We start from the raw sequence: 143,482 nt of genomic DNA on the forward strand, positions 1-143,482 counted from the left end.
GGTGTCATGTGGAATTAACTGTGTCCTTGAGAGGACTGAGGTCTCGATTTTGCCTAGAGCAGTGAATACTATGCGTGCTGTATACTTGTTGATATCATGCTTAGCTGAGGATTCCTTTTGTTTTCAGGGAAATAGAATATTCATGCAACATGGAACTCCCTCCAATTTACAATTCTCACAGATGAGAAACACAGTGGAGGGCTGTAATCTCAAAGCAATATGTAGGAACACAGCCGGGGGCATTGAGACTTGCTTCTGCCTGCCATAGAGAAGGAATAATAGAAATGGTAGTGTGGGTCTGTCTTCTGGGATGTTCCATAGTATCATATACTGTAGTAGCAGCCCAAGTAGCAGCTGATGAATGAAAGGGACAAAATCCCGTTGAAGAGTTTGCTAGTCATTTTCTTTTTGTACAGCTCACTGAAAGTCTCTGATCATAACAATGCTATATTTGTTTGACAGCCCTAATATCAATCAATCTTTATTGGTCCATAACAATCAACAATACAGGGGACAACACAACAGAAAATAAAAACAGCAACAAAGATTTGCATATCTCTACCAAGTCGAGCAAGTTTATACAGTTTGCCGAAATCAGGTTGAATCAACTCTGTAGATACTTGCCTCTGCTTTTGATATCCCCCTCATTCATTTATATGTCCGGTTTCCTTTTGGGAAATATAAACTGATATGTTTGATATTCATGTTTTGTAATATCACAATTTAATTATTAATATTGTATAAAGAAAAAAGAAACGATCCAGGCACTCAAGGTTAAAATGAGGCCTTTATTGAAGCCTTTATTAAATTAAAAGGAAACTGCCAACATGTTTCGACCTAACCGGACTTCATAAAGGGCAAGAATTAATATTGTATATTGTATATATATTTGTTAACCAAATTATTGTTAACCTATTATGTTAATCCTAGCTTCAGTATTTTGGCCAAATTTGTCAAAATTTGTCAAAATGTTTAGATTTAGATTTAATTTTAAAATAGTGATAAAACATAGCACATCTACAAGCTCTCAATGCATTCCATCACAAAGCAACGCAAAATAGTAGATCGGCTGTTTTGGATAGTGGTGAAGAAAATGCCCCACCCCTCTTTGTTTTGTTTTGTTGAAATTCAGGTCAAATTGATATAGGCCTAAAACAAATGTACAAGAATGTGTGCAGAAGCTTTTTGGCAACTCTTTAGCATTTTTTAGACAATAGACTACAGGCTATTACTGTAGGCTACATTTAACCTTCTATAACTGTGAGCACTTGAGGAGCATTACAAACGGTATGTCTGTGCAGTAAAGTGTAGTGAATGACTTGTAATGGATTGGTCTAGAAGTGTATCATGAGGAAGTTAATCAAATTAAGTGCAAAATTAAGTTTAAGAGAACGTTAGACAGCAACATTTGTGTTCTGAAATTGCCTCGTGGCTCAGGCGATTTAATCTGGCCTTGGACTAAAGCCTCTGATGTGACCTTTTTATGAAACAATAACACCTAACATTTCCTATTTGCTGAAATGGTTTGGGAACCCCTGATTTACTCAGTCATGGACAATGTTGCATATGTGACCATTTAAAGACACCTACAGTAAAGGTAATACTGAGGTTTTGTCTGAATGTTATATCAGTTTGAATCTCTTGACTGTCTAGGAAGATGTGAGTAATGGTTTGAGAATACTGTACACAATTCTGTTCATTCCCTCAAAAAATACATTGAGGTATACCCTTGATTAGAACACCCTATGCTCCAGTGGGGCTACAACGTGGCTAACATTAGGTCTCAGGTGTGGATGTGTGCATGTGTAAATGTGCTGCTGTGAAGACGCCAAGTGTCACAGAACACAGAGCATGGCTTGCAGCAATAACTAAATGTTTGGTTAAAATGTTGAGTGACCACTCACACCCATTTAGACTTGAGGCTGATTCCCACAACAATATACAGAAAAACATGGCATATTTTGGACATCAAATAGTGATTAATCATATTTTTTTAAGCTGTGATTAATTTGATTAAAAATGTTAATTTTTTGACAGCCCTAACATCAATCAATCTTTATTTCAGACTACATGGTCCATAATAGCACAGCACAACACAACACTGCACAGCACAGCACAACACAACACAACACAACACAACACAACACAACACTCTCTCCAGTGTTGCTATTATCTTCTAATATTATAATATTAGAAGATAATATAAATAATATAATAATATAAATATAATAGCTCCAGCCTCCAACTACTACTGGTTTTCTGGGCTAGGAGTCGGACCCACTGCACTATTAAGTGCATGTACTGTATATGCACTTAATATACTGTACTGTACTTCAAGGCCAGATATCCTCGTGTATATATATATATATATATATATATATAGTGTGTGTGTGTGTGTGTGTGTGTGTGTGTGTGTGTGTGTGTGTGTGTGTGTGTGTGTGTGTGTGTGTGTGTGTGTGTGTGTGTGTGTGTGTGTGTGTGTGTGTGTGTGTGTGTGTGTGTGTTGCTTCATGTATAGCAACAACTAATGAGACACAGAGGTGGCTCCCGTATTGAAAGGTATAGGTTACAGGTCTAAAGGGGTTAAGCACTATTGTACTTTGTCATATTGAGAAATAGTAGACTGAGCTATTATCTTTTATTATATATTTTTCAGCTTTTGGGTTGGGGTTAAAACATGTTGCCTTTAATGACATGCTTAGAAGGATGTCAGGTTAAAAAGTGGTTAATATTTAACTATGTCTATGTTGTGAAACCCTATCTTGTGACATTGATGAGGTGTCTGTTTTGACATTAGGCTATAAGGTTTTGGCCCATCGGTCACTAGGTGTATTCATGCCCCTTGGTCTGTGATTATTGGTTCAGGTGATGGCTGTTGAGAAGGCACTATGGTAGCAGCAGTCAACCATGGCCGTGATGACAGCTGCCACTGATGTCCTGTCAGTGACAAGTTTGACAACCACTACTTGTTCCCCTTTTTTTGCTAGGCTGGCTCCAGCTCATTTTGCTTCACGCACCAGTGTCCTTCAGCAGTCACTCATGCCACCATTAACTTTAGAACATTAAGCCTAATACTCCGTAGTTCGACGATGTCACTTGTCAAACTGATTTTACAAGCTCACAACACGTCGTGATAGCTTGTAAATCAGTTCTCTGACAGCAGTCATATTTTATTTCGTCTTCATTTTATTACAATGTTTTACTTGCAGCGGTACCTGTCAAACCTTCAGGCAGACATGGATCAATTGCATAGGGCTTACACAATCGAGAACGACCTCTATTTCATGTTGTTTAGTTGAGTTGATCTAAGACAAACATTATTCATTATGACTTGATGTTACAACTTGTCTCCCCAAATAGTCAAATGCTGTCTTTTAAGATTTTATTTTGTTGCTTTTTCTGGTCAAATGCTGTCTTATTATTATTATTCATATTAAATTATTGTTATATTTAAATTATCAACTTATTCTATGCTTGTACAATTCTAATTAGCAGCCTACAGTATAATACGATACAAAAGCAATGGTGGATTTCACTGTCTGGCACTGGGTGATCACGCCAGCCTTGCAAATGTGCCCATTGCTGAATTACACATAGGCCTACAGTTAATGTATTACCAAGTGTAATGGCTTGATCTTTTTTTTCCCTCTCAGTTTTTACTTTGGGTTTAAAAATGCTGTTAGAAGTCCCTCACATGGTTTATATCAGTTTTTTGTTTTGTTTGGCTATTTTTTATTTACTTTTTTACCAATAGTTTACTAAACTACAGAAGAACACATGGGCACAAGCCATCGCTTCTATTGGATTGAATAATTGAACAGTTCTATGTCTGCAATGGTGTATAGCCTATTCCTGTGAAATGGTTGAATGTAAAGTGGCAACTATCACTATCCTTTTCACTTGAAAACGTTATTTTATTTTGCTTTGGTTTATGACTTTCTTTGAAAACATTTGATAATGAGTTTTAATCACTTAATTGAATCCTATAATCTGCTATTTTCACTTTGTCGTATAATAAAGTATATTATACTTTATTATACGACAAAGTGAAAATAGCAGATTTACTACATATCTGCTGTTTTCACTATTTTTAATAGTTTTTACTTTTCTGGAAAAAAACATATATTGTTTAGTTATTTTAAATTCTTTTGAACATTTTTGCCTAAAATTATAGGCCTACGTGCCCAAAATTGGAACACCGGGTTGAAAGATTGAAATGTTTCACAGTTGCATGGAAAGTCTGGGCATAGCTATCTCTCCATTTTACTGTCCAAGTAACTCATTTACTGGGTTGAAGTGGCTTATTGTTGGATGTCCACCCCTTTACAATGAACTAGATCCCTGGGAGATGGAATACTGTCTAATGAAACAAAAACACATAAAAAAATACCCCCAGAAAGATAACTTACAACTATATATTTTGACCATACTTGTGTTCCATAATATCCATCTGCCCATTCCATTGTGTCTGTTACAGAATGACCTCTGGCCCTTGAGAGAACACCGTCTCCCTGAGAGGCAGGGGTTTTGCCTCTGCCCAAGTATGGAGTTGGAGAGGTACCCTGGGGACGGTGCTGCAGGTCCCAACAACATCACAAACTGCACGGGAACTCCAAACAGCACCCTGAGAGTGGACAAGTTCACAGACACAGTGCCAGTAGTGGTTGTGGTGCTGCTGGGTCTCCTCGCCCTCTTCACGGCGCTGATCAACGGGGCCGTCATCACCGCCATTTGCACCACCAAGAAGCTCCACCTTCCCGCAAACTACCTCATCTGCTCCTTGGCTGTCACCGACTTTCTGGTCGCGGTCCTGGTGATGCCGATCAGTATCCTTTACATCACTATGGAGTCGTGGGCCCTGGGCCGAGTGGTGTGCGAGATGTGGTTGAGTGTGGACATGACCTGCTGCACCTGCTCCATCCTCCACTTGTGTGTGATAGCCCTGGACCGGTACTGGGCTATTACCAAAGCCATCGAGTACACGCGAAAGAGGTCAGCCGGACGGGCGGCCGGCATGATCGGCATGGTCTGGCTGATCTCGATTCTCATATCTCTGCCTCCTTTGTTCTGGAGGTCAAGGCCCAGTGGATTGAATCAGTGCATCATACATCACGACCACTTGGGCTACACTATATATTCTACATTTGGGGCCTTTTACATCCCAATGATAATCATCCTTCTCTTGTATTACCGGATTTACAATGCTGCAAAAACGCTGTACCAAAAACGTGGTTCTTCCAGGCACCTCAGTAGCAGGAGTATCTGTAGAGAGAATTCCACAGATCGTTGCCATGTGACACAGACGTTTTGTGTGTCAGATTTGTCCACCTCAGAGCCCAGCCTGGGTACCGACAAACTAAATGTTACCATTCGCATCCCCTCCTTTGAAACAGAGACGGACAATTCTGATGAAAAGAACCAGATATGTACCTCACGTGAGAGAAAGGCAGCACGAATCCTTGGCCTCATCCTTGGGGCTTTTATTGCCTGCTGGCTGCCTTTCTTCATGAAGGAACTATTAATGGGGTTACAGGTTTTAAACCCTTCCCCGCTTGTCTCTGACTTTCTAACGTGGCTGGGCTATGTCAATTCTCTCATAAACCCTTTGTTGTATACCAGCTTTAATGACGATTTCAAGATTGCCTTTAAACGACTACTCAAGAGAAAGGAGCATGCATAGACCTGGGATTATTATTTTAAAAGTCAATTATGCATTTATATAGCACCTTTATCCAAGGCGCTTTACATAGATTGTGCATTACATTCACACACCGATTGTAGAGGAAACCATGTAAGGCACCAATTAACCTGCACATCTGGAACAATTAGGGGTTCAGTGTCTTGAACGGGATCGAACTTGGAACCTTCTGGTTGCCATGCAAAGCCCTACCCCTGAGTCACTGCCGCCTATTAACATTATTGCACCAATGGAATGTATACTAATGTGTAATAGTGCAGGAGCCTACTTTATGATGTGTGGTAATGCTATGTGTGATATGCTTTTGCAAATAAAGTGTAAAGATGTATTGCTTGTTTATCACCACAGTGTTCTTGAATTAAACATAGAATTTATTTTTCAACAGTTGTTCCTGTGAGAGCCTATCAATTGTGTTGTGATAAGGTACTGTAAATAGAAAATAAATACATCATAATGATAATGATACATAAATAAAATAAAAAGTAAATAGCCCTATTTGGTGAAAGACCATTATTTTAACAGCTCAACTAATCATCATCATTACTTTTAGGGACATACGTTTCAGTCAATCTGGGAAATTTGAACAACCTTAAGTAATTCATTTAACGTGATTTTTATTTTGTGTGTACATCTTCCCAGTGAAAATATCTAATATACAAGCTCTGTGAGCTTTTAGATATTTAACTAAAACAGCGATTTTGCTATTTCTGGAAGAAGAAAAAAACGTCATGTTTCAAATATCTTTATTGTGGAGCACATGAGAAAACATACTTACCCACACTCATGAAGTGAGTGTATTTTATTTTTTTCGGGGTGAATTCACATGCAGTAACTTTCACAAGCAAGCAAGGCTTCCTTTAGATTTCAAATGTGTACACTCAAATCCAAACAAAAAGAGCCCCTGCCCTAAGCCCACACCTGCAGGAGTGCTGCCCAATATCAAGCATGATGTGGATCAATGGCAGGATTTAGCTTACTTCATTCACCCTTTCAGAAAGGAGAGCAAAGGCTTCGAAATCTTCTGAAAATCCTCAAGTTTATCTTTGAGTATAAATCAAATTCTTTCTAAGTGTAGAGTTTATTTTATCTCATTGATCCTAAACAGACACATCTCAACGTGAACTGTTAAGATGACAGTGTGAACCAGACCTTCATGGCTGAATTGCTGCAAAGAAACCACTACGGGAGACCAATAACAATAATAATAACAAAGATACTTGCTTGAAGTTGAGATAAGAAACACGAATACTAGGGTGCCCACTGGCCTAGCGGTCTAGGCGCATGCCACATATAGGCTCTGGCCTGACAGCGCGTTGCGTGTTCGAGTCCCGTTCATGACGACCTTTGCTGAATGTCTGTCCACTTCTCTCTCTCCCTCTTTCCTGTTCGTCTTCACTGTAACTCAATAAAGGCACAAAAGCCAAAAACATTAGACATGTGGAAAGCGGTGCTTTCTTTGCTCTGATGAGTCCAGATTTTAGATTCCAACCCCTGCCTGTCCGACTCAGAATGACCCAGCCTAGTCACTCAATGGCATGCTAAACAGACATTACATAATTTACGTATTATAACCCTGGGGAGAAATGCCAAAGTAGACTAACATACACGTATTATAACATTCTTCATCAAACTTATCTTATAAAATAAATAAATACAAGCTCCCCTTCCTGGCGTGTGTGTGTGTGTGTGTGTGTGTGTGTGTGTGTGTGTGTGTGTGTGTGTGTGTGTGTGTGTGTGTGTGTGTGTGTGTATTTGTTTCCTTGTAAAATGAATTGTAATTTGTGGATTCAAATAAAGAAATCGAAATGTGTGTGTGTGTGTGTGTGTGTGAGATGCTGCTCAACAGTGGCATCCAGTGGTAGGCCTATTAGTGAGGTGTTTCAGCTTTTCATGCTCAGACGGACAGACACATGGGGACACGTAGTGGAGTGGCTGCACCACTCAACAACAATTATAGTACAATTTACAATTCAGGCATTTAGCAGACGCTCTAAATCCAGAGAGATTTACATTAAGCAAGAACAAAAAAGCATGGGAATACATCACATATAGAAAAAGCATTTATCATGAAACATGCGTAAGCTAGTAGTATATACTTAATACTAATAGCAGCAGCAAGCGTGTATAAAAGCTATATAAAACCTTATTTTATTATAAGCGTATATATTAGGGATATAAATAACTTCTGAACTGAGATGAACACTCATTTTGTATGAATCTTTCGTCACTTAATTTCAACCTGGTGTCCCTATTTTGGGCATGTAGCCAAAGCTCACAACGTGTCGATGCAATGCACAGTGAGTCTGTAGATCGGTTATTTCACTATTCATCATAATATGAGTATAGGGCTTAAGTGGACATTAACCTCAACCTCCCATCCAGATATAGAATTAGATGTATGCACGTGATAACATCATCATACCTGGAAGTTATAGGGGAACGCATACTGAGAGTGGCAAAAATACATTTCTGTTCTGAACGTTAAACTCACTCAGACCCAAAACTAAAGAATATTTTGTTATCGTTGATCAAAATAATTCTTCTACATTCTCTAGTCTAATTGTGTAGACTTTTTGTAAATGAACTATGAAGCAATGCAGATGTTTATTTTACGCTCTCAAGAGTTTCATTTTTCATTTTACGCTCTCAAGAGTTAAAGGTATATTCAGTGATTTCACTCAAAAAACCTTAGGTTTCGTTTTTGGCTGTGGGACCCAGCCTTTCGTCCAATCAGGATAGAGAGTCAAAAACGAAACCTAAGGTTTTTTGACCCCCAGGGGTTAACTGGGGACAGGGAGGAACTCCTTATATGGCCAGCAATTTACAATTTACAATTTACAATTTAGGCATTTAGCAGACGCTCTTAATCCAGAGCGACTTACATTTAAGCAAGAACAAAGCATGGGAATACATCACATAAAAAGCATTTATCATGAAACATGCGTAAGCTAAGAAAGTAACAGTGGAATATTTATATAGTGAAACTATACATACACTATACATATAAACTATACATCTTTACTACTATGCTATATATGTGTACTATGGCGTGCTATGACTACATACAATACAATTACAGTGCTGTCTACATAACATGCTATAAGTCTGTATCAAATGCTATATAATCCAACAGAAATGCTATCTAAGGGTTTAGGGTAAGTGCTAAGGGCCATGATGGAGTCTGAAAAGGTGGGTTTTCAGGCTACGGCGGAAGATTGGGAGTGATGCTGCAGTTCTGACTGCAATGGGAAGTGCATTCCACAGTTTTGGAGCCAGAAGGGAGAAGAGTTTGGGACGTGTGGAGCGTTGTCCCGGCGTTTTTAGTGAGGGTACTTCCAGCTTCCCTGCGTTGGCTGATCTGAGTGCGCGGGAGGGTTTGTAGGGTTCAATCATACTTGTAAGATATGGGGGAGCCATACCTTTGGTTGCTTTGAATGCCAGCATCAGAGTTTTGTATTCTGTGCGGGCAGCGACCGGGAGCCAGTGGAGGGAGCGGAGCAGGGGGGAGACATGTGAGAATTTTGGCTGGTTGAAGACCAAGCGAGCTGCTGCATTTTGGATCAGCTGGAGAGGCTTAAGTGCACATGCTGGTAGGCCAGTAAGGAGGGAGTTACAGTAGTCGAGTTTTGATAAGACTGTTGTCTGGATTAGGAGCTGGGCTGATTCCTGGGTGAGGAACGGTCTAATTCGTCGTATGTTATAGAGTGTGAACCTACAGGATCGAGTGACAGCTGTGATGTGAGGTTTGAACGAGAGCTGACTGTCCAGGACAACACCAAGATTCCTGGCTGTTGGGACAGACGTTACCAGGGCGTTGTCTACGGAAATAGTTAGCTCCCGCATAGGGCAGGACTTAGCTGGGAAGAAGAGAAGCTCAGTCTTGTCTGGGTTCAGCTTGAGATGGTTGGAGGACATCCACTGTGAGATGTCAGCCAGGCATGCAGTGATGCGCTCTTCCACCTGAGTGGTAGAGGGGGGGAAGGATAGGAACAGTTGTGTGTCATCGGCGTAGCAGTGAGCACACTCTATAGTAGGGAGGATTATCACAACAAAACAAAAAAATAAGTGATATTTGAATTAAGTGAAATCACTGAATATACCTTTAAAGATCTATAAGGGCCCATTTGGTTACCAAGTTGGTCAGTGAAATGATGGAGAGTTGGTAATACCAACTCTCCATCATTTCACTGACCGGAACCGGACCGGACCGGAGCTAATGGCCTCTCGATTTGTCCCATCCATTTGGATCTATTCGGGTGCGTACACCTAAATTAATATGGAAAGATAATTATAATTATATATCATATATTATCATTACTACTATTAGCCCTAGAATGGCTGTGATATTAAATACATTCCAAACACATTGAATGCAATATCACAGCCATTCTAGGGCTACTACTACAACTACAGTACAGCCCTAGAATGGCTGTGATATTAAATAAATTCCAAATACATTTAAATGTATGTAATATTATAATATATCACAGTAAATCTAGAGCTGTACTACTACTACACTACTACTAGTCTACTACCATATTTAGACTACTACACAATCCTATTTCATACAATTGATTGCAGTATTGTAGTTGTACCAGCAGGGGGGGATTGTCTTTCCGTTTCTTTCTCTCTGTTCTTTATTTTGCATCAGTGGGTAAACAGCACGGACTACGTACGTCGTACACGGCAGCAGTGCTACGCGCTGGGGCAGGGAGTGAAGATGGCGGACGAGGAGGCCGAGCAGGACCGCGGCGGTTGTGGCAGTCATGAGAGGACCGTGACCATTGCGACCATAGGCGCCCTGCGACAGCGTCTGCGGGAGCTGCGGGAGCTCGTGCTCCCAGACGACAGCGTGTCCTCCGAGCAGACGTCCTCGCAGTACTGCCAGGAGTTTTGTCAGGTACGTTCTTTGAGAGAGGGAGAGAGAGAGAGAGACCCCCGCAGCTAAAGCAGCTAGCATAGCATTAGCTTCGACCCGTTTCCCCAGGGGGATGGATAATTGGTGCTGGTGGCGGAGGGGAGCGCGCGATTCAATGCACAGAGCAGTCCCAAGCGGACGGGGCTTGGGTTTGACAACGAGTCGCAGCGAATCAACGCCCACCGACCCGGCTGACCGTGACATACTAATCAAACGTACACTCCCGACAGCAGTATGGCTACTGATCCCCCGTTACTAACCTTAGCGCAGGCTAGCTGTTTTTTATCATCATTAATGCCAATTAAAAAACCTTTTTGTCAGATAACTAGCCGATAATGTGACGGAGACTGGCCAAATGGCTGTTCACAATGCGGTTTATTTCACATTAGCTGGTTGTATACCAGGCACTCCTAATGTGTCAATGATCACGTTAGCCAAATTGCTAGCATGCTGTGCTCGGCGTTAGCTCTGCCTGTTCCGTCAGTGTCACCAGATGTTAAAGTCTGCTGCAGAGACGCGTTCTTGTCGCAGTTAATTTGTTTGGTGGTTTATCTTTTGTTTGCATGTTCGCAAAAGCGTCATTGTGCGTTAATATTTCATTACAGTATTGTGTAGGTATTGGTAACATATGCCACCAATCCACGGTGGGCGACTGACTGAGCTATCGCTGAGATAATGGGGAAAGGAAACGAAAGGATGGTGCAACGTTGTGTTGTGTGTAGGGGTCTGACCGACTGACTACGTGCCACCTTGCACGTGCAGATGCATCTTCACAATGGCCTCATGTCATTAGCCATAAACAAAACATAATATTTAAACGGGTCGTAGACACAGTGTTTACAAACACTGCACAATATTGTTTGGGTGTCGAATCTGGCGATGCACTTTGGTGTGTGTGTGTCACAGCGCTTCTGGTCAACAAAGAGGCAAAGCAGGTCTATTTTTTTCTTGCAATTAAAGCATCAATGCTTGTTGTGCATTTGCTATCTATTGTTTCTTTATTATTGTTTTACTATTGCTGCTACAAGACTGTATTGATGAGCCAACACAACATCATTTTACTTTTATGTACTTTAATACAAGATATAACAAATTAAACAATGCAAAACCTAGAATTTGGAATCGTGCCCAGCCCAGGCATTGAACCACTGCTTTTCAGCCTGCCTGGGACACCTGATCAGAGCACTATAGTAAATTAATGCTAAACATGTTGTGCCTGATAGGTCGAAAAGACACGGAGGTACCTTTGGCAGTATTGGCTGTTTTACATTTTCCTCCACTATGCATTCATTGTATTTAAATGAGTACTGGTATGTGGTATATTAGATGTACTCATTTTGTTTGATGATGTGCATGACTGAGTTTGATGAGTTGGTTTCCTCTCCGGGATTAATAAAGGCGATGTTATCTTTTTTTCTTGAGTGGGACTGAGTTGGAAACCAAGCAGTTGCTGTCTAGATCTATAGTATTGTTAAGTTTCCTGACTAATAAAGAACTTTGGTGTACATATATCGGCATTATTAGCATAATCTTATATGCACATTCATTTATTTATTGATGCATTGCTGCTAAGGCTGGCGATTGGGAAAGACAAAGAGAAATACATTGCAATATGAACTACAGGTACTGTAAGTTAAAGTGATAAATAATTGCTTAAGAAATTGAAATTTCTAGAAAAATACATTGTTTCTGCCAAATAAATCTCATATTTTGGTTGGAATTTCAAATGAAGTGAAACCAAGTCGCGTGTGTATAGCCTAACAGATTTAATAAGGCTGCATCAGTGAAGACAGATTAATTGTGTGGAGAGATGCCTTACTGAGAAGACGGTGATTAAATTCAACAGTGACGACAAGCCCTGGTTCTCCAATGAGAAGGGGGAGATCAAGAGGAGCTAGCTTACAAATTAGGGAGCATGCATGTACACACTACAGGACATAAAACCGGCAAGGGGAGACTACAATGCTGTAGAATTATTGCACAGGGGCAGATTCAGCTTTCCTACATAAGGTGCCCTTGGAAACCAACTAAAACATGTTTCTCACTTTGACTCATTACACTAAAGGCTGATAGCTTTAGTTGTTCTAGTGGATGTGTTCAAGCCAGTTCACAGTTGGCAAAATTGACCATGTTGTTTTTTCTTGGCCAATTCAAATGCATAGTCACATAGTTTGTATCAGTCTGAAATTTGAGACTGAAATTTGCCATCGCCCAGTACATCTGAAATGCCTTCTTCATTGGCAACGACTTGAAATTGAAAAGTAACCAAATATGAAATCGGTTATCCTGCCACTTTGAGAAGAACCAACATTTCCTAGGACAACAGTGACCTGTGTGATGAAACCACATGACTGACAAAGTTAGATTTATCAGTCAGGACAGCAGCTTAGCGATCGATCAGAGTATATAATCTATATGTTCCACATAATGCACATAATTTATTTTTACTCAAGCATTCATTCATTAAAGTAAATACAGCAGACATAATCAACATGCTATTACTGATATATTGATTGTTAATACAAGTTATGTATGTAATTCTTTGTGCCAGGGAAGCTATGTAAAGTTAATTTGAGTTTATATTTGATGCAGGTTGCTCAGAAAAAGTAAGCCATAATAGTTCTACCGAAAACCAATGGGCAATAATCAAATTAACTTATTTGCGTGTGAGTATGGAGGGACTAGGTAAGCGTCAAACTGTGCTGTATTTGTCCATTGTTAGACTTTTTTTTAGATATTCTGCTGAGGAGTGCGTGCAAACGGGCATAGGCACTACCCATTAAAACCGGAAAGCATCAAGCTTGTACAACTGCTATTTTTGCAAAGAAATTGACAAATGTTGAACGTGTACTGATTTAGAAGGCATTCGCAGAATTGGCCTAGCCCTCTGCTCTTAATGTGTTAACACCAGTCATACCGTGCTTGTTGAATATCACTATTGGGCTGTATGCGCTTACACATGACATGTGGAATTTACAGATAGAATCTTTCAGGGGAAAAAACCTTTTTATTCCCAATGAGAAGGCATAATTTACCTAAAGATATCAGCCTCTCTCTCTGACCACCAGTCACTGTTTATTTGTTGTGGCACTTGTACCCAGGCATTCTTGACCTCATTGTTGTAAACAGGTCTATCAAGATTACGGGTGCAACAGTTAATCAAACGAATTAAATGATACATTTTGCGGTGAAATTTCGAAACTACGCCCCCAGTAAAAGACAGCTGTAGGTTGGCTTTTTTGCTATTCTTTTATGACACTGTTGTATAGAGTATAAAATAGTGGTTATGTGTTTAATCAGACTCATCAATTTATTTGATTATATAAATGGTTTAGATTTTTTGCATTGATCAATCATATTTGTCAGTCTACTATACATACATACAAAGCCAAATTGCAGTAACTACGATTTTGGACACCAACTTATTTGTGTATCCCAATGGTCAAATTAGCCTTTGTGATTTGGGGGGATAAACATTTACCTCAAGAACATATTTACAATTAGTGTAATATCACTTATTTATTTGGCTGACCAGTTGAAACACTTTTAAACCCAATATCAGCCACAATACTAATAGTCTTCCATAGTTACTGCACAGTTGAGAAAATATCAAGAGTGAGAATCTACACTGTCACTATGACAACTGCATGTAGTGTTTTATATGTTGTATGAACACAATGAAAAGCGAAATGGTGTGGTGTGAGGCACTGTAAAAAATAATGACGTTAGATTTGAAAAATGCATTCAAGCATTTGAGGAAAAACATTGAGGAAAATCATTTCAGGAAAACTCGGCAGACAAAAATAAAATATAGGAAAGGTTTTCATTTCATTGGTTTCTCATTTGGAGAATGAATGTAGGTTGAAAATGTTGTCCAGGCATTTATCATATTATTAAATATTTGCGAACGCAGTGAGCCACTTACTATGACAGCAAGGGCTGAATGTCTGTGTGTGTGTGTGTGTGTCTGTGTGTGTGTCTGTGTGTCTGTCCCGCTGTTACACCACCCGCCCGCCACCAGAGGGCGCAGCTGTAGCACACACACACACACACACACACACACACACACAGGGCGCAGCTGTAGCACACACACACACACAAGAGCTGCGTTCGCTTCCCGCGTTTGCGCGTCTTACTTGTAATATCCTCTGTTCTCAAAATCATCCTCTGAACATGTTAACTTCAAGAAATCTGTTCTTTGATTTCTAAATGGTATTGACGTCTACCGTTGTTGGTCACTCACATGCTTTGTTACTGTGGAGTGTGTCCCCACTCTGACACCTGAAGGCCGACGGAATCCGCTCCACCTCTCCCACCTCTCCACTGACCCTCAAAGACAAGTTCACTATAGCAGGGGTTCTCAACGGTTTTGGCTGGGGACCCCCGGAAATGCTTTGGCCATGTCTCGCGACCCCTGCCCCCCCTCCCTACCCCCAATACAAATTGACCACTAGAATAACCTTAATAATAGAGAAAATACATCATAAATAAATACTGAAACCAGATATGATCATTAAGGAAAGTTTATGCATGTGCTGTGTACTATGTAGACAATCAATTTCCATTTTCCAGTTGTTCCAAGTTATTTTTTTTAATAATCTGGGGACCTTCCCCCCCCAAAATAATTTCGGGACCCCAAGTTGAGAACCCCTGCACTATATAGTTCAGGAGGCAGAATAGTAGGCACATAGAAGCACTGTGCCATGTAACTAACTCCTGTGTTCATGGACAATTGGTCCTACTATATATTCAGTCATCTAAACTAAAGTCACACACGTTTTTCTCCTTGAAAATATCCACCAGTATACCAGATGTAGGTCTGCTATTTAATTCATTTAAATATTTAATATTTTTTTAAACATTTGACTATATTAAGGCCCAAAATGAGGACACCAGGTTGAAAGTGGTTGAATCTATATCTACTACATGATGGGCAGGTGGTGTTTTTCTCAGTGACGGACTCTCTTGGTGTCAGATATTGTTGGTTTTAGCACACTGTGCCGAGCATAGAAACCCTGCCTACTTTGAACGGCATCCCCCAGGGGTCTGTAGTTGGCCATCCCCTTTATTCCCGCTACACCACATTTCTGTGATGCTTGTAGATCTTTTATTTTCGCTGTTTTCACTGCATATTTTTGCTGAATGTTCACCTAATATAAATGTCAAGTGAAAACTGAAAAGATAATTTTGTTAACTGAAATAGGGCCCTAGACCCGCTACTTGACTATATATTCTTGAAAACCTGTGCCCAAATGCTGTTTGTGGATTTCAGCTCAGTATACAGTATACCTGATCACTGCTCCACAAAAAACTAGCCCAACTCTCAAGGTCCCTCTCCCATCTGCTACTGGATCATTGGCTTACTAACAGACAGCAGACTTCTTGACTTGGCACAGCCACATACCAGTGTAACTCCCCACTCAACGGGAACCCCTTTTGGTGTTAGCATTATGTTATGCTTTAGCTAATGAAAAATAGCAGATCTACAAGCTCATAGCGCGCCACAGAGTGGCGTAGAAATATAGCTTTTTCAGAAAACTGTGGGGATGTTAGGGCTGGGCGATATGACGATATATATCGTATTTTCGATAGAAAATGTCTATCACGAAAAAAAAGCTATATCGCTTATATCGCCGTTTCGCTTTACGGCAGTATTTTACGTCACAGCGCTTATATACGGCATGCCCAGCAGCCCACCGCGCGCACTGAAAACAGTGAGCCAACACCTTTCGGATGTCTTCTCTATTATATACTCTAAGGCCAACACGACCACAACACAAGCCGAGGTGGTGCTTGCACCTAAAAGAGGGGCAACGTCTTCCATTGTATGGATATGGAAGTGGTTTTGATTACATGAAGGGAGATGATGGCTGACGAGATTCAGAGCGGTGTAAGGGGCACGTTCGGAAATACCACACCGGAGCGAACTCATCTATCAGTTTGCATTGCACAGTGCGCCTAGTGCGCTATTTCCGAACGCGCCCTAAAGTAACCGGTCATTCACTGTTATAAATGCAGGTTTCATGTTGGGTCAAATTGATAAATTGCGTGAGCCACGCATGTTTTACACAGTTGAACAATAAGCTTGTCCGTCGTCGGGTGCACTGCAAACTTCTTCCAATACGAAGACGTTCCTCTTACCTGTGCAGTCCTCCTGCTGCGTGTCTTGTCTGTCTTGTTTTATTGTTCCAAATAAATTATTCCATTTGAAAAGTCCTTAATTCAGCAACAGCTTACAACAACAACACAAGACGCTGACTTTGTTGTGATCATCAAAAAAAAAGGGAAAGAAAAAGCCCCACTCGTCCCAGAGGGCATGGAGAGTTGACAAGATCGCGTTCTCTCTCACTCTCTCTCACTCTATCGCCTGTAGTCAATTAAACATCGTTAAGCTGCCCAACGTCTTTAACAAACTAAACTATAACTACAACAGAACATGTTGATTCCCTATACAGAGCTTAAATGAACTGAAACAACTGTAGTGACAAACTGTGACATGAGATATTTATTTTTTCCTTAAGCCAATTTAATGCAGACACAGGCCTGTACTTCTGTGTGTGAATGGCAACGTCTTATTTCTTTCTTTTTTCTTTTTAATTGTCATAATAATAATAATTATTAATAATACTAATAAAACTTTATTTGTATAGCACCTTTCATGACATGAAATGCAGCTCTCAAAGTGCTTTACAGAGCAATGGAGAAAAAAAGAAAAGCAAGGCAACGACATTAAAAAACAAGCAGTGATGCAATACAGTGAGGACATGAATAACAAAAAATAAAAGATCAATTAAAAGCAATGTTGTAGAAGTGGGTCTTGAGCTGTGCTTTAAAAATGTCTACAGAGGCTGAACAATTGAGTTCAGCCTCTAATTATTATTATATACATTTTATTTTGTAATATTTTTGTACTTGCTTTGGGCCTGTCTGTGCATGGGAAGGGCATCAGTATTATATTCATATAAGTAGACTGGATAATGAGAATGTAATTGTTTTTTGAGTGGTGCAACCATTATAGACAGCTATGTGTGTCCCTGTCCCTGTATCCGAGCACGGAAATAGCATAACTATTGTCACCACCAAGTGTCACTGTTGTGCAGCCTAACACAGACAGAGGCCAGGGAGGAGAGCTTGTACAGTACAGTACAGTACAGTACAGTACAGTACAGTACAGTACAGCCCAAGTACAGTAAAGTACTCGACCTGAACAAAAATCAATTCTTTTAGATAAAAAAATAGGTATCGTAAAAAATATGCTATATCGTGAGTATATCGTTATCGTGATAAAATAAATTCTATATCGTGATATGAGATTTTGTCATATCGCCCAGCCCTAGGGGATGTAGAAGACATTTTTTTAATCTGATCTCAGGTCAGAATGGGTTAACACAATATTCACACAGATAAACCCCAGTGATCTGTATACTGTCTCCTCTCCTATACTCGCTATACACAAACTATTTAATAAACTCCCTTGCAAGCAATTGGGAGTGCATGTATTCATTTTTTTTCATATTGCACATATTCCCCCTTTTTTAAATTTTACATCCCATCTCCATGAAACCAACACCCCCTCACCTCCCCAGTTGTGTTATGGGCATCTGTGTTACCTTGTACAAGTCAGCCTTGTTAGTTGTTACCCTATTAAACGCAACAGTGCAGACTTCCCAGAGGCATTTAGCATGGGTAGGGATCATCTGTGGTGTGTGTGAAGACTGAACTTAAGTCATTTGAGAGGGAGAGACAGAGAGTGTTCTGTAAATGGAGCTGTTTGACCGCAGGCAGCCTGGCTCACATCTTCGCAGGCCGCTCGTTTCCCTTAAGGTGAACTTGTCTGAGAAGTCTCTCATTAACAAGGGCCGCCAATATCAATGACCAGACTGCAGGAAATCAGTTTCAGGGGTCTTTTTAATTTGGCTTTGTTTATTTGTCAGTACTAAACCCAAATACTGAAATTCGTATTTTCAAATAACACATATGTTTGGGCTCCTTAAACGTTTACAGGCTTTAGTTCCGACATACTATTGGTCCGACTGTCATTATACCGACACCCTACCCAAAACCCTAACCGCAAGCACATTGCAACGCATGTCGGACCAACGCATTTTTGGGAGCAACGGGTGATTTTCGCATGTCAGACCTTTGGTGTGTCGGATCTGCGTGTGAAAGTGCATTCCCCTTAAACATTGCAGTGTCAACAAAGAGGTTTTACTTGTTAATCTGAGGTCCAAGGCTGAAGGGCCGTCCACATCCACAACAATCACTATAGAGCGCATGCACGTGATATCGTCATCATATCCCGGAAGTTATGCGGGAACGTCTACTGAGTGGCAAAAAACTACTTTCTGACCGTGACAGCCCACACATCCAAACAGAAAAGTCCTAGTATCTAAAGCGGATGGCAGAAATGAAATTTCCAACTAATGATATACAATGTTATGGTTATTGTGGTTATTATATATGGCCCTTAAAGGGATATTTCACTTTCAAAAAAACTTTTGGTAATTTTATCGTCTACCCCAGACAGTTCTTAAGTTGCTTGATTCAGTATTTAGATATTTGATATTCATTTTAGCTGCCCTGTCCCCTTCCTATACAAACCCATTATAACTTCAAACTTCATTTTAACCATGATGGATTCATCAAAAATACCTGTCCTTTTATCTGTTAACTGATATTGTCGTAATACGTGAGGGCCAGAGGGGGCCAAGTTTTTTCATTTACTGTTGTCATTTTTTATGTTTTAGTCTCCTCCGGCCTCCTCCTGGAGGAGGTTCTTTTCCAAAAGATGAAATGAAAATGAAATAAAATGAATGAAAACAGTAAATGAAAAAACACGGCGCCTCACGTATAAGTCACCAGAAGAAATGTAGGTGTTTTCGATTAATCTCATGGTTAAAGTGGGCTTGTATATGAAGGGGGCGGGACAGCTCAAATTAATATAAAATACCTAAATACTGAATCAATTAACTTAAAAACCGTCTGGGGTGTTCACTTAAGCCTGAGTAGACGATAACGTTTTTTTAAAAGTGAAATATCCCTTTAACACTTCCAGTGCGCCTGACTTTTTCAAAATAAAAGCACTAGAGTGCCCAGCAGATGAGGCAGATTTTTCTCTGAAAAGCCAATCTACATGCTCTCGACCTTGTAGATTGGCTATCGAAATGAACACTTCTTTTGCCAGGGAAGTTTTCATAATAAAGGGCGCCCAGAGTGCCCAGCAGATGAGGCAGATTTTACTCTGAAAAGCCCTGTATTCCATTTCGAGGTATCATTTCCATTACTTCATCGTCACATCTGATCTCTTTAGAAGCATTAATATTCCAAACGAGATGCTTGGTTAAGTCAGAAATGAGGACAGAACATCGCCTTTCTGATCAAAACCATGGACAGAGATGTAGATCTAGTGAATAGACAGTTTTGTCGGGCCGTTAACAAGGAATAACGGCTGCGCAACTCGTGCTCAATCTGTCTGATAACCACCAACTTGTTTCTATCATGTTCAGGGCAAGCAATGCATTAGACTTGAGCTCTCTGTCATGATGGATATATTTTTAGGAGCAAATTACATCGATATCAAAGTGTACATATTCAGTTTATATTTCAACAGTAGCTTGTGTTGGGCTGACAGGGCTGTATCTTCTATCTTCAGAATACAAGTTATCTTTGAAATGTAAACCAGGTACGGGTCCTATGATGATTATTATCTAGTCACCGCTTATTTGGGTTATTTCTGTCGCTGTACATGGCACATTTGCACATAGATGAAAATTGTCCAGCTACAGTCAATATGTAGTATAAAAAACTGCATTCTAATAGATAAAAATGCAAGACTGTTGTTCAAATGTTCCATTTTACTACATCAATCTGTTAATGCATTCAACAGTAGCTTGTGTTAGGCTTTATCTTCAGAACGCAAGTTCGTCTTTGAAATGTAAACCAGGTACGGGTCCTGTGATGATGATAATCATCTAGTCACCACTTATTTGCACATAGATGAAAATTGGCCTCTATATTTACACACCGTAAAATGCGTAAATATTGCCTCCTTGGCTGTGGGTGCTCGGCTACAGTCTATGTAGTTTTAAAAACTGCATTCCAATAGATAAAAATGCAAGACTGTAGTTCAAATGTTGTACTACGTTACATCAATCTGCTAATGCATTTCTGCATAGAGCTATTGATGTTCTTATGAAGACTTGATGCTGAAACACTTTTGCCGTCTGTAGCAAAAAAGAAGGGAAAAAATAACTTTTGCTTAAACTCTTAAATTTTTATCCTTTGCCGTGCCAATATGCTTTCAAGTTCATCTTTGGTTGTACATTCTTACTGTTGAATCATTGTTATCATTGTTGAATTTCTAGTAAGGACATGTGGCAATAAAGATACATAATGTTTTGCCCGTAAACCTTGTGACCTCACTTGGGCGATAAGCTAGGTCCAGCATTCACGATACTTTAAAACCTTGAGGGTTTGACACGTTGGATTGCACAGTCAAAGGAAAATGCAGTTATGGCAAAAGAACAGCATTCCTGAGTACAATGGAAGAAATCAAAATAATTTGTGAGAAGTATCATAGAGCAGCAATCGTAATGTCCTGGAGAATAATTTTAATAATAATTTAACTCTTAAATGTTTCTATCATGTTCTTCAGGTGGAACAAAATCAGCAGTGCTCTCGATGCACTGATGATGAAAGCACGTGACAGCTCACGTGCTTGTGTTGTGAGCCCTGTAGATCTGCAATCTTCGCTCAATGTCTGCCTATTGTCGAGACGAAGAATGGTACTTTTTATTAGGGTTCCTAACGATTCCCTCTCAACGGTCCAATTCCTTAACGGTTCCCTTTAGTGATTCCTATAGGGGATTCCAATGGTCCATTTGGTTCAATTTGTACACTCTTGAGTTATGGTGGTCCATGAAATGTAAAAGTTTTGAGAACCACCAGTATTGTAATTGTATAGCATATAGGGTTGCAACCGATCCGATATTTTATCGGAATTGGCCTCCGATCCAGCTTAATTAATGTATCGGAGATCGGATTTGACGGCACCGATACAAGCTCCGATACAGGTGGGGGAAACGTATTTAATGTTTACTACAGTCCGTCCTGCAGTGCAGTGAGCGAATCCAACCTCCAGTGTGTACAGACTGCAAACGGAGACTAAAGCCCCAAGGTGCAATATACAAGAGAATGGAATCCCTTGTCTTACAGACTTAAAAGCATAAAGTGAGTTTACCCGCTGATCATTCAAGTCACTGCATGTGCACTTTGCGCAGTTCAGTTTTGTGGAGCCTCATCTACACACCTCCACACCATGGCTGTGTTCTGACAGTGTTGTTGATGAGATTGTCTGCTCTTGCTATATATTAACTGCACACATGTGCTATAGCTGCATAGTTATCAAACCATGACATTGTTGACAGAAGCTCAAATATTGATTCAGATTTTAAGTGTCGTGCAATTCTTAAAACAAAGACAGAGTTTGCAAACTAAAGTAGCATAACCACCATGAGCATAACAAACGTCCTGAGGTATTTCTTTTCTCCTTGAGTTATGTCGGTAAGCCTCAAGGCTTTTGTCACATGATGGCGCAGTTGATTCCAGGCATCACATTAGGGGTAAAAAGGTACCACTGTACTTAGCAATAATATTAATAATAATTATTATTATTTAACTATAGTATTAATTAACAGGTTACATGCAGGCATCACTTTAGGGGTAAAAAGGTACCTTTGTACATAATTAATACTATGGGTTATTAATATTATTAACAAGTTGCCATTGCCTTAAGGTTTACAGGTTGCACAAACATCCCCTCTTTGAATTTAAATGTAAAGCAATTTTGTACATTATTTGCTATTTAGAGATATGTTGTGTATCCTTGTGTAACATTACAGAACAAACGATATTAATAGTATGACTGCTCTATTATTTGAAGCCTATCCTACAATTAAAAAAATCACACCCGTGTGAAGTGAGGGGCACTCTTATCATTGTACATCATGATGTAAAACATGTCTATTTGCTCAGACACTATGTTGTAAATTCTCCATTCATTGTCCATGGGAATTTAATGTTTGTGTAAGACAAAAATCTACACTAATAGCTGAATATAGGAGGGGCTGGTGCCCCTCAAAAATAAGGGGACTTCCCTTAAGTCAGACCACCCGTTAGTCAGACCCATGCTGCGGTTTACAAATCACCTGTGCTGCGGGTTACAAATCACCTGTGCTGCGGGTTACAAATCACCTGTGCTGCAGGTTAGGTTAGGGTTTGGGATAGTGTTAGTAATGGTCTGACTAAATCGAGGTCTCTATTATGCCACGCTACAAAATGTCAATGCACATTTTGTATTTAAAACTTTTGCTATGTAAAATATCGGATATTGGTGTGTATCGGGAAATCTCAAAATGAATATATCGGATCGGAATTGAAAAATCTGTATCGTTGCATTCCTATCATACTGTACATGAAGTACACATACCAGCTCTCTTGACATTGTGATAAAACCGGTTCCAAAGAATGTGATGGAACCGATTCCGGTTCCTCAATGTTGGATCTGGTTCCGGTCGGATCCCAACCCTAGTTTTCATGTGGTTAATCTCCTCGTTTATCACGCTTTTCCTAGACGCTGCTGGAGTATGCTGGCCGGTGGAAGATTGAGGAGAACCCTCTACCCTTGGTGGAAGTGTACACAGTGGCCCTGCTGAGTTATGCCCAGGCCTCTCCATTCCTCTCCCCACTGTGCGAAAATGTTCTCCTTGTGCTTGAAAGGCTTTCAATGTGAGTGCAGATTTAATAATCACTTTAACCCTATGTACTTTGTTCCCATGGCATGGGTCTATATTTGGTCCTTTTCTCCTTTTACAACTATCTTTGCCGAAAATAGTCGATCTACAAGCTCACAATGCATGGCTTGTAGATGTGCTATTTTCACAGAATGTTTTTGTACAATTTTTGCAGAATAATATTATGATGACAAGCCTATTATAGGGCTCGACAGTGCGAGCAGGTACTACCATTTGCTAGTAAAAATAGTACCGTGTGAACTGTGAATTGTGAAATGCAATTTGTAGCACCCGTGAGACTACAGAATTTGACCGTTCAACGGTTCAGTACATGTGCCAAGCCGATCCTCATAATAATAATTGTCTCCACCAGGCCGAAGGCATGTGGGGAGAGTATGTTTTGCACTCCGTCCGTCCGTGTGTCCGTCCGTCCGTGTGTGTGTGTGTGTGTGTCCGTCCGTCCGTGTGTCCGTGAACAGCTAATCTCGGCCACCGTTAACCCGGTCGATGCCATATTTTGCACACACACTCCCTGGATGCCAACGATGAACCTCTGCCCCAAACTTTCCAGAACGGCCTGTTATAGCGCCACCAGGAGGCCGCTTTGTGCAAAACAAGTTTTTGCACAGTACACCTACAGATTTTGTCCAAACATCACGCAAATTGGTACACAGTCTCTCTAGAGCCATTCAACGAAACGGGTCTTTCAGATTTATCAGACTCCATCCTGATTGGTTAAGATTGGCTTCCAAAGTTCACAGGAGTGCTCAGTTTCAAACAAAATGCTGCAAATCATGAACACATCGCGTGATTTCCGTGAAATTGTGCACCCACATTCCCACTAGGCCGAGGACGAAATGCCACATGAACAATTTCAACTCAGCCTCAAGGTGGCGCTATAACTGGCCGAAAAGTGTTTTTACCTCTAACTGCACGGATCTGTGGATAACCTGGTGGAGACCTGTGCCCGGAAGGGCACTTTTTCTAGTTTTCTCTGCGGCACTGCCGCTTAATAAGGAGAGCGCCCGGGTGTGTGCGTCCACTGCTCTAGTTGCAAACGTGCATGCGAGCTGTTCATGCAGGGCTCAAGCAGCCCCTCTTGGCGCCTCAGCCTGCCCAGGTCTAGCAGACAGTGCAGTGAGAAGAGTTATAAGGACCAACGATCAACATTAGGACAAATCAGAGTTATCAAACGGAGAAAGTAGCCGATCTGCATGAGTAAACTTTTGTGGAGATCTTGTACAGCCTCTGTTGCGTTACGTTGAGTGGTAATGTTTGATGTGACCAGGCCGTGTATCCATACAGCGCGCATAGTTAAAGATGTCTTTGTGATTAGCGCCGGTAGCAATTATAGCACTGAAGGTTTCACGTGAAGGTGTTGTTTTGCACATTTGACATTGTTTTAATGTTAAATGCTGTGTAGCTAGCTGTCGTCTGGGACCCATTGTAGTGCACTGCTTTGAAAACACCCTGTATGTATCTGCGTTCTGCTGCTGTTTCTCGCTTCACAATGCAGGGAACACAACTGACCTACAAGCCCACCGCGCATTTCATCCGCGACGCGTTGTGGTTTTGGAGCTACAGAAAATGCATGTGGAAAGAAGAGCTCCTCTGCAGTTTACAAACAGCCGACAGTGTGAACAATTAATCAATGACAATTTATACTGTACAGAAGGCATAAATAAGTTGAAGGATCAAATTAAGTCTGATAATGATGTACCATGCATGTTCACATCATTTACATTACTTAACCCATTCTGACCGGGAACCCATTTTGGTGTCGGCATCATGTTATGCTTTAGCTATTGAAAAATAGCAGATCTACAAGCTCGTATCGCGCCACCGAGTGGCGCGATACGAGCTTGTAGGTCTGCTATTAAAAAAAAAAAAAGAAAAAAGACTGACATTTTTAGAATCTGATCTCGGGTCAGAATGGATTAATCAGTCCAGTGTGTGTCCAGTGGAAACCTCGTATGAATCTGATCTCAGGTCAGAATGGGTTAAGACCATTTTTCAAATATTTTCTTTTTAACATTTTTGACACAATGGCCAAACGTTGAGGTGCCCAGATGTCCCTATAGTAACAATTTGTGGGAAGTATGTGTCTCTGATGTCTTCGTACAGATGGTTAGGAAATTGAAGGAAAATCACAGCTGAAAAAGAAAATCACATTTGATAACTTTTCACCATGCCCCTAAAATTATTTGTGTGCTACTAAATATTTCAACTTGGGAGGACCTGTGCTGCTTGGAGAAATGCTAAGTGTCAAGCCCTGGCCTATAATGGGGATGCCAGGGTTAAAGCATTGTGTTTCAGTGTGTTCATGATGAAGGTACATGCATAGTTTGCTGTATGTGTTTGTTTCTGCTCTGCTGTCTGTATTTATGTAGTCAGACTGTTGGCTCACACATTTTTCAAACACTTCCTCCTAAACAGTCGCTGAATAACATGAGAAGGAGTAAACCATATGCCCCGCCTCCTCTCACTTATGTTTCGTCTCTTCAGTTGTGTGAATTGCCCTACTCTCTGTACTGTGTTAATCAAGTTAGTCAAAGTATACATAACTTGCTGCTTAGCAGAAATGTAAATTCAAATTGTATTTCAAAACTATATTTGAAACATGACAATCAGATGACAGCTTCCCGACTTCCAACAGCCCTAGTTACAGACTGTAGCATTTACAGACTGTGGAAAAGTTGTATGGCTTGAAAGACTAGTATTTTTGGTAGTGTAAGCCTTTCTTCAAGGCAAATTGTCAATTTGGAACATATAACTTAAATGTCAGGTTTGTTGGCAAAGTGTGAAGAATATTAGAAACTCCCCTCTACTAGTCAGGTGTACCTTACCTGGCATGCTACATATTCTTGGTATTTTCAGTTTCCCGTGGTGAATCTCATGTGCTCTGCTTGGTTGTACTTGACTAGGGCCTTACCTGTTCTAATATATGAACAGGAAATTATGTACAGTGTGGGTAATGCGATACAATAGATCACATTGATTGTGAGCGAATTGTTAACGGCTGAGCTTGGAAAGGGCACAAAGGTATAATAATATTAGGCAAGTGGTCTGCGTGTGGAACATTCCCTGGGGGGGAGGGGGGGGGGGGATAGGTGATTTCACCCCCCCACACACACTTTTAATTAACTACCCGACTGACGTTTTCTTTTCTTCACTTGGACGTCAGCAAGAAGTTCTGTTTCCCCCATAAGAAAGCCTATTGGCCCATTTAAGATTGATTGAATGGCGACTGTGCCATTTTTGTCTAGCCAAATCATGCCTAGCTGGGAATAGGCTGAAAATAGAACAAACAAATAAAACGGCGTGCAGGCATCATCCCCTCCCCAAGCTCATCCCCCCACCTAATCAGATATCCTGTGACACCCCTGGGGGGGGGGGGGTCTGCAAGTATTGCTGGGACTCACATAAATATGCCTCTGTGTGGCTGAGACACGCACGGCACACGGCCCAGGGTTGGTTAGAGACGTTGGAACATTGCAAAGTTGTCTCTATGATATCGGGGAGGAAGCGAATCCACTTTAAGTTATCAGTATGGCTAAAGGCAGGCTAGAGGCTTGTGCACTGAAGGTGCGTGCAAACCTGAAGATATACCGTACGTTTCCAGTTGCTGCAGTCGCTTCACTTTGTTCGTGCAGCTGTAGCTGTCTTTCACCGGGCCCCTCCCTCCAGTGATGAATTATATTATCGAACCAACTGGACCCGCTCATTCCATTGGCCTTGAAACACCTTTAGGCTACTGGGAAAGTGATCAGCAGTGTGTCCTTCGTGAGCACCATGTGGCGAATGCGCCTGGTCGCCGCGGTGGAATGTTACAATCCAGTCTACTGAGAGCAGCAGATGAAATAGGGGCGTGACATTGTGTCGGCCAGGCGCAAAATTGTATAGGCTACTGTTTGTTGTGTTGCGGCTGTAGCAGAGGAAGCATGACAGTGGGGTAACAGCGAGAACGGTGGCCTGTGATGTGTGTAATGCTAGGGTGTGCGGTGTGGTCGCATTTTCCCATGTAAAGTCGATGGGGACATTTTAATTCACTAATAAAGTAATTATGAATTTGTTAAATGGGAAAAAGGGCTTCGTTAATTCATTGAGTACATTTTAGTTTGATATCATTATGTTAGACATTACCATAGCATTACATTTATTTGGTTGCTTCTCCAACTACAGGAATTTTGTGGAGCTTTTACTCTCACTGAAGGAGGAACTTCCTGATGCAATATGGAATGAATTCAAGTCATCTGTCCAGGTGAAGTATTTCAATTTTTCTATTTCATGGATCTGAGTCTGTTAAGCAATACTGGGCTCCCCTAGGGGTCTATCCTTGGCCTAGCCTGACCTAAGCAGAGACATTTCTGGTCTAGAGGGGCGGGTCGCGCCTCAGAAATGCGCGCACCCTGATTGGATCTCATCGATCTGTCCGTCACCCCCGGCCCCTCCTCTCCCCCCTAGTGCAGCGCTACGTCACATCATTTAGAGCGACGCCCACCCGGAAGGGTTGACTCCCACTTTTAGACTGGTTCAGCCCACGGCTTTTTCCAGGCTTTCATCTTTCGCGCAGACGAAATGAAAGCCTGGGTATCGAGGCTATCCTTGGCCCAACCTTTTCTCAAAGACCTGAATGTTAGCCTATTTTCACCAAAGGACACATTAAACTGTGTCCTTGAAATAATACATTTGAGTGTTTTAACTCCTCCAATGGTTCTGTTGTGTGCAGACTGCCCACGCCAAGCTGCAGGAGAATGATATTAGTCAGCTGTCCATGCTGTCCGTGTTGGCCCAGCACTCTGGTGTTTGGACTAACGATGTCCTGCTCAGCCTTCTGTCCTGTCAGGACCTACAGACAGAACAAGGTGTCTAATCTTACTTTATCTGATTTAACCACTTAAGCCCTATTTTATACTTAACAAGGTGTCTAATCTTACTTTATCTGATTTAACCACTTAAGCCCTATTTTATACTTTGTCGTACGACAATATGCTATTTTAGAAACATTTTGAAAATGTGTCTTAGATAGGGGTCGATGTTGTCACCTACTTACACCTACGATGTTGTACCCCATATTATATATACTTCATTGATGGGTGTCCCACCTTGTACTGTACATCTGATATCTTTGCTGATACCTATTATGTGATGCCCAGACGCTAGTGAGGTTGAAGTGTTCAAGGGGTTGGTAGCGGAAGTTCTATGCAGACTTTAGTACTAATGGAAATGTGACTTCACAGCAGTGGTTCCTGACCCCCTAACCTTGGTATTGGTGCTGCTGTCTCTTCATCATGTAACCTACTGGGACATTAATTGCATTCACCTGGTTGTCCTTGTAGCTGTCCAGCCAGGGACTGATAAAACCTGGTTAACCTGCAGTACCTTTTTTGAAGATTGTTTAAAGGGTTTCTTTTGATTTCCAGTTGATGATTTCCTGACACTGGAGGGGCCTGTCCTGCTAGAAATGAGAATAAAGCACCTAATGAAGGAAAACCACATGGGGAAAGCTGCGCTGCTGGCAAAGACCTGCTCAGAGCACACAGCCTTCGAAGGGAAGGGCCACTTCAAGCAGATGCACCTGGTCTGCCTTTGTTCTACCTCTGAACAGGATCAGCTGATGGAAGAGGTATGAACTAGTGATTAGATACTGTGATATGAGACTAGATATTGTATGGTACAGTGAAGGAAATAATTATTTGATCCCCTGCTGATTTTGTAAATTTGCCCTAATATAAAGAAATGAGCGGTCTATAATTTTTATGGTACTTTTATGTTAACAGATAGAGACCGATTATCAACAAAAAAGTCCAGAATAAAACATTATGTATATATTCCATTTGATCAGGTGAAATAAGTATTTGATCCCCAAGCACATCATGACTTAATACTTACTACCCTTGTTGGCAAGCACAGAAGTCAGACGTTTCTTGTAGTTGGTCACCAGGTTTGCACACACCTCAGGAGGAATTTTGGTCCACTCCTTTTTACAGATTCTCTCCAAATCCTGAAGGTTTCGAGGCTGTCGCTTGGCAACTCGAAGCTTCAGCTCCCTCCACAGATTTTCTATTGGATTAAGGTCTGGAGACTGGCTAGGCCACTCCATGACCTTGATGTGCTTCTTCTTGAGCCACTCCTTTGTTGCCTTGGCTGTATGTTTTGGGTCGTTGTCATGCTGGAAGACCCATCCACGACCCATCTTCAGTGCTCTGGTTGAGGGAAGGAGGTTCTAGTCCAAAATCTTACCGTACATGGCCCCGTCCATCAAACCCACAACGCGGTGAAGTTGTCCTGTACCCTTAGCAGAGAAACACCCCCAAAGCATAATATTCCCACCTCCATGCTTGACAGTGGGGATGAAAACCATTGGAAACGCATTACGCCGTAATGGATTTAAATCCTGAAGTGACCGCAACGTCCCCGTGCTCAAGAAGACACATGTACAGGCCCGTCTGAAGTTTGCCAATGAACACCTAAATGATTCTGAGAAAGCTTGGGAGAAGGTGATGTGGGCAGATGAGACCAAAATTGAACTCTTTGGCATCAACTCGACTCGTCGTGTTTGGAGGGAGAGAGTGCTGAATACAAACCTTAGAACACCATCCCCACCATAAAAAGATTATGCTTCCCAGTTTTGTGGGGTAATGGAAGGTGGGGCTTTTCAGAGTAAAATCTGCCTCATCTGCTTTGCACTCTAGTGCCTTTATTATGAAAAATTCCCTGGCAAAGGAAGTGTTCATTTAGAGCCCTGCCTAAGAAGAATTGCCAATCTACAAGGTTGTGAGCATGTAGATTGGCTATTTTCACTATCTGTGGAGTCTAACTAAATGTAATGTCTCAACTCCTACAATATATGCATACAAATGTACAGTATACTGTACATGTAGCACATTGTGGAAATTAATTAAAACTTTCCATTGTAACTACTTAATCCCTATAGGCCTATACTTCATTGACCGGAGTCCCCCAGGGGTCTATACTAGGCCCCCTCCTATGTTTCCCTCTACAGTACACATCTTCGCCGAAAATAGCCGATCTACAACGCAAGCTCAGAACGTTCCGAGCTTGTAGATCTAAAAGCTTCACTTAATGTTTGCCAAAACACAGTGGATTTTTGTGTGATTCATTCATAACTCATATGCTGTACCTGTCTTTACAGCTTTCGAGGGTTGACTGTCGCGATGCACTGGAGATGATCTGCAACCTGGAATCTGAGGGAGACGAGAAGGCTGCTTTCAGCTTATGCTCTGCCTTCCTGACCCGCCAGCTTCTACAAGCAGACACATATTGTGCTTGGTAAGAAAACAAAGTATAGACTAGTGCTGCCAACGAATATTCTATATCCGAATATATTTTCGAATCAAAAAAAGTAATGAATAACCGAATATATAAAATTAAGGTTAGAATTAAAAATAATAATACAAATAATTTTTTAGTTATTATTATTAGTAGTTTTCGCGAGACGGTGCCATGGGTAAGCGACGCGTTGTGACTTGTGAGCTTGTAGATTAGTTATATTTGCCACGCGACACGCCGACACAAGAATGCCTCATACTCTTCCTAAACGCAGACTACGCAGCGCGGGCGGGGCCGCGGGAGCCTTTAGAGAGTATATTTTTAGACAACACACAGATCTATCACTCATCAATCTTCAATCATGAAGCGACTTTATCCTTCAGGAAATTATAAAAATCACACACGTGTGAACTGAGTGGTGCAATTCCCCCCCCCCCCCCCCCCCCCTCTCTCTCTCTCTCTCTCTCTCTCTATCTCTCTCTCTCCTTAGAGTCACTACCTCTCTCACTCTCTCTCATTAGAGTCACTACCCCTCTCACTGTTTCTGGCGCCCCCTACTGCTATTTTTAAGTCACATACTCATGCTCACATGGACACACAAACAAGTACGAGACAGACACACACACAGACACACACACAAACACGTACGAGGACATTGCAAGCTGGTTGTAGGAGTGGTTGCACCACTCAAAAAGATAAATAAAATGCGTAAGGATGAAATGTGGTGCCGGGTCCGGCAGCAGCAGCAATGCAGTGTTCTGTTCTGTTCTGTGAATTAATACTGCCTCCGTGCCTCGTTTTGATAAGGCTGTGTGGTAGGATTGCTCATTTAAGAAAAATGTCTGAAGTTTTACTGGAGAAGGGAGAATGCATGCATTGTGTTCCCAACTCGGTTTTCAGCAGCACCAATGCGCGGAGAGAGAGAGAGAGTTGCGCCAGCAATGCGATCTTAAATGTTATGTCTCAGGTTGTATTGGTGTAAATATAATTATTAATAAATCCGAATGGCTCGAATTGAAATCCGAATGGGTCGAATTGCTCGAATCCACGTGGGTTTTTAAAACGAATATCCGAATGTAATTTTTGGACAATTCCGGCAGCACTAGTATAGACCCCTTGGAACGAGTGATGCACCGAATATTCGGCTGCAGAAAATATTCGGCAGACAATGGCTAAAAATGCAATTTCGGCCTATTCGGTTTCGGCCCGAATAGGCAGAAAATATATCACTGAATAGTGTATGCAATGAATGCATTCAAAAGAGCTGAATAAATGTTTTATGGACTCATAATAGTGATTTATTATTTAAGTTAGGTTTTGCATCAAACATAATTTAACTTTCTGCATAAATCAGGTAGCTTTTAGGTACGGCCATGACAGCAATGGTAGGAAAGAATATATAATATTAATCATATTCGGTATTCAGCCAACTGTTTCCTATATTCGGTTTCGGCCAAAAATGTCCCTTTCGGTGCATCCCTACTTAGAATTGGTTCAACCTATTTGATATGCATTTGGGGGATGACATGAGTAATTTCCTGCTGATTGGGTGAAGTGTTTCCGGGTGTTGATATGAGAGGGTAGCGATTCCCAACCTGTGGGCTGTGAGGGTATTCCAAATAATTGTTAAAACAAAGATTTTAATCATAACATGTACGTACTACGTACAATTCTACTACTACTAATATTGTAAAAAGCAAAAGTCATGGTATTATTTCATTGTGATGCCAATAGAAATGATCCGTATAAGGTGGGTGGGCCGAGAAGTGGGCCCTAGTAACACGTGTTCTAGAGGCTATTTTGCACATTTACATTTACTTGTTCTGACTTGAAAATGAAATCAAATGTGATGACTTGGTTCTGTCTGAACTCATGCCAAGACTTCTACACTTTGTGTTCACTAAGTTTCTTTCCACACCAGGGAGCTCACATTGTTTTGGAGTAAGCTGCTAAAGAGGTTGGAGCCGTCAGACCAGGCCTTCCTAGAGCGATGTCGGCAGATGTCCTTACTGTCCAAAACAGTGTTTCACATCTTGTTCTTCATCAAGGTCATCCAGTCAGAGGTCGGTACACAGTAGGCTTTTGTCTGTTAAGCTTACGCTTATAAGACCAAGGCTTTATGGCAAGAGCAATACATTTTATGCCTTTTCATTGATAGGACAGTAGGCTGACAGGAAATGGGGAGCAGAAAAGGCCGCCGGGATCGGGACTCAAGGTCATGTCAGGCTAGATTGTAGCCTAGGTGCCTGGGCTGCATTCGGAAGTTTAGTTACTGGGCATAACGTGCTTTCTTTTCTTTTTTCCTAAAGCATAAACAACCGCTGCTATGTAGAAGGACATATCAAACACAGCTACAAGCTCATTGTGAGGTTGTAGTTTAGCTGTTTTCACTATTGACCGTATGAGGAAGTGTATAGAGCTTAATTGGTTAAAGATGGAGTGCCACAATTTTTTTCCACCCTAAAACATGATCATCAGGTATTATTACAATATAAGGGGGAAGAACTTTTTCCAAAAAGTGTACAGTATTTGTTAAAATCACGCTTTTATGTGGACACGCCCACCAGTTCATTAAGTATGCCTGGTTTGCCTGGTGGGTGGTGATGGGTGGTGATCCACCTGAACTGAAGCCGCACCCACAGCTGTAGTTGTATGATAAAGGGGGAGGGGTTAGGGGAGGGGCTGATAGTGTGGTGTCACTATATTACTGTTTACTTCATTGGCCTGTTTGACTGTCAAGGGTTCAGCCTCCAGGAAGAAACCCTAAATACAAAGTTAATACACCATTGCACATAAAAACAACTCCAGTCTGTCTAATTAAGTACTGTCACCTCATAGACACATGAAAAACTGGAAAAATACAAAAATTGTGGCACTCCATCTTTAAATTACATTCCTGTGCTTTTTTCCACAGAGTGACAGCGTGGGGCTGCCGGTGTGCATTGAAATGTGCATAAGAGCCTTGCAGATGGACTCAAACGAAGCAAGCACCATGGCCAGCATCTGCAAAACCATTTCCTGTTTGCTCCCTACTGACCTGGAAGTAAAGCGAGCCTGCCAGCTAACGGAGTTCCTCTTGGAGCCCACAGTAGACTCTTACTACGCCGTGGAGACACTGTACAACGAACCGGATCAGAAGTTGGATGAAGAGGACATGCCCGTGCCCAACTCCCTACGTTGTGAACTTCTGCTGGTCTTCAAGACCCAATGGCCTTTCGACCCAGAATTCTGGGACTGGAAGACTCTGAAACGCCAGTGTCTGGCACTGATGGGTGAGGAGGCCTCCATCGTATCGTCCATTGACTTGCTTAACGAGAGCCCGGACTCTCCTGAGGACGTCTGGGACACCCTTGGCAATGAAGCCTTTGAAGATACTACCGGTATATCTAAGGAAGTACTAGAAAAGAGAAAGAAAAACCGAGAGTCAAAGAAGATGAGGGAAAAAGGTTTAATATCTGCCAGGTTTAGAAACTGGCAGGCGTACATGCAGTACTGTGTTCTGTGCGATAAGGAGTTCCTTGGCCACAGGATTGTACGCCACGCACAGACTCATTTAAAAGGTGGATTGTATAGCTGCCCAATATGCACTGAGACTTTTACCACAAAAGATACATTGGTTCCCCATGTAGCATCACATGTTAAGCAGTCATGCAAGGAAAGGCTGACTGCAATGAAAACAAATAAGAAATTGGCAAATCCCAAAACGGCTGCGCCTGTTCTCGCAGCGTTGCAAGCCAAGTCTGAAAATCAGCTTGCTACACCAGAAATTGGGAATTCCCTAGCACGTAATGGAACACACCCAGCCGAGACAAAAATCACCGGGCCTATGACGGATAATGGTGAGGAAAATGTATGCCCAGTAGCAAACTGCAGAAAAGGGTTTAAGTTTTTAAAAAATCTTCTTGCGCATGTGAGAGGTCATGGAAATAATGAGCAGGCAAAGCGTTACCTTGAAATGCAGAGCAATAAGGTTGTTTGTCAGTACTGCCGTCGCCACTTTGTTAATGTCACCCACCTTAATGATCATTTACAGGTTCACTGTGGCGTGAAGCCTTACATTTGCATACAGTTAAATTGCAACGCCAGTTTTCAATCTAACACTGAGCTCCTAGTGCACAGTAAAGAGCATGCTGTATTTAAGGCAAGATGCATGTTTCCTAATTGTGGGATGATATGTAGTGGAGCCTTCCAGCTGTATGACCACGAGGCACAGCATTATAAAACATTCACCTGCAAAGTACCGGACTGTGGGGATATTTTCCATTCACAAGTGCAGTTGGATTGGCACCAGCAGAGGGAGCACGATGCCACTGTAGAGGAGAGCAGTCACACTTCAGAGAACCAGACTTTACATGATGACACAGACTTTGGTCCATCACTGATCGAGCGAATGCTCTCTGAACCGACACCCTTGACACAGGAGACTTCACAAGAGTCAAACATTTGTAATGAGGAGAACACCGCTCAGCTAGACCTTGGTACAGATGAACGGGCCATTGAGCGCTTGCTGACATATCCCCAAGAACCTGTTCACAACTCTGAACAATATGCAGTGAAATGTGAGCCCCAAGACCAAACTATGTTTTCGGTCAGTACGACACAGCAACATATACAGTTTCAGGATAATTCTGTGATTTCATCCACCATGAATTCACACTTTTCTGACCCAAATACATACAAAGATGGCTCAGGTTCTCATTCATTTGATTATGTGCAGTCGGCCCCACACAATCAATTAATACCTCCATTTGAAGCCAGTGTAGATCACTTGTCACATGCCTATCACACCAACGCACATAGTAGTCAACCACAGATGTTCTCCAGTGAAGGAGATGATGAATCTATGAGCTACAACTCCAACTGCATTGTACCTTTTCCACAACAGATGCAGTCTGTGTGCCAGAGCAACCTGTTACCACCTGACCCACTCAAAAATAGCATGCCAACAGCAATGTCACAATCTCTCCCCCCAGTAATGGCCCCTCTGTTACCCTCAGGAACTGGGCCAAACAATCCCATGCCATATTCTGTCAATGCGGTGCCGGCTGCCCCCGCAGTGGAGAAAGTGCGTCACTACTGTGCATTTGAAAACTGTTCCAGGAACTACAGCTCCTATAAAAGTGTTGCAAAGCACATGAAAGCTGACCATTCGGACTTCTATGAACGTTGGAAAATTGCCAGGAGAGCCGCCAACCCACCCCGGGGTAGGCCAAAGAAACAAGTTGATCTACTTCCGAACCCACAGGGAAATGCAGTCAATATACATAATGTTCAGAGGCAAAATGTCATACAATCACACCCATTTCCAAACATGCTTCTGAACTATGATGAACAAACCTCTCATCCCCCATCTATTACAAATCAACTTGCCCCTGTGGAAAATATCTTAAACTCTATTGTACAAATGGGAAGTGCGCCAAATCAATTATTAGCAGTGCAGCCTCAAGTTGGAGCAGGTCACCAATGGCATTCAACACCTGTAAACAATCAAGTTCGTAACTCTGGTCCTGCCCAGTCCCAAAACTATCCATCAAATATGCAAGCGATTGCACAAGTTAATGCTACCGGTGGAGCTCTGGCACTTGGTGCCCCCTCTTGCCCTATAATGGGATCCAATTTGCCCTCATATACAAACCGTTTGAAAGAAATACCTGACACAGTGGCAAATTCTGTACCGCAGTATACACAGATACGAAATACTTTTGACACTAATGACAGTTTGTCAGAAATTACAATGGCAATACTAAGTCCTACACAAATCAAATTGGAGCCTTCACTTGAAGCCTGTGATGCTAGGGCTAGTCTGTCTGAAAATCACAATGTCATTTCTGGTCCTGGAAATCAGAAGCGAAAAAGAACCAGAAGAACAAAGTGGCCAGCCATCATCAAAGATGGCAAGTTTGTTTGCTGCAAATGTTACAAAGAATTTACTAATCCTAAATCACTGGGAGGTCATCTGTCCAAACGTTCTAACTGCAAGGATTTTGATGATTCGGAGCTAAGTGCCGACTTGCCGACATCCTTTCTTGATCTTCTCAATTCAGAGCAAATGGTTAACCCCCTTGAGCCACAGCCATCTTATGATCCCTCTGCAGTTTATCAGGAGACACCTATTCAGTCAAGTACCTCAACAGGCACAAAAGAGTTCCCTACTCCTAATTATCCTCAAGCCAGTTTGCCAGCATATGGCAATGGTGAACAAACTGACGATCTTCTTAAACAAATCATGGCTGATGCAAACCTTACTGACCTGTTTGAGCAACCAACTGCTTCCGAGCCTTCGTTCCAAACTCAATGTGGTCCCTATGGAGCTGTTGAGCGTTTGCCAGAGAGCCCAGTGATACAGCAGAGTTCAGTAATACAGCACACTGCCAGTGTCCAGGCCAAGAGGGAGAATGAAACGTATACAAGCCTTTACCCCCAGTCAGGTGTTGCGCCGTATGGCAACCGTGCTATCCGTGATCCTCTACTCACACAGCTCCTCTCACGAAACTCACCTACTGGTTCTCCTAGTAGGCTGGCCACTGACCACAAGTCCCCTGGTGGAATCCTCAATTCTCTCTCACCAATGAGCAGTCTGACACTGGATATGAAAAGGGCTGTGCCACTAGTAGAAACCCAGGGTAGTCCAACATCGACACACATCAAGCTGGTTAAGACTAAGACAAAGAAGAAGACTGCCGATCATAATATCAAGAAGAGATTGAGGGAACAGATTTTGGCGGGTGACTTTCAACGTAGAAACAGTTCATGTAATTCAGTCGGTGTTGACCCTGATGATAGTATAAAGAGTCCTGTGTCATTATATCCAAATGAAATTAAACAGGAATCAGAATTTGTTAGAATCAGTGGAGGACGGGTTCAGGCGAATTCAGTAATCATGCCCGCACCCCCTGGTGAAATTGAAGGAGGGGGCAACATGCCGAGCTTTTCCTGTTTTAGAGACCTGTCCAGCCCACAACAGATGCCAACCCCCACCAGTGTAGAGGCTAATGATGTTGAAATGGGCCCCACACGGCTTCCTGTACGCCCACCACAATGGGTGATGGAGGTAGAGGACACTTTTGACAAACCTGACCCGACAAGCCTCTGTCAGTCGCCACAGATTAACAACAATTTTCACAATGATACAGTGTCAGCAACGACTAATTCCGATGGCCCGAGTATGTCAACGGTGGTCAAGCCGTTTGCTTGTGAGTGTGAAAACTGCCCATTTAGTTCGATGTCAATGGATTCACTTTGGAGACATCTTGCCAAATGGCACAACTACACACAAGAGATGCTAATCTCATTTAAGAAAAGACGAGGTAGATTTGCACCATTTGTCTGTCAAAAATGCAGCAAAACTTTTACCCGTAACTCAAACCTTCGTGCTCACTACCTGTCGGCTCACAAGTTGTCCAATGAAGAGTTTAAGGAACTAGATATGCAACGTATCTTAGCTAAAAAAGCTCACAGGCAGACAGCCCCATCTACTCTGAGCAGTCCAAGCACTGTTGTAAACTCAGCCCCATCTACTCTGAGCAGTCCAAGCACTGTTGTAAACCCAGCCCCATCTACTCTGAGCAGTCCAAGCACTGTTGTAAACCCAGCCCCATCTACTCTGAGCAGTCCAAGCACTGTTATAAACCCAGCCCCATCTGCTCTGAGCAGTCCAAGCACTGTTGTAAACTCAGTTCCATCTGCTCAGACCACCATTGTGACTCCCCTCCCCTCTACGTTTATGCTCCATGGTCCAAATAAACGAGAATATCAGCCACCGTCATTTGGACAGTATAACAGAAATAGAAACGGTCAGAGATTGCCTGTTGGCAACCACACACAGAAGTTAATTAATACCAGGCAAATTATTCCCTTGCTAAATGAAAAACGAACAAAGGCACCAAGTTGTACAGTGACCCATCAAGCCCAAGAACCCGGCCATGTCACAGAACAATGGTCAGATGGACAGAATAGAGCAGTTTCTTCTGTTTGCACTCAATACTTGTCATGTCACCAAACTGGAGCTCAATCGCCAACAGCGTCAACTTCTCAGATCCAGGATGTCCCTGTTCCCCTTCAGGCTTCAATACCTCCGTCTCTAGAAGATCAGTCTAAAATGAACAATCAGCAAATGATCAAACCCAAAATGGAAGCTCTGGACGTAGACCCCCCTAAAAAGTCAAAAGAGAAGCGGCCAGAATCAAATCAAGCAATCAAAGATGCATACATTTACAGACCATATCGCTGTGTACACAAAGGCTGTATAGCAGCTTTTACCATCCAGCACAATCTGATCCTCCATTATAGGGCTGTTCACTCTGCCCTGTCAGCACTGGAGGTGAACCAAGAGCAGGATCAAAGTGAGGGGCTGGACGAGACAAAGTACCACAAGGAGGCGCCACAAAGTCAGGTCATCCATTCAGTTGAGGAACCACAAATTCAAGTCATCCATTCAGTTGTTAAAGAATTTAGGTGTCAAGTGAAGGACTGTTCGAGACATTTTCAAGAAGTTACCAGCGTTTTGCAACATTACCTGCAGGTTCATGAATTCACCTTGAAAACGGCTGTTACTCTTTTGTCCACGATCTACCTTGGCAGGTTTTCTTGTGATCAGCAGGGATGTGCAACATCCTTCACTTCTGTGTGGCACTACATCGAACATGTCAAAGAAAAGCACAAAAATGTCCCGCTGACCAAAACGAAAGTTGAACAGCGGATGTTTAAGTGTGAAGTTGAAGGATGTGATTGTTTATATGCCACGAAGTCAAACCTGATCAGGCATATAGGGAAAAAGCACCCCGAGATTTACTGTATTCAATTTCCGAAGATAAATGAGGAAGAGGTGAAACAAAGCTCAAAGAATCCCCATTACCAAATCACAAAGTCGAGCAATGGTAAAGAAAATATTGAGAGCAATAAAAAGATACCCAAGGTCAGTGAGAAAAAGAGAACTGAGAAAACAAAACATCACTGGAGTAAATATGGAATGCCCTCCCTGAAATCTAAGGAAGAGGCAGCTACAATGTGCACAAAGAAATCCAGTCTTCAATACCCCTGTATGATAAAAGGATGCGAGTCTGTGATGAGGTCAGAACGGAGCATAATTAAGCATTATGTTGGGCACGGGCTGTCTGAGAAGTACTTGGAGGAACAGAGGAGCCGCTTCATATATTGCAAAAAGTTTGCGCGGTACAAATACCACTCGATGAGGAGTGACGAAGATTCCAAATCTGAGAATAGTTCTGACTTGTCTGATGCAGAGGACATGGCAAACACTGGCATCGAAGGAAGTGGATATGAATATTCCAAGCCAGTCTTGCGGAAACGTGTGGCAGCTGAACTCTCTGCCAAAATGTTTGATGGCAAACTATCAGACAATGATGAACTTTCTGATAACGGTTCCGATTTCTCTGTAGTGGTCAAAGTCAAACGCAAAAGAGGGCGTCCGCGAAAACTGGGGAACTTAAAATTTGACAAAAGAAGAAAGAGGCCGGTGAGATCAAAAAAGAGTCGCAAAGTTTACCACAAAGTGGAAGAATCGGATGACTCTTCCTGCGAATCCTTCCCTGCCATTGTTCAGGAAGAGCTTGCTGGGCAAAATGTAAGTGCAGAGTTAACCTCATTTAAACCCATGGGATTTGAAATGTCCTTCCTGCAGTTCTTGGAGCAATCAAACCAATCTCATCACAATAACAATGAGACAAGGTTTGGGAAAACGTCCTGTTCATTTGTGCACACCAAAGAAATCTGTGTTGAGTTCAACAACCGTCAGAATTTTAAATCACTCAATAAGGTCACAATTGTTGTAGAGGAAGCTTTTTCAGATGTCACTGAACGTCTATTGAAACAACTTCAGGATATGCGACCCACAGTTATATTGGAGAAAAATGATTTTGAATGATTTTTTTTCTTTTATTTCAAGAAATAGAATCTCAGGAGTAGAATGTTTTATCTGATTTTATCTGATGTGTACTGATGCCCTACAAATAAATGTTTTTGTTACATTGCTATACCTTACTGTAATATTACCTCTATAAAATGTGTCAATTTTTTTTAAACAATAAAATACATAGCATGTTTGTATTTACAACCTAATAAATCACCAGTTAAACCAAGAGGGAGAAAAAAAATTATGGCACCAGCTTATGTCTTAATCGTCCCTATGGGACAACATAGGCCTATGATTAAATTGACTCTGAATTGTAATAATGTGTATAGTTTGTGATTTGAAAATGCTGTGTGTATGTATTGTTTTAAATCAGCTACTGCCCTCAGCAGTCTTAATACAATTAAACACATTTTATTAGTTTGTTTTCTAATGTGCTTTCTTTAATCCATTCCACTTTAAAACAGTACATGTTCAAATTCATTGAAAGTTAAAGGTACTGCAAATACCACTCTGATAATATTACATAGGCCTACAGCAAATTGCTAAACTGTGATACTTTTATTTACATGAGCAACCAGAACTTTAACTCATCTTGTTGACACACGTTAGCATCTTAGTTTTGTTGTTGAGTTCTCCTGGCTTCAAAAATATTTGCTAAATAGCCAGCCAATTTAGCAAAGATGAATGCAGATGAATGTGTGGTTAAGCAGACTAGTAGTGTATACGAGATTCTTAATCTGAGCCAAAGCCTACAGCAGGGGTTCTCAACCCGTGGGTCGTGACCCCTCGGGTCACGAGACATGGCCAAATTATTTCTGGGGGTCCCCAGCCAAAAAACATTGAGAACCCCTGGCCTACAGTATGTCATTTAAAGGGTTTTGGAAGGACACTTAAATGGAAAAAAGAACACCATATAAATCGTTTCCACAAATTTACATGTAAGACGAAATGGGTCACATAAGATTACAGGGAAGAATAAATGTGTATAATCCTTTATAAAAAGTGATTTATATGCCTCGCACAGGCATGAGGCATGATTTTGGGGATGTGGTTCACAACATATTGCACATATTAATACTTAGAAAATAATATACTGACTGAATACACTGCTGAACATGTAGAAATTATTTTATAGCTATCTATGAGAACATTTAAAGGACCACTTCACCACTTTTCAACCTATCTTCATATAATAGGTCTTCACTAATAATCATGATAAAATGCCACCATTTTGTTTTACTCAGTCTGTGTCTCATAGGAGGGCTGTGGGCAGTTCAGAAACCTGTCCACCAGTGACATCGATAGGGAATTCAAGCTAATAGAAAATGCAGGCTTTCTAGTCCTGAAAAGTTTTTCTTGTTTGAAAAGAATCTGCCTAACGATGTCACTGCTGGTGGACGGGTTTCTGAACTGTAACTGTAATTTGTTCCAAAAATGTGTTTTGCAAAGGCCAATGTGAAAAGGGTGGGATATATTCCTTAGCTTAGTAGGAAAGTGCGTGAAAGATTTCATGTAAATTGCACGCTACGTTCATGATTTGAGGCGTTTTATTCAAAACAGACCAATCCTGCAAACGTTGAAAGCCAATGTTAGCCAATTAGGATGGAATATGAAATATCGGACCAGGCCGCTACAGGCCATTCTGGAAAATTTGGGGCAGAGGTTCATCGTTGGCGCATCCAGGGAGTGTGCGCAAAATTTGGCATCGATGGTTAACGTTGCTGGAGATTAGCTGGTAACAGACGGACGTACACACGACAGAGGAGTGCAAAACATACTCTCTCCCCATGCCTATGGCCCATGGTGGAGAAAAAATGGTGCAATTTTAGCATGATCATTAGTGAGGACCTATTATATGAAGATAGGTTGAAATGTCGTGAAGTGGTCCTTTAATGAATGATTAAACCTTTTCTGACACTGTCAAAATGAAATTGTATCCCATTTATTAGGGCAATGGTTCTGACTGAGTTCAGTGACTGACAGTGAGGTATCCCCAGCTAAATGATTGGTATTTACAAATGGGTCCATTTGGTACATTTCTTTACACTCAAACTATTATTTGAGTGTATTTTGATTGAGGTCCCAAACATGAAACTCATCAAATGGGGCTCATTGCATCCCAAACTCAACAAATCTATCAGAGCACAGGCTGTATTTCATCAGTAGAAGTTGATGGCTGTGGTGGGCTTGTTTCTTTGTTTGACGTGGGCTGCTGCTGTGTTGGTGTGAGGGACCTGCTGCAGCTGCTCCCAACAACAGGTGCAGCTGCACCACGGCATTGACAGTGAGCGATGCGGGCCCCAGCCTGAGCCTGCACCACAGGCACATACTGCTTGCAGAAACATTTCCAGCACTGTTTAGACGTGATATACATCAATTCCACGAAATTAAGCACAATACACAAAATAGACGTACAGCCCATGATATAAAGGAAGACCTTCTTCTCAGTCGCTTTGGCAATGTAACAATCCACCGTGTTGGGACAGGGATACAAACTGCACTGTAGCAGCACCGGCACCTCGAAGCCACTGTACAGAAAATAAAAGACGAGTAGGGACCCCACCTCGAAGACTGTCTTGAACACCAGACTGACAATGTAGGTGCACAGCAGGCCTCCGTCAATGCTGCCCTTGTTCTCGTAAAGTTTGCGTTTGTATTTGGCCTCTCTGTGCTCTCTGTACGCCACATGCAGAGCCACCAGCAGGGAAGGGGTGGACACCATAATCAGCTGCAGGGCCCACAGACGCACCTGGGAGGTGGGGAAGAAGAAGTAGTACTGGTAAGTAACAGAACTTGAATATTTTTATATACTATTTACTCTACTACAATATTCGACAGCTTTAGAGCCATAGAGTAATTTACTAGTATTTTATCAAAAACAACAACGCATCACCTAGTCCTAGTGGCACGTGAGCTTAGAGCTGCTATTTTGGAAAAGGTTTACATATTTTGAAACATGAGTAGGCCTACTTTTACTTCCTAAGTATATTTTGATGCCAATACTTTCATACTTTTACTCAAGTACATTTGTGAATTCAGCTGTCTTTTTTCTATTTTGTAGGCTATACTTTTTTTGTCCCATCTGTATTGTATACAGACTGTCATAATCGGGGTGGTAGTCTCACTAGCTGCTCTCATATTTAGACATTTGGATCCTGTGTCTATCGACATGACCTTGACACAAGACTGTTTCTGGTTTGACAAAAATGTTGACCTGAAGGTCACATCTATTAATGCCCTTTGTGCTGGAAACCTGGGTAGAACAGGAAAGTTGCATAGCGCAACTTCAAAAATCACACCTGTGTGAAGTGTACATATATTGTTACTGTACTGTACTGTGGTCTGTATAGGCTACTGTCTATTGTATAGTGCACTGTGCTCTCTAGTTGTACTCTGTGCCACTTTACTCTTACGAATACATAGCTCCGTAATGGAGTGGAGGCACCGCTCAAAAATACATACATTTGAGTAGGGTAGGCTATATTCCTTCCACCACTGGGGTGCATGCAACCATGCAGGGCAGGGCCCACAGACAGACCAACCTGGGAGATGGGGAAGAAGTGGTCGAAGCACACGTTCTCGCAGCCGGGCTGCTGGGTGTTGCAGGTAAAGTCCTTGTTCTCGTCCCGCCACACCTGCTGGCCCGCCACCACGTACACCAGGATGCGGAAGACGAAGAGGATGGACAGCCAGACGCGACCGACGACCGTGGAGTACTTGTTCACCCCGCTGAGGATGCTCTCCAGGAACAGCCAGTTCATGCTGTTTGCTTATTGGCTTAGCTTTTCTCTCCTGTAAATTAGACAGGAATATCCTCAGTCAGTCAGTCAGTCAGTCAGTCAGTCAGTCAGTCAGTCAGTCAGTCAGTCAGTCAATCAATCAATCAATCAATACAAATAGCTTATAGCCCACTGTTTGGGAAACCCTTTTTTGGGTCCCTTTTTTTGTATTCTACATTTTGTTTTTAATCAATAGGCCTATTATTTAAAAAAGACAAATCTAAGAAATTCCATATACATTAGAAAACAAATGTTTATTAAGAAGTAGTGAAAGATCTGCTTGAAGATCTGCTATTTTCACTATAGTTTGGGTCCTGGGACAATCTCTTTTTGGTCACAGGCTAAAAGGTTTGGAAACCACTTCATCATTTGTGTTTGTGTGTCTATTAGTCAGTTGGTTAGTCACATGGTTAGTGTTACATGTGGTTATCATGAGATCACGTGGGTCACAAAGAAATGAGCAGACAAAATTGGACCTTTTAACATTTTTTTCCTTTTAAATACAAATCCCTAAATATCCAATTTAAAGTTTCAATAAGTTAAATTACATTTATTTAAATTAAAATGTATGGAACCAAATCAGGTGTGTGTGTGTGTGTGTGTGTGTGTGTGTGTGTGTGTGTGTGTGTGTGTGTGTGTGTGTGTGTGTGTGTGTGTGTGTGTGTGTGTGTGTGTGTGTGTGTGTGTGTGTGTGTGTGTGTGTGTGTGTGTGTGTGTGTGTGTGTGTGTGTTTTATTATTATTTTGTGTTAAAACGATTAGACTAGTTTATAAATCAGTGAGAGTGGCAGCTGAACTGCTTGTTTTGAATACTGTAGCCTAATTCCCATTAATTAATAATGTCTATGATTATGAAATAACATAGCTTACATTATTCTATTTTACTTTATTAAACTTATGACAGTGATATGGTTTGATTGGTTTGATGGTTTGATTTCAAAACTGTATAAGCTACCCTTTGATTTTATTTTGGAGAATATATGCAGATCAAAGGCTTAATTATTTCCATATTCATATTTATAGAAAGAAAACGTACCTTTGCAGCATGAGGGATAACTGTGAAGAAGATCTGCGTTCGTTGGACTTTATGCTGCCTTTGTTGTCGCATACACCTGGAGACTGTCCTCACCTGCCACACCTTATGTAACCAAATTCGTATTTGAATAGCTGTTTCCCTAGGAAGCGACTATATAGCCTATATGGCAAATAAAATGCATTAAAATTTAAAAAGTATGCTAGTTCTTTAATCAGTAGATATAGCCATGCTGTATTCTAGTCCTTAAAGTCGTTTAAAGTTGAGGTTTAATAGTTAATATGCAGTATAGCCCGCACACACACATCATCACCATAACAACCCTAATGCAAATATCCGTTCTTCCCTGTTCATTATCTAGGCCTACCTGTGTACATGTCCAAATAGGGAGCAGCAGGCAATGTTATCTCGTTTTTTTGTTGTGATGAGAGCACCATGTATTTTGTATGAGCATATTGTCTTACTCTCATTCATAAATCATTTGTGCTTGTTATATGCGTCATGCGTTTATTGTAGTTTCTATTGCACGTTGTGTCTGTTTTGTTTGAGGAAAAAATATATACAAATAAAATACTTGTCAGTTATGTCACGCCGGCGCCGACTTATAAAAAACAGTTACCGTACGTTTTAAGTTTTTGTTTTGCAAATTATTGACCATGTTCTAACCAGCAGGTGTCGCTGTGGACTTTTTTTTCTTCAGAAGGTAGAATTTCTTCTTTCATTAGCACTCGTTGGTTGTATTGACATTGAAACATGGCTCCTTACAGAGACACAACAACAACAACGACGTTGTCCGCATTTCAGACCTTGTTTTCACAGTAAAAATAGTTGTGATTCATACAAGAAATAAAATACAATTTGACATGTCATCTGTGGAGTCTAGTGAAGGGAAGGAGGCTCCCAAGGAGAAAGGTTTCAAGACCCCTGGACTGAGAGGTGCAAAGACCACCACGCTGTTCCGAGCTGTCAACCCTGAGCTCTTCATAAAACCAGTGAGACTGCTCTATTTTTTCTCCTTTTTTCTTTATTGACAAATTACAATTTGTATCTGTATTGAAGTGTCGTGTCCCTTATGTTTACCTATCATAGGTTTATTTTTTCGAAGTCATCTATAATATTAATAATAATATGGTGATGATTATGATCATGATGATAATAATAACAATTTGTAACACCTTTCTTGACATCAAATGCAGTCCAAAGTGCTTTACATAAAACAGATAAATACAAAAGAAATAGAGAACAAAACAAAACACTGCATCACTTTAGATGGATTATACAGAGTCAGACTCTATTCAAACATTTATTGGGCCAATCTACATTTGCAGGGAACCACCCAGAATAAGAAACCACACAGACTATTGAAAGATATACTGAAATGTACAGGGAACCACTAAAAGCAACTGTGGAAAAAAAAGAAAAGGGTCTTGAGCTAGCTCTGGTCCATAGCCCTAATGCCTTTTTAGAGCTATAGCCTATATGGACCAAAGCTAGTCCCTGTATGTATCAGTCCCTATGCTCATTCTGTAGCTCAGAGATACAGAATGAGCACATACAGGGCTAGTCTTGAGCTTGCTTTAAAGCTATGTACAGTATGGTCGTTGCCTGTCTTATGTAATGGTAGCCATGGTTCACATGACACTCGTCTGTCATGATTATGACAGTCATGTTTCAGAGCTAATGTAATGGGTGTAGTCTTCTCTTGATACAAGGCTGATGTTTACACACTCCTGCTGCATATAATTGCATCAATTGGACACTGGGCCACGCATTGTCACATAAGTTTACAGCCGTTGTAAAAGAGTTGGTGATTGATTTATTAGTTTGTTATACTTTTGTCAACAAGAGCCCAAACAAAGTTTGGCAGCTTAAAAAGAGTAATACGGTCATAACCACAGACTGTAGAGAAGAAGACATAATGTCAAATATACAATGACAAATATAAGGTGCATGGATGGTCAAAATATGACTAAACTGAGGCAAAATATACTTCCTACGAAAGTGGAGGGCAGACAATATTTGCAGCAGATATAAAAAGCAAGGGATTAATTGATTAATTGATTGAATCCATGATTAATTGCATACACAGGACCCCAATGGAAATGACAAGCCCAAGGATTTTTGTGTTATCCTCATCATCCTCATCCGCATCATTGTATTATCGTACCACTGTGCAATTTACAAAATGTTATTAAAGTATTCAATGACAGTCTATTGTGCAGGTGGGATACATCACTTGGCACGTTACTTTGTAATATACAGTGCCAGACTGCAGCAGCAGCAGTGGAATGTATTCATAATCATATCTTTATCTATATAAAGTGACAATGCCTCTGCCTGTGACTGTGTTTTCCAGAACAAACCAGTGATGGCATTTGGACTGGTAACAATCACCCTGTGTGTTGGATATTTGGGCTACATGCACGCAATGAAAGACAACGACCAACAACTTTACGAAGCCGTGGACAGCGAAGGGGAGAAATATATGAGAAGAAAGACCTCAAAGTGGGACTGAAACCATACATATACTGTATGTACACATGCTATAAAGAATTTAGTCGGTATGAACGTCTGGGGAATTAAACTACTTTGTGAACTGCAATATGTAGCTTTTGTCTTCTATGTCATGACATGTGAAAGAATCAGGCAGTTCCTTACCAAGGTACAGTACGCTAAGGAAATATTATATTCACTGTTCTGATTTTAAAGGTAAAAGTCACTTGGATATTAGTTAAGAGCACAATTTTCTTTTTCAGGTTAATATTGGTAGGCAGTGTAGGTCTATTATATATTAGGGGTGTGGGGTAAGTGATATAATACTGTATATATTTTTGGGGTTAAAATGATAAATAAAATGGCTCTTAATTAACAATAGTACCGGTAATCATAGTGTGTGCTCAGTAATGGTGGTCTCCCTGTCGCTCCAGCACCTCTTTAAAATAAATAAAATAAAAAACAACTTAAGTAACATTATGGCTTGTGTTGTGGGCGGCTATTCATTGTAGGTAGTTTATGGCAGCCTGATTTACAAGCTATGTTGTTATATTGTCACTTGAAGAGAAAGCTCAACAAGTTAAAAGTTTATCCAAGTTGAGGTGAAATATTTGATGAAAGGGGGCACCAATAATTACAGATTGGCCTTTTAATTGGCCTTAGTCATACTCAATACTCAAATTTGTGGCAGCGTAATAATGGATACAAGAAGATACAAGCAGAGTGTAAAATGTGCAGACTTAAATGTACCCTTACTTTTTGTTTATGCCCAAAATGACTGGGTACCGGTATGCAGGTTTTGTAGTCATTTGTAGCAAACTAGCAATCATATAAATATTAGATCCTAATTGTCAAAATGTTCAATCATGTTCTAATCATTTCTACTTTACATTGCTGTTGTTGCAGTTTTCCAAATATGTACAATTTTTTACATTTTGGTTGACCAAGGTGCCCGCTCTTTTTTAGTGTCCACTTTCATTCTGTACTGTTGGGCTACTAAAGTATGAGGATACACAACATTAGTTATTAGCCATGGCAGTGCCAACTAATTAACCACTTGACGTGTCCCCCAAGGGTTCTACAAGTGAAGTGACAACTGATGTGTCACACCCTGGTAGCCTGGCTAATAAGCCAGACGCGAATCTGCCGTTGGCCAAAACAATTGCCTTCGGTGACAGTGTGATATGAGTGTGGCTTATTAGCCAGGCTACCAGGGTGTGACACATCAGTTGTCACTTCACTGGCAGTTCACATACTAGGCAAACATTGGTGTGGATGATGCCATCATCTACCTGCAGAGCCTATAAACACACCTGGAGAGGCCGTGTAGCACTATGACAGTCATGTTCTTTGACTGCTAGAATGCCTACAACAACACATCCAACCATGCTGGATAGTTGAAAAGCTCTCAGAGATGCGGGGGTCAACGGCCTGGTGTCTTGGAGCTATCTCAAGAGCAGACCACAGTACATCAGACTGCTGTGACATTGGTGGTCAATACCAGCACTCTCCAAGGAATGAAGATGGGTGTAATTTAACATAGTACACAGGCTTTAGTTTCCTTGTGCATTTTAAGAAGTGGCCTTTCAGGCTTTTTCTGGTGTATTTTGTGGGGAGGTAATTGAAAGAAAAAACTCCCGCACACCGTCTTCAAATGCAATTTATAATATGTAATAAGAAAAACAATCTTTTGAAAACAGTCTGCAGGAGTTTATTTTTTTCAGTGCGTTGGGAACTTGGGACCCTCAGTTGGTCTTCCCCTACTTCCCTAATGAACTATGTGCACTAACACACACACACACACACACACACACACACACACACACACATTTTCAGTTAGACTGCTGGGACGAGTTCCAGCTGAGTTCTTGGCTCTCTACAGGGTTGAATGCTCGTTTGGCAGATTTCCCAATTAGTCGCTATTGTGTTAATATCGAGTAATGAACTTGAGATTCTAGTTTGTGTTTTGCGGCTAGGCTCTTACTCTTAGTCTTTGGCAATAGATGTATATTCATCATAGTAATGGCAATTTTTTTTGATAGACTGTATTTAACTCATTCAGAGACTCTGAATGAGTGCCAGAATCCAAGCTCATTTTATTTTAATTTCTATTCTATTTGTCTTTTGGTGTTGTCTTGCTATAGGCTATCTCTCCTTTCTGCTCTGACACCTGCATTTATTTCCTGCCAAATAAGTGCATTATTATCTTAACACTGTCCTTCCCTTTAATACAATAATTGTGTGATTGATTTCACATTTGGTAGGTTTTGAAATGGTGAACTGCCTAGCTGTGCAGCACTGCACTGCAGTAGGCCTATAGGCTACAAAAGTCTCCCTTAAATTCAGTCAAATAAATAATGAAATATTGTTTTAATATATAAATAGATTCACATAAAAGCACAACTCTATACAAAGGCTGTTACTGTGGACGACAAACTGATAAAGCATTACACTTGTTTACAACAGGGTCCACCATTTTCAATTCATCAGAACATTTAAGAGACGTACAAATATACACATCTATATAAAAAACAGGAAATCATGTAAGGAGGTAAAAAGGGAAAAGAAACACCTATAGTAAGGGGATGGGGGGAGACTCGGGAGAGTAGAGTAGACAGTACAGTTACACTGACTGTAGGCCTACACAACGTACACTTATTTGGCAGTGTGCAGCACCACACTTCGGACTTCGGAGTGACTTGGTGGGCACTAAAGCCAAAACGGATTAAATATGAATTATAACCAAATAAGTTGGGAAAGCCATGTTTCTCGTAGAAGTTGCCGATGATCGCTCCCTCCCTCGTTTATGTTATTGTTTTTCGGTGGGTTTTGCAGCCCACGTTTCCACGCCCTCGCTAATTTGCAGCTTATAAATGAGCTCTCAGCATCTCTAGTCCGACGGGACTGTTGTTCAACTAGCCGTGCGTGAAGCGTCTGTCTGTGAATGGAATGGATGCAACATGGCGGAAAGCAGGGCAGCGTAGCCCCACGTCCTTTTCTCTCTTCTGGACCACCACACGGTAGACTGGTTCTGTCCGCAGGCTTCTGGGCGAGCGGTAGGAAACGTGAAGAAGGAGTAGTTTTGCATTTTGCATTCCAGCCGTCAACCTTTGTCCCGGACCCGGAGAACTTTTATTGTTACAGGAGTGCTGCGAGTGAGAAGATGAGCCGCAGGCGACATGCAACAGGTAAACTAGGGGAAAGAACTGACTGACAGACAGACAAGTGCAGCTGGTTTGATGCTGTCCGGGATATATAAATGATCATCACGTGCACACAGTAAAATATTCAATGATTAACTCTGAGATTACAAATGTTCGATTTGGTTACATGTGTAATGTTCTAATATAATGTAAGCTATTCGAGTAAACAAACAAAGACAACACTGGGGAGTTACTGTGAAATAATTTACGCTATTTAATGTCAACGAACCAATAAGTGTAAGTAATGTTCTTTGTTCACACCGCCGGGTGAGCCAACTCTGATGGAGGTTTGGAATTTGCTGGACTGGTTTCTACTTTCTCCAGTGGACTTTTGTTGGAAGAAAAACGTTGGCATCTGTTCAACAAAAATAATCATTTCCCACGAAAAAAAACCCTTTCAGAGGTCCAGGATTCCACCCCCTCCCTGCCTTTGCCTGCAGATCATGTGTTGAACTCTGGAGCTGTACTCTTCCCCGGTAGCTATCATTTCTTCCCATTCAGCCTTTTTATAACACTGTTTAGTTAGGCCAGTATACCATCATGGTTATTATGTTGTTTACTTTGTAAATACCTATAGTAATAGATCAGAATGTGTTCAAACGTTTTTGTGTAGCCATCCATTTTTGTCTCTACACAATATTTAGTTTACTTTTTGTTTTGTCTGTTCCTTTTCTTACCCCCCCCCCCCCCCCCCCTTGTTGCCATATGTGAATGTCTAAACAGGTGCTTTTGATCTGCATGGGTGCCCTTTGATCATTTTCCCAGTGGATGGACAAGTCAAACTCTCCTCTGACCTCAGCAAAGCGGAAGTGGTTGACTTCATAAACTACTTTCTTAACCTTCACAAGTATGTTTACACAGAGGCACAGCCACACACAGAGGTTAACATTTGCACAAGGATGAACTATGAAGGAGAGCAGTGGAGATGATCTTTTATGAAGTTGTATCATAATGTCTCATAATACCAAGTACCCATTCTTTGTTTTCTTCCCAGCAGCAAAAAACGGGAGAAGAAAAGCTTGGTTTCGGTCGTGGCAGATTTGAGGCATGCCTCGCCTGCTACTTCGAGATTTATTGCTGAAACTCTTCATCTTCTTGAGGTATCTGGACGTTTATTTTACACATTTCCCGTTCAGCTCAGAGCTTTATACCAAAATGGTTTGTACTAATTTCAAGGACCCCCAGTTTGGTATGCATTGAATCCACTGAAGTGTACAAATGCAACCAACTAAAACTAATTTCACTGGCGACCCCCTGGAACCCCCTCAAGGACCCCTGGAGATCCAAGGACCCCACTTTGAGAATCACTGACTTATCTACAGTTCAACTTTTTCTTTTTCTTTTTTTTTTAACATTCTTGTTGGTTTGTCTTGACGTGACGCTGGGGTAGTGTTGCATTTGGCATTTGACTTCTTTCCCAGAAACGGACAGCAAATTGAGACTTCTTTCCCGGAAACAGACAGCTAATTGAGATGCAAGGTCACAAATCATCATTTAACATAATTCCTCATTTAACATATGGTTAACCACATGAACCCTAGTGTCCCTATTTTGGTGCAAACATTTGATGAAAATGGCATATCTGAGGTCACATATCCCAATTTGGCAAGTTGTTGTGAACTAGAAGATGGGCCATTTACAATTTAGGCATTCAGCAGATTTGTATGCAGACTAGAGAGCAACTTATACTAGTGTGAAATCGGAATAAGCGGAGTAATCGCAAGCTCTTGTCAATAGACTGCAAGATAAGTAGTCATAAATGGATGGAGATAACAAAGTAGTTCCTCCAAAACATTGAACATCACATTCGACATAGTGGTGGAGAGAAAACAAATCTAAGAAACTATGCATCTGGATAAGTGACCAAGATATATCTGCATAGTAAACTACACTAGCATCAAGAAGGGATGCAGTATTTTCAGCAAAGTGATGTAGTGGGCTACTAGACTAGGCTGCTGTTGCCATCAGATGATCAGAATAACAGCCTTTTGAAATGAAATGTAGTTCTACAGCTGTTCTCCCAGTTAAATTCAGAGATATTTTAGTAAGGAAACGCCTAGCTTGACTTTTGGGTTTAGATTATCCCCCCCCCCCCCCCATCTGTTCTATTTGACTAAACAAAAGGTCTCATTTAGCCAAAGTTTAAGCAGCACAACTCCTTTTTTATCAGCAGAAAATTGTCTTATCGTAGATCTTTTGTGGGCACATGATTTTATTTTCAGTATGCTCTCACCTGATTTTGTCTTTTTTTTTTTTTTTTTTTTAAGCGCAATGTTAACAACTGGAACCCCAGCATCCCTATTCTGGGATGGAACGTTCACCAAATAAGACAGATCCATAAGGTCACAGTGCATTGAGCTTGTAGATTGGCTATTTTTTGGCAATGATTTGTGTAGACTGGAAAAGAGCGTACCAACTTAAGTACAATTGCAGCTCGTGTCAGTTTGACTAACTATAGTGTCTTGCTATGGAATTCCTCTGGGGGCCATCACGGTGGTGCAGGGGAAGAGGAGGTGGTCACATGCACCGTGGGTCACACGCTCCCTTATTTAATAGAAGTGCCTCAGACAATTAAGCTCAGCTAATGCAATTTCACTAAGGAGAATTAATTCATGGCTGCCTCTTTCCTTCTAGATTACATTTGTTTCCCGGAAAAGCTGTACTATTTTCATGATCACACATATGTTGTGTCCTTGGCCTGCTTTGGACATTCTTTGCTGAAAGTTTTTAGTTTTGTTTGCTAGCATAAATTTTCCAGTCTGTCATGCTAGGTCTTTCTCTTTTAACTTCTTCTGCTTTCTGTCTGTCTTAAGGTCCACACGAGGATAGTCCATACTGTGTATATGATTCTGCCCAAAAAGAAAGATGTTTGCAAACTATTACTAAAGCTCCTGGTTCTGCCAAAGTCCTACACTGTGCCGTTCAAGGTATCTGGAACACTTCAATCGTTTTAACCACTTTAATCCGGTAGTCAGGGTTTCAAGAATTCTCCAAATTCAAAATGTCAATGTTGTAGGTTTAATCTAACCTTCCATATGTAATGGTGCTCTTTGTTTGCAGAAAGTCCTGCTGAAAGAAGTCTCTGAGCTCTCCAGCTACATTGACCGAAGCCAGTTAACTGTCTCTTTGGGAGGCTATCTTATATACTGTCATCAAAGCTGGGTTATGTTTATCAAGGTACCGTTTTAATTATTTTTGAGGGGAGCTAGCCCCTCCTATATACAGGTTTAATGTTTGTCTGTTTGTAAACGCCATTGACAATGAAGGGGACATTTACGTCATAATGTAACTCATTACGTCATTGTCTCTTTATTGTTAATGCCGTTTAATGTTTGTTTGGCACCGTTTGTTTTACATCACCATTACATAATCTATTAGCGCCACTCACTTCACACGGGTGTACTGTATTATTATTATTATTACAACAATAAACTGAATTAAGTGATTGTCCAACAATGGATAAATAAGAATACCAAGAATGAATTACCATCTTATACATATTTGATGTACCATTTTTCTGGGCCTTCTGTCTGAGCAGTAGTGTTTCATAAGTGTTTCATAGTCTTTGCCTCCCACGAGTCCCACACACACACACATACACACAGCGCACGCCACAAACATTCTTGCACAAATTTTACACATTTGTACAATATTTTGAGACTCTTATGAAGAACAGTGTTGTGTAAGGCAGTGTGCTTCAGGGCAGGGAAGATGATCAAGGTCTTGTGATCAGCCAGTTTAAAGGGGGTCCGTCTGATATATGGTAACATTGTCCTCTCAGCACACACAATGCAGACCTCTGTAGTAATGTATACACATTGTTGGGGTTATCTGACATACAGTAGCAGAGAAGATGCTTGGCTCATAGTTCTCATGCACCCACCAGCAATGTTTAATTCAGATCTAAGCGTTATTGTGATATGAGACTACATATCTTCTGGGATTTTGGATATTGTAATATCACAATGTGAGCCTTATTTTTTAGGGGCACCAGCCTTTCAAATGTATGTAATGTAAATGTATTTTATGTATAAGAGCGCTCACTTCACACAGGTGTGATTTTTATTTTATAAACTTTTTCTATGATTTTTAAAAAGCCAAATCTACAAACTCACAGATTAGCTATGTTCGCTAAAGACAATTCATATCCTCACACCAATACCGATATTAAGTTCACAAAGTTGATATTGAGGTACTGGGTAAAAAAATATCGTGATATTTGATTTTGTCCATATCGTCCAGCCCTAGTTACCGTACAGAAGAAGCTTGTTTTGTCTCTTGAACCCTAAAAACATTTCTCCCCGGAGAAATAATTGTCCTTAATTGAGGAGAGCTGCAGCTCGATCAGATGATGGGATGTTTTTGTGAACCCATTCATCAGTTCCACCGATGCGGCCCACAGCTATTGTCCGTTACCTTGGTGAAGCTTGCGCAAATGACAGAGTATAATCAGCTGACCTTATTAGCAAGTGAAAGGGGGGCCCCATCGTTTCTTTCCATTAGATTATATATTCAGTCTTGTTCACTGGGATGCTTGAGCCTCTTTGGCCATGTTGACAGTATTCATTAGCCCTGGGCCTGCAAGAAATTATGTAACGTCTAACCTACTTGGCATGCTGTGATGACAGCCACACAATCTATAATTTTATATCTAGCTATTAGTCCTATATGTAATAACCAGCATGTGCTTACTACTAGGCCACCACTTGATGTATGTTATGCACATTTTAAGAGTGAGATTATTTGAAAGTTTAAAATGGGGCTTAAGTGGTTAATTTATGATACAATGCATTAGCCATATCCTTGGGACACAGTCTTCCACATATATACATATGGTAGTTAAAAAGTGTGTCTTGTGCTCCTCCATAGGAGATAGATGCGTTTGTGCAGGACTTCCTGTCAGCAGTGGAGCGGCTGCCATCTTGCATCTCCACCCTACAGGCTCTGAACAGGCTGCCAGTCCCCTCCACTTATGAGGAGCTTCAACGTTTCTGCTCCACCAATGAAGCCAAGTTCCAGCAGCTGAGGAGGCAAGGCTTTAACTGTAGTGTCACTCATTCTGGACATTTCCTAATTTGTAAATGTAGATGAACGTTCCACAGACAAAGTACTGTGTCTATAGGGTTAAAATGGACAGTGGACACAGTATTGGAGAGACACAGACAGAACTTGATCTCTGGAGGGCATGGTTTACTTGGGTGGTTCTAAAGAGGAATGCATTTACAAACCTAATAAGCAATTCTTAAGCAAAAATATTTGCAGAATACTTCCGGTTTCTTGCCTCTGAAGGGGGCGTTAACACTGCACAGCTCAGACTTTCTGCTTTTACCATGGACAATGATTAAAATATATTTACTAGTGTTGATACTTTGCAATATGATAGAAACTGTGTTGGCACTGTCCTTGTCAACCTTGGAATGAATCTTGGTTTACTACTACAGATAATGGGAGAAGCAATAGTAATGTCAAATGAGTACCAACTGAATCGGTCAACTGATTTGTCTTGTATGACCGTATCAAAACAAATTCAGGACTTGTTTCTTTATTTTCCTCTTTTTTTTTTTAAGGGGTTTGTTACTATTTTTATTGTTAAATTTGTATTCATTTAATTTTCAGCTGATGTGGTATTATTATATTAGACATGGTGGGTTGAAACATGCACATATTGAATGAAAATGTATTATATTGGCTCTGCTGTGCAGGGAGCTGGGCCTGGATGAGCTGTTGAGGCATTGTGAACAAGTGGTGGCCAAGCTACGCTACCCTGAAACGGACCCATGCTACCAGGCCATGGCAGGAACTGCACTCTTCACCCACACGGCTTTCGAGATGCTTCAGAACTACAACAGGTACTTTAAGGGCACACCAATTCAGTGTCTGAAACAATACACTGAGACATGGTGCCAAGTTTCTCTTCCTCTTAAGTACTTATAACTATAAGTTCGAACCTAAGTGGTTAGACGGCTACAATTCATGATATAGACTAGGGCTGGGCGATATGACAAAATCTCATATCACGATATAGAATTTATTTTATCACGATAACGATATACTCACGATATAGCATATTTTTTACGATACCTATTTTTTTTTATCTAAAAAATTAGATTTTTGTTCAGGTCGAGTACTGTACTGTACTGTACAAGCTCTCCTCCCTGGCCTCTGTGTGTTAGGCTGCACAACAGTGACACTTGGTGGTGACAATAATTATGCTATTTCCGTGCTCGGATACAGGGACACAGGGACACACACAGCTGTCTATAACTCCATGCGGGTGGGTCTTTTTCTTTTTGATGATCACAACAAAGTTAGGGTCTTGTGTTTTGTTGTTGGAAGCTGTTGCTGAATTAAGGACTTAAAATGGAATAATTTATTTGGAACAATAAAACAAGACAGACACGCAGCAGGAGGACTGCACAGGTAAGCGGAAAGTCTTGGAAGAAGTTTGCACCCGACGACGGACAAGCTCAATTGTTCAACTGTGTAAAACATGCGTGGCTCACGCAGTTTATCAATCTACCCACCCCAAAATATTATACCATTGCTGAAAATTGTTTCAATATGTACCTGAGGGGGCTTTGGAATTTAGCAGAGCTGGGTTACATATAAATGCACTTGGAATAGGAAATGGAGGGGGAGAAATGGAATAGGTAGGGTTTTCTTGTATTTAATGCTACCAACATTCTTGTGGACAGCAACACTCTTGAAAACAAAATATTGCATTGTGGGTTTGAGCTTACAACAGGCCCTTTTGATGATTTGTCAATCAATCAAGTCACCTTAATTCAATTGGCAGATGCCAAAAATATTTTTATATATTTTTTAAATATTTAAATTAAATATTCTTTAAGGGATGTGATCTACCTGCACAGCCTTTGTGATCTGGGCACCCCTGCTCTACACGGTATGCACACAGAATAACTTACTTCCGGGCATAGACATTATCATAGAAGGGTATATGCGTCCTTTGGCTCTGGGGCATATTAATCTCTGCCGCAATTTTACAGGAAGGGAAGCCACAGAACTTTCCTTGGTGCATCACAATGTATGACGCACCATGTGTGACAGGTGTTTCCGATTGTACTAACTAGGCCCGTTTCCGTCTGTAGAGTACAGAGTTGGTAACGATGGAAGTTGGAGATCCATGCCCCAACCGGCTATGCAATACCCCTTCCACCCATGTGTCCCATTTTATGCCTATATGGAGATTATTTACTCTTTATTCCTATATGTCACGGGGCAACCCGTGCCCTATATACAAAGACACTTGAAACTGCTTTCTATAACATGCAAGGACTAATGTTTTAAACTTGTGAAAACTGTGTGTTCACTGATTGTTTGCTAATTGTCTATCCTGCACTGCTGGTGGCATTGCCCTTGATTTAGGAAGGGGCCAAGTGCTATGCAGGGGAGGGGGGTTACTTCTTATGCTAGTATTTGTCATTGAGTGTTCATGCTTATTTATATTTGTTTAATGGTAACACATCTTTAGTATGTTTAGGTTACTTTTATACAAGGGATTATTTATGGCAGTATTTATTTATAAGTATTTATTGAAGAAAGGTTGCTAATTGCTCTGTGTCCTGTGGTAGGATCCACCCCTATTTAAGGGAGGCTGCAGGGACAAGTTAGTTAGTTGGTTGTGGGCTTTAACATGGGTAACAGTCCTGAGGGAGAGCTACAGGGCCTTGTGTGACCAAGGTTTAACCTGAAGAGAGTTCTCATCCTATTTGGTCTTGTTCAATTGTGTTTGCCTAAGTATTTGTTTTGTTGGCCAGTATTTAGTTTGTATGTGAATTGCACTGAAGAAAACTGTCTGGAGGTTGGTGGAGGAGTTTGGGTAAAATAAAAGCCCCTAACGAACATTTCTGACTGTTCTTGGAGCCTTGGCCATTCGGGCAACTTCACATGTGGTGGCAGCGGAAAAGTATGAACAGTTCAGGATGCCTCCCAAGAACCAGCAACAGCAAGCCACAGTCTCAGAGGAAGAGGGTGTCCCAGGGGGAGCCATCGGTGACTTCCAGCCCAAGGTGGACACAACCACTTCCCAAGAGGCAGTGTTTGTTAACAGTGCCAGGCAGTTTAAGACCTTCAGATGGGTCAAGAGGAGTCCTGAGGAGAGGCACGAGCACCAGCTCAACATGGTCAACCCCCAGCTCAACATGGTCAACCCCCAGCTCAACATGGTCAACCCCCAGCTCAACAGAGTCAACCCTCAAATCACCCAGCTCCAGTGGACACTGAGGCAACCAGGGTTCAGCCGATGGCGCCTGCAGAGCAGCAGAACCGGCCGGTGGCAGCGACAGGGCGGCGGCAGCACTGGTGCCAGTGGTGAGGCATGGAGACGAATGGTGACTTTCATTTGTGTTTTCCAACTCTGGGGTCAGAACTGTACAGCGGACCTTCTTTTGAGGACGCCACAGGGGGCGTCTTCTGAAGGGGGGGGAAATGTCACGGGGCAACCCGTGCCCTATATACAAAGACACTTGAAACTGCTTTCTATAACATGCAAGGACTAATGTTTTAAACTTGTGAAAACTGTGTGTTCACTGATTGTTTGCTAATTGTCTATCCTGCACTGCTGGTGGCATTGCCCTTGATTTAGGAAGGGGCCAAGTGCTATGCAGGGGAGGGGGGTTACTTCTTATGCTAGTATTTGTCATTGAGTGTTCATGCTTATTTATATTTGTTTAATGGTAACACATCTTTAGTATGTTTAGGTTACTTTTATACAAGGGATTATTTATGGCAGTATTTATTTATAAGTATTTATTGAAGAAAGGTTGCTAATTGCTCTGTGTCCTGTGGTAGGATCCACCCCTATTTAAGGGAGGCTGCAGGGACAAGTTAGTTAGTTGGTTGTGGGCTTTAACATGGGTAACAGTCCTGAGGGAGAGCTACAGGGCCTTGTGTGACCAAGGTTTAACCTGAAGAGAGTTCTCATCCTATTTGGTCTTGTTCAATTGTGTTTGCCTAAGTATTTGTTTTGTTGGCCAGTATTTAGTTTGTATGTGAATTGCACTGAAGAAAACTGTCTGGAGGTTGGTGGAGGAGTTTGGGTAAAATAAAAGCCCCTAACGAACATTTCTGACTGTTCTTGGAGCCTTGGCCGTTCGGGCAACTTCACACTATATATGGAGTTCTTTGTCAGGCATGCCCAAATATGGATTGTTGTGATGTCAGAACAGGCCAGCTATGGAGACTGGGCAGGGGCCTTTTGTGGCGATTCTGGACAACGTGGGGCCGACTCGACACCATGCACTGCACTCCATGTGGGGGTGTGTAACGCGTGTCTCAAATTTGAAGTCGGTGGGGTGAACGGTTCTTGAGTTACATGGATTACAGACGTACATATGGAGTTCTGTGTCAGGCATGCCCAAATATGGAGTGTTGTGACTTGTGACGTCGGAACAGGCCAGTTCCTATATGGAGCAGGGGCCCTGGGCAGAGGCCTTTCTTTTGTGGTGGTTCTGGACAACCGTGGGCTGACCGAGTTGACACTGGGCACTGCACTCCCTGTGGCAGTGTCGAACACGTGTGTCGAATTTGAAGTACACACAGAGAGAGTGAGAGAGACTTGCATTTATAGTTGGATAAGATAGATGACGGCTCTGTTCCATTCTGGTCCAAAAAGTCAGGGTGCTAGCTATTGTGCATGGTTGGTCTCTTGTCCTCGAGTGGGTTCCAAATGGCCCCATATGGGTGTGTGACTCTGGTGGCCGGGCTACACTGGGGACGGAACAGAACCGTACGCAACTAGACAATTAGTCCATCCCATAGGGAGTTCCATATTTACTGTATTATAATCTTTCTCTGATGGCGAGGGGCTGCGTAACCCGTGCGGACACACGGAAAAATGAGCATGTAAAACGGGTAAAGATTCACTGTCAACCTGTGCACCGCACCATTCTGTCCCCAGTGTAGCCCGGCCCTGAGAGCCTCTCAGAGTTATGGGGGACCTTCAAATTAAATGGTTTGAGAACCACTGTGTACACTAAATGGAACAGAGCCGTAATTTATTTAATTGGTAACACCTTGAAGTAGCAAATGGGCCCGGAAGTAGGAAGAGTTGTGTGCATAGAGCCTATAGTACACAGCAAACTCCTGGATGTGAATTTGCACATAGGATTTTGCTGTGTATATTGTAGTAATAGTCTTGTGCAATTGAGACAGACGCTTTCATCACATGGTTAGACTAGTCATATGTCTCATTGTTTTTGTCTAAAGGATAACTGCCGCTGTGGAAAAGGTGGAGTTGGTGTGGCAACAGGCCTTTTCTACGGCCAGGATTCATCTGCACATCTTGCAGCTGCGCGAGGAAGCAATGAGGGTAGGCAAATGGGTGGCTTTTATTTGGGACTCATTTGTTTTGTTCCAGGAACTGAAATTAAAGAGTGCCATATACACATGTATATTTGGAATGCTTATTGTTCATATGCAATGTTTTGAAACCTAGGATACATGTTAACCTTTATTAACATGATGATAATAATTCATGTCCTCTTGTCGTGCATTCATTGATGTTTGTAGTCACGGTTTTGAAAGCTTATCATAGTAGCATTTGTCTGCTTGTCCTTGCAGATCAGTGAGCAGATTGAAGCTCTTTTGAAAGAAAAGCTCCAGCCATATAGAATAGAGATTGCCAACGACATCACAAAGGCCCGACAGCTGAAATCAGACTTCGAGTCCTCCATCTACACCTTTGCTATAGTATGTATTTTTCTGCTGTGGTATATTTTCTTGGGTCCCTGCATAGATACTATACATCCACAAAGACTATACTGTAAGAGTGTAGTCTGCTGGACCTCATTCACTGAAATCTTTGCTGCAGTAGTCTACTTGATGACAGTTTTATCTGCACAGTGGACATTTTTCCCCTGTGGTTATCGTGGCATGTGAGAATAAGCTGAACCACAGTGCGGTATGTCATATTCTGTGTATTGTGTCTATCTCTGCCTCCTCAGGCACTAGTCCGCTGTGCCGAAGACGTGATTCACACATTGGCAGAGATGCTGCCATTCGGTGACAGCCAGGCCAGGGAGAGGTGGGTCTTGGATTTGGAGATTCTGAAGGACAGGCTATACTCTGCTGTGGACTTCCCATACCAAACACTCAGAGCAGTGTCCGACTTCTACTATTACTATAACAAGGCAAGTTCTCTGTGAACCTAGGAATGTGCGCTTGCTCTGCTTAAATAATCAGGTTGTGACAAGGACTAAAGTGAATAACGGAGCATGGCAAAACGATTGCAATAAAAATAAGTAGTGCAAATAAAAAATTATCACAGCGTTAGTTTATACAGGGGAAGTGAGTCGCAAGCCTAGCTGTAATCGGCGTCTGTCATTCACATGTCAGTTGATCATTACATCATACATTCATATTCCAATCAGAATTCATGCTGAATGCAGACTTATCATTATTTTCTACCTATCCCCATCCCTACAGTCCAACAGCTGGTACAGCCTGGTCCTCTGTGAGAACTTCCTCCAGGAGCTCCTGTCGGGTGTTGACGGCGCACCCAGACACTGGTCGCAGGGAGCCCCCGTGTGGAGGCAGGCTTTGTCTGCCTTCCTGAAGAGGAATCCCTGCCCTGCTATGGAAGACCTGGTGCAGCTGGCACATCTCGCCAACGTCATGCCCGACGGCCAGCTCCAACAGACGGGCCAGCAGCTGTCTGAGCGGTGAGCGCGTGGTCATGGAAGATATGTTGAACACTTGCAAACTGGTGTCCCTCTTTTGGGCATTACTGTCAAACTAATAAAAAATAAAAAATGATATGGTTAATTGCACTGTATTCCCTGAAGCTAGCGTTTTCACCTCCTACAGATGTATGATCCTCAGGAAGCTGCTCGGCTGTCAAGGGCCTGCGGCCATCAGCGACCTCCGACTGGCTCTGCAGTGGCAGTATGACTTCTTGAGACACGCCAACCATCTTCCCCAGGCTCCCACTGACCCCGTTAACAGTGGAGGAGCTGCGAGCATCCAGGATGCCTCCCATACCACATGTCCCCTCTCCAGAGAAACATTGCGTAGATCACAGGACGATATCAAGAAATCATCTCGTATATTGCAGGACGATATCAAGAAATCATCTGGTAGATTGCAGGACGATGGCAAGAAAACCTCTCATAGATTGCAGCACGATAACGCGCAATGCTCTCTTCCAAACCTGAACCAATGGGGAACTGGGAAGGAAGCGAATCCCCCCCGAACCAGCCCTGTGGGTACTGGAATGGCGTTGTTGGTTGAGGGCAAGCCCCCCTCTCTCAGCTCGTTTGACTCTGGCTTCGATGGGGCAGGAAGCAGCGGTCACCTGGAGGCCGGTGGAGGGAAAGAGGGCTGGGAAGGACCGTGCAGGTCGGCAGGAACCAGGGACTCGTTCAGACCCATTTCCAGGTAGAGTTGTCATGATCCTGAAGTTTTGATGATTAATTAATCTATATATATATATTATATACAGAGTTGGGGTCCGTTACTCATGAAAGTAATGCACTACATATTACATATGAAAAAAGTAATGCCTTACATTACTTTATTACTCCCTGGAGAAAGTAACTAGTTACATTACTCGTTACATTACTTTTGCGTTACTCTATAAAATCGCCTGAGATGCATTGTCAAATAATAAATCTTATCCTACGACAACAACATAATATTTAGTTTGGGGTCTGTGAGGCCAAATCTCATCAAATGGTGGTCCATGGCTAAAATGCAGAATACATACTGGACCTTGATATGAAAATGGTTGAAAACCACTGTACCACGTGGTTCTAGGCAAATATTAACTTTCCCAATATATATTCAAATAAAAATAATGAGACTGAGATAAATCAGTAGCCTATATGTTCACAGTGCTTTAGGATCCCTTTCTTTATGATGTGGAGTCCCCTGCTCCATTGCTCATTAAATGTAGTTTTTCATTTCGGCACATTTGGTTTATTTATCTCTGCATTAACTAACTAATGATTGTGAGAGCACACGTTCTACAACAAACAGACCCTCCCACTGGCAGTGTTGCCAGGTTTTAGAAGAGAAACAAGCAGCCATGTCTATGAAAACAAGCCCAAAAGAAGCCTGACTGGTCTATTATAAAACAAGCCCAAAGTCGCTTATAGTAAGCGGACATGGCAACACCCCAACGCCTGCTCTGTCTCTGACAGTGGGAGACTTAGCCCCATATGTGCCCTCTCCCTACGCTCATTCTGTAGCTCCGAGATGAGGTCACACACTGGGCTCCTCCCACCGCGTTTCAGAAACGGTGCAAGTTTCCACAATAAGTGTTTCTTATCCTTACCACACCATTAATCCAAAACGTGTAGGGCCCATGCAGGTTTACACTAATTCAAACTTAGGATCGGCCCAGAAAATCCAACTAGAGATTTGAACTGAGCCTTTACGTCCCGTAGTCGCTTCCATGTTTATCAAGGAAGTGTGCGTGTGCGCGTGCATGTCGAGTGAACTGAAGTCAGTTGGAAATTTTCGACCAGGGGAGGCGCCGGGGAGGCGCTAAAGCTTTTCAACTTCCTTGATAAACATGGAAGCGACTGACAAAATACGGGACGTAAAGGCTCAATTCAAATCTCTAGTTGGATTTTCTGGGCCGATCCTAAGTTTGAATTGGTGTAAACCTGCATGGGCCCTACACGTTTTGGATTAATGGTGTGGTAAGGATAAGAAACACTTATTGTGGAAACTTGCGCCGTTTCTGAAACGCGGTGGGAGGGGCCCAGTGTGTGACCTCATCACGGAGCTACAGAATGAGCGTAGGAAGAGGGCACATATGGGGCTATGGGAGACTGGGAGCTTGCTGTGCACAGTGTGCAGCGGAAAAGTTCTGCGGAGATTTTAATACCGAGACAACGTAAATGATAGTTATGACACAAGCACTGTAGGCTATATCACAAAAAAACGGACAATGATGACGGCCAGAGGTTGAGTTGGGAGGAGGACAGGTGGGTCTAAAACCGGACGTCTGGCCACCCTACGAGTCCACGACAGTAACGAAAAATGCTGTGCTGCTGATGATCTGACACCGGTTTGACATGTTCTAGCCCGTACTGCGTTGCCAGCGCACCATTAGTGTTCATGTTCAACTCATCTCCGTTGTGTGCATTATTCTCCAAAGCAACACTGCTGAAAGCAGCCACATGACGCAAGTAACGAGGCGCTGCAGCGACCAGTAACTGTAGTGTGATTATCAAATTTGGAGGAGTAGTGTCGTTATATTACTCGTTACCGACCAAAGTAGTGTCGTTACAGTAACGAGATTTTCCGTTACTCGTTACACCCAACTCTGATTATTTATATATATATATATATAGAAATATAAAACGGGCCATGCATTTACTAATTGTTTTACCGACAAGCTCCGTTGTGAGCTCGTAGATCAGCTATTGTTCAACAGATTAATTGATGGGATAAGTGGAAACAATCCTGACGATCATCACAAATGATTGCGATCAGGTGATCATGTCGTAATTGTGGGCCTGGCCTCTTTCCTAGGCAGCCGCAGATTCACGAAGAGAACGCGTCCAGCATGTCCGACTCTCAAGAGTGCAGAGACGACTTTGATTTGGCCTCGGTGGGAAACTGCTCCAGGGCCAGCGTCCGGGTCCCAATCCCCCAGATCACCGTGGATTCCCTCAACCTGGAGATCAAAGTGAGACGGTCGACGAGGCTGCCTGCCAACCCCTGGCTCAGCCTGCCCGTAGACGACCTGGAGAAGTCGTACACCGTCACGGTTACCCAGAACCCCCCGGGGTCAGCCTCGCAGCAGAGAGACCCCCAAGAATCTGATCCTTCAGAACTCTACCGCCGTCATTTTGACGTGTCCATCAGGTAGGGCTGCAACTATTGATTATTGTATCCATTTATTCTTGTATTAATCTAGCGGCACTAATCTGAGAGGATGGCCATGGAGTTCGAGATGGCTTTGACCTCATATCTCACAGCACACGCATGCTTATTTGACATTTTACACAATTGCTACGTTGTAACATCTGTGCCCAGAGTCACATTGGTTTCTATGCATTTTTTGTTTGCTATGCACCATTTTTCATGTATTTTATTATTTTCTACCAGTCTACTACGCTGCTGGACTATATGCCATGAGAAACCAGTTAGATACATGTGTTGCTATGGCAACAGGCAGTGATTGGGAAGCCCCGCGCACAGCTCACCTGGCTGATGGAGTGAGGGGCAATCACATTGTTTGAGCCACCTGGAGAGATTGACTCTGGCAGTCCAGAGTGGAGGTGTAGAGAGACAGACAGTACTGAGGAGGCAAGAGGAATATTTCCCAAGTCTTGCCATACAGCCATTTGGATTTTTCCCTTTAATATTGGATTCTACCTTTGGATTAAGAGACCTTCTGGTTTGGATTTCGATCGAGGACGGACTTTGCGTAACGGTGTAAAGGGTGGTAAGAGGAGACTTGCCACTACACAACATTGACCGGGTTCCATTTTGGATTTCTTTTTGGACATTTAAGTTAGCTTTGGACAGTGCCAGGACACTTGAGCTTCACACCCATCCCTTTTGAGGCGGTTTATTTTATTTTGATTTCATTAAGTGAGTTGAGTTTATTAAATCACAGTTAAGCTTATTTACTGATTCCGGTAGTGATTGTTATTCTGAACTGACCCACCACCTCCCTCATTTTTGCTATAATTGGTTTATTTAATTATTATTGTAACCGTTATAAAGTACTCTGCCTGACCGAGTCTGCCAAGGTTTTCACGTATTGTACAGTAAGCATGACACTGCCTTTTCACACTATACCATTGCTGGCTACTTCCTGAAGTCGTGCAATGTCATTTTCGTCATCACATTACAGTAGGTCCTAGCCCCTCTCGGAACCCCCTGGGTCAGCCCAATCTATCGTGCCGAACTGGGCTGACCCATTGGGTCCCTGTGCGTTTGAGTGATTCTGTTCATTTGAGTGATTCTGAGTGATTCTGTTCGTTTGAGTGATTCTGATTCTAAGAGCTCTAAGTTACAACGGATACCGCTGGGAATTCTCCTGTGCCGCGGAAGCTGTTAAGTATTTTTAATCTTTGTTTGACCGATTTGGTCGCTTTGATTCTTTTCTTCCTTCCTTGTTTATTGACCGGTTATTGTACCGCCTCCCGCTGTGCGGTTGGCTTGTGCGTGGCTACGTTCCTGCCTCTGATCTGCTCTGTCATGGCTATAGCCACTAGCTAGCCAGATAGGCGGTACAATGAGGTGTCAATAAATAAGGAAAGAAGAGAAGAATCAAAGCGTCCAATTTCAAACAAAGATTAAAAATACTTAACGGCTTCCGCGGCACAGGATAATTCGCAGCGGTATCCGTTGTAACTTAGAGCTCTTAGAATCAGAATCATTCAAACGAACAGAAGCACTCAACGGCTGTTTATTTATGTTTGCGTACCCGGTAGCAGGGTAGCGGTGGAATAGGACCCCATGGTACTGGGTCTCAAAAATGACAGAAACTTCAGTACCATTGGTTTCTGACTTGTGGGGCTAAGTAGGTCCCCCCCCTCCACCCTTTTTCCCTCAAAAACATTTTTATAATATATAATATTTTTTTACGTCAACGAATCGATAAAATTTCCCATTTTGATAATTAAATTGATTATTCTGATCAAATACTTAAGCCCTATTTTCTACTCAAAAATGGCAAATAGATAAACAGGCAAACATGTGGTGCCCTCTGCTATTTTTGCTACTTATGCAGTTGTTTAAAAAAAATTGACTCACTTTTTCAAAAGCAATGATTGTATCAATTTCATTAGTTTGACTAACTGTTGCACCACTTGCCTTAGGTCCCGGGACCTGCCCACGCAAACGGAGGTACCGCCCAGCACGCAGGACAAAGGGCTTTGGACCAGGGATTGGACACTGCAGTCCCAAAGCAGCTGTGAGGATCCAGAGCTGAGCTCCATTTGCAACGTCCTGTCTAGCACCATCACCGAGGGGCAAGACCAATCCAACTGCATCACAGAGGGGCACCCCACTCTGCTCTGGGATTCATATGACTTCCATGATCAACATCAAGATGCCACTGATGGGTAAAACTAATTTCTACCAGTAAGATCTCCCCTGCCCACTTGGGTTGGAGAGATGATTGCGCTTTGAGCTTCAGGCAATACCACTCAACTAGTAGGCTCCACATTCCTCAATAGAATAGTACCACTGCAGATGTACTACTAGTTATATTGTATTACCATCATACAGATTTCATTCATTAATATAAGTTCCAGGTTGTAGCTTTAAATCATGTCGGTTATTTTAAGTGATGGACATGGCGCAATGTACGTTTTTGCCAAATGGGTACAGTGGTAAATGGATTCTAAGCAGTCTAATTCTGCTCGCTTCTTGACGGCTTTTAAATCTTTAAAACTAATTTCTTCTTCCTGGCTTTTAACTCCTTTGATTGTTTAAGCCTGAGCCTTAAGCCTCGGTTTGCGCCTTGGCTTATGTCCTGCTTTAATCTTTTGCTTTGTGCAAAATTTTTTTCTTCTTTGGTTTGGTTGATCATTGTAAATGTGCTCTATAAATAACGTTTGATTTAAACAATTCACCAGATGCGAACAACCGAGATGGGAGAACAGCCCTCATTTGTCTGCATTTCTTTCCATTCTTTTCCAGATTAAGCAGTTCAGATGTGGGCTTTTGTCCAAAGGATTGGGATGTGAAGGAACAGGAGGGTCTGAGGGAGGTAGAAGAGATTCTGGACAGAGCTGATGGAATACTACAGGTGAGGTGTCAACCATTTGAACAAAGCAATGCTTAATGTTAATGTCTCACCTACAGTATGTTGAGTTTGGACTTTGGAGGAAGTTTGAATGAAAGGAAATGCTGTTAAGAATATTTCTGTCACATTTTCAATTATGGTTTTCTACTAGGGCTTTCATGACTACAGATTCTTACTAGTTAACTAATTTGACCTAGTTAGTCGATGTTTACCTATTATGAAATAAGATTCAAATACAAATTTAGTATGCATTTTATTGGACTATGTTTTTGGGGGGTGCAGGAGGAAGAAAAGGTTCTGGCCCAGGAGGTCCTGCTGGATGTTCTGTGGAGATGGGATAGTAAGGACCATATTAGTGTGGTATGTTAATACATTATTTATACAGAAATATCTCAAGGTGTGTACTTACTAGGGGTGCAACAGTTGAATACTCAAAGAAATTATGAAATTGGTGAAAAATACATTATCTGCTATTTTACAAAAAGTACAAAATTTGGCTTAAATTAGTGGATTATTCTTCACATTGAATATCTTTATTTTATATATATTTTCTAAAATGTCAAAACTCAACCTTTCTTAATTATCCATTAATCCAAAAATAATTGATGCAAAAATGTGCAGTCCTAGTATTTACCTTTAACCGTGAGAAAACATTTGTGCAATGCCCATGCTCCATTTTCCAGATGTCCCCCAGCGATCTGATCGAAGCCGGTGTGCTAGGCCTCGAAGATGGCCTTGCCTCTGGCGACCTTGAGGACCACAGTGACTGGAAACCACTGCATTCATCAAGTCAAACCGAGGCTCCTCCCGAGGACCATGAATGCCACGTTGAAGCTGTGAACCCAACGCGACCCCGCAACCGGGCGGACCTGCTGACAGAGCTCCGGAAGGTCAACATCCTGGACGAGCTGATCGTCGAAGAGAGCCTGAAGATTCACAAGCTCAGACACAACGACAACGTGGAGGAGACTGCCGCGACAACTGGGCCCTCGATTACGAGGGAGGTCTTCAGGCTGCAGCTGGAGAGGGAGAAAAAGGAGGTGGAGAGGATGGAAAAGAGCTTAAAGAAAGATCGGGACCAAGAGCGCAATGTCAAGAAGCACAGGAGCAAAGCCAAAAAGATTGTGAAATGTTCTGCACTGGAAAAGATGCGAGCGGAGAACGCAGACGAGGGATTGCTCTGTAATGGCCTCTCGTCAGGAAGTCTAAGCGAGTGCAGTGACTTGACCTCAGTAACTCGACACAATTCCTTAGAACCGTGCACCAATACATCCAGTAGCACTACAGTATCGCCTGATTCAGATCCACTTGTAGATGGCCAGAGTAAAGACGGCGCTGACCCAAGCTATGATCCAAAGGGCCTGAATGGGTCTGTCGCTGAACCCACAGCACCCAGCATGACTCCATTCATGGATCTGAAGGAGTCTTCTGAAGGGATGAAAAAGGAACCTCAGGAATGTATGAATGCAAAGGAATTGGATGCATGGTCAGAGCCAAACGGCAACACATTAAGCCCAGAAGCTACCACGATACCAGAAATGGGACCGGGCGACAGAGCTTTTGATCCAGGCGGTAACTCAACATACGCTCCTGTGCCTAAACCGCGAAAGGCATCACTTTGTGCAAGCTCCCATATCGCAGAAACGGAGTTTGCATGTATAGTAGTGCCCCCTGGTGATGCAGCTCCCACTTTTCAACAAGGTGACACACGAGACGCCCTACCGAAGCCCAAAGAGAGAAAACACAAGTCTCTGGTCAACTGTGACGCCATCGTATTAAATCCCAATGTCAAAGAACACCGTAACAACAATAACAATAACAGCCGCCTGACTGAACAATTCATAAATCCCAATGTCAAAGAACACAATAATAACCCCCTGACTGAACAAATCATAAATGTCAAAGAACACTGTAACAACAATAACGGCCCCCTGACTGAACGGGCCATGGTCTCATTCGATGAACCACAGTCCGCTAATGAAACCTCTCCCCAAGAAAAAACAAACGTCATGGTGCCTCCTGAATCCGTAGGCACTTTGCACAAAGATCCTGACGACCAAACGGAGGCTGGTTCTTCTCCTGCTGCAGACGGGTGCCTAAACCCACAGTCGCCACCACAACCAGAGGACCCTCCCGATTTACCTGTCACGTGTGACCCGGGTGGAGGCAGAGGGTGGCGTAAAGAGATGTCCACTTGTGAGGACACCCGGATGGCTGGCACGAGGTCACCTGTGCAGCCTCAACTTGGCGACATCAATGTCAGAGCGGTCAGTTTGTCCTTTTTTCTTTCTACAGTACATTTTAGTAATCTTTCTTTTGTACAGTATATGTACAGAATATAAGTATAATATAATAAGTACTTTGATTATAAGACAACCCCCATTTTTCAAGACTCTTTGTGGAAAAAGGACATTGAATCTTAAAATAGTCTAGTCCCCGATTATAATATAACCCTTTTTTTTAAGACATTTGCATTTGAAAATAAAAAACGTCTTATATTCAGACCAATGGGGTATATATTTTTTTATATAAAGTTGCGTTCAAGCTACATTACCACACCTACTCTTAAAAAAATAACTTTTATACACGCTACACTTAACTACAACTACAACATGAAATTGACTGAGCAGTGAAAGCTATGATGCCATACTTATTTCATCAACGTTTTTGTTCAAAACCTCCCCCCCCCCCCCGCAGATGACAGATTTCAAATCCCCTATAGTGTTGGATACAGGTTCTGGTTTGATGAAAGCTGGATTTGCTGATCAGGACCTTCCAACAACCATATTCCCAACCATTATTGGGCTGCCAAAATATGAGGTATTACTTGTGTGCTAGTTCTAGTGCATTTAAATGCTAGAAATGGTCTGCTTCTAATGTGCAGTACTGATCAGCAGTTGTGTTTTTGCAGGACATAATTAATGGTCACATGGAACGAGACGTGTTCATTGGACATGAGGCTCAGCACATGAGAGGTGTCCTTGCTCTGAAGTACCCCATAAAAAATGGAATAATTCAAAACTGGGATGAAATGGAAAAGGTAAAGATTCAACATGCGATTGTGTGTGTGCTCACGCTCACATGTCATCTTGATGCCACCTCTTCTGAGCTTGTAGAGCAACTGTAGATGGCATTCTCCATCACTTTTTGAAAGTTTTTAACCAAAATAGGGACATAACATAAATGTATTGATGTCATCCTATAAACTTCATTCAGGTGTATCTTGTAATGCAAATAAATTAGACTATTAAGACTGTTAACAGACCCATCTTTGTTCAGACGGTATTATTTATCACATTGTCCTACTTCATTCATAAAGCTAGTGCTTGTGCATATTATTACTAAGCCTTAAGGGAATGCATATTATTACTAAGCCTTAAGGGAATGCAGACTATTCTCCTGTAGTCATCATTTCCCAGTTTGTCCACGGTCTTGAGCCAGCAACTATCCAGTTACAAACTGGTGTCCTGGCTAGCTCACACATCATGATGATGCGATTGTAGATCGTGGCCTTCATCAGAGCAAAGTAAAACCAACCAGTCATCCTTGTGTTATTGTTTCAGATCTGGCATCACACCTTTCAGCAGCTCCGCGTTGACCCGGAGGACCACCCGGTTCTGCTGACCGAGGCGGCCATGAACCCCCTGGTGAACCGGCAGCGCATGGTGGAGGTCATGTTCGAGTGCTTCTGTGTGCCATTCACCTACGTGGCTATGCAGGCTGTACTGGCGCTCTATGCGGCTGGGAGGACCACAGGTTATTGGAATGCCCATTTAATTTCTTAGCCCAGCGTTTGTATGGGGACCCCATCTGCGATTATCTGAAAATAACCAATCTAAAAGCTCTAAACGCATCTCACAACATGATGGCTTGTGGTGGACATTTTTCTCAAAAATATATTTTTGCCACAGACATAGAAAATGAGTAGTCCAACACAAAGAGCTTAAATTTCCATTATAGGTCTGCAACTCTCTGTCCTTGAAAATAAAACGCCTGAGAACCTCTGTCCTAGTGGACTCCTAATGTGTCATAGTAAATCTGTGTCCTATTATTCTGAAGAACATTATAATGGTGTGTAAAAACAAAATCTAGAATTTGCCACGGATGAGGCTTGCCAACGACACATTTGTCCGTGTACAGACATATTGATGACCCCTGATCACAATGCCTTGTGGAGGATCCTCAGAGCCCACTTTGAGAACCACTGTCTTAGTCACATGAACCCTAGTGTCCCTATTCTGGGGATGTTGTAATAGTCGACCATTAAAAAAAAAGGTCATCTGCCAGCTATCTTGTCATGTAAATTATTTTCTGTTAAATGTAAATAATTATGTTCTTTGTCTGTAGGTGTGGTGTTTGACTCTGGGGATGGAGTGAGCCACAGTGTGCCGGTATATGATGGATACTGTCTAGCTCATGCTGTGCAGCGTGTTCCTCTAGCAGGCCTGGATGTCACCATGCATCTGAAAAAGGTGTTCATTCAGTCATATGTTTTCAGTCATACATTCATTGTTCTGAGCACTGCTTAAGCTGTTGACTGGGGTCTCACATGGCTCTATAATTCTGCCCCCTTTTTTCCCTCTCCACCAAATCTCCATCAAAAGTAAATGATTAAAAGAATGTTCACTTTTAAGACGAGCCCAGAATAGGGACTGTAGGTTTTAGGTGGTGATATCGTGCAACAGTTCGGCAAATAACAAGTGAGCTCTATATGGTATGGTCCCCTATGGACCAAAGCACATGTATACATGCATTAAAGATAACTCTCATGGTCCCCTAAAAAGCTTCTACAGGAGCAGGGGGTCTGCATGCGGACCACTGCAGAGATGGAGATAGTGAGGGAGATGAAGGAGAAATGTTGCTGCGTTGCTCTGAACTATGAAGTGGAGCAGACCGGCAGGGGGTCCGCCAGCGGAGAGATGTATTACACCCTGCCTGACGGACAGATCATCTGCCTCAACACGGAGAGGTTCAGGTAACACCCTCCGGGGAACACTCTACCTAATGAGCAGAGGCTGTGTGGTGTCGCTTTATTCGCCCATTAAGACGAGGCAGATTCTACAAAAAGCCTGTATCTGCTGTATATTTAGCAGACGCTAAAATGTATAATAACACGGATGCTTTTTCCAGTGGTTCTTAAACTTGTACATTTCAAGAAGACCAAATTACTCTGACTGAACGTATACAAATGGAACCCTTACAGCTCCATTTGGTAGCATTATTTTGTACACTCGGATACAGGGTCTATCTGGAACCCCCTCAAGGAACCATGAGGATCCCTGGACCTGTCAAGAACCACTAATCTATTCTATAAATATAACTACATATTATTTACTCAACTGATCTATATCTTCCGCAAGTCTCTTGTTTAGGTACCGGTAATTGTACTTGCCGACTTCTCTCTCCTCGCTCTCTCTCTCTTTTAAATAAAAACGCTATTTTCGTGCTCGGACACAGCCACACGCATAGCTGTCTATAGCAGGTCACGACTGAATGGCTGGAAAATGGAAATTAATCGTTTAGTTTACTGGTTTCAGTATTAATTTATGATATATTCATTTATGATATATTTTCTCTATTAAGGTTATTTTTGCAGTCAGTTTGTATTGAGGGTGGGGGCGAGACATGGCCAAAGCATTTCCGGGCGTTCCCAGCCAAAAACGTTGAGAACCCCTGGTCTATAGGAGTGGTTGCAACCACAATTTATTTTACTCAAAAGCCACACAATCACCTGCCCCAGATGGCTGACTCATTCACACTTTACTATTTGCTACTTTGTGTGAATAGTGTACAGAAAACCTGATTTGTGGCATGCAGAGCAGACTACTCAAGACAGGTCACACCACTTTCTTGCAGATCAGATTTGTTTATAGAGTAAACCAAACCTGAGCTGTATTCCTGTCAAACTACAAACCTGAACTGTGTAGTTTACTTTTTACAAAGGCAAAAACCCATAATGTGCTTATCATAGATCAAATCTACTCACGAATGCATTGTGAGATTGTAGCTCTGCTATTTTCACAGAATGCTCCCCTTTATGACATGGCTAGATGTGTTAAGTCAAAGTTTTGTCAAAGTGTCTGATTTGGTCATAATCTACAGTCTAAGGGACCAAACAGATTCTTCAAAGAAAGGCTGACTATGGCAGTCTGTGATGCTGTAGGCTTGACGCAGGACTTGTCTTAACCCAGGTCAACCGGTTTGGTTTTACTTATCCAGGGCCCCTGAGATTCTCTTTAAACCAGAACTGATTGGACGAGACCATTATGGGATACACGAGAGCATTTTCAAGTCGATCCTGTGCTCAGACATTGACCTACGACGGAGTTTCCTAGGGAACATTGTTCTGTCAGGTATGGTTTTACCGTTTTGTTCATTACACACCGGCCACCTACTTGTTGTTAATGATTTTTGGAAGAAACCATACAAGCGTTGTATTTTGTAATACCTTTCAACCTGGCGTCCCTACTTTGGGCATGTCATCATAGGCAAAATCTTCACAACATAAAAAAAAAAAAAAAAGGCTGATCTGCAAGCTCATGTCACATTGCGATGTGTTATGATCTACCGTATTCATTATGTGCCTTTCGCACATTTTGAGGGGCTGTCAATTACCATGAAATGGGGCTTTTAAGTGGTTAAACCTATAACCCAGTAGGGCTGTTATGATGTTGATATACAACTCACTGTGGCACTGAATTTGATAACCTTCATTGGATATAATTCTTTCCCCCATTCCACCCAGGTGGAAACACGCTGCTGCCTGGCCTGCCAGAACGTCTGCAGAGTGAAATCGGGGGCATGGTGCCGGCGGACCTGGCAGACTGTGTCCACATCAACAGTCCCAAGGACAGAGACTTCAGTGTGTGGAGCGGTGGCGGTGTGCTGGCCAACCTGCCATCCTTTTCTTCTGCCTGGATCAGTCGTGAAGAATACGAGGAGTTTGGACCACAGATCGTCTTCAGAAAATGCTTCTGAGCTGAACTCGGATCTGCTGGTACGTGGATTACTGTATAATGTGTACTGGTAGCTGCCAAAGAAACAGACCTTGTCCTGCACTTATCCTGGCGTTCTGCTTCAATAGTATTGCAGTGTGCTCCGCTGCCAATTATTTCCTAAATGCTGTCGAAGGAGCTGAATGGTCATCCAGAGACAAAGACCTCTAATATCTCAGCCTTTTGACTTGCAAGACGGGTCGTATCTCATAAAGAACAAAATATGGCATTTTCAGACTGCGTTTCTCCCCAAATATCCGGAACCTTCAAGTTCTTCAGTGGCCACGTCTTCTGAACATCTCAATGTGCAATACAGCGCTTCCATGGTGCCATGGTTCTGGTCTAAACGTACAGTAATAATACGCTTTTAAATGTTTAGTTTTCTGTCTGTCTTTTCTACGTTACTGACTTTTGTATTAATTTGATCCTTGTCATCAGGCAGAGTCTTGACCTATGCTCTCTATAATGGGAGCTCTTACTTGAAATAAGCAGGCGTGATTTTTAACCTGCCACTGAGGTTATGCCTCCATAACTTGCTCATCAAGACTCACGCATGTGACAAGGATGAAATTGCTTTTTATTAATTAAGAGTTGTAATTTTCCTCAAATAGGTTATGTGTGCGTATCCCTGTGTGCTGTTGGTTATTTTTGCAGCACAGGTAAACACTTGGAAGATTAGAACTACAGTAGAATTAGGCCTCGTTAATATATATGGCCTTATTTTTATTTAATTTTTTTGTCACAATACCCAATTTCAGGACAACTACTTTAGGGACACACAGAAGACATGTGAGAACATATTGATCAAATTTAAATCTATCTAAGTTATATGTTCTAAATGATTATAGCTAAAATATTTTTAATTTAATTTAAATTATAATCGTATCCATGTGATTCGGTGCAAGTTTTAAATGTTTTAATTGCATTTAAATTATTATCTTATCCATGTGACTGGGTGAAAGTTACAAAAGTGAAATGCAGTTCGGCAACACAACCATTCCCTTTCCCATTTTTTCCCCTATTTTTTCTGGGGGTAGGGGACGTTGTGCATGTCCTCTGTCAGGGCAGAAATCATGACTCTAAAGCCTAATTTATACTTGGTTATGTGATGTGTTGCACACAAAAAATTACTTAATTCTGGAATATCTCCATAAAGGCGATGGCAAGCGAGGGAGAAGAAAGTCTGTGTTCAATGTCCTCAAATCCAGTACAAGAACCTGTGTGTTAAAGTAGTTCTGTTCAAGAACATGAACACGTCACTGCTCTTGTAAGTCTACCTACCGGTACTGTAGGTGATGATGGGGAGCAAGTGTTGGTTGATGCCACCGTTGCCACGTAAACTGACTTCAAACAAATCTTACAAATTCCACGCAAATCGGAGTAAGACATTTTGTTATCCTGAGACCCAGTATTCATACTCTAGTATCTTGTAGATTGGCTGTTTGGTGTGCAACACCCACATGCAACTTAAGTCAGGCTATATACTTTGATGAACCTGCTCATCTGATGGTGTATCGCTATCAGGTTGTCTGGGCAAGAAAAAATGTACTATTCATTTAAGTTGTTGATGATAATCAATACACTAGTGGTTCTCAAAGTGGGGACCCCCAAGGGTCCTTGAAGGAGTTCCAAGGGGTCCCCAGCATAATGAGCGATTGATAGTTGGCAACCAAGTTGAACCTTAAAAGCCTGTGACTGGCAGTGTACAAATGGGACCAAAATGTGTACACTGTAAGAGTTATGGGGGTCCATGAATACACAAATTAGGGGTCCTTGAAATTAAAAGGTTTAGGAACCACTGCCGTACGGGACCAGCAAACTGGAGTGAAGACGGAACATAAGAATGCACCAATAATGGTGCAGCACTGGTTGCTGGTGGTTGTATGATGTGCAGTCATTTCTGAGAGCAACTACACTGATGCCTACACTGCACTGTTTGGGTTTCCCTCAGGAGTGTCGATTCTCCGCCAGAAGAACCAGTTGAGCTTTTTTGAAAGGCTTTTTGTATAGCAAGTTAAAAGTATCATGTCCATGTTGGATTATGTGATGCATGGGATTGCTCTGAGAATACTGATCATCACCTTGTCTCTTGTGTACAGTAAACTTGTGTACAGTGAATTACTATGCTTTTTTTTGGGTCCACTTAAAATATGTATTGCTTTGTCTTCTATTTGTTTTCACTTGTGGTTTTGGTTTGTCTTTGACAGTTTTGTCAGCATGTATTATGCGTTGACGTGCACAGCAGTGGTGATCACTTTCCGCCTGTGAGCGTGTAGATTTGCCTTTTTTTCTCCTACGTGTTTCAGCAGCACGCAAGTCAGTATAAATCAGGTCTTAGTGCTGTGAAGTTTTCAGCGGGGCCAAAACTGGTGCATTTGCCTTGTTGCTTTGAACTTGCTTAATCCTGATAAGCCCCTATACAGCCCCATGTACTTCTGTGATGCATGATTTGTCTTTTGTATTTTTGTGCACTTTTGCATAGTCATTTTGTGTGTGTGTGTCTGTGTGAGACCTGTTTTGTTTTTTAATTGCCATATTTTCTATTAAACATGGGGTTGTCCTTTGATTTTTAAAGCTCAGGTTTTTGGTGGAAATCGGCACGTAATCACTGTGGGAACTTTAGAGACTTGTGTAAGGCAGATCAGTTGTTCCAACACTTGGCCTTTTACAGTAGGTGTAATCCTAGATTTGAAGTGAGATGCCTTGTTCTTGCCTTGTTCCAACCTTATACAAATGTACTTTTAACCATCTGGACTGCATTTCACCAATAATGCTTTGTATGTCACGTCTTTTTTTTTTTAGAATAAATATATTTTTAAATCTTTTTGTGTGTTGTCCGTTGTCCCTTATGTGTTGAAGTGAAAACATTGTAAAATAAGTTAAGGAGTGAAATTGGGAACATGACAAAATAGGTGGCATCTACTGAAAGAAGGAAAACATATCTGATATGAAGGTACAATCATGTGAACATTTCAATTGATAATTAAAACGCTTTTAAAAATGGATTTTGGTAACCCAATCAATCACACAAGGTCAGAGGCACCGCAAATGGTACAGTTTCATGGAATGACTCAACATTTATGACAAAGAGCCAAATGCTGTATATTGACTAATCTACAGTAGCCTAATTGGCTTTCTTTGCCCCCCTTTTAATGCATAGTGCAATCCCAGCATAATTTAATACGTTGGTAACATAGCACCCTCTAGGGGTTACTGTCAAATTGAATGCAGAAACTGCTGCCCGTTACTATGACGACATACCAACAACTCCGTCAAAAGTCAACTCGGTAAATTCGTGTTAACCGAACGAGATGTCTCAAGCGGAGAGTGTGATTAAAAACATCATTCGTGAGATTGCTCAGGAATGTGCAGCACATGGAAACGTGGTGACGGATACATTGGTTGCTTTCGTGGTATGTGCAGGAACTACAGTAGTATGCTTATTGCTTAAACATATTTTATTCGTTATTCGTGCGACTGTCGAGCATGCAACGCATTTTGTTTTTATAGGTAAAAGCTGTAGTCCTTGATCCTCGCAATGAATTCAACGTTGATAGGATGCTGACGAAGCAAGATGTACGAAAGCTTGTGCAGGTGAATGAAGTTTGGGGTCTTTAAATGTGCAATGTTGTGCATGCTATTAATATCAATAGATGCATTTAGTTATTGCAGTTAATTTTAAATGGAGAAGCATGCACGTCTAAATAAATTATACATTTCCCCGAATACTTTACGTAGGCCGAATACTTCCAAGTTCCCAATGCATAATGGGGCTTGAAGCGCCATCTACAGGATGGTTACTGTTATTACACAAACTCTGAAATTGCCCTTCAAAAATGTGTAATGTGCGTTTGAATGTTCTTCAAAATCACTTCACCTGGTGTCTTTCTTTACAGCTGTGTGTGGAAAAACTGATGGAAAAATGTAGCCCAGCCCTTGACACAATCAAAATGCAAGTCTATTTTGATATGAACTACACCTCTCGATGTAAGTGCATGAAAAATTCTTAAGCCTATTTTACAGCGTTGCTCACTTAAAAATGAATTATTTTGCCTGGTACAACAATGCATCTCATCCCATCAACAGTAGAAAATAAGACCATGATAGACACATTATTTTCTTTAGGATTGGGTCCAAATTGTACCTTATTTATTAACCAGGACTCTGCTTCCGATATTAATTTGTTCTCCTGTCCATTTATTTATTTATTTTTTTTCTTCAAAAATGCATTGGCCTATACCTAAAATGTGTCTATTGCCTAGTAGTCTATCCAAATGAGAGAACCACACACAAAAAGCTTGAGAGCTAATTTCCATTATGGTTCTGTTCCTACAGCTGAGTTCATTGAGGAGCACCATGGCGTGCTGCGGTCCAGGTTGAGCCCAGTGATGAGAGACATCACAGACACCAGGGTGAAGACCAGAGAAGAACTGGAGGCTCTTTATAACGCCATCATTCACTACATGCTGCTGTCTTCTGGCCTGGGCTCTCCCTCTGACCTCAACACAGTGCGAGAGACAACAGGTCTGTTACTAACCTATAGGTCTACTGTGCATTCAACACTAGGATTTTAGCTAGGGTCATAGCCTGTCCTACATCATGAGCTCATGCAATATTATACTCTACAGACTCTATGCACACAGAATAATAACGATGATACTAATTAAGGTTCTGTTGCATTTCGTGTACAGTGGTTCTCAAACCTTTTACTTTCAAAGGACCCCATAAGTCTGAGTTACACACCTGTACGGGACCATTTGGAACCTCACTCAATGACGTGTGTGCATAGAGCCTATAGTAGGCTACAGTCAACAGTCAGGACATCTGGGGGTGCAGGAGCACCTGTCGGAAGAAGCATGGATTACGCTTAAGTCACTGATCCTCAAATGGACCTTTTTCATGTACCAGGGTCACCCATACAAGATTTCTTGTTGTTCAAAACCATTTACAAAATTAAATGGTTAATTAAATGTCAAGATTAATTGAAAATAGACTATAGTGTTACACTGGTCTTTTTGCTCTATTAACTAATTTTGCTGGGGCCCCCCTGGAACCCCCCCGAAGGACCCCTGGGTGTCCCCGGACCTGGTGTAAGTGGTTAAGTAACACAAAGCATGCATGTGCTAGCTGCCCTGCAGAGCGTGTTCCCTCAGGTGGAACTGGGGACCTTCATGTCTCTCCTGAAGAGGGACAAGGAGCAGCAGCTCACGGAGCTGACCATGATCGTTACAGGCATCCGCCTCTTCAACAAGTTCAGCAAGAAGGGAGGAGAGGGCATTGACAACTGTGAGTCTGATGCAGTGTTGATTTAGTCGTCTAAAACGTACAGATTGTTTTCGCCGACTACCTTTTTTCACTGACGAAAACGAAATAAAAACTAAGCTTGACTATGACTAAATACAGCCTATTGACAATTTCATCAACAAATTATAACTAGACAAAAATGTTGGAGGGACAGTGGAGAAGAGATCCAGTAGAACTATAAGAAGGTGATTGGTTGCGCTCGGATGTTGTGCTTTGAAAATCGCAGATCTACAAGCTCACAATGTGACTAGATCTGCTATTTTCAGCATGCAACCATCAATCAACCGTGTGTAAAATCTGCCATATATTTTTTTCATGATATTTAGTCGGCTAAAACTAGACTCAAACTAAAACATTCACATTGAATTTTATTCAAAACACTGACAAACTAAAATATCTGTCAAAAATCAACACTGGTCTGACGCATACATCAAAACGTTTCAAAAAGATAAAACATTTAAAAAAATAGCGACAACAAACCAAGTGAGCTTGTAGATTGGGTATTTATGACGCGCATCACCGTTGTATGGCCAAGTATAAATTAGGGCTTTAGTGGTTGATTTATAGAGATTTCTTATAGAGTTTTTCCAACTTTGTCAGAAACAAATTTAATGCATTTAATATTTCTTTCCCTATTAGTCGGTGTACATTGTGTAGCTTTCTAAGGAGAACATTACATTAACACTTGCATTCATTTCATGGAAAATATATTACACAGAAATGCTGAAATATAAAAGCTCCAGTCTGTAAAAGAGGTACAATTCTGTTTCAACCAAGGACCTACCGTAGGCCTATAATACAGAATGTTCTTAAAAATATGATCTGTCAAATGCTTTGCAAAAGCATTTTGAAATGACTTTCCTCACTTTGATTTCTGTTCCTTTGGTACAGTGCCTAAAATTCTACATGAGGCGCTACCAGCCGTCAGGAACGTAATAGAACATGAGTTGGTTCTGTCACAGAGTTTGGCATGGAAATACACAGCAGTATTGGAGAGTCTGATGGGTTCTGATGAGAACCAGCGACTCCTGGTCCAACTCAAACAGGCCCTGTACAATGTCAGACAGCACCAAGCTTTCCTTAAAGTCCTATTGGTGAGTCGAATGTCGAATTGTTTTATTGTTTTTTTTATCCAGCAATACAATCAGTATTGTAGTGATTATAAACAAATCTTGTGAATTAATAGATCATTTTAAACCCTGGAAATTAAAATAATATGAAAAACCAGTGCCTATGTTGCATTCCTGATAAGCAATTGTTATATACATTTTGGAAATATAGTGCCTGAACGGCAAAATACACTCTTTTTCAGAAAACATCCACTACATAAGGTTTTGTGATGTCAAGAATGGAAGCTTTACAACCAAACTCTGTATAAAGAAACAACATAAAGAGTGCTTGTATCATACATGTAATTTCACAGTTAACACTAACAGTAGAGAATCATCTAGTGCATCTTCTCATTTTGAAGGAGAATCAACATATGGTATAATATTGGCCTATATACTGTATGTACAAACTACCAGCTCAGTGGCCTTGTGGCTCAAGTGTCTGCCCATGAAATTGGGAGGTCGGGCTCAATTCCCCGGCTGCTGGGTCATACCAAAGACTATAGAAATGGGACTCAATGCTTCTGTGTCTTCTTCAGGGTGTGGCTATACAGTATTTTATTTAGATATTAGAAAAGCTTTTTTATTTTTTTATACAGTAAGGTATGCTTTTCGTGACATCGTTGGTCCTGGGAGGGAGTGGTGGTTGTGTGGGTTTTTTTTTTTTGTTATTATGTTTTTTTTTCTTTATTCATTCATGATGCCAGTTTGAATTCATATTTTTTGTTATTAATTAACAATAACAAAAAAAGAAAAGCAATCACTGAAATACAAATTGTACTGCTTACTTAGTACAGTTTCAAGGATAACACTAACCCTAACACTTAAATAAATAATCATAGCCTATACCATGACTTCGGTTCATAAGTAGTTTCAGCTTTGGAAGATGGATAAGGTACTTAATTAAATGGGTAAATGTGTCTTAAGTGGTCCAGAGTTGTAAAAAGTATTAATTGTCTTTCTTTGTGTTCATTGACAGGCAGATGTGTGTTTATGCACCGAGCAGGTTGAACACCTACAGACTGACCTGGTGTCACGGATACAGCAGATTAAAGACACAGTGCATACAAAGACGGCCGTACCTACCACACAGGTTTTTGTAAGTACAGTATAATAACCAAGTCACCAGAGCGGCTGGGAAACGTTGATTCAACCCTACTGACCAAAGCTGGAACTGCAGCGTGCAGCTGGGGCTTAACACAGAGTACTCGTTCATGAATCGATTCAGGCACGCTTAGGCGAGTTTGCACTTCCGCATTTTTCCTACAATTCGAAATTCCTACAGTAGCTGTTTTCATGGAAGCACCTCCAAATAGGTGAAATCTGAAAATGTTTTGCCAGGGACCACATAAACGATCAGTGACCGTTTACATTTTTTCAAAGGGTATTCCAAATCTTTCACGAATTATGAAATATGGTTAGAATGGTTGATTTTGATGCCATATTAACACATTTTGCTGGGAGACCACCTGGAACCATCTCAATTATGCCAGGGGGGTCCCCGGACCCCACTTTGAGAACCGCTGATGTATATAGGCCTATGTATTGTGGCATGTACGCTAACAAGTGTTAAGAGAAGAGCATGCAGCTTACATACAGAGACAGATGTGCATACCGTTGCTGTCGGGTAGAAACCTTGTATCTCCAACCTTTTATAATTAATGTCCTACTTCACCATACAAATGTCACACAAAAGTAGTGAATCTACTCACATGTTGCGAGCTTGTAGATGGATATTTTCACAATTTTAAAATGTTTTTTTTTTCTTTCTTATAGGCAAAAATAGTATCGACAAGAGCTTGTGACTAAATGATAACTACATTGTATCCATTGGTTATTTTTTCCCCACCATTTCCTCAACAGTAACAGTTTCACCTGACAGTAACGATCTCTTGTGTTAGCCACACTTCAGGGCTGTGGCCACGCTGTGGAGGACTCTTCAGGACGAGATGGTTGTGCTGAGCATCCTGGACGGCATGGTGACACACCTGCAGCCATTCCTTTCCTCCCAGGCTCAGCTCTTCTCTGCGGGCCACTTAGACGGCCTGTTGGAGGACTCCGACGTCAAGACAGATGAGGACAGAATGGCAGAGTCTTCAGGTACAGGTACTGTACATCTGCCACTGTTACTGGGCATCTGTATTGTGGACCATGCCATCTCTCTAGGTCGTCCTCAAACCAGCCCTCCATCGTTGCTTCCATCAGTCATCCCGGTATCCCGGTTCTCTTTCTTGAGTTGTGAGTTTTTCTCGTGACCGGTGCCCGTGTGTTGGTTCCCACAGCACTAACTTGCTGGCTGGAAGCTCTTGGTATCTTTGGCAGTGTCCTGCTAGTCTCATTCTCCTGGCTGATCTTGATTTTTGAGGGCCTCCTATAGGTTTAATGGTTTTTTTGTATAGCCCATCTACAAAATCACAATGTGTCGACGCTTGTAAATAGGCTATTTTTGATATTCATTGTATGCCAAAGTATATTTATGTTCTAACCTTGACTTACGCTGAGTACTGATCTTTTTACCACTGAGCTAATAGAGCCTGCCTGCTTGTTATGGCCTTGTGACATCACACCTCCATATATGATCACGCCTCGTGACATCACGCCTCCATATATGGTCATGCCTTGTGACATTACACCTCCATATATGGTCACTCCTCGTGACACGTCACCATATAGAAAGGATTAGGCTCTGTGGGTTGACTCCTGTCCAGGCCCCTCCTACGTCTCACCAGGTCCATTCCTTCTCTCACCAGATCCAGGACCTGTGTGTTACACCAGCACCAGGCACTTCATTCATCAAACCCTGTACACTCAAGACACGCCAGTACAAAATTCATTCCATATGTTGATCTGACCCACCATACCAAAGCGCCAGCACTCGCCCAGCAGTCTGCAGTGGAATTTAGGCATTTAGCAGACTCACATTAAGCAAGAACAAAACATGGCTATACTATATACATCAAGATTCCTCATTCCTCCCCTTTCTTAGTTCACTTCCTCCCTGGTGCAACATTACGTGTTTAAGACTCTTCTGTCAGCATGCCAAGAGGTGCATCTGATGTAACTGTTATACTGTACTTTAACAGCACATGTATAGTGCATTCTGACACACACACACACAATCTCATACTGCTGAAAACAAAAATTGTTCTGAATGAACGCGGCATTCTTCTTCATGACCTCCAGGTGACTGTATTAATCCTTCAGAGATGAAGACACAAGAGTGGCTTCTTCCCGAAACGACTGCAAACCTTGACAAACTGCCACTGCAGTATAAAGGCTACTGTGGCTATGCACTGGTCAAGAAAGGCGGGCTTCTACTGCCAGGTATGTGATTCTACTTTGCAGCAGGGATTTCAGTGTTTTTCACACTATGGGCCCCTTTAGGTGAGAGAGAGATGAAGTAAGGACCCACACTACATACAGTACTGTATATAATATGTTTCAGATTAAAGGGTTAGTTCAGATTTTTGGATTTAAAGCTGTAGGAAATGCTTGCCATTAATGTAGTGGTTGCAAAGGTATTAATTGATTGCCTGAGTCCCGTGGTGGGAGTTCTAGTCTGGTTATGTTGAATATTAAGTAATTCCGGTCATTTGGTGGGGCCACTGGGGGCCACTTATTAAAAATAAATGAATCCACAAAACTAGCATCATTTGTATTGTTGACCTATTTCTACCATAGTGGAGCTTTCGTTCAACTTTGACCCCTCTGTCACATGGAGAAAAAACAATTGTGCTGCTGCTGGCACAGTGATACTGGTCACTGCATAGAAATCAGTTAATACACATTTAATTATAATGGATGTCAAAATGAAGTTTTTACATCTTTCATTTCCTGCACAGGTAATCCGAGCATTGGAGTGCTGAAACACAGGGATAAATTCTACGTTTTCAGCTCCAAACAGGCTGCATTGAACTTTGCCTCCAGGGCAGATGAGATGATTGAGTCCGTGGGGGAGAGGGCCAAGCGCTCCCCTGAGCTCATTCAGCTGCTTCAGCTCCACCAGCAGTTTTCCACTGTCACGCCATATACTGAGGTGTGTGTGTGTGTGTGAGAGAGAAATGATGTTTCTTTACAACCTTGAAAAGTGAACTTTCATTGTGATACTGCTGAATAGAAAGTATACAACGTTAGTTCCATTGAGCCGGAACACAATCAATAGATTGATCATACTGTAACATGCTATGAAAATAGCTGCCCTTTTAAGTGGTCAGATGGGTGAGATGTTCATGTGTCAGATGCAGACGCTTTTGAGATTTTCATGTGGGCCCTGTTCCAGAAACGGTTGATATTTATTTATTTTTTAGATCAAGACATCATGCCACATGCCCACATAAGCCAGGTTGAAAGGAGTTAGGCAACACTTAACTTGATTGAACCAGTCTCATTACTCTCAAGGCTCATGGTGAATGTGTCTCTCTCTCCAACACCACAGCTTATACTGTAGCTTAAACACAAGCTTAAACTTTAACTTTTGTTGGTTTAATAGTGAAAAAGCTGAGCTTGTAATTCGGCTATTTTTGCAAATCTTTGACCATTTTACCCAGATTAAAGTGGTTAAGACTTCCTGTGCTTTCTATACCAACTCCAGCCTCATTGCTCTCAAGGCTCACAGTGAAGTAACTCCAACTTCTTTTGTAACTTCACAGATGCAGTCAGGGGAGAGTTTACTGGTCAAGCCCATTATCAAGTGTGACAGCTGTACACAGACTGACACCCACCTGCTGCTGGAGACAAACATTGTCAAATCATATGAGTGGAACGAGTGGGAACTACGACGAAAAGCAATCAAACTGGTCAGTAAAGCCTGATTCCTAATGAGCCTGATTAATTCCGCCTGGTGTCGAAAATGGCAGATCGACAAGTTCACGCAGCGTGAGACAGAGCATCAATTAGGCTTGTGTGCATTTTCAGAGCTGTTTATTTGAATGATTAATCAATCGATCATGTTCCACCTTGGATCAATAGAACTAACATATAGTATAATTTATTAGTGTCACTTAGGCCTACTCACTTTTTAATATTCCGGTTAATTTATCATTAAAATCTTAGTGTTTTGTCCAAACGCCAGACTGGCATTTGGGGGCCTGCTTGCTCACACCCTCACACTCAGACCGTAGACTTCACACCGTTTTTGTGATCACAGGCTGAAGAAGAGCCGGTAGACTCAAAACATCCTGTGACCGTCCAATGATGGTATAAGCAAACACATTTTAAAGCCTTGGAGCATGACCCAGTGTGCAGACTGTATTCTTTTTGTGATCACAGGCTAACCTTCGGACTACAGTGACACACTCCATGCAGACGGGTCTGAGCCACATGAGACGAGACAACACCACGCAGACATTCCCACCCAAGGATGCAGCCTGTCAAACCAAGAGAGACGCATCCACACATGTTCCTAAGCCCCTGGTGTACCTGGCGGGCCTTCGAGGAAATAAGACTGGGAAAATGATTAAGACAAACCTGACCACATCTATTGACGAATAACCATCTTTGAGGGGCAGCGGAGTGTGGTTGTTTGTCTCTTGGCAATCAAATCTTGTATTGTTTCTTCAGAGGTATTTCTTCAAATTTTAAATCATACATAAAACGATACAAATTGCATGACAATTATTGCATTACATTATTTTTCATTTTAAGCAGGGCAGTAGCTCATCATGAATAATATATTGTGTGTGAAATCAAAACTTCTTTTGAGTTTCTATTTAATTAATGTTATGTAATGACATGATAATACTCTGCTGCAGGAACTGCTTTCAAGTGGTTAATAGCAATATGAAAAGAACATGACATTGACGTGAATACATTTGATAGTCATGTTGCATGTTCCTTTGAAAGGCCAGCTGGTGGGTGACCTACAGTGTTGCCATATTTTCTGAGAGAAACAAGTGAAGTAAATTCGCCCAAGATAAGTAACTAGGGCAAGTCAGTCAAACTTAATCGTCTAAATATTGTTTTAGAGCAGTGGTTCCTAATCATATTCATGGCAAGGACCCCCATCTGAAAATATTTTTGTGTCTGTGCCAGATTTGCGCTGTAAAATATTTTGTGCGCTCTTATGGGATACTCAAATAGCTGATGTAGGTTACTGTGGTGAACTAGAAAGCAAGACCAAATTAGCAACTACACTTTAGATACAAGTCCAAAAAACTGCATAAACTACCAATAGGCTATTCACAAGCGACTTAACAGGCAAACGACACCAAAGTCGCTTATAATAAGCTGACTTGGCAACACTGATGATGTAACATAATCTCTCCAGATCAACCTGCCTGCCTGGCAGTGGCAATGCTTAATTATAGCACCAATAGGAAAATAAGGTTGAACACTTGCACACCGTTGTAATATCCTTTTCTCAATATCTGTTTGCTTTTGCTTTATGGCACAGAATACATAGCCTATTTTGTATTGCTTATAAGTGTTTGCTTTGCGCCTTTGCACATAGAATCTCTCTCGCCCCCCCCCCCCCCCCCCCCCTCTTCCTTATCTCCCTCCTCTTCCCGGGGGCACTTTTCCTGGAAGCACCAAGAAGAGGATCATATCATATCAGTTTGCATATTATTGTGTTGGTGCCTGCATGGTCCTGGTCACCACCACTCAGGCACTCCCCATACTGGAATATTATGGCGTCAGTTGAACTGAAAGCCTTTTAACTGGCTTTGAAATTGGATTATGATCAACGAATAACATTATCACCAAAAAAACAAACAATGGCAGTGCCAGTGATGCAAACATATGCAGTGCTGCTGGACTTGAAAGGCAAAGTTTGCAGCTGTATTGACGACGCCAAAGCGAAGCTCCACAGCCTCAGCAGGGACATCTGGCTGTGTCCGGAGCTGGCCTACCAAGAACGGAAGGCTCACGACAGGTTGGTCGCTTTGTTCTCCCAAGAAGAGGGATGGCAAGTTGACAGCCACTTTAAACTCGAAACTGCGTTCCGTGCCACCTGGGGACCGGTGGCCGGCGGCGGCTGCGCGCAAGGCGACGTGATCAATGTTGGTTTCTTGTGTGAATACGATGCGTTGCCCGGCCTTGGACACGCATGTGGTCACAACCTGATAGCGGAGGTGGGAGCCGCATCGGCGCTGGGATTGAAAGCTCTAGTGGAGAGTACACCTGACTTCCCTTCTCGACTCCAGGTATAACGCACACATTAAAGTTCAATGTACATTTTAACTCCGAGAGAGTGTATTACCAATTGGACGGTATGGACCTTAGACCCGGCCGGGTTATTTAGTATACGGACTTTGACTTGAACGTTACTTCTTTAAGGGTGTAGTGCGACATCTTGTGACTGAATGTTGCATAGCGCCTTTAAATGAACAATGTGTCACTTGAGTGAGTGGCTCTCAAACATTTTTTTTCTAACATTTTTATGTTTTCACATAAAGATGAATCAAATGTATACAGATAAACTAGAAAGGTATAAATTAAAAGCACAATACATTTTATATCAAGGACAAGGAGTAAGGACCCCAAGGAAGATATTGGTATAAAATGGGGTTAAGTGTTAAGTCATTTTGCTGGGGACCCCTCAAGGATCCCTGGGGGTCTCCGGGATCGAAATTTGAGAGAACCATTTCTCTAATGTATGTCTCCCTGCTCACGATTGTCTCCCAACAGTTGACTGTGTTGGGCACCCCGGCCGAGGAGGATGGCGGAGGTAAAATTGACATGGTGAGGGAAGATGCTTTTGAGGGTCTGGATGTCGTATTCATGGCCCATCCCTCGCAGGAGGATGCCACTTACCTGCCGTGTATGGCTGAACACGAGTACGTTTGAATTTGAAGCCTCACATCCTGGTGTTGTTTTCTTGTGCATGATGCAGTGTTTAGTCTGTGTGTACTACTACTACTTATTGTATGTGCTACAGCTATTTCTGGCAAGGTTATTATAAGTAGTAAGTACATTTTATTTATAAATCACAAAACAAAGTTACAAAGTGCTGTACAGTGAAACAACAATTTAAACAATCAAGTTAAAACAAGGCACAAAGGAGCAAATAACACAACGAAGAATAAAAGCAGAAACATTAAACTAAATAAGTGAGTTTTTAACAAGACTTTAAAACCTTCAACAGACTCAGCATTTTTAATCGATAAGGGTAGGGTGTTCCACAGTGTGGGAGCCACCACTGGCATGTACTGTATGTACGTACAACATTGCGTACACCATTCCCAGAATAAGAAGTGTGTTAAAGGATGTATTTAAAATACATCCTTACAATATTAAATCGTTGTTTAAGAGAGACAAATAAAAAAGAAACAATCAAATAAAAATGGATTAAATGTTCTATTTTGACACGTTGAAAGCTTGTAGAGCTGCTATTTTCGCCAAATGTTTGTCCCAGTTGTTTCGTCTATACCTCCTCTACATAACGATGTGGCAAGTATATGGGGATGAAATGGTTAATGTAGATAAAAACAACTGATTTTATTAAATGTGTACTTGAAGAGCACGTTGAGCAATGTTTACCCACTGTGGTGTATATACAGAGTCTGTATGCGGTTACAATATCACCTCTCACTGACACATTCTTTCAAGGAACTCCCAGAATAGACCCTGGCAGAGCACAGTGTGTGTAACCCTAGTCTCTGTTTTCATGTCCAGTGTTGTTATAAGGTACCACGGCAAGGCCTCGCATGCCGCTGCCTACCCCTGGGAGGGGGTCAACGCGCTGGACGCCGCAGTGCTCTGCTACAACAACCTGTCTGTTCTCAGACAGCAGATCAAACCAAATTGGAGGATCCACGGTGAGGTGTGTGTGTGTGTGATGTGTTTTTCATTTTATTATATAGCTTGAAGATCTTTTGAAAATGTTGTTTTTAGCAATTGTCAGGGGATATTAATAAAATCGGGGAATACATTTCTTACCAAGACTTTTCTTCACCAATGTGTTTGTAAGGGTGTCTACTAACCTATCCCACATTGGTTTCTATTCAACAACCCTAGGGGAATTTTTGACAGCTGCTGAAAGTTTGGGTGTGTTCTAAATTTCATTATGCTTTACGTAGCATGTGACGTGTGTCAAACTAGGGGGTTTTCATGATTCTGAATCCATTCCAAGCATTAGTTTTGCACGAAAAACACTCCACAAATATGTATTGGCGACAACGGCAATAAACCACAGGATAAACACAAATGGGGTTCCCTGGTGCACAATATTTTCAGATGGAGGGTCCCGATGCCAAATACACATGAAAAGGTTTGAGAACAACTGCACTATGAGATGACACATTGTAGCTTGTTTTTATTTTTATGCATCGAAAGTAACGTTTGTCCTCTTTGCGGTCTTGTTCAGGGATTATAAAGCATGGCGGAGTGAAGCCCAACATCATCCCTGCGTACACTGAGCTGGAGTATTATCTTCGAACCCCCTCACGCCATGAACTCCCCATCATCAAAGCCAAAGCGGAGATGTGCTTTAGATCTGCTGCCATGGCAACTGGATGTGAAGTAAGAAAAGTAGTCAAATACAGTAGAACGTGTGCTTAGTAGAGCCAGTGCTGTGTCTGACAAGGAGACTGCTTGTCTTAAAGTGACAGCTTGTCTTCCCTGCACACATTTTGGGAAAAGGAAACATTGTATTAGCCTGGTTTCCAGCCTGATTCGCTGCATTCCGTGATTTATTTTGTCACTTCGCTACTCAGTCTGGCCAGCCTTTTGTTTGACTCATATTTCATAATGTTCACCTGTTAAGTAGCCAATTGTTGTTGCTGATACGTCATCAGCCAGCGCCACTCTGTCCATGCTTTTCTCATATTGAAAAAAATGGTACCTGTTCGAGACTCGAGAGTAAAACCTACGGTAAAGAATAAACCCTAATTTGATGAAGTAGTCCACTATCTCAGATTCAGTAGTACAAAAATACTGACTGCTGTGTGGGGTGAGTGAGTAATACATTGGATGGATGGATTGATTGAGTGAGTGATTGATTGATTGCAGAATGGGTACAGTTCAAGGAAAGTACAGGTCAATACAAAATCTGCTAAGAGGATAAAACCAGAAAAAGCATTAAGACTTGTTTACATGTACGTTGCAGGGCAACAGCAGTAGGCAGATTGATAAGACGTCAACCTGGTGTTTTTGTCTCAACCAACCAATCAGAAGCCTCGGGTGACAGGTCGATTTCTCAGTTTTACATGTCCCGCCATCCTTGGAGATAGGACACTTCCAGACTGAGTAGCAAAGTGACAAAACAAATGAATGCAGCGAATCAGGCTGGAAACCTGGCTACAATCGTATATTCTTACAATAAAGCAATATTGAATTGTTTCAAATATTACATGGGGGTTCATCCAGTCAGTTCTTTATATAAGGACCCCCTAAATTGACATGTATTTCATCTGAAAATATTTTGTGCGAGGGACCCCCTGAAGAGAAGATTTGTGTTAATTTTTTTTTGCAGATTTTGTACATAAAAGCTCAGTGCGGCACAAAGTGACAAAGCTACAATAATTGCTATAGCATGTGTGTTCATTAACGGGGATCTTCCCCGCTTTACTAAACTAAACAGACAAATATCTGTTGTCTGCTCATTATTATATTTCGCCCCCTTCCAATTTCACTTGTTCAATCTGTATCTTGTATGAGTTCTCTCCTGGTTAGAATTGGTATCCCAAACTAAAAACATATTTTCTGTTTACAAAAGACCAGGAGAGACGGGGAGATCTCTGTTACTGAACAAACAAATTTTAACGACATCACTTACACCCCCTTTAAATCATATATTACAATAATGTGTCATTCCCTGTGGCCTTCAGGTTGAAGGTACATTCTAGCCATAGAAGCCACTTGTGTATGAATTATAAGACACAATACTAAATTGGAACGTCAACTATAAATAATGTCTTCGCCAGGTTGACATCGAGTTTTCACGAAATATGTTTGACAACATCTTGCGGATTGCAACACTGGAGGAGCTGTATGAGAAAAATGGCAGGACTTTGGGCATGGACTTCACCACAGATGAAGACGTGCTCACAAATGGTTCTGGTGAGAGGACATTCTCAGTTGCTGTAAAGTTTAAACACATGCCCTCTTGTGGACTTGAATATTTAACATGCAATATATATATATTTTTTTTTTTAATCAATATATTACTACACCAAATCTCTGCCAAAAGTTGTGAGCTTGTAGATTTGCTATTTTTGCTGAATGTTTGCCTGTTTTTGGCTGTTTTCAATGTTCTGTACATGCAGTCCTGGGTTTCCAGAAGCTGGAAGTTCTGGTTAATTTTAGTTGACTAACTTGGCAGCAAATTTGAATGGGAAATCCACCCAAATGTAAATTTGTCAAATCTGCTGCCAGGCCAATCAAATGGCACTTTGAAATGGAATAGGAAACCGATATGCCAAGTTGCCAACCTTCTGAAACCTTGGGCTACAGGTTATGCACATAACCGATTATGACATGCCCAGAATAGGGACACTAGGGTGGGGGGGGGGGGGGGGGGGGGGGAGAATATCATATTACCACTCTAACAAATCTGCTGTTTTAATATGACCCACTATGAATATAACCGTGTTTGTAAATCAAATTATAATACCTCTGATTTCCACAGGCTCAACAGACTTTGGCAACGTGACTTTCGTAGCTCCTGGAATTCACCCCTACTTCTACATTGGGTCTAATGCTCTGAACCACACTGAAGAATACACTGTAGCTGCTGGTATGTAACACATGCAACCTCCTTTATAAATAGTTGCAGTAGTAATATACTGTATGCAGTTACAGATGCACATTAGGGCAGCACAATGTATAGCCTAGTAGTTTATAACTTGGAGCAGCTTACAACGTTGTCACATGGAGAATTGTCTCTCTCCCATGACCCCCTCTGTCACTGTACAGTAGTGATTCTAAAAAGTGGGGTTCAGGGACCCTCAGGGGTCCTTGAAGGTGGTTCCAGGGGGACCCCAACAAAATCATTGATAATTAGAAACCAAACAGACCTTTACCTATCTGTAACCGAACCAGTTCCATTAGTGAGGACCCGTATAATCGGATAATAATGAGAAAATGGCAAAAATATTCGGATAATGCATTGCTGTACAGTTATCACATGAATCTTGTGTGTGCCTCACTGCAGGTGATGACAAAGCTCAGTTTTACACCCTGCGGGCGGCCAAGGCTCTGGCCATGACGGCTCTGGATGTGCTGCTGTGTCCAGAGCTCCTGCAGAAGGTTAAGGAGGAGTTTATGGAGGGCAAACTGAAGGAGGACAAGATCCTTAAGGGAGCACAGGCAGAAGACACTTCCAAATCTACTGAGGCTGGAGCACGTTGATTGTTGGAATGGTCATCTCAGAACTCTCTCTCTCACACACACACACACACACACACACACACACACACACACACACACACACACACACACACACACACACACACACACACACACACACACACACACACACACACACACACACACACTGTGAACACCTTTGAACTGGTGGGTGATTGAGTCCCAACTCCTTACTCAAACACTGTAAGCTACAGTGAAGAAAGCCACCTGCCATTTCCCCCTCTCCTGTTCCTGTTTGGAATGTATTTTTCACGTTAAAGACAATCTATTAAAATAAATATGTATTTCATTACTATGTGAAAGGTTTGTTTACTTTAATCCTGTCTCATTCCAAGAAGAAAGCTATGCAATTATGAATATCAATTCACAAAACATCCACTAGTCGGCACCAATACACTACACTACAAACTGCTACGCAAGTGAACAAGAATGTCACATGACCCTGTTTACATTTTTGTGGTACACGTATAATAGTTATACCGGGTATAACATGCAGACGATTTACCTTCTACAAAATCAATATTACAATATGATGAATGCAGATTAAATCCGTATTGGCCAAGCCTGCGACTATTCATTTAATCATTCTAAGGCATTGAATGAATCAAACTAGTATGGCCCAGCACCAGCAGAAGCAGTCAGTGCAAGATCTGAAAAGAAAGGCTTGCAGCTTTATCGATGAAGCCAAAGAGAAGCTCCACGGCCTCAGTGAGGACATCTGGAGCTGTCCGGAGTTGGCCTATGAAGAAAAGAAGGCCCACGACAGGTTGGTGAGGTTCTTCACGGAGGAGACGACGGGCTGGAAGGTCGACAGTCACTACAAACTGGACACGGCTTTCCGTGCAACGTGGGGGCCCGTGGCCGCCGCCTGCTGTACGGAGGATGGCGATGATGTGAATGTGATTAATGTTGGATTTCTGTGCGAGTACGATGCGTTGCCTGACATCGGTCACGCATGCGGTCATAACCTGATTGCTGAGGTTGGGGCCGCCGCGGCTGTGGGCTTAAAGGCTTTGTTGGAGGAGAACACGCACGACTTCCCTGCACGCGTCCAGGTAAAATCAATACTGTGTGATGTGTGTGTGTGTGTGTGTGTGTGTGTGTGTGTGTGTGTGTGTGATGTGCTTGAAACTTTAATACAATTTAAGTCCATTCAACTTCATCTCCACTTGAACATGTTGGACATGCTTAAACATGCAAATGCTCATGTCTTCTAATGTGTGAGGGTGCAGTGTTTTGTGTTTATTCAATTAGGTACTGTATATTTGAAAAAATAAATACATTTTAAATAATGTTATTTAAATAAAATAATGCAGTTACATTCATGCACATTTCTCCACAGGTGACCGTGTTGGGCACTCCGGCTGAGGAGGATGGAGGTGGGAAAATAGACCTGATCAGGGAAGGTGCATTTGAGGCCATGGATGTAGTATTCATGGCCCATCCATTACAGGATGATGCCCCCTACCTGCCTGATGTAGCCGAACATGAGTATGTTTATCGTGTCTTGCACAAATTCAACCTCTCCTCCCTGGTTAAGGACCAGTAGCCGGAGTAATATGTGACTTTGACATGTGACTTGTTGTGTCTTCCTGTCCAGTGTTGTTATAAGGTACCACGGCAAGGCCTCGCATGCCTCTGCCTACCCCTGGGAGGGGGTCAACGCGCTGGACGCCGCAGTGCTCTGCTACAACAACCTTTCTGTTCTCAGACAGCAGATCAAACCAAACTGGAGAATTCATGGTGAGCAAGGGATCACAATTACAATACGCATTTAGCAGATCTAATAGTTCTAGAGCGAAGTACAATAATAACTAACCCTAATCGCTGACTGACTATGTAACGCACCTTGTCGAGATTTTAGTCGTGTTGTAATTTACAACACGGTAGTATACAATATTGTTATTGTCTGAAAATTCCATGCAAATATCGAACCATTTTGTCATTTTCAACGTGGCGTTCCTAGTATTTTGGTCATGACATATAATAGGCAAACATTTTCTACAAGTTTACAAATCCAAAGCAGGGACGCCAGGTTGAAAGTGGTTAGTGCACGAAGAGTAAAGGTGGTTGCACACTGGACCAGTTTTTCGGAAAACCGATGGAGAAACGGCGCTAGAAATCCGAAGAACGCGTTGGTTGCACACCTTGTTTGCTGTCTTGTTCAGGGATTATAAAGCATGGCGGAGTGAAGCCCAACATCATCCCTGCGTACACTGAGCTGGAGTATTATCTACGAACCCCCTCACGCCATGAACTCCCCATCATCAAAGCCAAAGCGGAGATGTGCTTTAGATCTGCTGCCATGGCAACTGGATGTGAAGTAAGAAAAGTCATGCAGGCATTTCAAGGTGAAACCAAGGTGTTTTGCGAGACACGAGCGATGTTTGAAGCCCCAACGATAACTAGGTGTCAGATGGGTGGACCGCACGCATTTTCAGAGCATGTTTATTTTATGGGCACCTGGCAAATTGGATTCATACAACACAATATATATCATTGACAGGCCAATCAGTGGTCACAAACGTCACACAATGCAGCTTTAATTGACAGAAGCTTTAATTGATTTACAGTAGCTGCAATTCTGTCATTTATTAGGTTGAAGTTGAGTTTGCTCGGAATGCCTTTGACAACATCTTGCGAAATACTGCCCTTGAAGATCTGTATGAGAAGAACGGCATGGCTTTGGGGATGGAGTTTACTGCAGATGAAGAAGTCCTCACCAATGCTTCAGGTGAGAGTACATTATATATATATATATATATATATATATATATATATATACACACACCCTGGCCAGCCAACTTGTAAAATAAACTTGAAACAGAGATGAAATGAGAAGACATTAGGAAAATTACACTATCATGTCAAACACCAACCGGTTACTTTATCAGTATGTTATGTTTAATTCGCCGTTTTGTAATGACTTGAATGAAAAACCGGCTTTGCCTCGGACAAAGTGACGGGGCCGACGCGTTATGATGACGTAACCGGAAATCGACCCGTGCACTGGGCTAGCAAGTAACCTGACTCCGCCAGATTGCGGCAGTATTGAGTTCACAAGTTCCCTCCTCCTGCCTGGATCTGGTCTCTCTCTCAAGCAGAAACGATAAAACGGAAGCAGCAGGACAAAAATGATAAAAATAAATATAATATAATATTAATAATAATTTCGAGTTGTAGTCCTGTTATGTTGTGTTTACATTTGCACTGTGGCAGCGCTTCAATACGTCATCTGTATCGCGTTGATCCCGCCTCTATGTCTCCGGTCAGAAATGGTCCGGAGTACATCGTATCTGCCCGAGAGGGACCAGATGGCTCAATATCTTCTGTTGACCGCTTATACGTCTATGTTCTATAATTTCAGTCAATAAATCATCACCTTAACAGCAAGAAGGTTTTTGGTTTTGTTTGGAAATGCGTCATACAGTTCCTGCCGACAGCTCAGCAGCTCTTCTAAGTTGTTTGATAAATAGGAAGAAGTAGTCGCTACAACACAGCTTAATGCTGGTTTTAGATGACTGATTTTGATGGTCAAATGTACCCTGGTGTTCTTTCATCCACAGGTTCCACCGACTTTGGCAATGTGTCTTTTGTGGTTCCTGGAATCCACCCTTACTTCTACATTGGCTCTAAAGCTCTGAACCATACTGAGGGATACACTGTAGCTTGTGGTATGTAGGCCTACTGTATAATAATGTAGGCCCATATATAGGCCCATATATATATAATAATGCATCGCAGGCACGCTTTAGTAGGCCTGTAGCCTTGTCCTGTTTGGATGACAATATAACCTTTGCAACAGATATTGGCTGGGTTTCCCAAATAAAATCTGGGTCGCACGTACATGCCCTCTAGGCCGCACACAGAAGCCTGTGTGCGGCCTAATTGGCACTCGGGCAATCTGGCTTCAGTATTTATTTATTTAAGATGTAATGTCTCTATTATTAAGGATATTGTAGCAGTCAATTTGTATTGGGGGTGGGGAGGGGGGCGGGGGTCGGGAGACAAGGCCATTGGCCAAAGCTTTTCCGGGGGTCCCCAGCCAAAAACGTTGAGAACCCCTGGACTAGAACACAGCCATATGTGGCCTTTTTAGCCCACACCTGTTGACCTGTGGCATTAGTAACACCATTTGCAGATATGTGTGAGTGAGTGGTGACTTTCTTCATCTCATTTAAACATAAAAATGTCGTAATTAAATCAATATTATCTCAGCATCATCTAGAGAATTTCAGACATCTTGCAATATTTTTTATATTCTTTTAGGATTCTTTGATTACCCGTGACAGCCCATTTAGGAAAATTCAGCTAATATAACATTCGCCGTCTTCATTTTGCTGCTGTTTCGTGTTTTTATGCGTTTCCTTAAGCAATTGATTAATGTACTCGTCCTCATATTTCGATGAGGGCTTCAGTCTCCTCATTCGACCACGTCTATCCACGTTTGCGCTGCGTAAAATATGCCCTCCATCTCCAACTGTGTTTCCTCATCATTCATCTGCCACAGTTGCTTCATTTCCTTTATCTGATGCGGGTTGCATTCACATACAGTGAATTGAAGTCAGGTGCACTTTGAAGCGAAGTGAAACCCTGTTGTTGTTGGCAAAGTAGAATGCGGTTCTTTCACACCTTCACACCTGCCAAATGAAGCACACTTTCCGACAATACGCAGTAGTATTTGTTTTAATCGCAAAAAAGCATTCTGGTGTGAATGCGACATACAGTAAGTGATTTACTGTAGGCTGCTGTAACTGTGACTGGTGTCACTGTCAACTCAAACAACGTCGGATGTATTCAGGATAATGGTTAATTAAACCATTCTGGTAACATATACATATTTGGACTGCATCAGGCACTATGTCAACAATGCAGTCATGGTGACAAATGGTGACTGTCTTCATCTAATTTAAATATAAAAACTTTTAAATTAAACAAACATGTTTAGGCCTACTTAAAAAATTGCCATATATTGTGTGTGTGTGTGTGTGTTTTTACACACACATTTTATACAAGGGTACAAGGACCCCTGGGTGTGTCCCCAGACCCCAGTTTTGAAACCACTGCAATAAATAACTGTTCTTGTCTTAGTTGCGTATGTCAACTTTAACATCAAAGCAATATTACCTGGAAAATACTTTCCTGTGTGTTCGTTTTCCTGCAGGTGACGATAAAGCTCAGTTTTACACCCTGCGTGCGGCCAAGGCTCTGGCCATGACAGCTCTGGATGTACTGCTGTGTCCAGAGCTCCTGCAGAAGGTTAAGGAGGAGTTTATGGAGGGCAAACTGAAGGAGGACAAGATCCTTAAGGGAGGACAGGCAGAAGACAGTTAAACTCGCTTAAAAGGATTTAGACATTGCCGATCTACAAGCTCAGTGTGTCATGGTGCCATACATCGTCTATTTTTGCTATTTGGTATATTTAAAGGGGAGAGTATTTTTATTTGCATTTATTTTTGATCGAAGAACAATTATTGAAGCTATCTCAACAATATTTGGAGTTGCATCATAGCAAGTTAACTATACAAACCTCTACCAAAGTTAAATTTAGCTTTAAGTGTATTGCATGGCCTTTTACCTATAAGGGAAATCTCTTTATGACAATCTACTTCACTTTATGTTTTTCTTAGATTCTGTACACAGAATTATTTCATGAAGAAAAATAAACAGTTGATTTAAACACATTCTGATGTAATTTCTATTTTAGAAAATGAGGATAACCAGTAAAATATCTTTATTCAATAAACACATGTTTATGTAGTCATTTTCAGTTAATAATGCCACAATAATGATAGATCAGAACAAATAAAAATAACTGAGTATAAATAATTTTATTATCTAGCAATACAAGTACTAGTTCAAGCATACCCCGGAAGAGATTGGGGGGAGGGGGGGGGGGGGAGTTCAAACTCAAATAATGTACTTTACATCCATTCTATATAAATCAAAATAAAATATACTCTTATTGAACACAATAAAATCAGTGTAGGGGAGAGCGGTTAGACTTATACATGCTTTGACTGAAATATGTAGCACAGTCCATTAATTAATTTTATTTAATTGTGTATTTCTTGCATTATATGAATGATCGCAAAACGTCAAAAGTCTAAACTCCCTGTCTTATGTCTGTAAATCCAAAGAGTTGGTTTTTGATACCTGCATTATTTTGTGTAGCACTCCTCTGCTAATATATTGGGTTTACACTATACTATAATTAGTGTAATGATGTACTTCAATATATAAAAGGTTTTGGTATAACTATCTTCAAACTGTTGTCAATGACATAGCAGGTACTGTACTACACACTGCTGTCCAGATAGCTTGTGACAAATTTATTCTCAGAAAATAATCAGTCAATACTTGATCACTAATTATATAAGCAGGTGTTTTTCATTAACATAAATACCAGTAACAATGACCACAAATCCACCCATGACCTTCACATACCAGATCCAGGTTGATGTTACAAAAAGGTTTAAGAGAATTGGCCACAATGTTAGTATTCAATCATTAACCTTATGTATTTCCAGCCATAATCAGTTATAGCCCCATCGGTGACCTCGTAGCCATGTTTTTGATCTTCTGATGATCAGTAATATGCTTATGGGGACGATCACAGATCTTAAATTCTGCACAGGCTGTAAAAAAACTGATTTAAAGTGTTTTACAGCAGAATATAATTTGACCACTCTGTATTTACTACAATCATCTGTAGGAACAAGTCAGTACCATCACATTTGTGTCACTAGAACCCAGAATTGTGGTTGATAACATCACAATACAGTATGTGGCCGACTCTTGATCTACAGCGATGGGGGAGTGATGGGGATAAATCAGGTACAGCTGTATACTTAGAGGAATTTAAACGCAATTTCATCACATTATGTCTCACGAAACCTTTGTGTTCAGATCATACTGCTCTCTTGCTCGTTTTTCACTTTTCATAAAAGTACCTTTACTTTTAGCCTTTTAGCCTTCTTCGCTACTGTGCATTAACCATTTAATTAAAGGGCTACAGTAAAAGGTGCATGCGTTTGGTCTAGTCCGACAGGTATTAGTCCGACCGACCCTAAACCTAACCGCACAGGAAGCTAAGGATTAGTTTTAACCTGCCACGCATATCGAGAGTCACAGGTTAGTTTTAACCTGCCACAGGTTGGTTTTAACCTGTCACGCATGTCGGGAGCCACAGGTTAGTTTTGCCACGGCTTAGTTGACATGCGGCCACGCATGTCACAGTCTGTGTTGTCGGACTGTTGTATGTCTAACCAACGTATACACCCCTACAGTAAGAGGTTAAGAGTAAATGAACCAGTAAATCATGTTGAAGAGTGTATAGGCTCCTGGAAAGATGACCCGTGAATACTTGTCTATAACATGCGTCTCAATCCACATGTTGCTGTATGCGCTGGAGCCAACATGGCCGGTGACCTGGTCCGTCTCCATGGCCAATTGCGCTAGCATCCTCTCATGTTTAATCCCGTTTTCCTCTGGCATGCCGTAGTTGCCTGTGGTGTTGACATCCATCTCACTGTAGCTGGTGGACATTACCCCAGGGTGTGACATACCACATGTGCAAGGTAGCTACGGAGAGAGACAAAAGGCACTTTCTTTTACTAGCTCTCCTCAGGTAATTTATTGTTATGGCCGGTGCAGTGGGGATACATCCCTACTACTATCCCTACTACTGACCAGACTGAATTAACACATTTCCTTTTGGGAAATATAGAGTAAATGTAAAAGAATGGTACTCTTGTGCACTCATATATGAGATGTAACGCTAAAGGTCTTGAATGTTGAACATTCATATCAGCAATAAGTTTGGCAGATTAGCTGGTGACTCTTTGTATCATTTCAGAATACAAACTAATGCAGGTTATTTCTTGCACATGAGGCATTCAGAGGAGGACTGTACATAGATTATCATGCAGGCAACCGTTGTTGGCCGAGCTTATCCAATCTATCTGATGCTGCCTGCCTGAGCTCGGATAACACGAGAGCATTGACAAAATTCGGTTGATAATATGTTAATCACATACCCATAACCTTATTTATGCACATAAAGACAATGATAAAAGGCTATTGTTACTGCTACTGAATTAGTTACATTTTTGCTAGACTGTCACAAACGATACAGAGACACCTCCCTGACAATAACCCAGAGACAGCTTGTTTATTTTTGGACCACAAACGCTTATATGAAACGATTTTTAGAGGACCATAGAGAAATTAGAGAAATTACTTCGGTGAACCGGGCAGAACCAGGGGATGAGTGAGTGACGTCAGGACTTTGGCACTCTATTATAGACAATTATACTGAGTAGACTTGAGAATTACATCTTGTCTACCGATATCAAATTGACTTCAAATGTAAGCTTGGCACTGATATGTGTATTTTACTTTTTCTTTCCCCCATATACAGTCGGTGCTAGGTGGCGTCATATCCCAGGTCTATAGGCCTATATACGTACCCCAACGTATACTCCGTCTATATAATGGTTGAGGCCTAAGGAAGCTTTTAACATTGGTTTTAACATTATAGCAATGCTCCCAATGCTCCAACTATGGGATTGCCAGGGTGGATTTCGACCTGGATGAAGACTAGGCACGGAACTACAGCAGAAAGTGTCTACAGAGTCTATAGACCTAGGGGCCTATATGACTGAATGAATAGTTTATTTCAATCTTTAGAGAGGGAGACATTACACAAAAACAGTTTACTTTTAGGTGATCGAAAACGCATAGGCAGAAGCTTAAAGCTTATTAGTGCCTATCCTTATCTCAACGTATTCCAAAATACTGTTGAAGATACAATCAACATATAAACAAAACAAACAAATGCCATTTAACGAAGGAGAATAGAAAATTAAACAAACAAAAAACAAAACAGAGAGAAAAACAAAACAAGGAGGGAAAAAAAGACAAAGCTACCATGTTATACCTTAGTCCAACACTACATGGCATAAACATGGCTCAGCTCCCCGCTCATTCCAGGTTATATCTATGCAATAATTCCTGTTTGAGCCTCTTTTTAAATTGTTTTAGGTTGTTGCTTTGCTTTATTGGCTCAGACAAGCTGTTCCACAGCTTAACTCCATGAACAGAAACACACCTTTAAGGTTGTTCCAACACTTATTTGTTTGAAGTTTAGTTCCCCTCTTTAGTTCCCCTCTAAATACATAGAAACTCTGTGTTTTCCCCGGAACCACTCCTATAGACGGCTATGTGTGTCCCTGGCTGGCTGGCTGTGTCCGTCCGAGCCTGAAAATTGTCACTGTAGTGCAGCCTAACACACACACATTAACTGTATATATGATGATTTCGGGTGTGACAGTACAGTATAGTAGAGGGACCCCCACACGGTAACTCTGTCATTTCTCAACCATTTCGGTTGATCACGGTAAAATATCCCTATCCCTTCTACTTCACATTGTTTGCTTAATTTCCTTTATTTGATGCGATTGCATTCCCACCTACACCGAATCGAAATCAAGTGCATTTGGAAGCGAAGCGAAACCCCCGTTTTTTGGCGGCGTAGAATGCGGTTCTTTGATGCGCATTAGGATTCGAATGAGGCTTCACACCTGCCAAACGAAGCGCACTTTCCGACAATGTGCAGCCAGCAGGATTCGTTTTAATCGCAGTAAAGCTTTCTGGTGTGAAGGCGACATAAGTAAGTATTAAGGAAGTACTGTACATCAAAGCATCAACATCAAATGAGTTGACTGAATGACACTGACCGATTCTTGAAGTTTCCTTTCCTTGCGTTCTTGTAGTGTCGACAGGTAGTTAACTGCAGCATACTCTATCACGGACAGGAAGACGAAGACGAAACTGACCCAGAGGTAAACGTCCACGGCTTTGATGTAGGACACCCTGGGCATGGAGGCGTTGACTCCAGTGATGATGGTGGACATGGTGAGCACTGTGGTGATGCCTAAAGCAAATGCAAAACATTGTGATACCCCTGGTGTGAGCTGTGGAAGCTATGGTGTAAATATGTTTGAAGCAAAACAACAAAAGACGGATCACTTAGACTCTATTATACTCTGTTAACCGGAGCACCCTCAGGGCTCTATCTTTGGCCCCTTTCTTTGTTTCCCTTTACACCAAATCTCTTCACCGAAAATAGCCGATCTGCAAGCTCAAAACCTGGCACATTTTTCACAACCTTACTACTGTTATAGAAGGTATAGTATGCTAGAAGGTATAGTTGCACCCTGTAGTTACCCTGCCTGCAGCAATGCACCCTAGAGTTACCCTGCCTGCAGCAATGCACCCTAGAGTTACCCTGCCTGCAGCAATGCACCCTAGAGTTACCCTGCCTGCAGCAATGCACCCTAGAGTTACCATGCCTGCAGCAATGCACCCTAGAGTTACCCTGCCTGCAGCAATGCACCCTAGAGTTACCCTGCCTGCAGCAATGCACCCTAGAGTTACCCTGCCTGCAGCAATGCACCCTAGAGTTACCCTGCCTGCAGCAATGCACCCTAGAGTTACCCTGCCTGCAGCAATGCACCCTAGAGTTACCCTGCCTGCAGCAATGCACCCTAGAGTTACCCTGCCTGCAGCAATGCACCCTAGAGTTACAAACAAAATAATAGAGTAACAAAATAATTAGAGAACGGACGTGCGAAATTTTACAATTTACATTTCGGGATTAATTAAAAACAATTCCAGCATTTTTCTAAAGTAGCCTATCAAAAAGACTAATATCTTCCATAAATAAAATTCAAAAAATGTTTAAAGAGCAGTGAAAATAGCAGATATACAAGCTCACAAGCTATTTTCACTAGTTTGGGTCCTGGGCAAACGTCTTATCTTTCTATTTGGGTCTTGAGCTAAAACGTTAGTAGCCTGGGCACCATTTCATTTCGGTATATGATCCGAGAGGGAGCGGATGATATGGTTACGTCATGTTGTAGTATTGTTTTGTAGTCGCCAGACAGGACACCTTGGCGGCGGCAACTTCCTTTTCCCTCTTAATAAAAGCTCTCGTAGCCTGTAGCTTTTATTGAGAGGGAAAAGGAAGTTGCCGCCGCCTGGTGTCCTGTCTGGCGACTACAAAACAATACTACAACATGACGTAACCATATCATCCGCTCAAGCCCGGATCATACAGACTTTTGAAACACAGACCAGGCTTTCCTCCGAGGTGGTGGAAAGCCTGGTGAGGCGAGGTTAAAACGTTAGGGAACCACTGTACTACATAACATTGGTCTTAAAGGTCTCACCCAGAGGAACTCTGGCTGGCACAGCCCTGCGGTCGATCCAGAAGGACACCCAGGACAGCATGACCATCAGAGTAGCAGGAAAATAGGTCTGGAGCAGGAAGAAGAAGATGTGTCGACGCAGCGTGAAGTTGATGTACAGACGGTTGTACCAGCCTGAGGAAGATTGTAGGACAAAGAGATGATACCATGCTACCATGCTATCATTCTTCTGCCTCGATTCCGTGGCCAAACTATTATAATAATGACCTTGTGCTGGCCCACCTGCTATAACACTCCCCCTATGTTTCTCTATACTGAAATTGTTTATTTCATGTTAGATTCTAAAAGTACAACCAGCAATGTGCTGGCCAATTTGGCCTTTAAAGCAATATGTTAAAACTGTTTTAAACAGTATAATACACAAGCACAGTGCCGCCCCACATTTCTTCCAAAAAGCCTGAACGTGTTAGACTATATAATGACATGCCCAAAATAAGGACAGCCAGTTGAAAGTGGTTATAATTAATTAGACATTCTGCGAGGCATTTGAAGCAGTTTGCTGGGTACCTGTGCTGCTGTAGAAGGCCAGCCTGGTGGTGGTGTGGAACTCCTGGATGAGGAACTGGGAGAGGGAGATCTTCTCATCTGTGGCCAGTGACTTGTTCCCTTTCTTCCAGTACAACATCAAGTCGTCATCTGTGTAAGCATCTGATGGGCGGATGAGGATCACAGTGAACAAACTAGGTGCTGCATGGGCAAAACCCCTTCATGGCAAAACATGGGGTATTTATGGTGACAATCAATGTGATGATGAAGGGCATTAATTTATGGAGTGATATGAGATCTCTGCCAGACAGCAACAAATTAGCCACTTACAGCTCTCTATCTCCAAGGAGCACGTCTGCGTGTCCAAAGGAAAGCGACTGAGGTCCATGCTACACATAGCTGTGACTGTGACCCTGCAAGAAAACACACAACAAACTACTTATTTATTCCAGATCTTTAGTCTTAATTCATTATCCCGGATATTGTATTGTACTCCCTGAGGGAGTTGTAGGAGAGGGTGAGCAACCTATCTCTGTGTAATGAATGTATTGTATAATGTCTTATGTTGTACTTGAGTTTATGGGACCCCCTCGAAAATGAAATGTCGCATCTCAAGGGGCTCTCCTTTCAATAAAGACCTTTGCGCTCAAGTAAAAATGCGAAAAATGCGAATAGGTCTTTTACTCGTAATGGAGTATTTCTATATTGAGGCATTGCAACCTTTCTTAGCTAAAGAAAAAACAACTTCCACCACTGCCCAGGGTGGAGGTGATCAACAAAAAGAAATAAAGATAATCCAGCTCACTGGAGGAGAGAGAGCAGTCTGTGGAGGCACACTGTCATCCTCACTCGCCAATCTGCCTTTAGGTTGGAAAATCTGATCTCCAACCTAGTACAAACGGAGATTAATCCATGACATGCGACGAGCCAGCTTGAATCCAGTATTATTCTGAGCTATAATTATGTGATGTCATGCTAGTATGATGCTACACATTACACACATAGTGTACATCCACGAGATGAGAAGAAAATCTGATAATCGAATCCAAGACCTTGATTTTGAAGAACTGTGTTTTGTCAAATTGTTTTACCTGAGGCTGTAGAGGACTTTGCCGTCAGGGTAGACGCGCAGCATGACGTTATCTGTGGTGGTGTCGTGGATGAAGGATTTCTTGGAATGAACAAAGAACATGTCAGGCACCCAGATCTTCTTCACTAGGCGGCCATCGAAGGTCATGCTGTGGTTGGTGTTGCTTCGGAAGGACAGACGCTCATCCTTCCAGTAGTGTCTCAAGTATAGCGTCATGGTGAAGTCCTGCCAAACAGATGGGGGTTCATTTAAAGCAAAATCATAGGTTTGTGTTGTGTAGTTGCCTTGCCATGCCATGAAGTAACTCCAGATATTGGCGAGGTACCTTCTATAGTTCTCAATGTCTGTCTTTTAGCACCATCTGTCTGTCTTGTATTTATATTACCATTTGAATTAGGAAGAACATCCATACTGAATCCACAGATCCAGAACAAAAAAGGATAATTTTTAGTAAGAAGAATGTTTTGTAATGTTACATATTGGCAGAATCTGCTTTCAATTTGCAGTTATTTGTGTTTAAGCAGTGATTTTTGACAGCTGTTCCACCATGCACAATGTAGGTCCATGAGGAGAATATGATTTTCTTTAACTAAGAGAGGACTCTTCTAAGTCCATTTGGTTACATTTGTACACTCGAGTTACAAATAAGTAAACATGACGATGTTGCTGTGCATTGTGTGTGCAGTCACTGATGACATTGGTTCAGATGTGGAACATGTATTGTATTTTGTCAGCTGATATCAAAACACCAGAATAATATGCATCTGTGCCTTTTCCCTTTCCCTTTATTGATTAAAATACACATTTCTATGATGTAATGTAATTCCCATTCACAACCAGAAATTAAATGCATACGCAAAGCAAAGCATACCATCTCGACCTCTGAAATTGTGTCCAGACTTTCCACCTGAACGTCGACCCCAACCGGAACAGCAGGGCCTGCAGACATACAGAGCAATGTAGCATGGTGGCAGCAATGGTGGAAAAAGCACTCACATTTCTTACTTAAGTTAAAGTATCAATGACGCAATTTAGAAATATATTCAAATGTATAACATTACAAACTTTTGAATATACTGTAGCAGCTCTATAAGCACAATGTGACCTTGTAGTTCGTCTATTTTCAAATGGCCAAAATGTATACACTGAAGTGGTTAATGTATGTTTCGTAATAATCAAAATCTACAAAGTAACTAGTAAGTAAAATGTTTATCATTGTAGTGGAGTATAAGTATGGGAAATTGGAAATACTCCAGTAAAGTAAAATTACCTCAAAATTGTCCTAACCTCTTTTTGTGTAATTATGTAATGTAATTATTTACCATTATATACCAAGTAGGCCTACAGTGCAACTCGGGTCCAATTTATAGAGGGTCTAACTGCGGTTAAAACTTTATACCTCCAAAACCTGGTCTCATTGTGAAGTCATGGTCATCAATCCTCAGGATCTGTTCTGACTTTGTGATGGAGGAGGATTTTGTGACATCACGACTTCTCTTGTGTAAGGCACTGCAGAGAGAATGGAAGGCAATAATTGGCCTCCAAAATGATATGTAATTATTGAGGATATTATTGGCCCACGGACTAATAAACGGAGAAAAGTCGTAATAGTTAATATAATACAATAATACTTAATTGTCAGCTCAAACTGAAATGTATCTTGCGAGTTGCGACCCAGCACCCCTGTATGCAGTGCAACACATACACACATTTGACACACAGCACAGCCTGGACATCGAGAAAGGCCGGCAAACCTATAACTGCCCACTGAGGATAGGCGGTGTTCTCACTGCAGTCAGACTCAGGGAGAGGTTGAGACAGAGCTTCACTTCTTGACCTCATGTAAATGTAGAGATACAAGGGTGGAAAAAAGATCAAAGTACAATTAAGCTTGCTGTGCATCTGTGTCCAATCCAGTGCGCCATCTGCTTAAAAAACTTGATTGAGTGTCCAACCCGACATCAGGGTCTACATTTCTCAATGGATGTGTAAAGAGACCACCCCCAAGCTCCAATTGAGTTATATTGTATCAATCACTTTCACCTTGGCATCCCTTTTGGGAATTCCATCATAGGAAAACATTAAAGAAAATGGCATTCAATGACCACGCTGAGTCATCCCAAACACTGTAAAAGGGTACCCAATTCCTCCTTGCTTGGCAGTCAGCATCAGTATTGGATTGGGGGTCTATGTCCCTGTGACATACTAGCATTATGATTCATGTCTAGGCGCACCTGTACATAATGTGACATACTAGCCTCATGTGGAGTGTACTCGTACGTCATGTTACATACTAGCATCAAGTGTATTGGTTATACTTATGCATCACAACATAGGATCCTGACCTATGGGTTCCCAAGACTGCTTACATCAATACAATCTTAAGGATTTACATGGTACCATACAGATTGGTCAAAATATACTGTTTTAGTAAAAGTCCCAGATTGTAGCTTTAATAAACCTTTTAGATTATGGATTATTGTCTATTGCACATACTGTTAAGAGTGGGGCAAAAATCTTGTATCTCCATATGTGGGGGGGAAATTGAATGACAGTTAAAGATCTTAATTAAGTCTCTCTGATGGTTTTAGAGCAATGAAAAGTATTAGTAAGAGCTTGTGAGTTCTGCATGGGATCCATTAGAGCAGAGGTTCCTTTTTTTCCCTACAAAGTAACGGTCTGGGACATACAAGGCTTCCACCCGAAAGTATTGTGGTTTGTTGTCATCTCTAACAGGGCCTATACACCACCACCAATTAGTGACCTTCTGAACTTTCTCCCCTACTACTGTATATCCTGTCTCCTGAGGTTAAGAGTGGATTATGATGGCTTTGCGCTGATACATGGAAGCAGACAATCCAACTAATAGGAAGCTTTAAACAATAGCATGATTAAAATGCCATGTGTCTCTGTATGTTCTGCTGGTTCAATTCAATTACAGGCACTATAGCTCTAGAATAGATCATTCACTTCCATAGCAAAAATAAAAAATACTACCTGCCAATTTTGCAACGTCCCACTGTCAGGGGTATTTCTCTTCTCAATCTGAAAAAAGGAGAAAAAGGTTTTGTTTATTGTTGTTATTGTTTCCATTCTTAACAGAACCACTCCTGAAGGGAGTCTATTGCACATACTTGTCTTTAAAAACAAGAAAAAAGGTAGAATAGCTATTTTTGCTATTTTAGAAACATTTTGAAATTAGAAGTTCTGCGTTCCAATAACTCATTGTAGTATTACCTCCTGAGCAGAACACTAATTAGCTTCTTAAAACCTTATCTGAAACCGAGCAGTAGCTGGAATTTTGGAGATATATCCAGCTATCCAAAACAAATTAATATCTTCCCGAATATAATCTGCTTTGTGATGGCAGATTGCTGGGAAAAAAGTACCTTTTCACTAAGCCTTAAACCCAAATCAAATTACAAATACACAGCCACATAGCTATACTGTACTGTAGGCCTAAGCCTCATTGGTTTTGGCAAAATGCATTATGGAAAACAGTTACGTTTTATGGGCCTGCTGTATTTAGTTGCTGGCAATTTATTTAGCTATAGCATATTTACCGTAACTCACCAGCTCAGAGACAAGGAGACTTTGGAATGATTAAGCATCTTATGGGGGATGCTGTTGATATAGGTCAGTGTGTAGATAAGTGCTCTGGGCACCATCTGGTCTTCTTGGAGACATTTAAAGTGTCTATGACATGGCGGTCTCAGTGAAAGCAGTCTGAAACAGGGCAGGGTGTATGAATTTATATCGAATGTCTTAGTTACAATGATTTTAAAGGACCACTTCACCACTTTTCAACCTATCTTCATATAATTGGTCCTCACTAATGTTCACAACAAAATACCACGATTTGTTCCTACTCTGTCTGTGTCTCATAGGAGTGCTGAGGGCAGTTCAGAAATCCGTCCACCAGTGGCATCATGTTTTTTTTTTTTTAAACAACATTTAAAATATATATTATATTCTAGTGAGAACAATGGCTTAATTTATTTTCGAAATTTCTTTCAGGAATAGAAAGCCTCCTACAGATGTTGTCCAAACATCACGCAAATCGTTTCGATGCACCTTATCTCTATATGCCTATACTCATGACGTCAAGGTGGACCTGTCCGATCTGTCAAATGTCATCCTGATTGGCTAGAGGCCAGAGGCACATTCTAGTTTTGTATCTGTACACTACTGGGAACATTAAACATTTTTTTTCCTTCAGGCTACAATACATTACAAGTGCATGAAAGAAATACACTTACTGGTAATTTAATATTTAAATGCCATCTGCCTTCGCAGCCTTCCAAAGGGATAAGCTTCGCCCACAAAGTCACAATATAGCAACACTTTTGAGAGCCTATTAACTGGTTATTACCCATTACATAATCTGAGTAAATTATTTTTACTAACCTGGCACATCCTATGTGTTGTCAGCACAACTAGCCTACTGCAGTCTGTAGTTATTTATTACAGTGCCAGCAGGCTTTCAGCTTTCGTTGATGACCACTGTAAGCCCTGCATTCTTCGTTGTATAGGACAATATTTTCACAACACATGGTATAGCGTTTTAAAGATGGAGTGCCGTGATTTTTTTCCACCCTAAAACATGATCATCGAGGTTCAAGGTTCAAGGTTCTTTATTATTTGTCTCCCGAGGAAGAAATTTGTCTTAGACAAAGGGCCCGCATCAAGCGTAGCCCATGTCGCCGCAGTGCAGGTCTTATTGTTATATAAGGAGGTATAATTATTTCAAAAAAGTGTGTGTTGTTTTTATGTGGGCATGCCCACCAGTTCATTAGGTATGCCTGGTTTGCCTGGTGGGTGGTGATGGGTGGTGATCCACCTGAACCCACAGCTGTAGCTGTATGATAAAGGGGGAGGGGTTAGGGGAGGGGATGATAATGTGATGGCACTATATTACTGTTTTTTTCATTGGCACGTTTGACTATCAAGGTTTCAGGACACATCTGTGAATCGGGATGTAATCACTTATTAGACCAGAGTCCATACCTATACTAAACTTGTAAAAATGTATAATGCATTTATTTGTTTAACTTTCACCTGTAGCACTAGCAACACAACAATGACCTTTACTAATAGTTTAGGAATACTTTTGCTGTTTCTGTTTGTCTTGTGATGACAAGAACAGTGTAACATTCAACATTAACAAAGAGCAAAACTGAGTCGATTTAGATGTTAAAATGTTAGGATTTGGGGAAAACAGTCACAATACCAATGCAATTTTATAAAACATTGCACCCTACAATTATATTTATATAGGGTCATTTTGTATCTGCCACTGCTTTGATGTTATAAATTATTAACATGGTCATGGTGCATCATTTTAGACATTTGGCTCACCTACCCAGTTGTTAATGCCCAGAATAAGAATACATGATAGAACGTATGGGCTAGCTGCATTTATTTACTGGTGATGCGTCATTGGCTATATACACGGTTTACCTTTAAGATTAACATAGGCTGATGAAAATAACAAAAGGAATTGAATGATTAATTGTTGGAGCTATTGCATGGCTTAATTATGCAATTGCAAATATGTTGAAGCAGGTTATACACAGCTAATTGTTTTGCAGTAAAATTTGATTATGGTGTATCAATAAATTCAATCGAGTTGTGTAGGGCAGGCAGGCAGCAGGCTGTTCTGTATTACCACAAACTGAAGCATGTCATGGTCATGCAATTGCCCCCTAAAGAGTTTACCACGACATTTCAATTTAGAATGCGCATGTGTCCATTTTACGCACAGTTATACGCATGGGTATACGATTGCAAAAGATCGACTCGCACATTATCACATGTCTGCAAAAGACTCGCATATAGGCTAAAGGCCTACTTAATTCTATGGCAATCGAATCAAAGACAGTAGCCTATAGTGAATAATGTGCCAACCTGATTTGGCTGTATGGTTGAACAGTGCGCCCTCTCGGACTGTATCTCCCAGAGACTCCGGTAGTCCACGAACTCCACACAAGCAACGTAAGCAACAAAACATCCGTGTGCATTCTGTTCAAAAATAAGTATGGTCCACCACCAAGATTAAAAAAAAAATGAAGGTCTACGTCTACCTCAAAAACCTTTTGTGAATTATGGGCATATTCCCGACACGTTTCGTTCCAGACATTGTAGCATAGGCATAGCCTGCCATACATTTAGACCTCATCATTATAATCTCAGTATCTCACAGTAGCGAAAGCAATTTCGCCTAAACCTATAAAATCCCTCATGTCAGATGGCTCGGATTTTCTGGCGGTAGGTAAACCTAGGGCGCGTTCGGAAATACCACACCGGAGCACACTCGCCTATTAGTTTGCATTGCACAGTGGGCTCAGTGCGCAATTTCCGAACACGCCCCTAGTATGAACACAGTTGACGTTACAGAGGATTCATTCACACGGGTTAGAGGTGACTCACGTGCTCGTGAACAATGAGATATTTTCATGCCAATTTAGGGGTTATCACCTACAGCATTGTATAATTTAGAATGGCATTGCAGATGGCCTAGCAGGCGCAGTGGAGCATATAGGCCAATTTAAAGAGGCAACCTTTGTTATGTCCACCTTTATATAATTCGTTTCGTCATGAATGATGACACGCTGTTTTTTGTAATGACTAGTAAAAAGACACAATAGGTCCACAATACATAATAGTAGACAATATGCATTAACTGATATTGGGATTTATGTAACAGTCCTTTACATAACCCTGTGTGAGCGTGCCCTTGCTTGGATGTTTGTTATGTATGATGTAGTTATGTTTGTTATGTATAGAAAGAAAATGACCATTTTTATGGTACCTTCAAAATGTAATGTCCCCTTTAGTATATTGGGTAAGCTAATGATGCACCCAACTGTCCTGGACTTGTGCAGAATGTATTTTCATGACGTCGCTTTGTTTTTGAGGTGTTTGGGTCTCTTATGTATTGATGCAGACCCCCGGAAATTCATGCCTTCATGATTTTTTTTTTCTTTTTTTTTTCAAATTATTGCCCTACTTCATCATACAAAATGTGTGAAAATAGAGAATCTACAAGCTCAAAACGCATCGCAACATTTGAGCTTGTAGATCGGCTTTTTTTTTGTTTTTATTAATTGATCATAAAAGGTTTTTCAAATTCAAATTTTGAATGCAAGACTTGAGTATTGATTTGCTACACTGTGTGGTATTGCTGAAAGTAAAAGAAAACATCTGTAAGTTTCTCTGTATATTTATTCATCTTTTTCACTGTATGGTTTCACCATACTGTATGTATGTGTGTGGGTGATTCATTCATGCCTTGTTTAGCCTAGTGTATAATCTGTATTATAACAGAGTAGATCATCAAAAAGAGCTGATCTACAAGCTAATTATGTGTCGTATCATCAAATGGCGCATTTATATTAGGGGTGGGACGATATTCGATACGATATTGTTACCTAGGGTGCCGATTTGATCTATATTGCGTTTCGAAGTTACTTTGCTCTTATTATAGGCCTATACTTTGCGATTCCATTTTTATATTGTGGCATTAAAAATTGCACTATATCCATGAATCACTATTTTCTTTTTTTGCCCACCGCTAATTTATATGGCACCTTTTTTACCCAAAAGCTTTACATTCACACACTGGAATCGACGCAATTAAGGCACCAAAACCTGCTCAAGAGAGCAAATGAATCCATTCTGGGCGGGAAGCCGGGAACCCCTGTTGGTGTTTTAAGGATTATGTTATAGTATAGCTATTGAAAAATAGCAGATCTACAAGCTTGTAGGTCTGCTATTTTTGAAAAATCGTGAAAATGTGCCTCAAATCTTTGAATATTATTCTATCAGAACTAACATTTTTAACTCAAATCTTTGTTTCTGGGGATTGGGGGGGGGGGGGGGTCCCTGGAACAACATATTTCCAGATGTGGGTCGGTGGTCAATTTCATATATTTTTGGGGGTCCTTGGCATGAGAATGTGTGAGAACGAAAACATGGGGTTTTGATTTATTTGTAGAATCGTTCCCAGGTCAAAATGGGTTAAATGAGGGTTAAGTGTCTGGCTCAATTAAGGATCACCTCGACAGTGGGGGAGTCCCACAGGGATGGAACTGTGAACCTTACCGTTTCCCAGGCGACCACTCTACCTCCTGGAGCCTCTGCCATGCATGCTTGTCCCTCACTATCAACTGAACACATTCCCTGTGAAGTTCACTTTGAAACCTTTCCTTTGCTGTCAAAATGGCTGACCTGACATCAATAATAATAACAACGAAAAAAGAAGAAAAAGATAAAGAAGTTGATTCACACTGAAGACAATGATGTATTTTTTTTTCCCTTCTCAGGTTGCAGCATTTATATTTGGTGCTTTAATTATTGCTTAAAATAGTCCATGGGCTCAGACCAGGATTTTCACTAGTGAGGGACATTCAAGGTGGCAAATGTTTTATTTATTTAAATAGATAATATTTCAACATGATAGCAGTTCCCAAATGGTAGCTTAGTTGCTGTTATCAGCCTTCAAAGACACCAACTATGGATTCACAGAATGAAAAATCGCCTAACAGGTTTTTTGAACAAAACATGCCATATATGGAGCGTGTCTTGAGTGTGTAGGCCGGGTTTCATTAGGTCAGATCAACATAATGGAATGTCAGAACGGGTCATCTCCATATATGGAGATCTAAGGGTGGCAGTGGGGGCAGTGTCTTTATAGTCTTTGGTGAGGTCTGGCCATATATGGAGCGTATCTTGAGTGTACAGGGTTTGATGAGGTCAGATCAACATATGGAATGTCAGAACAGGTCAGCTCCATATGTGGAGATCTAATGGTGGTAGTATATGCCTTGTTGTGGTAGAGCCATTATACTGTATGTGTCTATTTCCAGGCTCCATCAAGCCAGTTACAGTTATTAAAATCGAGTGACAGACATAATCATAACACCAGAATTGCAAGCCTCTGTCATTTATCACTCCCTGCTCCAAAAACGAACCTCCTTAAACAAACAGTTATGTATCGATCAATATCATTTTGGAACATGTTACCACCTCACATTAATATAACACAACATAAATTATCTTTCAAATATGCTTTAAAGGAACACTCTTGCTACAGCTGACCACATGACCATAATATAATGTTATTCTCATTATGTTGCAATTCATTTTATAGAATAAATTGTTATGTATTTTCATGAATTTACCTTTGTTGAATGTATTTGTAATTGCCGTATGTATTTTTTTGTATGTATTTTATATGGACCCCAGGAAGACTAGCTGATATATCCTAATATAGATCCTAATGGGGATCCATTCAATAAACAATAAACTATCTTCTATCTATGGTGTTGGGTCCAAGCTTATCTGTATTCCAGTGATCATGCAGTGCATCCATCCGTTGTAACTTGTGTCTGCTTCAAGACTGTTATCAGTGTTTGCCATTCATAAGGTAGAGCTGCAATCAAATCACAGTAGGCCTACAAGTACAGTAGGCCTACAGTGAAAAGTATTTTTGGTGAGATGCGAAAATACTTTTCGCTGTGCTGTATTGTACTGTACTGTACTGTACTGTACATTGACAATACATTGAATCTCATCTCAAATGCAAAGCACGAAGACCTCTCTCTGTCAAAGGCTTCTCAAATGCCAGGATTGAGTTATATGCTGACCAGATAGGGATATTGGGGTGTGGTGGAGGTAGGACTGCTGTTTCCTCAGATCTTTCAGAGGGTCATTTCAATAGTGACTGCTAAGCCCTCACGGACATCTTTCTAGGAACCCCTAGAGGGTGACATCTGTCTGTTGACATTTTTGTCTAATAAAATAGGCTATTAATTTAATCAAACTGCATTAACTATAACAGAGATACTACTAACCAAGCTATCCATGTCAACATGCTCTATAGGAGTCTCAATAACAGGTATAAGTAACGTTTAATGTTTAGTAATGTTTAATGTAGCAGAAGAGGCCATTCATTGAACAGAGTTTTGCACAATGTTAACATCCCAGATCGATTGAAATATGAATCTACTGTGCTGTGATATATTAAGAGTACAATAACATTCCATTGTGAATAAAAACGTAACCACAGTGTAATGCTAAAGGTTTCATCACAGGGCTGTCTCTCTGCTTCATGTAATAAATATAATTAAAAGTGTTGTTGGTGACAGTTATATGGGTCACGTGGTACGTGTTGCGTGCTACTATAACCTACGTCACTCATAGTAAAGTCAGCTGTTCGCGAGGCGGCATTTCATGAATGGAAGGAGAGAGGGGTTAGTTACTACTATGCTGTGATTCACTGTGGTAATGTTCTCTAACTTTAATACAATATAACAAAAGCAGCACCCTGGCCTGGAGCAGTGATTCTCATGCAGACAACGACTAAAGCAGCGAGTCTGACAGCTAAAACGTTTCCCTGCTTTAGCCTCTCGGCGTCATACGATATATAATAATAATAATAAACTTTATTTGTATAGCACTTTTCATACATAAATGCAGCTCAAAGTGCTTCACAGGGCAGGACACAAAAATAAAATACAATAAAACACAAGTAGTTAAAATGATAGAACAATGGCAGAGAACAAAATTGAATATAAGATCATAAAATAAATAAAAACAAATAAAAAAATAAAACGCCATAGACGCCATACAAGTGTATTGTGAATCAATGGATTGAGTGCTATCCTTACTTTCATGCAAAGCACCAACTTCAGTGTTTACGGACTAACGACCTATAATAACAATAGGCCTATAGCCTACAATAGCACAGTGAGTCACAGACTGGGGGGTCCGGGGAACCCATGCAGTACCTACCTGTCAGTTGCTGGGGTCCGGGGACCCCCAGTAGGCCTATATCTACCTGTCAGTTGCTGGGGTCCGGGGACCCCCAGTGTAGGCCTACCTACCTGTCAGTTGCTGGGGTCCGGGGACCCCCGTTAGGCTACTGGCTGGGGGTCCCAGAGATAGAAATGCCACTATAAATGGGGGTCCGCAGTCTAATGCATGTCAAACTAGCCCTAACCATAACCTCACAAAAACAAGTGGTCCGTGTTGTAGGAAAATTACCAACGGGGTTTGAACTGGCAAAGTTAAGACGTTAGGACTGTAAGTCTGATGACTACTCCACTAGACTACCGTGGACACTGCCAAGTAGGAGATCGAACTCTGTGTTGTGTATTTAAGCGTGACGTCAGCCACTTCCGGGGTTCTACTCCAGGAAGTTCCACGTCATCTATTTTCTCGCGGGCGTGGCCTCACCCCGGAAGGAAGTGACGGCCGGCACCCTTAAATACGGAAGAGACGCGTGGAGCCGAGTTCGGTCAGTGTTTGTTTGGAAGTTGCCACGTCACCATGCGGTCCCTCTTCGGAGCAGGTATGTTATTTAATACTTAACGCTGTTGTTGTTTTTGTGTTCAAACGTCGAGTCGTCGACCACTTATGAAGTTACTTGTTATGATGTTTATATAGGATGTTTCTACAAAACTATACAACAGTGTTTCAGTAGCCGAATGGTTAACGTCGACGGTCATCAAAATCGGTGCCCGAGTTCACTTCCCGGTCGACGACCGAGAGTGTTTTTCCTTTTTACCAAACAAACACAATTGTTTTTGCATCTAGTCGAGGTCCATTATTCATTGAGTGTTTGTGCCACGGACCACCATGTTACATTTATAGACTCACAATGGTGGTTACCTCGACTAGATGCAAAAACAATTTTGCTTTGTAAGAAGAAAACACACTCTCAGTCCTGGACGGGGAGGAGATCCCCGGCCTCAATGTTTACTAACCGTCGACAGTACCCACTCGACTACTGAAACACGGCTTAAAAGAGTAGTATTTACATATATAAACAGTACATCAAGGCTCAAATGCTGAATAGATAATCGACTAGCGGTGAAAAGAGTTAACGTGAGTGCCCGGGGTGGCACTCACGTTAACAAAGCTCAGTCACTAACCACTATGGCTATGCTACAATCAGCATTATATAATCGAAGGATCAAAAGTAGCAATCTTCTACATTCTCTAATTGTGTAGTTTTTTGGAAATTAAGCAGATGCTTAACAACAATTGAACTATTGAGAGTGTAAAGATCTACTATTGGGGTCCATTTGGTTACCTAAATTAAATTGCTCTGTATTGTGACAGTAATCATTGCTATAGAGTGTGTGTTCAGTAACAGTGTTAAATAGCTCTATAGTGTGACCGTAATCATTGCTATATTGTGTGTTCAGTAACAGTGTTAAATAGATATTAATTTGTGACAGTAATTGTACTGGTATTTCATTCCACGTATATATAATGCATGGTTTAAGTTCAGTCATGTTTTTATTTTATGGTAAACAGCACCCTCTAGTGGTGGTTTTGTCAGTTATATAAGCGCAGATCAGCGTGTGTTTTTCAATAGTAGCCAAGCAGAGCTAGAGTAAACATCTGCTCCATTCATCGTGTGAATCTCTGTGAAACATATGCTTTTTTACTATTCTGTCCTCGTTTGCAGAGGTGCCAACTAGACAGATAGCTAACACATTTGACATTGAATGAAGAATGAATTGACGCTTGAAACTCCTCTTCTGTTTAAAGTCTTTTTGTGTTTATGTTACAGTTTTACAACTTTTACAAAGAAAATGGAAATACAGTTTTACCAACAAAAACTAAAAGACTTTAAACAGAAGAGGAGTTTCAAGTGTCAATTCATTCTTCATTCAATGTCAAATGTGTTAGCTATCTGTCTAGTTGGCACCTCTGCAAACGAGGACAGAATAGTAATCATTGCTATAGTAGTGTGTGTTCAGTAACAGTGTTAAATAGTTCTATATTGTGACAGTAATCTGCCGGTCTCTCCAGCTTTTTGTTAAACATAAAAAGCATTTTCTGAAACTGCAATTTTATCCAATCAGGAACGCAGTCAGGATACAGATTAAAGTGGAATTGTAATGTAACAGACAAAATTAGAACTGGAACATTAAGCTCATAAATAGCTACTTTCTCCTGATTGGCTGAAAATGTGTCACCTACCTGATTTCTTTTCACCTTATTAAACTAATTGCCCAAGTCATTTTTTCAAGGTTTTCAGGAAACACAAAAAACTGTGCCAAATGTAGAATATATTATATTTCTTAATTATTTAAATTCCCAAAAATATGAAACAATATGACTATTGACATACAAATAAAGGTGTATGTCAATCATGTAACATGTAAGGATAAAATGACTTAGGCCAATATCTGAACATGCCATTTTAACTTAGGCAATTATAAACATTATTTAGGCCAAATTACTTCTGCAGTAAGTGACTTAGACAAAATGTTTTATTCCAATTATTTTTAATAGACCATGGTTTAGGGTCAGCCACAGAGTGTTTAAAATAATATCAGAGCACAAAGACATTTGACACTGAAGGGGAGTGAATGTGAGTGAATGGGAGTGAATTTGGACTGAATGGGAGGTACTGATACTGTGGGACTGACAGTCCCATAGTAACAGTACCTCCCATTCACTCCAACTCACATTCAGTCCCATTCACTCCCATTCAGAGTGAAAGGGAGTGAGTGGGAGTGGGAGTGAGTGGGAGTGACAGTCCCATAGTAACATTACCTCCCATTCAGTCCCATTCACTCCCTTTCACTCTGAATGGGAGTGACAGTCACATAGTAACAGTACCTCTCATTCACTCCGATTCAGTCCCATTCACTCCCCCATTCACTCCCATTCACTTTTATTCACTCCCATTCAGTCACATAGTAACAGTACACCCCATTCACTCCCATTCACTCCCATTCACTCCCATCGTATCAGTCCCATAGTAACAATACCTCCCATTCACTCCCATGCACTCCCATAATATTAGTCCCATAGTAACAGTACCTCCCATTCACTCCCATAGTATCAGTAACTCCCATTCACTCCCATAGTATCAGTCCTATAGTAACAGTACCTCCCTTTCACTCCCATTCAGTCCCATTCACTCCCATAGTATCAGTCCCATAGTAACAGTACCTCCCATTCACTCCCATTCAGTCCCATGCACTCCCATAGTATCAGTCCCTTAGTAACAGTACCTCCCATTCACTCCCATTCAGTCCCATGCACTCCTATAGTATCAGTCCCATAGTAACAGTACCTCCCTTTCAGTCCCATTCAGTCCCATTCTATCAGTCCCATAGTAACAGTACCTCCCATTCAGTCCCATTCACTCCCATTTTGAAAGGTGTGTTAAAATGGCCTAAGTCACATTTTATTATGACTTAGGCCATTAGTTTAATAAGGTGACGATATGATATATATGATATGGTACTTTATTGTCAGTTCACACTGAAATTTATCTTGCAACACAGCAGCCAAGTATGCAGAACACACATACACGCATTTGACATAACACAAACAACAAGACAATTTACATACATAAAGACAAGAGCAATATCCACCGCTTAGATTATCCTGTGGCTAATACAACTCCTGATTAAACCCTTTTCTATTTATTAAAGAGCTGGAGAGACGGGAATATTCCTGTTACTGAACACACACTATAGCAATTATTACTGTCACAATAACTTTGTAATGCTACTGATGTTATGTTAGACTATATTTACATCAATATGTCTGGGTCCCCACCTACTCGCTCAGGGTTGACGTGTCACACCCTCAGTGATGGGAGGGGCACCAGAATGTGGTGTTTTGATTGGTTAATGGGGGCACTCCCTTAGTATAAAAGTGTATGTTTTGTGTACACATGACCTGATGAAGATCAAATAGATCGAAACGTCGTTAGTATTTCAATAAAGAACGTCTTTCTTATACCTGTGGTGTGCGGGCTCCATCCAATACCTACACCAGTTGTGATGCAACATAGTTTGCTGTGACCGTTGTGAATAATGGGTGGTGTGGTCTTTGCCAAGACGGTGGATTGTGGCCCATGCCTTCCTGCTGTTATTTGTCATGTTGGTGTTCTCTATATCTTTTCGTCCTGGGCATGACGTTAAACTGTTCCGTTTAAGAGGACCGGCGACCCTCGAATGTAAACAGCCACGGAAGGAAACTATGTGTGTGTGAGGTGTTCTCTATGGGTTGGGTTTCAGGTGGTTGTATTGTAGTAGCTTGACATTTCTTGGAGGGCACTTTCAAGGACAGACTCAATCTTCTGGAAGTCTGCTTGTTGGGTCGTAATGCAGAGGTCGTCGGCGTAGATGAAACGCTGGCATTGGGTAGTGGCTGGTCGTTTGTGTAGATATTGAAAAGGAGGGGGGCGAGCACGCTACCTTGTGGGAGGCCGTTCTTTTGGGCTTTCCATTTACTCCTCTGGTCATTTAACTGGACATAGAAACGCCTGTAGTTGAAGAGGCTTTTCCTGACCATTGTGCGGTGTTGGACAGTGTCGTAGGCAGCAGAGAGATCTCTGAATGCTGCTCCAGTTATTTGTTTTCCCTCAAACCCATTCTCAATGTGTTGGGTGAGGTTGAGCTATGTCCAGCACAGGAGCGGCCGGGACGGAAACCAGCTTGGTCTTTAGTCAGCTTGGTGTTTATGAGTGGCAACGAGGCGTTGGAGTAGCAGCCTCTCATAGAGCTTGTAGGACAGGTGATGCAGAGGAGGGACATGGGTCGGTTTGGGGATGATGGGTCTTTGCCAGGTTTAGGGATTGCAACCACTTTGGCCTTTTTCCAGACAGAAGGGATGGTTATCTGTGCTATGCATGTGTTCAACATCCCCACAAACTAGGTCTTTCCGTTAGGTCCCAGGTGCTGTATCATTTCTGCCAGTAGGTCATCAATCCCTGCTGCTTTTCCGGGTTTCAACTTTCCCATTGCAGTTTCAAGTTCTTCTAGGTCGAAGGGTTTGGTTTGAGGGCTGGCTGATTGTGGTTGGTCTGATACCACTGTGCGATGGTATTCTCATGTGGGTCGGTGGCGGTCTTGGTCACAACTGGTGGCCAACAGTCATAACCAACACCGCCACCGACCCACATAGAATACCATCGCACAGTGGTATCAGACCAACCACAATCAGCCAGCCCTCAAACCAAACCCTTCGACCTAGAAGAACTCGAAACTGCAATGGGAAAGTTGAAACCCGGAAAAGCAGCAGGGATTGATGACATACTGGCAGAAATGATACAGCACCTGGGACCTAACGCAAATACCTGGCTTGTGGGGATGCTGAACACATGCATAGCACATAAAACCATCCCTTCTGTCTGGAATAAGGCCAAAGTGGTTGCAATCCCTAAACCTGGCAAAGATCCATTATCCCTGAAGAGCTACCGACCCATTTCCCTCCTCTGCATCACCTACAAGCTATATGAGAGGCACTAACATTTCTGAACAGACTATATTTACAACAATATGTCTGGGTCCCCACCTACTCACTCAGGGTTGACGTGTCACACCTGCAGTGATGGGAGGGGCACCAAAATGTGGTGTTTTGATTGGTTAATGGGGGCACTCCCTTAGTATAAAATGTATGTTTTGTGTACACATGACCTGATGAAGATCAGAACGTCTTTCTTATACCTGTTGTGTGCAGGCTCCATCCAATACCTACACCAGTTGTGATGCAACAGAGTTTGCTGTGACCGTTGTGAATTATGGGTGGTGTGGTCTTTGCCAAGACGGTGGATTGTGGCCAGTGCCTTCCTGCTGTTATTTGTCATGTTGGTGTTCTCTATATCTTTTCGTCCTGGGCATGACGTTAAACTGTTCCGTTTAAGAGGACCGGCGACCCTCGAATGTAAACAGCCACGAAAGGAAACTATGTGTGTGAGGTGTTCTCTATGGTTTGGGTTTCAGGTGGTTGTATTGTAGTAGCTTGACATTTCTTGGAGGGCACTTTCAAGGACAGACTCAATCTTCTGGAAGTCTGCTTGTTGGGTCGTAATGCAGAGGTTGTCGGCGTAGATGAAACGCTTGCATTGGGTAGTGGCTGGTCGTTTGTGTAGATATTGAAAAGGAGGGGGGCGAGCACGCTACCTTGTGGGAGGCCGTTCTATTGGTCTTTCCATTTACTCCTCTGGTCATTTAACTGGACATAGAAACGCCTGTAGTTGAGGAGGCTTTTCCTGACCATTGTGCGGTGTTGGACAGTGTCGTAGGCAGCAGAGAGATCTCTGAATGCTGCTCCAGTTATTTGTTTTCCCTCAAACCCATCCTCAATGTGTTGGGTGAGGTTGAGCTATGTCCAGCACAGGAGCGGCCGGGACGAAAAACAGCTTGGTCTTTAGTCAGCTTGGTGTTTATGAGTGGCAACGAGGCGTTGGAGTAGCAGCCTCATAGAGCTTGTAGGACAGGTGATGCAGAGGAGGGACATGGGTCGGTTTGGGGATAATGGGTCTTTGCCAGGTTTAGGGATTGCAACCACTTTGGCCTTTTTCCAGACAGAAGGGATGGTTTTCTGTGCTATGCATGTGTTCAACATCCCCACAAGCCAGGTCTTTCCGTTAGGTCCCAGGTGCTGTATCATTTCTGCCAGTAGGTCATCAATCCCTGCTGCTTTTCCGGGTTTCAACTTTCCCATTGCAGTTTCAAGTTCTTCTAGGTCGAAGGGTTTGGTTTGAGGGCTGGCTGATTGTGGTTGGTCTGATACCACTGTGCGATGGTATTCTCCTGTGGGTCGGTGGCGGTCTTGGTCACAACTGGTGGCCAACAGTCATAACCAACACCGCCACCGACCCACATAGAATACCATCGCACAGTGGTATCAGACCAACCACAATCAGCCAGCCCTCAAACCAAACCCTTCGACCTAGAAGAACTCGAAACTGCAATGGGAAAGTTGAAACCCGGAAAAGCAGCAGGGATTGATGACATACTGGCAGAAATGATACAGCACCTGGGACCTAACGCAGAGACCTGGCTTGTGGGGATGCTGAACACATGCATAGCACATAAAACCATCCCTTCTGTCTGGAAAAAGGCCAAAGTGGTTGCAATCCCTAAACCTGGCAAAGACCCATTATCCCTGAAGAGCTACCGACCCATTTCCCTCCTGCATCACCTACAAGCTATATGAGAGGCACTAACATTTCTGAACAGACTATATTTACAACAATATGTCTGGGTCCCCACCTACTCACTCAGGCTTGACGTGTCACACCTGCAGTGATGGGAGGGGCACCAAAATGTGGTGTTTTGATTGGTTAATGGGGGCACTCCCTTAGTATAAAATGTATGTTTTGTGTACACATGACCTGATGAAGATCAGAACGTCTTTCTTATACCTGTTGTGTGCAGGCTCCATCCAATACCTACACCAGTTGTGATGCAACAGAGTTTGCTGTGACCGTTGTGAATTATGGGTGGTGTGGTCTTTGCCAAGACGGTGGATTGTGGCCCATGCCTTCCTGCTGTTATTTGTCATGTTGGTGTTCTCTATATCTTTTCGTCCTGGGCATGACGTTAAACTGTTCCGTTCGAGAGGACCGGCGACCCTCGAATGTAAACAGCCACGAAAGGAAACTATGTCTGTGTGAGGTGTTCTCTATCATTTCATTCCAGACTTTCCTTCGTTCATCCCGAACTTCACTGTCTATCTCCTGTGTTCTCCATTCATCTTGAGCGATGCACAGTTGTCTGATGTGCGGGGTGAGGTGCCGGCTAGCGCATAAAGGCACGGGACAGGTGTTGTGTTGACGCATCCCGTGATGATGCGACAGGTGTCATTTAGGGCTGTGTCGACCAATTTGGTGTGACGTGATCGGCTCCAGCTTGAGCAGGCATACTCTGCTGTAGAGAAAGACAGGGCCATGGCAGTTGCACGGATTGTTTGTGGGTCTGCGCCCCACTTGGAGTTCACTAGTTTTCACAGGATGTTATTGTGGGTGTTGACCGTGGCTTTTGTGTTCTCCAGGTGTTTTTTGAAGAAGAGTGTTCTGTCCAGTTTAACTCCAAGATACATGGGGTGGGTATGGTTGGAGAGTTTGTGACCATCCCAAGTGATGCTCAGTTCTTTTTTCGCGTCTCGGTTCCTCAGGTGGAAGCTGCATAGTTGGGTTTGTGTGTGTCTTTCTTTTTCTGTCTTTCTTTCTTAGGACGGAGATCAAGGTAGACGCCAATGGAAGGCTCAACACAAACCGATGCCCCTAGAGATCCATCCCAAAGCTTCCCTCAGGTAGCCCAGCAAGCCAGCTAGCCAGCAAGCCTGCCCAGTCAGCCAACGCAGCCAGTCAGCTCCGCCAGTCAGCCAGTGTAGAAAGTCAGGCTGCCAAGCCAGAGCATATCAGCCTTGCAGTCAGCCATTGCAGCCATACCAGCCTTGCTCAGTCAGCTCAGCCAGGCCTCTCTCGAGGCCTGGCTCTCTGTCTGCCTGGCCCGGTCTGCCCTGCCCTGCCTTGCAGCAACAGAACCAGCCTTTCTGGCAAGCCAGCCAGCTCAGAATGCGAGCTGAGCAAGCCAGTGCAGCAACAAGCCCAGACTAGGTTACTGCAGCCTTACTGTGCAGCCACAGCCACTCAGCCAGATCAGCAGGAGCAAGCCAGGCTCCAACCCTTGCAGCGCAGCCTTAGGCCGGATAGTCCCCCTGCCTGCACTTTGTTGCCTTCCTGGCCTGTCTGCCTGCCTAGGCGCCTCGGTCTTCCTGTCTGTCTGCCTTGGCCTGCCGGTCTGAAACTGGTTAAGACTAACTGCGTGCTTGCCAGCTGCGCTGGCTTGCTGAGCTTGTATTCTGAGCTGGCTGGTTTGCCAGCAAGGCTGGTTCTGTTGCTGCAAGGCAGGGCGGGGCAGACCGGGCCAGGCAGACAGAGAGCCAGGCTTCGAGAGAGGCCTGGCTGAGCTGACTGAGCAAGGCTGGTATGGCTACAATGGTTGACTGCAAGGGCTGATGTGCACTGGCTTGGCAGCCTGACTTTCTACACTGGCTGACTGGCGGAGCTGGCTGGCTGCGTTGGCTGACTGGGCGGGCTTGCTGTCTAGCTGGCTTGCTGGGATCCCTGAGGGAAGCTTTGGGATGAATCTCTAGGGGCATCGGCTTGTGTTGAGCCTTCCAACGGCGTCTACCTTGATCTTCGTCCTAAGAAAGAAAGACCGAAAAGAAAGACACACACAAACTCAACTACGCAGCTTCCACATGAGGAAGGCAGGCAGGAAGGCACGCACAAGCTGTCTGCGTGCTTGCTTCGCCCTCCAGTTGCTGCTCCAGTTATTTGTTTTCCCTCAAACCCATCCTCAATGTGTTGGGTGAGGTTGAGCTCTGTCCAGCACAGGAGCGGCCGGGAATGAAACCAGCTTGGTCTTTAGTCAGCTTGGTGTCTGAGTGGCATGAGGCGTTGGAGTAGCAGCCTCTCTTGTAGGTGATGCAGAGGAGGGAAATGGGTCGGTAGCTCTTTGGGGATGATGGGTCTTTGCCAGGTTTGGGGATTGCAACCACTGTGGCCTTTCTCCAGACAGAAGGGATGGTTTTCTGTGCCATGCATGTATTCAGCATCCCCACGAGCCAGGTCTTTGCGTTAGGTTCAAGGTGCTGTATAATTTCTGCCAGTATGTCATCAATCCCTGCTGCTTTTCCGGGTTTCAACTTTCCCATTGCAGTTTCGAGTTCTTCTAGGTCGAAGGGTTTGGTTTGAGGGCTGGCTGATTGTGGTTGGTCTGATACCACTGTGCGATGGTATTCTCCTGTGGGTTGGCGGCGGTGTTGGTTACGACTGTTGGCCACCAGTTGTGATGCAACAGAGGTCGCTGTGAGCGTTGTGAATTATGGGTGGCTCCCAGAGGTCCTTGATCCCCATGGGGTCCAACAGTGGTCATTAAAGCGTGCACGCACACATGCACCTACACACGCACAGGCGCACATGCGTATGCACACCTCGACCTGTAAATGAACAACACAAAAACTAAGGCACTGGTGTCAGACTTCTGGTTTACCGGAACGGGGTTCAACTCCCTGCAGTGCCCTGCTCAATGTGTTGTATTTACATGGTTCATTGGTCCATTACTTAGGCCATTAGTTTAATAAGGTGACGATATGATATATATGATATGGTACTTTATTGTCAGTTCACATTGAAATTTATCTTGCAACACAGCAGCCAAGTATGCAGAACACACATACACGCATTTGACATAACACAAACAACAAGACAATTTACATACATAAAGACAAGAGCAATATCCACCGCTTAGATTATCCTGTGGCTAATACAACTCCTGATTAAACCCTTTTCTATTTATTAAAGAGCTGGAGAGACAGGAATATTCCTGTTACTGAACACACACTATAGCAATTATTACTGTCACAATAACTTTGTAATGCTACTGATGTTATGTTAGACTATATTTACATCAATATGTCTGGGTCCCCACCTACTCGCTCAGGGTTGACGTGTCACACCTGCAGTGATGGGAGGGGCACCAGAATGTGGTGTTTTGATTGGTTAATGGGGGCACTCCCTTAGTATAAAAGTGTATGTTTTGTGTACACATGACCTGATGAAGATCAAATAGATCGAAACGTCGTTAGTATTTCAATAAAGAACGTCTTTCTTATACCTGTGGTGTGCGGGCTCCATCCAATACCTACACCAGTTGTGATGGAACAGAGTTTGCTGTGACCGTTGTGAATAATGGGTGGTGTGGTCTTTGCCAAGACGGTGGATTGTGGCCCATGCCTTCCTGCTGTTATTTGTCATGTTGGTGTTCTCTATATCTTTTCGTCCTGGGCATGACGTTAAACTGTTCCGTTTAAGAGGACCGGCGACCCTCGAATGTAAACAGCCACGAAAGGAAACTATGTGTGTGTGAGGTGTTCTCTATGGGTTGGGTTTCAGGTGGTTGTATTGTAGTAGCTTGACATTTCTTGGAGGGCACTTTCAAGGACAGACTCAATCTTCTGGAAGTCTGCTTGTTGGGTCGTAATGCAGAGGTCGTCGGCGTAGATGAAACGCTGGCATTGGGTAGTGGCTGGTCGTTTGTGTAGATATTGAAAAGGAGGGGGGCGAGCACGCTACCTTGTGGGAGGCCGTTCTTTTGGGCTTTCCATTTACTCCTCTGGTCATTTAACTGGACATAGAAACGCCTGTAATTGAGGAGGCTTTTCCTGACCATTGTGCGGTGTTGGACAGTGTCGTAGGCAGCAGAGAGATCTCTGAATGCTGCTCCAGTTATTTGTTTTCCCTCAAACCCATTCTCAATGTGTTGGGTGAGGTTGAGCTATGTCCAGCACAGGAGCGGCCGGGACGGAAACCAGCTTGGTCTTTAGTCAGCTTGGTATTTATGAGTGGCAACGAGGCGTTGGAGTAGCAGCCTCTCATAGAGCTTGTAGGACAGGTGATGCAGAGGAGGGACATGGGTCGGTTTGGGGATAATGGGTCTTTGCCAGGTTTAGGGATTGCAACCACTTTGGCCTTTTTCCAGACAGAAGGGATGGTTTTCTGTGCTATGCATGTGTTCAACATCCCCACAAGCCAGGTCTTTCCGTTAGGTCCCAGGTGCTGTATCATTTCTGCCAGTAGGTCATCAATCCCTGCTGCTTTTCCGGGTTTCAACTTTCCCATTGCAGTTTCAAGTTCTTCTAGGTCGAAGGGTTTGGTTTGAGGGCTGGCTGATTGTGGTTGGTCTGATACCACTGTGCGATGGTATTCTCCTGTGGGTCGGTGGCGGTCTTGGTCACAACTGGTGGCCAACAGTCATAACCAACACCGCCACCGACCCACATAGAATACCATCGCACAGTGGTATCAGACCAACCACAATCAGCCAGCCCTCAAACCAAACCCTTCGACCTAGAAGAACTCGAAACTGCAATGGGAAAGTTGAAACCCGGAAAAGCAGCAGGGATTGATGACATACTGGCAGAAATGATACAGCACCTGGGACCTAACGCAGAGACCTGGCTTGTGGGGATGCTGAACACATGCATAGCACATTAAACCATCCCTTCTGTCTGGAAAAAGGCCAAAGTGGTTGCAATCCCTAAACCTGGCAAAGACCCATTATCCCTGAAGAGCTACCGACCCATTTCCCTCCTCTGCATCACCTACAAGCTATATGAGAGGCACTAACATTTCTGAACAGACTATATTTACAACAATATGTCTGGGTCCCCACCTACTCACTCAGGCTTGACGTGTCACACCTGCAGTGATGGGAGGGGCACCAAAATGTGGTGTTTTGATTGGTTAATGGGGGCACTCCCTTAGTATAAAATGTATGTTTTGTGTACACATGACCTGATGAAGATCAGAACGTCTTTCTTATACCTGTTGTGTGCAGGCTCCATCCAATACCTACACCAGTTGTGATGCAACAGAGTTTGCTGTGACCGAATTATGGGTGGTGTGGTCTTTGCCAAGACGGTGGATTGTGGCCCATGCCTTCCTGCTGTTATTTGTCATGTTGGTGTTCTCTATATATTTTCGTCCTGGGCATGACGTTAAACTGTTCCGTTCGAGAGGACCGGCGACCCTCGAATGTAAACAGCCACGAAAGGAAACTGTCTGTGTGAGGTGTTCTCTATCATTTCAGTCCAGACTTTCCTTCGTTCATCCCGAACTTCACTGTCTATCTCCTGTGTTCTCCATTCATCTTGAGCGATGCACAGTCGTCTGATGTGCGGGGTGAGGTGCCGGCAAGCGCATAAAGGCACGGGACAGGTGTTGTCTTGACGCATCCCGTGATGATGCGACAGGTGTCATTTAGGGCCGTGTCGACCAATTTGGTGTGACGTGATCGGCTCCAGCTTGAGCAGGCATACTCTGCTGTAGAGAAAGACAGGGCCATGGCAGTTGCACGGATTGTTTGTGGGTCTGCGCCCCACTTGGAGTTCACTAGTTTTCACAGGATGTTATTGTGGGTGTTGACCGTGGCTTTTGTGTTCTCCAGGTGTTTTTTGAAGAGTGTTCTGTCCAGTGTAACTCCATGATACATGGGGTGGGTATGGTTGGAGAGTTTGTGACCATCCCAAGTGACGCTCAGTTCTTTTTTCGCGTCTCGGTTCCTCAGGTGGAAGCTGCATAGTTGGGTTTGTGTGTCTTTCTTTTTCTGTCTTTCTTTCTTAGGACGGAGGAGATCAAGGTAGACGCCAATGGAAGGCTCAACACAAACCGATGCCCCTAGAGATCCATCCCAAAGCTTCCCTCAGGGAGCCCAGCAAGCCAGCTAGCCAGCGAGCCTGCCCAGTCAGCCAATGCAGCCAGTCAGCTCCGCCAGTCAGCCAGTGTAGAAAGTCAGGCTGCCAAGCCAGAGCATATCAGCCTTGCTGTCAGCCATTGCAGCCATACCAGCCTTGCTCAGTCAGCTCAGCCAGGCCTCTCTCGAGGCCTGGCTCTCTGTCTGCCTGGCCCGGTCTGCCCTGCCTTGCCTTGCAGCAACAGAACCAGCCTTTCTGGCAAGCCAGCCAGCTCAGAATGCGAGCTGAGCAAGCCAGTGCAGCAACAAGCCCAGACTAGGTTACTGCAGCCTTACTGTGCAGCCACAGCCACTCAGCCAGATCAGCAGGAGCAAGCCAGGCTCCAACCCTTGCAGCGCAGCCTTAGGCCGGATAGTCCCCCTGCCTGCACTTTGTTGCCTTCCTGGCCTGTCTGCCTGCCTAGGCGCCTCGGTCTTCCTGTCTGTCTGCCTTGGCCTGCCGGTCTGAAACTGGTTAAGACTAACTGCGTGCTTGCCAGCTGCGCTGGCTTGCTGAGCTCGTATTCTGAGCTGGCTGGCTTGCCAGCAAGGCTGGTTCTGTTGCTGCAAGGCAGGGCGGGGCAGACCGGGCCAGGCAGACAGAGAGCCAGGCTTTGAGAGAGGCCTGGCTGAGCTGAGTGAGCAAGACTGGTATGGCTACAATGGTTGACTGCAAGGGCTGATGTGCGCTGGCTTGGCAGCCTGACTTTCTACACTGGCTGACTGGCGGAGCTGGCTGGCTGCGTTGGCTGACTGAGCGGGCTTGCTGTCTAGCTGGCTTCCTGGGCTCCCTGAGGGAAGCTTTGGGATGAATCTCTAGGGGCATCGGCTTGTGTTGAGCCTTCCAACGGCGTCTACCTTGATCTTCGTCCTAAGAAAGAAAGAAAGACAGAAAAAGAAAGACACACACAAACTCAACTACGCAGCTTCCACATGAGGAAGGCAGGCAGGAAGGCAGGCAGGCACAAGCTGCCTGCGTGCTTGCTTCGCCCTCCAGTTGCTGCTCCAGTTATTTGTTTTCCCTCAAACCCATCCTCAATGTGTTGGGTGAGGTTGAGCTCTGTCCAGCACAGGAGCGGCCGGGACGGAAACCAGCTTGGTCTTTAGTCAGCTTGGTGTCTGAGTGGCATGAGGTGTTGGAGTAGCAGCCTCTCTTGTAGGTGATGCAGAGGAGGGAAAAATGGGTCGGTAGCTCTTTGGGGATGATGGGTCTTTGCCAGGTTTGGGGATTGCAACCACTTTGGCCTTTCTCCAGACAGAAGGGATGGTTTTCTGTGCCATGCATGTATTCAGCATCCCCACGAGCCAGGTCTTTGCGTTAGGTTCCAGGTGCTGTATAATTTCTGCCAGCATGTCATCAATCCCTGCTGCTTTTCCGGGTTTCAACTTTCCCATTGCAGTTTCGAGTTCTTCTAGGTCGAAGGGTTTGGTTTGAGGGCTGGCTGATTGTGGTTGGTCTGATACCACTGTGCGATGGTATTCTCCTGTGGGTTGGCGGCCGTGTTGGTTACGACTGTTGGCCACCAGTTGTGATGCAACAGAGTTCGCTGTGACCGTTGTGAATTATGGGTGGCTCCCAGAGGTCCTTGATCCCCATGGGGTCCAACAGTGGTCATTAAAGCGTGCACACACACACATGCACACATGCACCTACACAGTAAGCACAGGCGCACATGCGTATGCACACCTGGACCTGTAAATGAACAACAACACAAAAACTAAGGCACTGGTGTCGGACTTCTGGTTTACCGGAACGGGGTTCAACTCCCTGCAGTGCCCTGCTCAATGTGTTGTATTTACATGGTTCATTGGTCCATGGTCTCAGGTCATTGAGCGGCGCGCTATAGTGCGCGATTCTTCATCATTGTTGAGGATTTAAAAAAAATGTGAAAATCAAGGAAAAGCGAAAGGCTATAGTCCATTGTCACGATGAAAAACGAGGATAAAAAAAAGAATCAAAAATTAAAAAAACATGGGCTATAACTCATCGTATTTTTAAATTTTGTTTTTTTTTCAAATCCTCAAGAATGATGAAAAACGGCGTGCTATAGTATGCCGTACGATATGGGCTATAGCCCATGGTCCAAAATGATGAAAAACGAGGATAATTTCTTTTTCAAAAAATTCAAAAAACATGGGCTATAACCCATAGTTTTTTTCATTTTTTTCAAATCCTCAAAAATGATGAAAAACGGCGTGCTATAGTATGCCGTACGATATGGGCTATAGCCCATGGTCCAAAATAATGAAAAACGAGGATAAAAAAAAAATCAAATTAAAAAAACATGGGCTATTGTTCAGATTTATAGTTTGCTACAGCTTCTTTGTTAATTGATAACATTAACCGTGCTATCTAACCTCTCTGAAAGAGGAACAGCTTCACATTGGGTCCAAGTATTTACTCGAATCTCGGCCATTCGCAATCTAAAATAACATAACTCCTTGTATTATATATATTTTTATTATATTATTTCATACATACATTTAACACAACGAGCCTAGCTGTCTTAAATCGGGTTAGTTGTTAGCCCTTGTTCAGGCCTTTGATTAGTTAAAGATTAGTTTAGTAACCGTTTGATTAGGTAAAGAACCATTGGTCTATGTGAGGCTGCTTAGTTGCTGTGTTTATACACAGGGCTTTGTTCTTCGTGCAGGTACACGAGGCATGTGGATTCTCTTGGTTGGTTTACAGAATCTGACCCAAGGGGACACAGGCTAGTTGATTTAAACCCTCTGTTCTGCCTTGGAGCATCATCAGCCTTTCCTGTGATTGGCTGTTTGTGCCAGGCCCTCAGCCATTGGTTAGCTTACTGGCTGTTTGTCACCTCCAGGCAGTACTTACATGTGCCTTGTGGCTGTCATGTTCTAAGGGACAGTGGACTGGAGATGTGACCAAGGCACCCCCGCTGTGGCAGTTGCTTGCGAGAGAAGCTGGTATTTATGGCTGGTGTCTTGTTTCACACCTCTTTGTCTCAGTAAGGTTAGGGCCTGCTCTGGGATCAGAGGCCCAGTGACAATTTTGTACTGAGACGTATTGGCAGATTTACAGTGCACATTTTATTAATAGGAATCCAACGCTGAGCCCCTACTCAGCGCCACAGCTATAACCCATCGTTTTTTTCATTTTTTCATTTTTTGTCAAATCATCAAAAATGATGAAAAACGGCATGCTATAGTATGCCGTACCATATGGGCTATAGCCCATGGTCCAAAATGATGAAAAACAAGGATTTATTTTTTCAAAATTTCAAAAAACATGGGCTATAACCCATCGTTTTTTTCATTTTTTCATTTTTTGTCAAATCATCAAAAATGATGAAAAACGGCATGCTATAGTATGCCGTACCATATGGGTTATAGCCCATGGTCCAAAATGATGAAAAACAAGGATTTTTTTTTCAAAGTTTCAAAAAACATGGGCTATAACCCATCGTTTTTTTCATTTCTTCATTTTTTTCAAATCCTCAAAAATGATGAAAAACGGCGTGCTATAGTATGCGTTACGATATGGGCTATAGCCCACGGTCCATAATGATGAAAAACGAGGATTTTTATTTTTTTCAAAATTTCAAAAAACATGGGCTATAACCCATCGTTTTTTTCATTTTTTCATTTTTTTCAAATCCTCAAAAATGATGAAAAACGGCGTGCTATAGTATGCCGTACCATATGGGTTATAGCCCATGGTCCAAAATGATGAAAAACAAGGATTTCTTTTTTCAAAGTTTCAAAAAACATGGGCATCGATTTTTTCATTTTTTCATTTTTTTCAAATCCTCAAAAATTATGAAAAACGGCGTGCTATAGTATGCGTTACGATATGGGCTATAGCCCATGGTCCAAAATGATGAAAAACGAGGATTTTTATTTATATCAAAATTTCAAAAAACATGGGCTATAACCCATCGTTTTTTTCATTTTTTTCAAATCCTCAAAAATGATGAAAAACAGCGTGCTATAGTATGCCGTACGATATGGGCTATAGCCCATGGTCCAAAATAATGAAAAACGAGGATAAAAAAAAAGAATCAAAATTAAAAAAAAACATGGGCTATAACCCATCGTTTTTTTCATTTTTTCATTTTTTGTCAAATCATCAAAAATGATGAAAAACGGCATGCTATAGTATGCCGTACCATATGGGTTATAGCCCATTGTCCAAAATGATGAAAAACAAGGATTTCTTTCTTTTTTCAAAATTTCAAAAAACATGGGCTATAACCCATCGTTTTTTTCATTTTTTCATTTTTTTTCAAATCCTCAAAAATGATGAAAAACGGCATGCTATAGTATGCCGTACCATATGGGTTATAGCCCATGGTCCAAAATAATGAAAAACGAGGATAAAAAAAAAATCTAAATTTCAAAAAACATGGGCTATAACCCATCGTTTTTTTCATTTTTTCATTTTTTGTCAAATCATCAAAAATGATGAAAAATGGCGTGCTATAGTATGCCTTACGATATGGGCTATAGCCCATGGTCCAAAATGATGAAAAACGAGGATTTTTATTTTTTTCAAAATTTCAAAAAACATGGGCTATAACCCATCGTTTTTTTTCATTTTTTCATTTTTTTCAAATCCTCAAAAATGATGAAAAACGGCGTGCTATAGTATGCCTTACGATATGGGCTATAGCCCATGGTCCAAAATGATGAAAAACGAGGATTTTTATTTTTTTCAAAATTTCAAAAAACATGGGCTATAACCCATCGTTTTTTTTCATTTTTTCATTTTTTTTCAAATCCTCAAAAATGATGAAAAACGGCATGCTATAGTATGCCGTACCATATGGGTTATAGCCCATGGTCCAAAATAATGAAAAACGAGGATAAAAAAAAAATCTAAATTTCAAAAAACATGGGCTATAACCCATCGTTTTTTTCATTTTTTCATTTTTTGTCAAATCATCAAAAATGATGAAAAACGGCATGCTATAGTATGCCGTACCATATGGGCTATAGCCCATGGTCCAAAATGATGAAAAACAAGGATTTTTTTTTTTCAAAATTTCAAAAAACATGGGCTATAACCCATCATTTTTTTCATTTCTTCATTTTTTTCAAATCCTCAAAAATGATGAAAAACGGCGTGCTATAGTATGCCTTACGATATGGGCTATAGCCCATGGTCCAAAATGATGAAAAACGAGGATTTTTATTTTTTTCAAATTTTCAAAAAACATGGGCTATAACCCATCGTTTTTTTCATTTTTTCATTTTTTTTTAAATCCTCAAAAATGATGAAAAACGGCGTGCTATAGTATGCCGTACGATATGGGCTATAGCCCATGGTCCAAAATAATGAAAAACGAGGATGAAAAAAAAAATCAAAATTTAAAAAAACATGGGCCCATCGTAAGGCATACTATAGCACGCCATTTTTCATCATTTTTGAGGATTTGAAAAAAATTAAAAAATGAAAAAAAACGATGGGTTATAGCCCATGTTTTTTGAAATTTTGAAAAGAAAAAAAAATCCTTGTTTTTCATCATTTTGGACCATGGGCTATAACCCATATGGTACGGCATACTATAGCATGCCGTTTTTCATCATTTTTGATGATTTGACAAAAAATGAAAAAATGAAAAAAACGATGGGTTATAGCCCATGTTTTTTGAAATTTTGATTTTTTTTTTATCCTCGTTTTTCATTATTTTGGACCATGGGCTATAGCCCATATCGTACGGCATCGTACCCATCGTTTTTTTTTTTCATTTTTTCATTTTTTGTCAAATCATAAAAAATGATGAAAAACGGCATGCTATAGTATGCCGTACCATATGGGCTATAGCCCATGGTCCAAAATGATGAAAAACGAGGATTCTTTTTTTTTTTAATTAAAAAAAACATGGGCTATAACCCATCGTTTTTTTCATTTTTTCATTTTTTTCAAATCCTCAAAAAGGATGAAAAACGGCGTGCTATAGTATGCCGTACGATATGGGCTATAGCCCATGGTCCAAAATAATGAAAAACGAGGATAAAAAAAAAATCAAAATTTCAAAAAACATGGGCTATAACCCATCGTTTTTTTCATTTTTTCATTTTTTGTCAAATCATCAAAAATGATGAAAAACGGCATGCTATAGTATGCCGTACCATATGGGTTATAGCCCATGGTCCAAAATGATGAAAAACAAGGATTCTTTCTTTTTTTTCAAAATTTCAAAAAACATGGGCTATAACCCATCGTTTTTTTAATTTTTTAATTTTTTTCAAATCCTCAAAAATGATGAAAAATGGCGTGCTATAGTATGCCTTACGATATGGGCTATAGCCCATGGTCCAAAATGATGAAAAACGAGGATTTTTATTTTTTTCAAAATTTCAAAAAACATGGGCTATAACCCATCGTTTTTTTTTCATTTTTTCATTTTTTTCAAATCCTCAAAAATGATGAAAAACGGCGTGCTATAGTATGCCGTACGATATGGGCTATAGCCCATGGTCCAAAATGATGAAAAACGAGGATTTTTATTTTTTTCAAAATTTCAAAAAACATGGGCTATAACCCATCGTTTTTTTCATTTTTTCATTTTTTTCAAATCCTCAAAAATGATGAAAAACGGCGTGCTATAGTATGCCGTACGACAGGGGTCCTCAACTAGAAATGATGAAGGTCCACAAATATTTTTTTGAATAAGACCGAGGTCCGGTCCCATGCGCGGCGTCCATCGGAGAGCGGGGCTCTATGCCCGTTTAGTATGGTCAAGCCAAGCTTATACAAATCAGATGCCCTTCCAACCAACCAATAATGGGGTGCAGAGTGCAGGCCCGGAGTGGAACTCCAAATCCAAATCACACTGCGCGCGCGCGTAGCGCGCGCCAGAATTTTGGGGGCCCTTGGGGGACATTTTGGGGGCCTTTACAGCAATTTCACATGAGAAATGTACCATCTGATGTTATTTATATTATTAACTTAATTTTTTTTTTTTTTTTTTTTTTTTTTTGGGTGGTCCGCAAAGAGGTGGTCCGCGGTCCGGTCGCGGACCGCGGTCCGCCAGTTGAATACCCCTGCCGTACGATATGGGCTATAACCCATGGTCCAAAATAATGAAAAACGAGGATAAAAAAAAAATCAAAATTTCAAAAAACATGGGCTATAACCCATCGTTTTTTTCATTTTTTCATTTTTTGTCAAATCATCAAAAATGATGAAAAACGGCATGCTATAGTATGCCGTACCATATGGGCTATAGCCCATGGTCCAAAATGATGAAAAACAAGGATTTTTTTTCTCCAAAATTTCAAAAAACATGGGCTATAACCCATCGTTTGTTTCATTTTTTCATTTTTTTCAAATCCTCAAAAATGATGAAAAACGGCGAGCTATAGTATGCCTTACGATATGGCCTATAGCCCATGGTCCAAAATGATGAAAAACGAGGATTTTTATTTTTTTCAAAATTTCAAAAAACATGGGCTATAACCCATCGTTTTTTTCATTTTTTCATTTTTTTCAAATCCTCAAAAATGATGAAAAACGGCGTGCTATAGTATGCCGTACAATATGGGCTATAGCCCATGGTCCAAAATAATGAAAAACGAGGATAAAAAAAAAATCTAAATTTCAAAAAACATGGGCTATAACCCATCGTTTTTTTCATTTTTACATTTTTTGTCAAATCATCAAAAATTATGAAAAACGGCATGCTATAGTATGCCGTACCATATGGGTTATAGCCCATGGTCCAAAATGATGAAAAACAAGGATATTTTTTTTTCAAAGTTTCAAAAAACATGGGATATAACCCATCGTTTTTTTCATTTCTTAATTTTTTTCAAATCCTCAAAAATGATGAAAAACGGCGTGCTATAGTATGCCTTACGATATGGGCTATAGCCCATGGTCCAAAATGATGAAAAACGAGGATTTTTTTTTTTTTTTTTTTTAAACATGGGCTATAACCCATCGATTTTTTCATTTTTTCATTTTTTTCAAATCCTCAAAAATTATGAAAAACGGCATGCTATAGTATGCGTTACGATATGGGCTATAGCCCATGGTCCAAAATGATGAAAAACGAGGATTTTTATTTTTTTCAAAATTTCAAAAAACATGGGCTATAACCCATCGTTTTTTTCATTTTTTCATTTTTTTCAAATCCTCAAAGATTATGAAAAACGGCGTGCTATAGTATGCCGTACGATATGGGCTATAGCCCATGGTCCAAAATAATGAAAAACGAGGATAAAAAAAAAATCAAAATTTCAAAAAACATGGGCTATAACCCATCGTTTTTTTCATTTTTTCATTTTTTGTCAAATCATCAAAAATGATGAAAAAGGGCATGCTATAGTATGCCGTACCATATGGGCTATAGCCCATGGTCCAAAATGATGAAAAACAAGGATTCTTTTTTTTTCAAAATTTCAAAAAACATGGGCTATATATAACCCATCGTTTTTTTCATTTTTAAATTTTTTGTCAAATCATCAAAAATGATGAAAAACGGCATGCTATAGTATGCGTTACGATATGGGCTATAGCCCATGGTCCAAAATGATGAAAAACGAGGATTTTTTTTTTTTCAAAATTTCAAAAAACATGGGCTATAACCCATCGTTTTTTTCATTTTTTCATTTTTTTTCAAATCCTCAAAAATGATGAAAAACGGCATGCTATAGTATGCCGTACCATATGGGTTATAGCCCATGGTCCAAAATAATGAAAAACGAGGATAAAAAAAAAATCTAAATTTCAAAAAACATGGGCTATAACCCATCGTTTTTTTCATTTTTTCATTTTTTGTCAAATCATCAAAAATGATGAAAAATGGCGTGCTATAGTATGCCTTACGATATGGGCTATAGCCCATGGTCCAAAATGATGAAAAACGAGGATTTTTATTTTTTTCAAAATTTCAAAAAACATGGGCTATAACCCATCGTTTTTTTTCATTTTTTCATTTTTTTCAAATCCTCAAAAATGATGAAAAACGGCGTGCTATAGTATGCCTTACGATATGGGCTATAGCCCATGGTCCAAAATGATGAAAAACGAGGATTTTTATTTTTTTCAAAATTTCAAAAAACATGGGCTATAACCCATCGTTTTTTTTCATTTTTTCATTTTTTTTCAAATCCTCAAAAATGATGAAAAACGGCATGCTATAGTATGCCGTACCATATGGGTTATAGCCCATGGTCCAAAATAATGAAAAACGAGGATAAAAAAAAAATCTAAATTTCAAAAAACATGGGCTATAACCCATCGTTTTTTTCATTTTTTCATTTTTTGTCAAATCATCAAAAATGATGAAAAACGGCATGCTATAGTATGCCGTACCATATGGGCTATAGCCCATGGTCCAAAATGATGAAAAACAAGGATTTTTTTTTTTCAAAATTTCAAAAAACATGGGCTATAACCCATCATTATATTCATTTTTTCATTTTTTTCAAATCCTCAAAAATGATGAAAAACGGCATGCTATAGTATGCCGTACCATATGGGCTATAGCCCATGGTCCAAAATGATGAAAAACGAGGATTTTTTTTTTTTTTAATTAAAAAAAACATGGGCTATAACCCATCGTTTTTTTCATTTTTTCATTTTTTTCAAATCCTCAAAAAGGATGAAAAACGGCGTGCTATAGTATGCCGTACGATATGGGCTATAGCCCATGGTCCAAAATAATGAAAAACGAGGATAAAAAAAAAATCAAAATTTCAAAAAACATGGGCTATAACCCATCGTTTTTTTCATTTTTTCATTTTTTGTCAAATCATCAAAAATGATGAAAAACGGCATGCTATAGTATGCCGTACCATATGGGTTATAGCCCATGGTCCAAAATGATGAAAAACAAGGATTCTTTCTTTTTTTTCAAAATTTCAAAAAACATGGGCTATAACCCATCGTTTTTTTAATTTTTTAATTTTTTTCAAATCCTCAAAAATGATGAAAAATGGCGTGCTATAGTATGCCTTACGATATGGGCTATAGCCCATGGTCCAAAATGATGAAAAACGAGGATTTTTATTTTTTTCAAAATTTCAAAAAACATGGGCTATAACCCATCGTTTTTTTTTCATTTTTTCATTTTTTTCAAATCCTCAAAAATGATGAAAAACGGCGTGCTATAGTATGCCGTACGATATGGGCTATAGCCCATGGTCCAAAATGATGAAAAACGAGGATTTTTATTTTTTTCAAAATTTCAAAAAACATGGGCTATAACCCATCGTTTTTTTCATTTTTTCATTTTTTTCAAATCCTCAAAAATGATGAAAAACGGCGTGCTATAGTATGCCGTACGACAGGGGTCCTCAACTAGAAATGATGAAGGTCCACAAATATTTTTTTGAATAAGACCGAGGTCCGGTCCCATGCGCGGCGTCCATCGGAGAGCGGGGCTCTATGCCCGTTTAGTATGGTCAAGCCAAGCTTATACAAATCAGATGCCCTTCCAACCAACCAATAATGGGGTGCAGAGTGCAGGCCCGGAGTGGAACTCCAAATCCAAATCACACTGCGCGCGCGCGTAGCGCGCGCCAGAATTTTGGGGGCCCTTGGGGGACATTTTGGGGGCCTTTACAGCAATTTCACATGAGAAATGTACCATCTGATGTTATTTATATTATTAACTTAATTTTTTTTTTTTTTTTTTTTTTTTTTTGGGTGGTCCGCAAAGAGGTGGTCCGCGGTCCGGTCGCGGACCGCGGTCCGCCAGTTGAATACCCCTGCCGTACGATATGGGCTATAACCCATGGTCCAAAATAATGAAAAACGAGGATAAAAAAAAAATCAAAATTTCAAAAAACATGGGCTATAACCCATCGTTTTTTTCATTTTTTCATTTTTTGTCAAATCATCAAAAATGATGAAAAACGGCATGCTATAGTATGCCGTACCATATGGGCTATAGCCCATGGTCCAAAATGATGAAAAACAAGGATTTTTTTTCTCCAAAATTTCAAAAAACATGGGCTATAACCCATCGTTTGTTTCATTTTTTCATTTTTTTCAAATCCTCAAAAATGATGAAAAACGGCGAGCTATAGTATGCCTTACGATATGGCCTATAGCCCATGGTCCAAAATGATGAAAAACGAGGATTTTTATTTTTTTCAAAATTTCAAAAAACATGGGCTATAACCCATCGTTTTTTTCATTTTTTCATTTTTTTCAAATCCTCAAAAATGATGAAAAACGGCGTGCTATAGTATGCCGTACAATATGGGCTATAGCCCATGGTCCAAAATAATGAAAAACGAGGATAAAAAAAAAATCTAAATTTCAAAAAACATGGGCTATAACCCATCGTTTTTTTCATTTTTACATTTTTTGTCAAATCATCAAAAATGATGAAAAACGGCATGCTATAGTATGCCGTACCATATGGGTTATAGCCCATGGTCCAAAATGATGAAAAACAAGGATATTTTTTTTTCAAAGTTTCAAAAAACATGGGATATAACCCATCGTTTTTTTCATTTCTTAATTTTTTTCAAATCCTCAAAAATGATGAAAAACGGCGTGCTATAGTATGCCTTACGATATGGGCTATAGCCCATGGTCCAAAATGATGAAAAACGAGGATTTTTTTTTTTTTTTTTTTTTAAACATGGGCTATAACCCATCGATTTTTTCATTTTTTCATTTTTTTCAAATCCTCAAAAATTATGAAAAACGGCATGCTATAGTATGCGTTACGATATGGGCTATAGCCCATGGTCCAAAATGATGAAAAACGAGGATTTTTATTTTTTTCAAAATTTCAAAAAACATGGGCTATAACCCATCGTTTTTTTCATTTTTTTCAAATCCTCAAAGATTATGAAAAACGGCGTGCTATAGTATGCCGTACGATATGGGCTATAGCCCATGGTCCAAAATAATGAAAAACGAGGATAAAAAAAAAATCAAAATTTCAAAAAACATGGGCTATAACCCATCGTTTTTTTCATTTTTTCATTTTTTGTCAAATCATCAAAAATGATGAAAAAGGGCATGCTATAGTATGCCGTACCATATGGGCTATAGCCCATGGTCCAAAATGATGAAAAACAAGGATTCTTTTTTTTTCA

At 41.7% G+C, this 143,482-nt stretch overlaps 10 protein-coding genes across 13 annotated transcripts; 8 read left to right on the forward strand and 2 right to left on the reverse strand.

Moving 5' to 3' along the window:
- Positions 1-4,543: 4,543 nt before the first annotated feature.
- htr1e (5-hydroxytryptamine receptor 1E) lies at positions 4,544-5,680 on the forward strand (the record flags this gene model as incomplete). Its single annotated transcript, XM_083790263.1, has 1 exon — positions 4,544-5,680. The coding sequence occupies one exon, from the start codon at positions 4,544-4,546 to the stop codon at positions 5,678-5,680; it is 1,137 nt and encodes a 378-aa protein (XP_083646389.1).
- A 4,700-nt stretch (positions 5,681-10,380) lies between these two features.
- Positions 10,381-40,959, forward strand: znf292b (zinc finger protein 292b). Of its 2 annotated transcripts, XM_083790676.1 has the most exons (9): positions 10,381-10,598; positions 23,248-23,402; positions 27,590-27,668; positions 28,137-28,272; positions 28,831-29,033; positions 30,564-30,700; positions 32,622-32,763; positions 33,615-36,982; positions 37,039-37,224. In XM_083790676.1, exons 1-9 carry the CDS (start codon positions 10,419-10,421, stop codon positions 37,097-37,099), a joined length of 4,461 nt encoding a protein of 1,486 aa, XP_083646802.1. In that variant the 5' UTR covers positions 10,381-10,418; the 3' UTR covers positions 37,100-37,224. The 2 variants fall into 2 exon arrangements, with proteins under 2 accessions (XP_083646802.1, XP_083646801.1); XM_083790675.1 differs by having other exon boundaries at positions 33,615-40,959.
- A 1,623-nt stretch (positions 40,960-42,582) lies between these two features.
- gjb7 (gap junction protein beta 7) lies at positions 42,583-45,454 on the reverse strand. Its single transcript, XM_083790239.1, has 3 exons — positions 45,386-45,454; positions 44,114-44,363; positions 42,583-43,320 (listed from the first exon to the last, which is right to left on the reverse strand). The coding sequence occupies exons 2-3, from the start codon at positions 44,330-44,332 to the stop codon at positions 42,709-42,711; spliced, it is 831 nt and encodes a 276-aa protein (XP_083646365.1). The 5' UTR covers positions 44,333-44,363; positions 45,386-45,454; the 3' UTR covers positions 42,583-42,708.
- A 674-nt stretch (positions 45,455-46,128) lies between these two features.
- Positions 46,129-47,984, forward strand: smim8 (small integral membrane protein 8). The gene is made up of 2 exons (XM_083790269.1): positions 46,129-46,374; positions 47,739-47,984. The coding sequence occupies exons 1-2, from the start codon at positions 46,246-46,248 to the stop codon at positions 47,895-47,897; spliced, it is 288 nt and encodes a 95-aa protein (XP_083646395.1). The 5' UTR covers positions 46,129-46,245; the 3' UTR covers positions 47,898-47,984.
- Positions 47,985-50,806: 2,822 nt separating this feature from the next.
- LOC310876217 (puratrophin-1-like) lies at positions 50,807-62,365 on the forward strand. 2 transcript variants are annotated; one of them, XM_083789681.1, is made up of 11 exons: positions 50,807-51,063; positions 51,480-51,554; positions 51,802-51,925; positions 52,073-52,178; positions 53,892-54,005; positions 54,139-54,255; positions 55,948-56,108; positions 56,781-56,927; positions 61,306-61,408; positions 61,660-61,788; positions 62,043-62,365. In XM_083789681.1, the coding sequence occupies exons 1-11, from the start codon at positions 50,820-50,822 to the stop codon at positions 62,241-62,243; spliced, it is 1,521 nt and encodes a 506-aa protein (XP_083645807.1). In that variant the 5' UTR covers positions 50,807-50,819; the 3' UTR covers positions 62,244-62,365. The 2 variants fall into 2 exon arrangements, with proteins under 2 accessions (XP_083645807.1, XP_083645808.1); XM_083789682.1 differs by having other exon boundaries at positions 52,076-52,178.
- A 164-nt stretch (positions 62,366-62,529) lies between these two features.
- Positions 62,530-75,985, forward strand: LOC310876301 (uncharacterized protein). 2 transcript variants are annotated; one of them, XM_083789812.1, is made up of 14 exons: positions 62,530-62,759; positions 62,905-63,474; positions 65,581-65,916; positions 67,884-68,129; positions 68,710-68,818; positions 69,098-69,175; positions 69,499-71,082; positions 71,513-71,635; positions 71,727-71,855; positions 72,379-72,571; positions 73,163-73,287; positions 73,600-73,790; positions 75,035-75,168; positions 75,561-75,985. In XM_083789812.1, exons 1-14 carry the CDS (start codon positions 62,674-62,676, stop codon positions 75,791-75,793), a joined length of 4,137 nt encoding a protein of 1,378 aa, XP_083645938.1. In that variant the 5' UTR covers positions 62,530-62,673; the 3' UTR covers positions 75,794-75,985. The 2 variants fall into 2 exon arrangements, with proteins under 2 accessions (XP_083645938.1, XP_083645939.1); XM_083789813.1 differs by having other exon boundaries at positions 68,719-68,818.
- A 3,136-nt stretch (positions 75,986-79,121) lies between these two features.
- On the forward strand, positions 79,122-87,713 carry cfap206 (cilia and flagella associated protein 206; the record flags this gene model as incomplete). The annotated part of the gene is made up of 12 exons (XM_083790051.1): positions 79,122-79,223; positions 79,321-79,404; positions 79,707-79,797; positions 80,146-80,334; positions 80,938-81,096; positions 82,006-82,208; positions 83,203-83,322; positions 84,125-84,329; positions 85,407-85,547; positions 86,066-86,259; positions 86,873-87,019; positions 87,492-87,713. The coding sequence occupies 12 exons, from the start codon at positions 79,122-79,124 to the stop codon at positions 87,711-87,713; spliced, it is 1,857 nt and encodes a 618-aa protein (XP_083646177.1).
- Positions 87,714-88,759: 1,046 nt separating this feature from the next.
- Positions 88,760-94,821, forward strand: LOC310876437 (xaa-Arg dipeptidase-like). The gene is made up of 7 exons (XM_083789977.1): positions 88,760-89,365; positions 89,850-89,998; positions 90,837-90,979; positions 91,528-91,682; positions 93,086-93,221; positions 93,790-93,897; positions 94,315-94,821. The coding sequence occupies exons 1-7, from the start codon at positions 88,937-88,939 to the stop codon at positions 94,509-94,511; spliced, it is 1,317 nt and encodes a 438-aa protein (XP_083646103.1). The 5' UTR covers positions 88,760-88,936; the 3' UTR covers positions 94,512-94,821.
- A 194-nt stretch (positions 94,822-95,015) lies between these two features.
- On the forward strand, positions 95,016-100,093 carry LOC310876438 (xaa-Arg dipeptidase-like). Its single transcript, XM_083789978.1, has 7 exons — positions 95,016-95,584; positions 95,872-96,020; positions 96,130-96,272; positions 96,698-96,852; positions 97,128-97,263; positions 98,096-98,203; positions 99,694-100,093. The coding sequence occupies exons 1-7, from the start codon at positions 95,129-95,131 to the stop codon at positions 99,861-99,863; spliced, it is 1,317 nt and encodes a 438-aa protein (XP_083646104.1). The 5' UTR covers positions 95,016-95,128; the 3' UTR covers positions 99,864-100,093.
- Positions 100,094-101,453: 1,360 nt separating this feature from the next.
- On the reverse strand, positions 101,454-108,811 carry LOC310877265 (gamma-aminobutyric acid receptor subunit rho-1-like). The gene is made up of 8 exons (XM_083791073.1): positions 108,778-108,811; positions 108,250-108,317; positions 107,380-107,603; positions 106,619-106,701; positions 106,310-106,450; positions 105,764-105,916; positions 104,270-104,466; positions 101,454-102,113 (listed from the first exon to the last, which is right to left on the reverse strand). The coding sequence occupies exons 1-8, from the start codon at positions 108,794-108,796 to the stop codon at positions 101,826-101,828; spliced, it is 1,173 nt and encodes a 390-aa protein (XP_083647199.1). The 5' UTR covers positions 108,797-108,811; the 3' UTR covers positions 101,454-101,825.
- Positions 108,812-143,482: the final 34,671 nt, after the last annotated feature.

The sequence above is a fragment of the Protomyctophum parallelum genome (genome assembly GCF_964188405.1).
Source record: "Protomyctophum parallelum genome assembly, chromosome: 19".
NCBI lineage: Eukaryota > Metazoa > Chordata > Actinopteri > Myctophiformes > Myctophidae > Protomyctophum > Protomyctophum parallelum.

Excerpts from the sequence above, each read along its gene's own strand:
- znf292b (XM_083790675.1), top strand. The coding sequence starts at position 10,419 with ATGGCGGACGAGGAGGCCGAGCAGGACCGCGGCGGTTGTGGCAGTCAT. Across the intron at positions 10,599-23,247 it reads ACTGCCAGGAGTTTTGTCAG|ACGCTGCTGGAGTATGCTGG; the intron begins GTACGTTCTTTG and ends CGCTTTTCCTAG. Across the intron at positions 28,273-28,830 it reads GGACCTACAGACAGAACAAG|TTGATGATTTCCTGACACTG; the intron begins GTGTCTAATCTT and ends TTTGATTTCCAG.
- gjb7 (XM_083790239.1), bottom strand. The coding sequence starts at position 44,332 with ATGAACTGGCTGTTCCTGGAGAGCATCCTCAGCGGGGTGAACAAGTAC. Across the intron at positions 43,321-44,113 it reads ACTTCTTCCCCATCTCCCAG|GTGCGTCTGTGGGCCCTGCA; the intron begins GTTGGTCTGTCT and ends CCCACCTCCCAG.
- smim8 (XM_083790269.1), top strand. The coding sequence starts at position 46,246 with ATGTCATCTGTGGAGTCTAGTGAAGGGAAGGAGGCTCCCAAGGAGAAA. Across the intron at positions 46,375-47,738 it reads CTGAGCTCTTCATAAAACCA|AACAAACCAGTGATGGCATT; the intron begins GTGAGACTGCTC and ends TGTGTTTTCCAG.
- LOC310876217 (XM_083789681.1), top strand. The coding sequence starts at position 50,820 with ATGGAATGGATGCAACATGGCGGAAAGCAGGGCAGCGTAGCCCCACGT. Across the intron at positions 54,256-55,947 it reads GCTGGGTTATGTTTATCAAG|GAGATAGATGCGTTTGTGCA; the intron begins GTACCGTTTTAA and ends GCTCCTCCATAG. Across the intron at positions 56,109-56,780 it reads AAGTTCCAGCAGCTGAGGAG|GGAGCTGGGCCTGGATGAGC; the intron begins GCAAGGCTTTAA and ends TCTGCTGTGCAG.
- LOC310876301 (XM_083789812.1), top strand. The coding sequence starts at position 62,674 with ATGGAAGACCTGGTGCAGCTGGCACATCTCGCCAACGTCATGCCCGAC. Across the intron at positions 71,636-71,726 it reads TTGGGCTGCCAAAATATGAG|GACATAATTAATGGTCACAT; the intron begins GTATTACTTGTG and ends GTGTTTTTGCAG. Across the intron at positions 72,572-73,162 it reads TGCGGCTGGGAGGACCACAG|GTGTGGTGTTTGACTCTGGG; the intron begins GTTATTGGAATG and ends CTTTGTCTGTAG.
- LOC310876437 (XM_083789977.1), top strand. The coding sequence starts at position 88,937 with ATGGCAGTGCCAGTGATGCAAACATATGCAGTGCTGCTGGACTTGAAA. Across the intron at positions 90,980-91,527 it reads ACCAAATTGGAGGATCCACG|GGATTATAAAGCATGGCGGA; the intron begins GTGAGGTGTGTG and ends GGTCTTGTTCAG. Across the intron at positions 91,683-93,085 it reads CCATGGCAACTGGATGTGAA|GTTGACATCGAGTTTTCACG; the intron begins GTAAGAAAAGTA and ends TGTCTTCGCCAG.
- LOC310876438 (XM_083789978.1), top strand. The coding sequence starts at position 95,129 with ATGAATCAAACTAGTATGGCCCAGCACCAGCAGAAGCAGTCAGTGCAA. Across the intron at positions 96,853-97,127 it reads CCATGGCAACTGGATGTGAA|GTTGAAGTTGAGTTTGCTCG; the intron begins GTAAGAAAAGTC and ends GTCATTTATTAG. Across the intron at positions 98,204-99,693 it reads GGGATACACTGTAGCTTGTG|GTGACGATAAAGCTCAGTTT; the intron begins GTATGTAGGCCT and ends GTTTTCCTGCAG.
- LOC310877265 (XM_083791073.1), bottom strand. Across the intron at positions 106,702-107,379 it reads AAAGTCCTCTACAGCCTCAG|GGTCACAGTCACAGCTATGT; the intron begins GTAAAACAATTT and ends GTTTTCTTGCAG. Across the intron at positions 104,467-105,763 it reads GCCAGCCAGAGTTCCTCTGG|GCATCACCACAGTGCTCACC; the intron begins GTGAGACCTTTA and ends CATTTGCTTTAG.